This window comes from Ictidomys tridecemlineatus, chromosome X (assembly GCF_052094955.1).
Source record: "Ictidomys tridecemlineatus isolate mIctTri1 chromosome X, mIctTri1.hap1, whole genome shotgun sequence".
NCBI classification, from domain to species: domain Eukaryota; kingdom Metazoa; phylum Chordata; class Mammalia; order Rodentia; family Sciuridae; genus Ictidomys; species Ictidomys tridecemlineatus.
Window position 1 is genome coordinate 30,357,176 of NC_135493.1, and position 144,179 is coordinate 30,501,354.

The 144,179-nt window shown below is 40.7% G+C and overlaps 2 protein-coding genes across 3 annotated transcripts; both read right to left on the reverse strand.

The window, feature by feature from the left end:
- Positions 1-52,986: 52,986 nt before the first annotated feature.
- Slc25a5 (solute carrier family 25 member 5) lies at positions 52,987-55,955 on the reverse strand. Its single transcript, XM_005319381.5, has 4 exons — positions 55,747-55,955; positions 54,274-54,760; positions 53,911-54,051; positions 52,987-53,408 (listed from the first exon to the last, which is right to left on the reverse strand). The coding sequence occupies exons 1-4, from the start codon at positions 55,855-55,857 to the stop codon at positions 53,251-53,253; spliced, it is 897 nt and encodes a 298-aa protein (XP_005319438.1). The 5' UTR covers positions 55,858-55,955; the 3' UTR covers positions 52,987-53,250.
- An 18,078-nt stretch (positions 55,956-74,033) lies between these two features.
- Positions 74,034-119,827, reverse strand: Slc25a43 (solute carrier family 25 member 43). Of its 2 annotated transcripts, XM_005319382.5 has the most exons (5): positions 119,444-119,825; positions 112,351-112,592; positions 109,521-109,693; positions 77,197-77,331; positions 74,034-76,479 (listed from the first exon to the last, which is right to left on the reverse strand). In XM_005319382.5, exons 1-5 carry the CDS (start codon positions 119,716-119,718, stop codon positions 76,279-76,281), a joined length of 1,026 nt encoding a protein of 341 aa, XP_005319439.1. In that variant the 5' UTR covers positions 119,719-119,825; the 3' UTR covers positions 74,034-76,278. The 2 variants fall into 2 exon arrangements, with proteins under 2 accessions (XP_005319439.1, XP_040140751.1); XM_040284817.2 differs by lacking the exon at positions 77,197-77,331 and having other exon boundaries at positions 119,444-119,827.
- Positions 119,828-144,179: the final 24,352 nt, after the last annotated feature.

Sequence of the window (144,179 nt, forward strand, 5' to 3'; positions counted from 1 at the left end):
GCAGGTGTGTGCCACCACACTCAGCTTGAACATGTTTTCATATGCTTATTACCTGTTTGTATATATCATTTTCAGGGAAATGTCCTTTACCCATTTTAAATGGGTTATTTAATATTTTTATTATGAGCTTATTTTACATGCTAACTTGCCATCTGTATATCTTCTTTGTTCAGATTTTCTATCCATTTCTATTGTTGAGTTTTAAGAACTCTTTTATGTAGTGTGGATATCAGTCCTTTATCAGATATGTGATTTGCAATATCACCCAGCCTATAGCTTGGCTTTTCATTCTCTTAATAGTGTAGTGCGTTTCATGACCCAAGTCATACAGATTTTCTTCTGGAAGGTTTACATTTTACATCTATAATGTATTTTGAGTTAGTTTTTATAAAATGAGTGACTTGTGTGTCCATTTTTTTTTTGCATATAGATGTTCAGTTGTTCCCAAACCATTGGTTGAAAAGACTTGACTTTCTCTACTCACTTGCTTTTAGACTTTTATCAAAAATAAATTTGTTTTTAGACTTTTTATCCTTTTACTGATATACTTTTCTTTTTTGTTCTGTGATCAAACACAGGGCCTCACACATCCTAAACATGCACCCTCCTGCTGATATATATACCCTGAATCCCCTTTACATTTTTTTTGAGATAGTGAATTGCTATGTTGCCTAAGCTATTCTAGGATTCCTAGGCTCAAGAGATCCTCCTACATTAGCCTCCTGAGTAGCTGGGATAACAGGCATGGGCCACTGCACTTGGTTATTATACACAGTGTCTTGATTTGATTATGGTAGATTTATAGTTAAAATTTTTAAAAAATATTTTTAGTTGTTGATGGACATTTATTTTATTTTATTTATATGTGGTACTGAGAATCAAACCCTTTGCCTCACACATGGTAGGCAAGTGCTCTACCACTGAGCCATGACCCCAGCCCTGTAGTTAAAATTTTGACATCAGGTAGCATGATTCTTTTTTTTGTTCTTTTTTTGGAATTATTTTTAGCTACACTAATTTTTTGCCTTTCCATATAAATTTTAGAATCAGCATGTTGGTATATTGTGTTCTTTCTGATTGATTTTGTGAAGTCTAAAGAGTACATTGGGGAGAATTGACATTTTAATAATATTGAATCTCCTGATCTATGAACATGATGTATCTCTACATTTTATTTAGGTCTTTGATTTCTTTCATAAGTGATTTGTAGTTTTCCATGTTCAGATCTTGCACCTACTGTTCAAATTTATACTGGGTATTTCATTTTTTCTTGTGCTATCGTAAATCTTACCTCTTTTTAATACTATGGCTATAACATTCATCCTGTAGCCTCTCGATTTAGAATCAGTCCTGTAGTGTGTTTTCATTGATTTTTTTGGTTTTAACCCAGATAGTTAAGTGGCCAGGTCTTGTAAATGAGTAGATGTTTGACTCCATGAATTGATGTTTCTAGTTCCCAGATGGGTTCTCATCACTGTTAGTCAGCCCATTATATTTTGGGTCAGCAACTCTCCTGTTTACCTATTTCCTCAAACCTTTCCTGCAAATCTTCTCTCTCAGCAGATGACGTCCCTCCCCCAAACACCAAGAACATAGGAGCATACTTGGTTGTACCTATCCTTTTGTCCTTGCAGTCTTAGGGGAAAAGATACCCTCTTTCTTGCTCAAGGCCAATCCACTACATTTTAGTCATTCAGCTAAGATATTAAGTATCTGTTGTGGGTCAGATATTACACTAGAAACTGGGGAGATGGTAGAGAACAAAGCAGCTCACATTTTGAGGGCAGGGATGATCAACAAACAAATGAACTAGAAAAAATATTAGTTAAAATAGTGTGATATCAAGCTGGGGTTATGGCTCAGTGGTAGAGTGCTTGCCTAGTGTGTACAAGGCTGTGGGTTCTATCCTCAGCACCACATAAAAATAAATAAAATAAAGGTATTGTGCCCAACTACAACTAAAAAAGTAAATATTAAAAAAATAGTGTGATGTCCTGGCCAGATGTGATAGTAGTGCATACCTTAATCTCAAAAACTCAGAAACCTGAGGCAGTAGTATCTCAAGTTCAAGGCTAGCCTGGGCAACTTAGCAAGACTCTGTGTCAAAAATTTAAGAAACAAGGGCTGGGTATGTAACTCAGTGGTAAAGCACCCCAGGTTCAATCACCAAGTACAAAAAAAAAAATTATACACACACACACTGTGATGTGATGGAGAATGATGGGTAATTCAGGGATGGGCATTGAAGAGGAGCCTGGCACCAAAACAGGAGGTGGGGGGAGAAGCAAGTGTTTTATATCAGTAAGGTGTAATTAATAAATCAGAAATTACACTGAATTTTATTTTTTTGCAGTGCTAGGGATTAACCACAGGGTCTCTACCACTGAGTTACCTCCCCAACCCTACATTCCAAATTTTAACATGAGGAACTAGGTATTCAGGTGATGGAAGAGCTGAGAAGCTAAGGAGGCAGGTGGTGAATTAACCCAGAGATATGGCAACAGCAAAAAGGTTCACTTCTAGGGCAGGAGGGATAAAAGTAGAAGGTAGCATTGCTCAAGTTCAGAATCTGGGACTACCCAGAAGAATCAGAAAGGCAGGCCCAACAGGAGCTTGGTCCATCCAATGGGAGTCACAGAGGAGATACAGTCTCTTCTGGAGACGATACTCAAAGCATGATGCTTCAAACAGGGAAAGGAAAGGAAATACTCTTGATTTCCCTCCTGCTCTCTAATCTGTCAATGATGTCCATTGGCCAAACCTATCAAATCAAAGTCAAGCCAGGCACAGTGTTGCATACCTGTAATCCCAACAATTCAGCAATATGAGGCAGAGGATCACAAATTGAGGACCAGCTTCCATAATTTATTCCTTACTCAAAATTTAAAAGAAGGATTAGGGAGGGCTGGGGTTGTGGCTCAGTGGTAAAGCACTTGCCTAGCACATGTGAGGCACTGGTTTCATCCTCAGCATCACATAAAAAGAAATAAACAAAAGGGGAAAAAAAAGAAGGACTAGGGAGGTAGTTCAGGGGAGGAACTCTCCTGGGTTTGATCGTAGTACCACACACACACACACACACACACACACACACACTCAAAAAAAATGCCAGAGTTGAGAAAGAAAGGAGCCTGGGAAATGTTATCATCTACTATACTTAGCAGAGCAGAGGAAGAAGGGAATGGGTCTGAGAGCAAATAGGCAAATGACCAGCCTTGTTTAAAGGAAGAGGAAATGATCATCTGCCAAATGCTACAGATAAGAAAGATGAGAATATAGAAATGTTCTTTGCATTTAGCAATGACATGGCTGGTGACCTCAACAAGAGCAGTTTGAATAGAGAGGCAAGAGCAAAAGATTGACAGGAGTGAGTTCAAGAAAGAGTAGGCAAAGAAGAATTTGAAGCAGTGAATAAAGACAATTCCCCCACCCCTTTTTTGGAGTTTCACTGTGAGAGGGAAGGAGAGAAATGGGGTGATATGTGGAGGGAGAAGTGAGATTTACAGTAGATATTTTCAAGATGGAGAAAAAACCCAGCATTTTTGAATACTGATAAGGAAAAAGCCAAGACAAGTAAAAATAATGCAAGAGAGAGGATTACTAGAGTGATGAGTATGGAGGAGGGGATGGGATCTGGTACAGAGTGGTACAATAATAGGATTTATAGAAACTCAGTAGGGGCTGGGAGTGTCCCCAGTATAGAGCACTTGCATAACATGTGTGAAGCCCCACGTTCTATCCCCAGCACTGCAAAAAAGGAAGGGAGGGAAAGAGGAAGAAAGAGAAAGAGAGAAAGAAACTCAGTAACAAATTTGGAAAAGACTATAAAAGTCATGCACTCTAACCTTTGCCTGCATGCAGGAATTTCCTGTTCAGCTTCCCAGATACATATCATTCCAGTCTTTGCTTGAAAATTTCCAGTGATGGTAAACTTAGACTTTCCCAAAGCAGCCATTTCCATTTTAAGACAGATACAATTATTAGAATTTTTTTCCTGTTCAAAACAACCAGATGCCTTGTTCTGGATTGGATTGGATTATGGTTTGGGCAAACCAACTGTCAAGGTCATTTTAGGGTCAATTGGGAAAATGTAAATATGGGGTATTAGATGAAAAGAAAATTTATTAAAATGGTAGGGATTGTTGACTGAAAAAAGCATCTTGTAGGACAGTATTACAGTAATATTAACATATATGTATATATACACACTTATTTTTGTATATACATACAGAGAGAAAGAGGGAGAGGGAAGGCAGGGAGAGAGTTTGGAGGAAAGTGGTAGAGATCCAAACAGACAGGCATTAAGATGATAAAATCAGTGGTCTCTGGGCAGTGAGTGTGTGGCATTGAGTTCCAGAAGAATATCAATGAACAAATAGTTATTAAACTGTTTCAGAGAATAGAAAAAGATAACTTTCTCCTATATATGAAAATAGAATAGCTAGGTGAGGTGGTGTCAGCCTGTAATCAAAAGCTGTAAATTGTCGGACTGAGGCTGAGGCAGGAGAATTGCAAGTTTGAGGCCAGCCTCAGCAATTTAGGCAGACCCTAAGCAAGTTAGCAAGATCCAGTCTCAAACAAAAAGGACCAGGGATGTAGCTCAGTGGTAGAGCACCCCTTGATTCAATCCCTAGTACCAAAAAAAAAAAAAAGCTTGCCTCCTTATATTGGAAATGAGATAAAGATTCCCTTTATTACCATCATATTGGGAATCCTAGCCAGTATAATAAGAGAAGAAAAGAAAAAGAAACAAAAAGTTTAAAGCTTGGAAAGGAAGAAACAATGCTATCATTATTTGTAGAAAATATGAGTGTGGTGTGTGGGTGTGGTAGTGCTTGCCTGTGATCCCAGTTACTGGGATCACAAGTTTGAGGCCAATTTCAGTAACTTAATGAGACCCTGTCTCAAAAAGGGCTGGAAGTGGGGTGGGGGGCACCTAGAATGTAGCTCAGAGATAGAATGCTTGCTTAGCATGTGCAAGGCCCTGTGTTGAAACCCAGTACCAAAGCAAAACAAACAAACCAACAAAAAAAACCCCATGATTGTGTATATAGAATATCTAAAATAATTGAAGAATAAATATATAAATTGACAAATGAACATGGAAAGGTTGCTAGACATGTGGTTGGTATAGAAAATAAGCACCCATCAATTGGAAACTTAAAATTTAGAAATATATTGGGCTGGGGTGTAGCTCAGTGGTTGAAGGCTTGCCTAGCATGTATGAGGACCTGGGTTTCATCCCCAGAACTGTAAAAATAAATAAAAACCAATAATAATATTATAAATCATTATAATAGCATAAAACATACCTAGAGATAAATATGGGGAAAATGCATGGTACATAGTAAATTATAAAGCATTATAGAGAAAACCTTTTTTTAGAGAATTTTTTAATATTTATCTTTTAGTTTTCGGTAGACACAACATCTTTGTTTGTATGTGGTGCTGAGGATCGAACCCGGGCCGCACACATGCCAGGCGATCGCGCTACCCCTTGAGCCACATCCCCAGCCCCCAGACTTTTTTTGTGTGCGTGTGGTGCTGGGGATTGAACCCATGGCTTTGTGCATGCAAGACAAGCACTCTATCAACTGAGCTATATCCCCAGCCCCAAGAGAAAACTTAAAACCAAAGTAAATTAAGTTATATACTGTGTTCATGGATTAGAAGACACAATAGCTTTAAAGTATTAGTTCTTGCCCAGTAAGGTGGCACTTGCCTATAATCCCAGTGGCTGAGGCAGGAGGATCACAAGTTCAAGGCCAGCCTCAGCAATGGTGAAGTGCTAAGCAACTCAGTGAGACCCTGTCTCTAAATAAAATACAAAACTGGGCTGGGGATGTGGTTCAGTGGTCGAGTGCCCCTGAGTTTGATCCCTTGTGCCAAAAAGAAAAAATAAATAAAGTGTTAGTTCTCTACAAACTGCTGTATAGATCCAATGAGATCTCAGTCAAAATTCCAACAGTTGTGTGTGCAGAGGGTTTACTGGGTGGCAGAGGCATAGGGGACTTCCCAAACTAATTTAAATTTATACAGAAACGGAAAAGGCTAAGAATAGCCAAGACACTAAAAGAACAAGATGAGAGGACTTCTTCTACTAGATATTTTCTTATCATATATTGAAAGTAATTATAACAGTGTGGTATTAGCCCAGTGATAGACAAATAGACCAGTGAAACAGAATAGAGTCCAGAAACAGGCCTACACATATACAGTCACCAAATATACAACAGAGGCACCAGTGCTGTTCAGTAGGGAAAAGGTTTTTTCTAATAAATTTTGCTAGAGAAAGTGTCTGTTCATATGGCAAAAGGAAAACTTGACCTCCTACTTCACATCATCCACAAAAGTAAATTGCAGGTATATCATAGACTTAAATTTGGAAGGTAAAATGGTAAAGCTTCTAGAAAATAACAAAATATTTTCATTATCTTTGGGAAACTGAAGATCTTTTAATCAAAGCACAAAAGCAGGGCTGGGATTGTGGCTCAGAGGTAGAGCTCTTGCCTAGCATTCATGAGGCACTGGATTCGATCCTCAGCAACCACATTAAAAAAAATAAAGGTATTGTATCCACCTATAACTAAAAATAAATAAATAAATATTATTTTAAAAAGCAGTAACCATAAAAGAAAAGATGGATACATCTAACTGTATTAAAATTAAGATCTTCCGTTCATCAAAGGACCCTATGAAGAGGGTGAAAAAGCAAATCACAGGATAGGTAAAAATATATGTAATATAATACCAAAAAATGGCAAAGAACTTGTATCTAAAATATTCAAAAAATTCCTAAGTCATCTTTTTTTAATATTGTTTTAGTTGTTGATGGACCTTTATTTTATTTTTATTAATATGTGGTGCTGAGGATCAAACCCAGTGCCTCACACATGCTAGGCAAGCTCTCTTCCACTGAGCCACACCACAACCCCAGCATTTTTTTTTTTTTTAAGAAGTGGCTTTGGAAATGCTTCCCCAAGTGTTTTTTTTTTTTTAAATATTTATTTTTTAGTTTTTGGCTACCGCTTGAGCCACATCCCCAGCCCCCAAGTCACCTTTTTTAAAAATATTTTTTTAGTGGTAGATGGACACAATACTTTTAATTTATTTATTTGTATGTGTTGCTGAGAATCAAACCCAGTGCCTTAGGCATGCTAGGCAAGTGCTCTACCACTGAGCCACAACCCCAGCCCCTCCTAAGTCATCTTTTATTAGAAAATGGATAGTTTGACTTTGGACTCTTTGGGGACAGTTCAGGCCCAGGTCCTTGGACATAGGGATACTGAAAGGATAGCAGTGCCAGTTACAGTTGGCCCTCTGTATCTACAGGTCCCACATTTCTGGCTTCAATCAAACATATATTCAGGGGGAAAATGGAATATAATGGCACACCTTGTAATGTCAGCTACTCACAAGGCTGAGACAAGAGGATGGTAAGTTCAAGGCCAGCCTGGGAATCTTGGCAAGACCCTGTCTCAAAAATATAAAAAGGGCTGGGCAAGTAGCTCAGTGGTAGAACACCCCTGGGTTCAGTCCCCATTATTGAAAAGAAAACATGTCAGTCCTAAACAAGTACAGACTTTTCTTGTCATTATTCCCTAAACAATATTTGGTATTTTAAATAATTAGAGATGATTTAAAGCATATAGGAAGATGTACATAGGTTATATACAAATGCTACACCATTTTATATAAGGGACTAGAGCATTTGTGTATTTTGGTATCCAAGGAGAGTCCTGGAACCTATACCCTATGGATTTCAAGGGAAGACTATTCTTTTTGTCTCTAGTAGTAGGACCAGAGTGAGGAGGGGATTTGGAAAAGTGGGACTTTGAAAGAAATTTATGGTATAAAGACTCGAATTGAAGGTTTTTCTCTCAGAAGGACAAGAGGGAGAAGATGGCCAAAGCACATTACACCCTCCATTGTAGCATCTCTTTGGAGGGAAGGATGCACTCTGTAAAGTCTACAAGTCCGTTCTCAGTCTCAGCTTGTTCCTGCCAGCTCAGCCCTAATTCTCAACTGAGCAGGAGGAATGCACTCAAGGAATACCCTTGCTTTTCCTCCAAGGAGGCTTCCAGGATGGAGAACCTTCCCGCTCTCCACTTGTTCATTCATTGTGACCTTAATGCATACTGTGATTTCCCTGAGTTTACTCCACACTGGTCTCCTCCATGCCAGGAATATTCCCACCTTGGGGCACTTTACCACTCAGCTATATCCCCATCCCATTTTAATTTTGAAATAGCATCTTGCTAAGTGCTTAAGGCCTCACTAAATTGCTGAGGCTGGCCTCAAACTAGTGATCCTCCTGCCTCAGCTTCCTCAGTAGCTGGGATTAGAGGCGTGAATCACCATATCTGGCTTCCCTTGGGTATTTGCATGAGCTCCTCCCTCAATTCCTTCAGGTCTTAAGGTTCTTTAAGAAAATGCCCTTTTTGTATTGATTGTATTGGTTACATACATGTCAAAACTGATCAAATTTTATATTTCAAATATGTGCATTTTATTGTACTTCAATTTTACCTCAATAAAGCTATGGAAAAAAAAGAGAGAAAATATCATTTTCTCAGGGACTTTGCTGACCATTGTATCTAAATTTCATCACCACTCCATACTTCCTGTCCCCTTCCTTAGTTTAGATTCCCCATAAACCCTTATATATTTTTTTCATCATTTTATTTAATAGCTTGTATTCCCAGTGTAATGAAAGCTCAAAGTTCAATAAGGACAGGGATTTGGGGGGTCACCCATGCATCCCAGAGCCTAGTAGAGTTCCTGGCAATGTAGTAGATGCTCAATAAATATTAGTTGATGCTTTTTTGTAGTGTTAGGGATGGAACCCACTGCATCGTGCATTCTAGGCAAGTGCTGTACTACCAAGGTACAGTCCCAGTCCTCAATATCAGTTGAATGAATTAATTAAGTAAATATTTACTGAGTGCTGAGTAGGTGGCAACCAGTGCTGGACACTGAAAGAATGTGTGATAGAGTAAGATGCAGGCCTGGAGGAGAAGAGTTTGAAGGTTCCTTGTGGGAGGCCAACCTTACGGGTGACTGAGTTACACTCCCCGGCTGGGTGCTGAGGTGCTCAGTCACAGAAATGGGTGTGTCTTGCTATAGCCCCATGGGTGAAGCTATGCTCACCTGTTCCTTTGTAATATAACCCCTTGCCCTGTTTAGGATAGAATCTTCCATGGAAGTGCCTTGTGTGTGTCCCCTCCTCTTACTGTGCCCTTGGGTGTGGCCTACCCAGGTGTCAGTCAACCTGCTGACAGTGGACATCATGAAGATACTCAGCCCCCTGAAACCTGACCCCTTGCCTCTTTTGAATAGCTTCTCCTCAATAAAAGGGGTCAGTGCATTCTCTCGGTCTCTTTCTGCGGACCCTTAAGGTTAGAGGAACTGTCACAGTGACCCCAAAGAAAAAGGTATTTGTGTCTCTTGTGTGGTTATTTTGTGCAGCCAGTTAGCCCAGTTTAACTGGTGTGACCCCTGAGCCTTTTAGTCATGAGAACAGAAACCCGGCCGTTCCTAGCACACAGACATGATAATAATTGGGATAGAAATGCTAGTTACCATGGTTTGATCAGTGCATATTGAATACATGTATCAAATCATCATAGTGTACCATATAAAAAAGTACAACTATTTTATGTCAATTAAGACATTTTAAAAGAAAAAGAGGAGTCAGGCATGGTGGTGTGCACCTGTAATGCCAGTGACTCTAGAGGTTGAGTCAGGAGGATAACAAGTTCAAGGTCAGCCCCAGCAACTTAGAGATATCTGTCTCAAAAAAAAGGGGGTGGGGTGAGGTGGGGAGGGGGCTGAGGATGTAACTCAGTGGAAAGGCACCCCTGGGCAAAAGAAAGATGCAGGCCTAGGTCTTGCCCTTGGGAAGCATATAGTCTCTGCAAGAAGAGACTGATGAAGAAACAGGTCTTTATGGTCCTGCTGTTCTGATGCCCTGGACAGAGAGACCCCACTTGCCTGATTCCAGTGCTCCTGCAGTTTCTGATGTGAGAGTCGCTCATAGCTCTTTGGTTTCCAGGCTTCACAGTGGGAGTTGAATGGCATACCCATAACAGAAATGATTCCTCTGCTCCTGTTTGGCTTCTTTGATCCTGGGCCTAAGAAAGGAGTCCCTGAAACCTTTGACTTTTGCTCTTGAATCCAGAAACCTGGCGCACTCTGGAGCTCAGTCCCAGGCTCCTGCACTTACATCATGGAACTCATATGATGAACTTGCCCATTGACCACTCTGGAACATAAGCATCTTGAAGGCAGAGACCACATCCATCCTGTTCACTGCTCTGTTGCTGATAACTAAGTCCCTGGATCACACTAACTACGGAGCATCGTGGTTCAGAGTGTGGGGTGCTTCAGACCAGACTGCCTGAGTTTGAATCTCTGAATCCCAGCTCTGCCACTTATGTTTTTTTTTCTTTTAAATATTTTAGTTGTAGTTGGACACAATGCCTTTATTTTTTTAAATTTATTTTTATGTGGTGCTAAGGATCGAACCCAGGGCCTCACACATGCTAGGCAAGCGCTCTACCACTGAGACCTAGCCCAGCCCTCTGCCACTTATATCTATATAACTCAAGACAAGTTGTTAAATCTCTCTTCTGCTTCAGGATCTTTGTGTGAGAAATAGAAATAATAGTAGTGCCCATCTGATTGTGGTATTGTGAGAATTAAGAGTTGATATTCATAACATGCTTGGAACAGCACCTGGCATATACGTATTTGGTAAGGAGACACATGCCAAATACTATTTGTTGCCAGGTGCAGTGGTGCATGCCTCTAATCCCAGTGACTCTGGAGGCTGAGGCACGAGGAGCACAAGTTAGAAGCCAGCCTCAGCAACTTAGTATCTGAGCAACTTGAGAAGACCCTGTCCCCCCACAAAAAAATTAAAATGGGGCTGGGGATGTGGCTCAGTGATTAAGCACCCCTGGGTTCAATCCCTGGTACCAAAAATAAAATGAATACTATCTGTTGATTGAATGAAAGAACTACAAAGGCATTGCCCCACCTATCCTGAGCTCAGGCGTGACTCATATCTTTTTGCTGCTGAGCACTCTTGGAACAGCTCAAATCTACTGAATTTCTGGTGGGGTAGTACAGACTTCAGTGCCTCTCACTAAATTTCCCTGAGTGTTTCCATCTCTGTCCTCTTATATCCTATCTGACTGAACTTCTAGTTCTCACCTGGGGCAGTGCTTAAGGAGCCCCTTGGCTTCACCAGGTTCCAGTTGCTCTCCAGGAGTTTGATTTCCCTTTCTCCATTTTTGTCTTTTAAGCATGCATCATGCCCTGTGTACTCGTGCACATGTTCTCTCTCTCTCTCTCTCTCTCTCTCTCTCTCTCTCTCTCTCTCTCTCTCTCTCTCTCTCTCTCTCTCTTTGGTGCTAGGGATCAAACCCAAGGCCTTACACATGCTAAGCACACTCTCTACCACTGAGCTACACTCTAGCCCCTGCCCTGCTCTCTTAAACTTATAGCTTATCTTCTCCAGGCCAGGGTTGGGGTAGCCCAGTAGAAACTTCATCTGGGTACAGTAGGAATTGGCATGGGCATGATATGTTGGGGAAAACTCAAGAGCACAAATAATAGAATTCAAAGCCAGGGCATTCTGAGCTTCAGCTGTTGAGAGTAGCCTCTAAGCAGAGGGGATGGTGAGTGAAGTAGGACTAGCCTAACACAGAGGTACTTTCTTTGGTTTTTAAGGATAGGCCTATGACTTTTTTTAAAAAAATATTTTTTGTTTTGTTTTTAGTGATAGGGATTGAACCCAGGGCCTCATGTTTGCTAGGTAAGTGCTCTACCCCTGTGGTACATCCCCAATCCTAAATTTTTATTTTTAATTGACAATAGTATTAGCATATATTTATAGGGTGTAGTGTGACTTTTTTATTTGTTCTTTTTATATATACAAGGCAGTAGAATATATTTTGACATACATACATGGAATATAACTTATTCTAATTAGGATCCCATTCTTGTGGTTGAACATGATGTGCAGTTACACTGGTCATGTGAGCATATATGAACATAGGAAAGTTATGTCCTATTCATTCTACTGTCTTTCCTATTCCCATCCTCCTCTCTTCCCTTCATTCCCCTTTGTCTAATCTAATGAACTATCCCCCCCACTTGTTGTGGATTAGCATCCAAATATCAGTGAGAATATTTGGCCTTTGGTTACATGTATGCAATGTGTAATGATCAGATCAGGGTAATTTGTATATCCGTCACATCCAAGATTTACCATTTCTTTGTATTGGGAGCATTCAGAATTCTCTCCACTGCCCATTTCAACAGAGGCTCTTAAGCTTGGTTTCACAGGGTTCAGGGATAAACATCAGGGAATTCCCAAACCCCTTGAAATTAAACATGTCTAGTGTGTATATGAACAGATGGAACATTTTTTCTGGGGAGAGGTTGCATTGATCACTTGATTTGGGTGGGGCATAAAGAAAGAATGTTTAGGAATCATTGGTTGAGTCTTCAGAATGTGAGAGGCATCATAGTATTATGGGAATTTACACCCATACCAGTGGATTGCCTTAGTTTATGTCACCCGCTGACTGTGATTTTAGGCACATCCTTTTACCTCTTTGTACATCAGTGTCCTCATCTATAAAATGGGGATCATAGAAGTACCTCCTTTATAGGATTTTTTTTTTGTACTGGGGATTGACAATACTCAGGGGCACTCAACCACTAAGCCACATCTCCAGCCCTATTTTGTGTTTTATTTAGAGACAGGATTTCACTGAGTTGCTTAGCACCTCACATTTGCTGAGGCTGGCTTTGAACTCATGATCGTCCTGCCTCAGCCTCCAGAGCTGCTGGGATTACAGGCGTGCACCACCACGCTGACCTTTATAGGATTCTTGAGAGGTAAAAATGAGGTAATAAGCACATAGCCCTCAGTATATTGCATGGAACATGATAAAGTAGGTATTATCTTCAAAGATTCAGAAGATCACTGGTACGTGTGTGTGTGTGTGTGTGTGTGTGTGTGTGTGTGTTTCTGGGATTCTGAGATTGGGGTGGGGAATAATAGTTGGAGCTTCTGGAATTAGGCCTAGAGGTCTGGCAGGGTTGGTGGGAAAGAGCTGTAAAATTACACTTCCTTCAAGTAATACACTTATGGAAGCTGTGCATATCCCCATCTCTCCTCCAAAACTGGTCTGGAAGCAGGACTGACTCCCCCTATATCTAGAGTGATTTTAGGATGCAATGAGGTAATAACTTCTGAATAGTTCCCCTACAAGTCTACCATCTTCTGTGTCCTAAAATTTCTCTAATTAGAGTCGCTAATAGCTTAAGCAACAGCATTTGTTGACATGTATGCTCAGTGACAAATCTGGACAGGGAAGTGGGGTGAGGCCCTTCACCAATATTGACTTTGTTCCTGAATTAGATATTTCCTTTCTTCTCTCTAAGAGCCATATTGCTACTGCTGGCTAGGAAAGTTGTTGGAACTTGCTTCTTGTTACTCGTTGTTTTAGTCAGCTTTTTCATAGCTGTGACTAAAAGGATCTGACCAGCACAATTATAGAGGAGGAAATGTTTATTTAGGGGCTCATGGTTTTAGAGGTCTTAGTCTATAGAAGGTCAGCTCCATTCCTTGGGGCATGAGGTGAGGCAGAACACCATGGTGGAAGAGTGTGGCAGAGAGAAACAGCTCACGTGACCATCAGGAAATGGAGAGAGATTCCACTTGCCAGATACAAATATATACATACACCCAAAGCCATGTCCCCATTTCCCACCTCCTCAGCCACACCTTACCACTTCAGTTACCGCTGATTGGGTTAAGATTGTCACAACACAATCATTTCTCTCGGAACCTTCTTGCATTGTCTCACACATGAGCTTCAGGGGGACACTTCACCCCAAACCATAAAACTCATGGATGACAAGCTGTTTTCCTGAGCAAGGCACAGTTGGATACTTAGCCCATGCTTCAAGCCCAGTGAGTTCTCATTATATGTTTTCCCTCATTTGGGATCCTTTCTTCTCAGAACAGTGAGGCATTTTGAATGATTATCCATATAATTCTTGTATGGATTTTAAAAGCCTATTTAATTGGGCAGTGTACTTGGCTATTATCACTCTAGTACCTGATGAGCCACCTGTCTCATATTTCATCATTATAGCAGCAGTTTTTTTCCCTTTGTAGCTTCATAATTAGTTTTCCTTTGTAATTTTCTACATTCTGTATAATTAGGTTTAATCCTGACTCCTATAATTTTTATTTATCTACTTGTAGACAAGTGTTTATTTCTTTCATTGTCAATCCTGAAATAGTTTTCTAATCGGTTTATAATATTTTAATATCCACACAGTTTTGTTTGCCATCAGCAAGATTGTTGTCATTAGCATTGGTAACTATTGTCATAACACAAAATAGTCATTATAGACCGATGTCCTTGAATTTAAGTCTTGTTCCGGAAATAATTTAGGTTTAAAAAAATTGGGGAATTTAGGAACATAGTTGCATAAGATGTCCCTCTCTGAATAATATAGACATTTCCTAGTATGAACTAATTAAATCTGAGGGAGGGAGGACAGATCTAAGTGACTAAGGACAAGGGGACCTTGAAATGGGAACAATTTGGGCTTGCTAAAATGATTTGTTCTCTAGTTTCAACTGAGACCTTAACACCACTTGGCAATCCTATTGTATGCCCCTGGTAAAGCTTCTCTCCAGTATCCCAAAGCAGCCATCCCAGTCTTGCCAATCTGAGTTAGCTAGCCCTTTTTTTCAGCAGAAAGCTCCACTTTCATTTTCACAGAGCAGAATTCAGGCCAATAGTGTGAACTCTCTGCTTCAGGCCCTCTGGCGGTGGATTCACCTCAAATGCAACAGCGCCCTCTTCCTCTCAGTCATGGACACTGCGATGTGCTTTCCAGAGCTGGCTTCTGGACAAGGACTCACTCTGCCTTTGTGGTCAGACAGACTCCTTTGCTGACTGCCTCATTTGGAGCGAGCTCTTTGTCCAGGGGCATGCTCCCTCTCCAGGGCAGCCTGCATCCAGCGAGTGACTGATACAGGGTAATATAGGCCCAACCCCCATGTTCCAAATCATAGTTTAAGAGCTTGCCATAGGCTGGAGCCTACACTGCAGCCCAATATCTCCCTGCTTCCTTCTTGCTCCATATGTTCCCTTCCCCTCCGGTCCCCAGAGCACCCCTGAATAAGTCTCCTGCTTACCAATCTCCTCCCTGAGTCTGCCTCTCAGTGAATCTCCTCCCCTCCCCCAACTCCCTTCTCTTGCCCCAGGCTGATATCCATCTCCCTCACCTGCTCAGGTCTGGGTTCCCTCACCTCTCCTTGGAATTAATCACTTATCTCCTGTCTTTCCTAAAGCTTCAACTTCCCCAACTGTTTTCCTCAGCATGTGAACTTGAACATGTACTTTAAATAACTACCTCCTGAACTGGGGATATGACTTGGTTGGTAGAGCACTTGCCTTGCATGCTCAAGACCCTCAGTTGTAATCCCCAGCACCACAAAAAAATAAATAAATAAACGCTTCCTTTGACACAGAGCCTCCACCCCCCCCAACACCCACCCACCCCCTCCCCCCCCTTCTGCTGTTTCCTGCCCTTCTCCAATTAAGTTTCTTGTACCAGCTCTCTGTAGTCTGGCTTTTGTTTCCACCACTGCTGAAATATCTCTTTTTGTTTCAGCCCCATCTTGTTTGTTTTTGCAGTGCTGGGAAAGAACCTGGGGCCTCACATGTACTAGGCAAGTGCTCTACCACTGACCTTCACCCCTAGCCCTGTCTTTTTTTAAAAACTTATATCATTTTCTTGGTACATTACAGTTTAACATAATTGTGGCATTCATTTTGACATATTCATAAATGCATATAACAAAATTTGCTCCTTTTCAATCCCCAGCATCAACCCTGTCTTATCTTACCTCTGCTGCACCTGGCTCAGGGGGCAGCTCCATCATCTCTAGGATGCTTGGCTCTCTGCCACTTTATTTAAATTTCTTAAATGCTTGTGATCTCCAGGGCTCCATTCTTTTTTTTTTTTTTTTTTAGAGCGAGAGAGAGAATTTTAATATTTAGCTTTAAGTTTTCGGTGGACACAACATCTTTGTATGTGGTGCTGAGGATCGAACCTGGGCTGCACACATGCCAGGCAAGCGCGCTACCACTTGAGCCACATCCCCAGCCCAAGGGCTGCATTCTTAGTTCTCTTCTCATTCATTATCTCATTCTTGATCTTGGCTTCAGTGGCCCCCTATGTATTAAAGACACTCACATCTGTATCTCCAAGTCAGACCTTTTTTACTCAATGGAACGCTTATATATCCAAGTGACTACTAGACATCTCTACATCGATGTCACAGGTACCTCAAACCCAGCATATCCACAGTGGCTCTCATCTTCATCTCCTGACCCAACCTGGGTCCTCCCTATGCTCCCAGTTTCAGTGAATGCCACTGAATGAAGATAGCAGGCAGTCAGGGTAATGGGCCTCATTCAACCACACCAGGAAGCTAATCAATAAAGGCAATAGTAGACACTATAGAGGCCTTCTTCACATGTAAAATCTATGACGCTCACCTGTGGGAACAACTCAGAAAGTGGAGGTGAACCTGATTAAAACTCAAAGGCAATAACCTTGGTGTGTTTTCAATGCCTGTTTTATGTAGATTTTGATGGATGCTCATATCCCAAACCTATATAAACCCCTGAGCTAGCACAGCAAAATGATATCCTACTTCCAGGTTCCCTCCTGCATCATGAGGGTTCTGTCTTTTCTCAAATAACTTCTCCTCAATTTGTTCTTCTCTTCTGTGATTGTCTGTGGATTTTATTCTTCAAATTTGCAAGACAAATTGAAGAAGAACCCAGAAAGGAATTGGCACCGAGTTACTGGGGTTTGCTGCACCACACCACTCAACAGTGACGGAAAACTCCAGCTTTACCAGGTACAACCCTCAGGGCTGACCTGGTAGCTGTCTCCTGTCCTGTGTAGCTGCTAACACTAAAGTGGGTGGTTGCTGCTGCAGAGATGAGCCACTAGCACAAACCCCATCCCCAATAGAAGCGCAGAATCTGGCCTCATCTCAAAACTCCAGTTTTACCACCACCATGTATCCAGTCACTCCATCCAGAAAAAAAGATTGTTCCTAGCATGATCCCTGCTACTTATCTCCTGCTTCCCAACACTTTCCAGGTCCTGTTGATCCTGCTTATTTAAGGCTTCTCAGATTCCCCCTCTCCTCCACTGCACCCTCAATGCCCTAGTTAGGCTTTGAATCCATATAACTCAAATTTCTGCAACAGCCTCTTCCTCATTCTCCCTACCTCAATACTCTGGAACCTCTGCTGCCAAAGCAGTGTTTCTATTCTCCTTGCCCTTATGGCACTGGGGATTGAACCCAGGAGTGCTCTACCACTGAACTATACCCCCAGTCCTTTTGATTTCTTATTTTGAGATAGGGTCTTGGTAAGTTGCCAAGGCTGGCTTTGAACCTGCAATCCTCCTGCCTCAGCCTCCTGAGTAGCTAGGATTACAGGCATGTGCACGGTTAGAGAGCAATGTTTCTTAGAGATAATTTGGATCATCATGCTCCGCTTCAAAATGTCCCAGTGACTTCCTATTGCCTTCAGATTTAAATAAAACCTTCTTTTGTTGGCACCTCTCTCACCTGACTCCAGTCTGCCTGGCTTCATCATCTACCCTTCATCTAGCACTTGATATTCTAGCACAACTGATCTATGTGAAATGCATTGAACTTGCTTCATTCTTCCATGTCTAAAGGCCTCCTTCGTACATGTCCATCTCTTTGGAAAGCTACCTGTTAATCTCTGGTACTTTTCCCTCCTCCACCCATCAGTGGAGCTTCAAGTGTCTTTACCAACTCTCCTGACTCTCTGAGGCTGACATAGGCCTTCATGGTTTGCCTCCTCTTTACAGACATCCTTTGGATCTATTGCACCCTCCCTTTCCATGTCTTTCTACCAGGCTGAGTTCCTTGAAGCTAACAGTTCCATCCTGTCATTCCAGTACTTGGCACAGGGTTCAGCATGTGGCTGTCACTCAGTAAGTGCGTGTTAGATGAATGAGTCAATGAGGTGTGAGTAGGTAACAGCAGGAGAACAGGGAATGAGAGGCGTGAATGGAGACAGAAGGCACATTCTCCTGTCTCACAGTTTTGTTCTGGCTACACACCCTGTCTCTTGGTTCTGACAGGCTCATATTATCTCAGTACAATCAGCTTTTGCCTGGAGATCTGGGGGTGTCTTTGCTGTCTTCTCTTTTGTGAATGTATGTGGTGCTGGGGATAGAACCTAAAGGCCTCACACATGCTATGCAAGCGTCCTACCACTGACCTACACCCCTAGCCCATGACTGTGATCTCTTAACTTCTCTGCATTAGGATAAGAATACCAATGGACCAGAGTCTGGAAGCTCTGTCTTATTTCCAGGGCCAGGCATATAAGACTCTTGCTCAACTGCTCCATAATGATTCTCATCTGTGTCTATGGACACTATGGGTCTCTAAAAGACAGGGTCCTCCACCTAAACCCTCTGCTGACTGACTTATAAAGCAGGGAAAGATGATCTTGACAGTGCTTCACTACTGCTTCTGTAATAAACAGCAGCATTTGCCACCCTGGCTGCAGGAATCCTGTAGGATTAATGCCCTCAGCCTTTGGGCTAGCTGGGCTGTCTGGGGCAGTTCTAGTCACAAGAAGACACTTCTTTTTATTCCTGGTTCTGGGGATCCAACCTAAGGTCGGGCACATGCTAGACAAGCTCTCTACCACTGAGCTACACCACCAGCCCCGGGGTCTGTCTTTATCATTGTTTTACAGGTAGGGTAATCAAGGTGCAGTGAGGTCAAGAGACTGATCTACTCAGGACTGTCAGACAAATCAGGCTGAGCAGGGAGGGCTAGAGGCCTGTGCCCTCTAAGGCTGGCCAGCAGAGGTCAGTCAGCTCCACAGGAACAGAGGAGTACAAGGTAGAGCTGGTCCTCCGCCATAGCCTTCTGGGTCCTGGTTGCACAGTAGCTCCCTAAAAGGACATCCTTCTACCACCAGGACCTCTGAGAAGTGCTTCTTCCAGTGACATGTTGTAGATGGCTAAAAATGTGCTCAGCCCAGGAAGGCTATGAAGTGCCTAGGGGCAGCTACCTTATTGTATTGCAATCCTCAGGATATAATGAGCTTTGTGGAGGACTGTAGCTATCTCCACAGTAATAACTGAAACCAGAAATATCACAAAGCTGTATATGCTAGGCCAGAACTGTCCTGGATGAGGGAGGTTGAGGATGAGGGAGACTTGAAGAGCCTTATATAAAGCATCCCTAGGTTTTAGAATCAGACGGACTTGGGTTTGGATCCTGATATTCATTCCCTCCCCCCACCCTCTCTTTCTCTCTCTCTGGTAACAAGGATTGGACCCAGAGTCACTTAACACTTAGCCACATCCCCAGCCCTTTTGAGACAGTCTTACTCAGTTGCTTAGGGCCTCGCTAAATTGCTGAGGCTGGCCTCAAACTTGTAATCTCCTTCCTCAGCCTCTGGAGCTGCTGGGATTACAGGCATGTGCCAATGTGCCCAACCTAATTCTTTCTCTTATTAACTGTGATCTGAAGCAAATTACTTAACTACCCTATGCCTTCCTTAGTCTCTGTTGTGGTTTGGTTATGAGGTATCCCCCCAAAGCTCCTATTAATCCATGAATATTCAGAGACGAAATGATTAGATTATAAGAGCCAGAAACCTAACCAGTCTGTCCTAATTTGAGTGGATTGGGTGGTAACTGCATACAGATAGGGTATGGCTGGAGGAGGTGGTCACTGGGGACATGCCCTAGAAGGGTACATCTTCCCTGTGGCCCCTTACCCCATTTCCTGACCCTGCCATGAGTTGAGCAGCTTTTTCCACGGGACCTTTCACCATGATGTGCTGTCTCCCTTCTGGACCCGGAGCAATGGAATCAGCCATTTATGGACTGAAACCTCTGAAACTGTGAGCTGCAAATAAACTTTTCTTAGTTGTTCACAGTGATAAAAAAGCTGACTAAAACAGTCTCCTGATTGTTAGAACAAGGAATAATAATACCTGCTTTTCAGATTGTTCCAAAGATTTATTTATTCATTCCTTTTATAAATAGTCGTGTGCCTATCCTAGATAGACACACTACTAGGTTCAAGGGACGCACTGATTAGATTCAAAACTTGTTACCTAGTACGTGCTGAATTAATAACTTCTCTTTGAAGGTCAGGCCTTGAATTTGGATTCGATAGCAGGCAGTTGGAAGCATTCCGAACAGAGGAGTAGGAGGAAGAAAACAAAATTAGGGGACATTCTACCCCTTGCTGCTGAACTCGGATTGAAAAATACCAGCCTTATCATTTTCATAGAGCTCTTCAGAATGTCATAAAATACAGATAGCCTAGTGGCAGAGCAAAATGCTTTGCATGCCCAAGGCCTTGGGTTCAATCCCCAGCATGAAAGGAAGGAAAAGGAGGCAGAACAAGAGGCCAAGGTTAACTTGTCAGGCGCTCAGCCTACATTGCAGTTGGCAAAATCACAAGCCTCAGGGGGGTCTGCCCCTCTCCTGGGAAGTAGCTAGGAGTGAGGGAGCTGAGAAGAAGCCTCTGCCGGCTCTCTGGAAGCTGAGGGGGTTGTGTTTTGGCCAATTGCTTTGCCAGTCTTTGGGCAGTGGCTTTAGGACACCGGAAGAAGGTGTGGACATGCATATGTCCCAGGGAGAGCCTAAACCAGAACATTTGAAGGACATGAGGACACAAGAATGTAAAAATGCCACACAGCGGCTGAACCGTGGGTGGGGTGCAAAGACCCAAGCATCATTGCATCCTTTAATAAGCTATCAGCAAGCAATGTATTGATCCATGGCTTTCAGAAGCTGCAGTATTCCTTTTCAGCCTGTCTCACCATTTGGAATATCTTACACACGTTTTTGCTTCCTCTTAAAGAGAAATTCTGTTATTAAGAACACTGCCTCCAAGCTTCCTTTGGTATATCACATTTCTTTCTCACTCCTCTCAGATTTCAGGTTAGCAGTAATCTCCAACACCAGCAAAGCCAAGGAGATCTTCTAGTGTAGCCCCCCTCACATCATTTTTGACACAAACAGACTGAAGGTCAGAGAGGTAAAGTGACTTGGCCAAAGTCTCCATAAATAGAACTAGACATTCCCATAAGTTTCTGCTCAGGGAGACCAGTTTGTGCTTTTTTTTTTCCCCTCAAGGGAAATAGCTTCCTGTTTTGGTTGTACTTTTCTAGACTTCCTCATTGCCTTACTCTCCCTTCCCCCACCTCCAGATTTCATTTAATTGTGTCCAAACAAGTACAGATGGCTGCTAGACAAAAATGGTTTGTCAGATACAGGAGTAGGAGGTAGAGGCATCAAGCTAGCCTGGTGCCTCTCCTTTGGGTGACTCTCCCAGGTTTGTTTGATACCATTACCAGGGAAATCTAGCAGTAGACTTCCTGTCAGGACTAGTGAGACCTTCTGGAGCCAGAGCCCTTTCAGAGTTGGACTGAGGGGGAAGCAGGAAACCTGTGCATGCGCAGGCCTGGCTCTCCAGTCAGGACCATTTCTGGGTGATATGGTGAAGAAGAAGTGAGACCAAAGTTAGTTAACTAGAAAAGCCACTATATTTCATTTTAAAAAACAGAATGAGCACCTCCTCTGTGTCAGGTGCCCACCATGTGCCCAAGGATGCCACTAGGAGAGAGGCAGCCTCTACCTTCCTAGAATTTACAGCCTAGTAAGATCAAAACAAAGTTTTATTGGTTTGCTTTTTGAAAAGAACAAATGTTTTCTACTCACGCATCTGTCCTCTATCAGGTTTAGTCAGGTTGGAGTTCCTCTGGGACCTTTGAACCTCGTGTTTCTGGTGCCAAAGTAGTTCTGAACCTTGGGCTTAACCAGTAGTTTGTTGGTAAATGTTTAACAATTGGCTTTCTCAAAGGAAATGTGTGTATGTGTATACATAAGTTAATTATAAATTTTCCTGATAGAAAGGATGTATAGTACACAAATTACACATAGTAACATATAAAATTATTTATTTTAAATTTCATATAGCCAACTGATTCTCACAGAATGCTTTCACTGATTGATTTATTTTTTATTTTTGGATACCGAGGATTGGACTCAGGGGCACTCAACCACTAAGCCACATCCCCAGCCCTATTTCATATTTTATTTAGAGACAGGGGTTCACTGAGTTTCTTAGGACTTCGCTAAGTTGCTGAGGCTGGCTCTGAACTCACGATCCTCCTGCCTCAGCCTCTAGAGCTGCTGGGATTACAGACGTGTGCTACCATGCTTGGTGCTTTCATTGATTCTGAATGTACATTTTGTACTTTTTATTTGTGTGTGTGCATGTGTGGTACTGGGGGTTAAATCCAGGGGTGCTCTATCATTGAGCTACAACCCCAGCCCTTTTCATTTTTTTTCAAAATTATTTTCCCACATATTTTATTGGTGCATTATAGTTATACATATTGATGGGATTTATTGTTACGTGAACTTACATGCACATAATATATTTCATTTCATTTTGAGATAGGGTCTTGCTAAGTTGTCTAGGCTGGTCTTAAATGTGTGATCCTCCTACCTCAGCCTCCCAAACTGCTGGCATTAACAGGCATGCACCACCCTGCCCAGCTCTTTCATTGATTTTTGCCCAGCTCTTTTATCTGTTGTTGCATTTGATGAACAAATGTAATTCTGACATGAATGTTGGTTGATATTTTCAATTATATGTGAAACAATGAAGAACCTCATTTGTTTGTCAACAACATAAATTATTTCTTTGCTAAATAGGTTAATGATTTTTAAACACTGGAAGACCATTTCCTCATATTTTTGGCATTATTCACAGTGTAACATCTGCAGATATGCCACACCTTTGGGTTTAATCTGTATTATTAACATTTTCCCCTATCCATTTTTCAGGTCTAGATAGTCAGCAAAACAATAAACTAGGCTCCAATTGGTAACATTTATTGGTTTCTGAATTGTAAATACTCCCACCCTGGCTGATTTCAAACTGCCAACTTCAGCATGATGTTGTAAAGAGATACAATCGCACAATCGCACATTATTTCATATAGCATTTCAACTATACAGATATCATAAATGAAAATAATCTCAAGAGCACAGATAATAATAAGATATAGTAAAATGACTAGAAAGTGATGAGTTTGGAAGCATCCATTATCTTAGATTTTAATAGAATTTACTTAATTATAATTTTAGGCATTTTTTTTTTTTTGTGGTGCTAGTGATGGAACCCAGGACCTTGCGTATGCTAGGCAAGTGCTCTTACCACTGAATCATATCCCCAGTAATTGTGTATTTCCTTAGCAAGATTTTAAATTCTAAGCCAGGCATGTTGGCACACACCTGTAATCCCAGGAACTTGGGAGGCTGAGGCAGGAGCATCACGAGTTCAAAGCCAGCCTCAGCAATTTAGTGAGGCCTTAAGCAACTCAATGAGACCCTGTCTCTAAATAAAATATAAAAAATGGCTGGGGATGTTGCTTAGTGGTTAAGCACCTTGGGTTCAATCCCCAGTATGTATGTATGTATGTGTGTGTGTGTATATATATAAATTTTATTGGGGCATGAAACTACCCACCAAAAATCCAATCTAGGCAATGACCTGAATATAATTGTGTATTTTAAAATAATTGCTGTATCAGCTAGGTACAATGGCACATGTCAATAATCCCATCAACTTGGGAGGCTGAGGCAGGAGGATGGCAAGTTCAAGGCCAGCCTGGGCAACTTAGCCAGATCCTGCTTCAAAATTTAAGAAGCGGGTAAGGATGTAGCTCAGTGGTAGAACACTCCTGGGTTCAATTCCCAGCACCACAATAAATAAATTAATAATAGCTGTGTTTAACAATTGGCTCACAAACTTTCTGAAAATGTAGCATCTGACTGGGCGTGGTGGTACATGCCTGTAATCCCAGCAGATCAGGAGGCTTAGGCAGGAGGATCACAAGTTCAAACTCAGCCTTAGAAACTTATCGAGGTCCTAAGAAACTTAGCATTAGGGTCTCAAAATAAAGTAAAAAGGGCTGGAGATGTGGCTCAGATGTGCCCTTGGGTTCAATCCCTGATACAAAGAAAAAAAAAAGTAGCACTGAACTTGAGGACCAGGAGAAAACTCCAGCACACCCAGCTGTATTTCCAGGTCCTGAATGGCTCTAATCCCTACTCCACCTCTTCTCCTTTTGTGGGGTGAGGGAGTATGGGGGATTGAACTCAGGGGCACTCCAACACTGAGCCGCATCCCCAGCCCTATTTTGTATTTTATATAGAGACGGGGTCTTACTTAGTTGCCTAGCGCCTCACTTTTGCTGAGGCTGGCTTAGAACTCGTGATCCTCCTGCCTCAGCCTCCGTAGCCACTGGGATTACAGGTGTGTGCCACCATGTCCAGCTCCCACTCCCCTTTGTCATTCATTCCCACAGCTTTGGATGGGAGCACCTGAATTCTAGAGCTAACCCTAACTGGCACCAAAGCCTCACTGCTACCTTGAATGACAACCCTGGGAATCTACTGGCAACAGTGACTTTTCCATGCATGGGTGGCCTGAGCAGGGATAGAAGATAGCCAGGGATGCTTGCAGAATTCTGGAAGGCACATCTGGCAAGCACTCAGGCCTAAAGGAAAGAGGGGAAATATCAAGGAGGAAGTCAAAGGGAGCTCTGGCTCAGTACTCTCTCCACTTGGCCCTGCTCCTGGCTGGGCCAAAATTAATTATTCAGGGCTTTTCTAGAAGGCTGGTGACACTGGAGACTAGAGGTTGTAGGGTTGAAGCTACTCACGAGAGTGATCCAGGGTTTGCCCATGGAGTCTACACTGGGATTCTGTTTCTTTTGCAGCAGGAGTGGGGTGGCACTGAGACTTTGATTCTTTGGTTGGCCCTCTGACTGATCTGGGAAAGGCCCAACCTTTCCTGGTGGAAAGCCAGCCCAGCATTCTGGCCATCCTATGTGTACAGGCCACGTGGGAACTCTTGTCTCCTTCCAGGCCACGTGCAGTTGTCTCTTCTCCTCAGGTAAACCTAGGCGACTTATCAGGCACGACTTCTCTGATGCAGTCATGGCCGTGTTGCCATGTATTGCTCTGATGTTATGACATGAATGAGTGTTCTGTGTTGGCACCTCGGCTGGCAGCTCTCCAAGGGCACAGTCCTCAGCCCCACCCCACCCAGTACTCTACAAAAACCAGCCCTCAATGATTGAATGAATCAGTAAGTATAGGCCTGGCTGACAGTCAAGATTTCTCATGGTGAAGCAGAAACACAGTGAGGAATCCTGTGGGGGAGCCCTCCTCTTGTCATCTTATGCAAGGAGTGTCCTTTATTATTGCTAACACTTGGGAAAGGGGAACCTCACCCCTACACACACATGTGCATCAATTTTTACAAATCTATAACCAAGAAGTTCAGATGCCAGTAGTTTTCCTTCCAACCTCTTTTCCCTACCCCCGTGCACACTGTTATGCCCCATGTCTGGCGAAGCTGGCAGAAGTGCTGACTGGGACTAATTTGCTCTTGGCATCAGTCTAAGAACATACTGTGCAACTGAGAGGGCAGTGCTGCCCTCTCTGTAACACAGAGAATGGGAATTGACCAGGGTGAGGACATAAACATTAAGGATTTAATATGCTCTGAAAGGGGAGGGCTCAAACCTCAACAGAACCTTGCTGCCAAGCCCTATACCCCAGCATTCACAAATGTCTTGCACAAGCCTTCTGAGGGCACTTTCACTGGGATTTGGAAGAGTGGAGACCTGCTATGGTGAGTATAGAGAGGCATGACTCTGGAGTTTCAGTAGTGGAAAGTCTCCAGGCCCATGGTTTCTCTTGTCCTCTGTCAACAGGTCCTGGGATGAACGACCTGTGAGGGTACCTAGCTTGGAAGTTCTGGAATTCACATGAATGTGTGCAAGCATGCATATACATACACACATTATAATCTTTCTTTTTAATTAAATTTTTTTCTTTTTGTAGTTGTAGATGGACAGCATACCTTTCTTTTCTTTTCTTTTTTTTTCTTTTTTTTTTTAAAGAGAGAGTGAGAGAGGAGAGAGAGAGAGAGAGAGAGAGAGAGAGAGAGAGAGAGAGAATTTTTAATATTTATTTTTTAGTTCTCGGCAGACACAACATCTTTGTTGGTATGTGGTGCTGAAGATCGAACCCAGGCCACACGCATGCCAGGCGAGCGCGCTACCGCTTGAGCCACATCCCCAGCCCAAGCATACCTTTATTTTATTTGTTTATTTTTATGTGGTGATGAGGATCAAACCTAGTGCTTCACATGTGCTAGGCAAGCGCTCTACCACTGAGCCACAACCCCAGCCCCACATGTTAGAATATTTTTTTAAGATATTGTTTAGTTGTCAATGGACCTTTATTTTATATATTTATATGCAGTGCTGAGAATTGAACCCAGTGCCTCACACATGATAGGCAAGCACTCTACCACTGAGCCCCAGCCCCAGCCCTAGAATCTTAATACTCTATTTCTATACCAGACATTGTTCCTGAGCTCCAGACCTACATCCCAATCCAAGTATCTCCTAGACAGCCCCACCTGGTTGTCCCCCAGGAAATGCAAATTTAATACACCCAACAAAACATATCCTCCTTTCCTTTCCCCTGGAGCCCATACTTTGTCTTGCCCAATGATCCCTTTCTCAACAGATGGCACTGTCACTCACCTAGTTGGCCAAGCAGGAAACCTGGGCACACCCTTATCTCACATCTACAGATGTCTACTCACCAGATTAGGCCTGTTCTGTCCTTCACATAGTCACTGCATGAGCCTAGCCCTGCGTTCTTGATCATACACTTTAGGTCAGGCCATCATCTTAAAAGTGCAACAATACCCACTTAATGAGGCTTCTTGCCTCCAGTTTCCCCATCCTCCCTAGCTCACCCCCCAATCCACTTTCAACCCTTTAGACAAACTAGTCCTAAACAACATGCCCAAGACACAGGAAGAGTGCCTGCCTGACAAACAGTTCCCGTATTTCAGTCAATTCTGGTTAAATATATGCTGCCGTATCAACTAAGAGTCTAGCTTAGCTGATTCACCCAACTGGCACCAGATTTTCCTTGGTTGAAAGGAAGGAATATGAAAAGAAGTGTTGATACCAATGAGGAAGTCAGGGAAAGGCCCAGAATAGGGTGATATGCATGTCTAAGGCCAAAGAGGAATTTCAGGGAAATGGCTTCCAGAAAAGGGGTAGGCTGAGTGGCTCCTGAATGGACCATCCAGGAGAAAGTACTGTGACCAGGAAAGCTGCTCCTTCTCAGGAGTTGTCTGTGAGTGAAGTCAAGGACTAGCTCAGAAGGAATGGTAAAAGCTCCTACCCAAGACCTGTGTGCACTTTTTTCCTCTGGCTGGATAAGTCCTAATTCTTCCCAGAGTCTGAAGGAGGCATTCCCCTTACTTGGTAAGGCCTTTCAAAGCTCATTTCCTGACTTCCATCCTCTAGACCATCTGGAGAGTTCATTGGAGATTCGTTACTCACCAGCCCCTCTGTGACCCTGCAAGGTGAGGTTGAAGCCCAAGCCTTTTCACAGCTGCCCATGGCACGTCCAGGACCCTACCCCAAATAGCCGTCAGGATGCCGACACTTCTGGACTTCTTGTGCCCCAGTCAACCTTGTATTTATAGTGAGAAGTGTCCTTCCAACATAGGCACTCAGAAAACAACCCCTATGCCCATCCTACAATGTGCCCATTGTTTCTCCATCCTTGTGCTTCCTCAGGGGCCAACCCCTTTCCCTGAATTCATTTTTTTTTAAATTTTTATTTTAGACATTGATGGACCTTTATTTTATTCATTTATTTATGTGTGGTGCTGAGGATGGAACCCAGTGTCTCACACATGCTAGTCAAGTGCTCTACCACTGAGCCACAACCCCAACCCCCTCTTCCTGAACTTTTTAAAAATGTTTTTTATTAATTGTTGATGAAATTTTTTATTTTATTTATTTGTATGTGGTGCTGAGAATTGAACCCAGATTCATGTATTATTAACATTTTATTGCATTTTCCTTTATCATTTAGGTGTGCACACATTTTATAGAGAGATAGGGATAGAAATATAAAAAGATATACACATATACGCACTTGTATATACAAGTATATATGTACATACATTTATATGTACATATATACTTGTACATATAAATGTATATATACGTACATATATACTTGTACATATAAATGTATATATACATACACATATGTATACATTATATATACACTATATATATATATACGTTCTATATGTATATATTTATTACATATATTAGACACACACTTTTTTCTGAACCAATTAAGAGTAGGTCATATGAATCATGGACCTTTCCCTCTACACTTCAGTGTGTATTTCCTAAGACTAGCGATATCATCATCTGTAGCTAGAGTTATGTAAGTTATCAATTTCATAATCTAAAACTTAAAATAATCTACTGTCCCTATTGCAGTTTCATCAGTTGACACAATCATGTCCTTTAGAACATTTTCCCCTCCAGTACCAGATCTACTCTAGGGTCAGATTTTGAATTTAGTTGCTCTTTCAAGGTACTTTCTTTAATTGGAACATTTTAGTAGCAAGCATTTTTGTGTCTTTTATGACCTTGATATTTTTGAAGAACACAGTTCCCCCTCCTGCTAACATTTTTTTTTTTGGCAGAAAATTCTTCCTCTTATGTTTGCCTGACGCTTCCTCCTGATTAGATTGGGGATATGTATCTCTGCTGGCACACAGCATGGGTAATATGGTGCCTTATCTGCAGGCTCCCAATGTACGTCTGTCTCTTGTCGGTGATGTCAGCTTTAATCACCAGTTAAAGGTAGTGCCCAACTCCTCTACTGTTTAGTTACTTTTTACCCTTGGTTGGCACATAGTTTGAGGGAGCTATTTTAGAATCATTGAAAACATCCTGTTCCTCATTATATTTTCCCATATTTAGCACTCATTGATACAGTTTTTGTCTAATCCAATCTTCACAAGTTACATTTGCAAAATGATGTTTTCAACTCCCAGGCTGCCTCCATTCAGATTTACCAGTTGGACTACTTTTGTTTCTCCACACCTGTTAAGTCCTCTTGGCTAACTCTTGTTCATCTTCCAGCCTGGGCTGCCATAAATGGTGGTACACAACTACAGGTAGCACCATTCCCATTGTAGCTATACCCTGTGGCAGTCATGGATTAGGCTTATTTATTTATTTGTTTGGTTGGTTTTGGTACCAGAAATTGAACCCAAGGACGTTTAACCACTGAGCCACATGCTCAGCCCTTTTATATTTTTTGAGACAGGGTCTCACTAAGTTGCTTAGGGCCTTGCAAAGTTGCTAAGGCTGTCTTTGAACTTGCAATCTTCCTTGTCAGCTTCCCAAAGTTGCTGGGATTACAAGTGTGCACCACCATGCCCAGCTATGGATTAGATTTAGAAGAATTTCTCCTGGGAAGTTTTCCCAGAGTCCCCCCAATATCAGTCAGGCATTCCTCCTCCTTTTCCCCAAAGCTTTGTCTGCTGACCCCTATTGTCACTCTTGTTGCACTAAATGTAACTGTCCGCCTACTTCTCTGCCGTCATTTGGGATATAAGATCCACAAGAATCAAGTTTTTTTAAAAATTTTTATTTTCTGCCCTTTATCCCCAGCACCTAGCACAGTGCCCATCCCAGAGTGTGTATTCAGCAAATGTCAAATCAATTAGTGAGTTTGTTCTTTTAGCTGGTATAGATATATTTATTGCGGAGCGAGGTGGGGGGCGTTGCGTGGTACCAGGGATTGAACTCAGGGGCACTCAGCCACTGAGCCACGTCCCCAGTCCTATTTTCTATTTTATTCAGAGACAGGGTCTCACTGAGTTGCTTAGCACCTCATGTTGCTGAGGCTGGCTTTGAACTCGTGATCCTCCTGCCTCAGCCTCCCAAGCCACAGGGATTGCAGGTGTGTGCCACTGGGCCCGGCTAGTATAGATGTATACGTCTATCTGACTTCTCTGGTAGAGGACAGAGTCCTTAAGGGCAAGGAGTATACTTAATTCATCTTTGTATCTTCTTCCCCTCCCCTCATTACTTGGCACAGGGCCTTGTTCATTATAGGCACTCAGCAAATGTTTGCTGAGTGAGTCCATATGTTTACTGGTTGTTAAGGATACACTTTATTTTCCTTTCTACAGAACTGCACTAAACCACGTGTGGGCAAGACCTGAACACCTGGGAAATGTGCCCTCTGAACCCCTGCTGTTCTGGCACACCTGGGCCCAAGTGTGAGCATGAAGAAAAAGGAATGCAATTATATGTGAACAGGGTCATTAGGGTTCCCTTAATTGAGGGTTTTGAAAACCTGAGTGAATCTCTGAGGATGATTGAGAGCTGTCCAGGACCCATCCTGTTCTGAATTCTTCCTGGATGACAGCCTTTGGCTGCTCATAAACCTCCCCCAGCATCTCCTGGCAAAACTAAGCCAACTGAGCTAGGTGAGCTGACTTTACAAGTCTTTTTGGTTCTCTGTCACTTGGAAGGCATGCTATTTGTGTTGCTATAATGCAAAAAGGAGAGATCTACAGAGGAACCCTAGGAAAGGTCAAACTGATAATCCTGCCCTTTGGAGAACACAGCAGCACCTCTGTGGTCCGGGGCACAGCATGCCAGTCTGGCCAAAGGAGCTCTAATGATGGAGTCCAGGTTGCTGGGCAGTGCTACAGGGCCCAGGCCCATTGTCATAGCAGCACACATATCTTTGGGGAGACAGAGATTTTACCCAGCCCTGCAGCCAGGGCAAAAGTTCCCAGAAGGCACTGCCAGGGAAAATCTCTGTGGATCCTTCTGAGCCCTCTAGAGGCAGAGTACGGCCCCAAGAGCAGCCCCAGGAAAAAGTCAGTATAGTAGGAAATTTCACTGACAGAATTCTCCTTTTATTCAGGAATTTTAGTGTAGCTATGGGATATTCTTTAGCTTTTTTCTCTGTATAAGAAATGTACCATACAGTTGGGCATGGTGATGTGTACCTGTAATCCCAGTGACTTGGGGAGGCTGAGGCAGGAGGATTGCAGATCTGAAGTCAGTCTCAGCATCTTAGTGAGACCTTGTCTCAAAATAAAGTTTAAAAGGGGCTGGAGATGTAGCTCACTGCCAGAGCAACCCTGGGTTCAATCCCCTGGTGCTACACACACACACACACACACACACACACACACACACACACAAATACAATACAGAATCCAGCTTTTCCACACTAGGAATAAAAAACAGCACCAAGGGGCCCAAGCTTAGAAAGAAAAATCCTTGAAACTTACAGCCAGGAAATAGATGAAAATGGATACAAAACAGGAGCCACTAACATGGAAAATTATATTTTTATTTAGAAAGCACCAAGCAGGATGTGGTGGTGCAGGCCTGTAATCCCAGTGACTTGGGGAGGCTAAGGCAGGAGGATTATAAGTTTGAGGCCAGCCTCAGCAATTTAGTGAGACCTTGTCTCAAAAAATAGAAAAGGGGGACTATAGTTATGGCTCAGTGGTAGAGCACTTGCCTAGCATGTGTGAGGCACTGGGTTCGATTCTCAGCACCACATAAAAAATAAATAAAATAAAGGCATTATGTTCATCTATAACTAATAATTTTTTTAGTATTTTATTTTATTTTTATTTTATTTTTAAACACAATGCCTTTATTTTTATGTGGTGCTGAGGATCGAACCCGGGTCCCGCCTGTGCTAGGCGAGCGTTCTACCGCTGCCACAATCCCAGCCCTAATAAAAATATTTAAAAAAAATTAAAAAGACTGGGGATATAGCTCAGTATAAAGCACCCCTGAGTTCAATCCCAGTATCAAAAAAAAATAAAAATAAAAATTTAAAAAGGTACTCACATAGCCCTTAACATATGCTGGTCACTGTTCTAAATGTTTTACAACCTGTTAACTCAATGAAGTTTCATAATAATTCCCTAAAGTATGTGCAGCTATCAGCCCCACTTTATGGTGGAAGAAATGAAGGCACAGTTAATTAACTCTCCTAAGGTCAACCAGTTGATAAGTGGCAGGATTCTAGCCCAGGCAGGCTCTGTTCCCTGCTGCTTCCCTGACTTTGCAAGCTGTTGTAACGGAGCAGTGCAAGGAGGGCTCTCTTACTCTTTCCTTTTCCTTTCTTCCTTAGGCTCTTTATATGGATCAAGTGCAGAAGTCCAACCCATCTCCCAGTCACATTAGGGAAGGGGAGGGAGGAAGGACAGACAGAGGCAGTGGCACTGTCTGGATGCTTCTAGAAAAGCCAACTCTAGTAGGGGCTGAGGAATACTGGAATATTTCAGTAGTCCAAAAACTCCTGTTTTGCTGGGCACAGAGGCGTACACCTGTAATCCCAGTGGCTCAGGAGGCTGAGACAGGAGGATTTTGAGTTCAATGTCAGCCTCAGCAATTTTGCATGGCCCTAAGCAACTCAGTGAGACCTATCTCTAAATGAAAAAAATAAAATTTGGGGATGTGGTTCAGTGGCTAAGGGCCCCTGGGTTCAATCCCCAGTACCAAAAACAAACAAACAAAAATTTCCTGTTTTATTTCCTGAGCCAGAATTCTGAGATGAGTGTGCTTAAATACTTAGATGACAAAAGCATCTAAGCCTCTTTAAGTCACCTCAGGGAACAATCCCACAAAGAAGAGCCAAAGCTAAGCTTTTGCTTGACAATGAACTGAAAGCAGGAATATTCAGGGTATTCTTTAGAGCTCTATAGTGGAAAATAATGACTTGTTTATATCAAGCAAGGCCCCAGTGGCCTCCATAAATCTGACTCCTGAGAAAATCCAGCCAGAGCTGCAAACTCAGGTAAAATGTGATGAACTTGTGGAAATTTCTACTGGAGACTGTAGCTGGGATGAAGGTAAAAAACTGGTGTTTGAAGGCACACTTTAGTTTGACAATCTGAAAAGCACTGGGAATACAGATATGTGTAGGAATGCTAGCATTTGTGCTAAAATGGCATGGGTGATCTTTGGGTGGGGACACCAGAATGTGGAAAGAAAGATTATCTGTGGGTGATTAGGACACAGAGGAGGGAGAGGAAACTACCTTGCCCTGTAAACCAGTTATGCCTTGGGAATTTGGTGTCCAAGGTACATTTTATCCATATGTCATCTATTCAAAGGATAACAGATTATCAGCTCTGCCCCCCACACATAAAAGATAAGGTAAGAAGGAGAGACAAATTATGTAAATGTATAAATGCAGAAGTGAATACTTGCATAAGGGTCACAATGACATGATTAAAGTGCAGGGGTTTGTTGACATCTATAGAGGAACCAGGACATAAAGACTGAATTTACCAATTCCTCTTTCTGGCTTGAGACAGAGTTTGGGCTTTAGATGTGATATTTATTACCAAGAGGTTTTGTTTTTGTTTTTAACCATGTCCTAGCTGGTAGGGGAGGGGTGAGGTATGTCTTCTAGTCTTTTTTGAATTTATAACCTGATAAAAATGCAGAGGCAGGTGAGACCTGCCTAAGGTAGAGGATGTTGGCCTTTCATAGGTTTTGGCCTCCTCTTCCTCCTCTCTCCATGGACAAAGGTGACTGTGTAAGTGACAGCCATTCCCCTTGCAAACACACCCGTTGCTAGCTGGGCCTGCCCCCTGGCATAGAGAAGTGTTTCCTGACAGGCTCTGCATTAGCTCATCTCAAACCAACAGTAGAGCTCACTCTAGCCTAAACCTGCCCAGGAACTAGCACAACCCTGAGAACAAAGTCAAGAAATTGGATTCTGAGCCAGGCTGCTGGTGCAAACCTGTATTGGAGCAGTTTGGGAGGCTGAGGCAGGAGGATGAGAGTTCAAACCCAGCCTCAGTAACTTAGTGAGGTCCTATGCAATTTAGTGAGACCCTGTCTCTAAATAAAATATAAAAGTGTTGGAGATGTGGCTCAGTGAATAAGTACCCCTGGGTTAATCCCCAGAACCAAAAAAAAAAAAAAAAAGAAATCAGATTCTGGTGGCTTCAGGATAACAAGTGCATAACTTGTTCTAGTGTGGATTGTATTTTCTAGATTACATGCTGATGGGGTTTTTAATCCTGACCTGACTTCATCACATATCCCTTGCCCCAAAGTACCTTTCAGCTTCCTTTCTTCAATGGTCTGCTTTGGAAATAATAACATAATGATAACTATGATCACTGCCCTTCATTGAATGCTTCCAGGGACTGGGCATTGGGTTAACAGGGCTACATGCATTATATTTTTAAATTTTTGTTTTGCATACTGGAGATTGAACTCAGGGTCACTCTACCACTGAGCTACACCCTCAGCCCTTTTAATTTTTTAAAATTTTTTAGTTATCAGCGGACACAACATTTTTGTTTGTATGTGGTGCTGAGGATAGAACCCGGGCCACACGCATGCCGGTCGAGTGTGCTACCACTAGAGCCACATCCCCAGCCCCCCTTTTAATTTTTTAATTTTGAGACAGGGTCTCGCTAAGTTGGGGAAGCTGGCCTCAAACTTGTGATACTCCTGCCTCAGCCTCCTGAGTTGCGGGGATTACAGGCGTGCACCACTGCACATGGCTATGCATTAGATTTTATGCAGGCCTTACAAACGCCCAATGGGAGAATACTCAGCCAGATAAAGAAACTGAGCGTCCAAGAGATAAGCAGCTAGTAAGTGGAGATGACTGGAATGGAAAGCAGACTGCGTGGGCATGAACCCATAACCACTGTTTTTTACCCACTTTACTACACTGCCTCCCACGAAGTTAATTTTAGTATTAGCCTAATTCATCCTGATTTAGGAAGGAAAAGATGTTGCCAACAAATCACTTATCATCCCCTAAAGCTAAATATAAAAGGCTTTTCTGTTATCTCTTACTTGGGGCTATTTAGGCCAAAGCTTCTTCCAAGGGCCTGTAAAGCTAAGAGTTACTTAGAGCATAGCATTTGGGCATGCAGCAAAGAGCCCAGCTCACAGGCAAAGTTAAGCTTATGCAATCTGCATGGAAATGAAAACCTTAGACCAGGTCCCGGGATTAAGAAATGTCAAGAACTCCTTCCAGTTTACTGCCCCTGGTGGAGGGGGCACAGGTCTAGGGATGAGCATTTTTCTGCTGATAGCTGCAAAATTGTGGGCTGATGTCCAGGTCCCATTGGGTCATCCTGGAATTCAAGGTGCAAGCAGGCCCTCTGCCACTGCAGGTTCCATATCCACTCACCTATGGACCAAAGATAGATATTTTTTAAATTGCATCTGGGGCTGAGGATATAGATAGTGGTAGAGTGCTTGCTTAGCATGTACAAGGCCCTGGATTCGATTTCCAGTACTGAAAAAAATATTGCTCTGTATTGAATTTGTAAAGACTTTTTTCTTATAATTATTCCCTAAACAACACAGCACAACAACTATTTACATACCATTCACATTGTATTAGCTATTATAATCTACAAATAATTTAAGTATACAGAAGAATGTGCATTAGGTTATATGCAAATACTATGCTTTTTTCTTTCCAGTACTGGAGATGGAACCCAGGACCTTGCACATGCTAAGCAAGTTCTCTACCACTGAGCTACATCCCTAGCCCTATGATGTTTTTATATAAGGCACTTGAGCATCCATAGATTTTAGTATCCTGGTGGGGGGTGTCTAGGAACCAATTCTTCACATCCAGGACACAGACCAAAGAAGCTTCCTGGCTGCCTTGTTCCATATTCTTCTTTCCTCAAGGTCTGCACCTGCAGAGGGAGCTCTAGGACTCACCTTCCTCAGCTTGGTCTCATGGATTTCCCTTCCTTTTCTAAAATACTGGGGCTGGGAACAAGGAGACTTCTCTAGTAATCACCCTAGACACTCTTTCTTTCCCTTATATCACTTTTTGGCTGCTGCTGCTTCTCCTTCCACTTCCACTTCCCTTTCCCCTCCCCCCCTCCTCCTTCTTCTTTTTGTGGTACTGGGTATTGAATCCAGGGACTCGTACCATTGATCTATATCCCCAGTCCTTTTCATTTTGAGACAGGGTCTTGCTGAATTGCAGAGGTTGACCTCTGGCTTATGATCTTCTTGCCTCAGCCTCCTGAGTAGCTGGGATTACAGGTGAGCTTCACCACACCCTGCTTTCCCTGGCTTCTTAATGCTGACATAAGGAACTAAGCCGCCTCCTGGCTGGACCCCTAGCCCCATCCCAACAGCCTCCATCCTTGTCAATGTAGACTCACTGGGGCCAACCCAGTGGAATCATTTGCTGACCTTGGATATCCCCTCTTTCCTTCTTCCTGGAACGCCCTCCATGCTCTGCTCTCGCAATTCCTATTCCTTAACCTTCAACAACTCAGACCCCTTCACCTCCCATTCATATCTTCTAAATTCTTCTGTATTCAATATGTTCAGTGGTACCTTACTGTTTTATTATTAATTACAATAACAAGGATTTCAGCCATCATTTACTGAATGCTGTGTATCAGGCACTAATCTCACTTATGCATGATCTCATTGAAACCTCACAACCATCCTGAGACATGGGTACTGATATTACTCTCCCTACAATGGTTGAGGAAACTGAGGCTCAGGGGGTTAGGCAGTTTGCCCTAAGCCATACAGCTAAGAAGTAGTGGAGCTGAGATCTGAACCCAGGTCTCTCCCATTGCAGAGCCACTATCTGAATCAACGTAGGTTTGCTGTTTCTCTTCCCTCAGATTAAAGGAATCTGATTTATTCTGGATTTTTTTTTAAAGAGAGAGGGGGACAGAGAGAGAGAGAATTTTAACATTTATTTATTTTTTTTCTTAGTTCTTGGCAGACACAACATCTTCGTTTGTATGTGGTGCTGAGGATCGAACCCGGGCCGCACGCACGCTAGACGAGCGCGCTACCGCTTGAGCCACATCCCCAGCCCTTATTCTAGATTTTTACCTCCCAACGCCCATCCTGGGTTCTGCTCATGGCTCTGTGAATCTCAGGTTGCAGGAGCTTTGCTACCACCACCATCAGGCCTACTGAGAATCAGACTCTGCATCTGTAGGGAAATGCAAATGGTGAGGCAGCCAAGAGCAAGAGGCAGGAGGAAGTGTCAAGTTTGAGCCCCATAACCAATGTGCCCCTGCCTAGGGCAAGGGCTCTGCAACTTCCCAATGCTCACTTTGTTGCCACATCCCAATTTGCATGGCTCTGGCATTGCAGCTCCTACTAATAGGGCATAAAAATTAATGACATCATTATCTTCTTTGTGTTTGTTCAGATAGCTGGAGAATCTATGATAGAAGATTGCCTTTATTTTCACTTTTTAAAAAATGTGTTCTTTTTATATATACAAGACAGTAGAGTATGTTTTGGCATACTCCACACACATGGAGTATAACTTATTCTAATTAGAATCCCATTCTTGTGGTTGAACATGATGTGGAGTTTTAATATCACCACTCTTCCATTGAAATTGGGCTTTGTCAGATAGCATCTGCCCCCTTGTGGACTGTGTTTTCCTGACATTTTGAGGGAGGAGGAGAAAAAAAAATTGCAGTCTCTGAAATTCCTGGGCAAATACTATTGCCTGAAGATCTTGCAGGGTCTGGGCAGCGGCCACTCTGACTTTCACTGACAGGGGACCCCTATAAGTGTTCTGGTTCCTTTTTTCTGTGACATAGGGAGGCTCCACACTTTGCTCTTTGGCATTAAAACACACTTGTCAGGTGTCTGCCTCTTCCTGAACACATAGCTAGCCGCCTTAAAAAACTTGCAGTTGTCTCCCAGCTGTCTCCTTTAAAAAGTAACAAGTCCTAGCCAGATGGGAGGCTTAGGCAGGAGGATTATGAGTTCAAAGTCAGCCTCAGCAACTTAGTGAGGCCTTGTCTCTAAATAAAATATAAAAAGGGCTGGGATGTGACTCAGTGGTGAAGTACCCCTGGGTTCAATCCCCAGTACCAAAAAATAAAAAAGTAACAAGTCCTATTGATAGCCCTTTCCTGCCATGACTTTCCATCCCCACTACCATCCCCCTAGCCTGTCCCTAACCCTTCACACTTGCAACAACCTCCACACCAGCATCTCCTGGCCCTCCACTTCAATCCATGCCTTACCCCACATCCAAGTTAGTTACCCACCACCCCACTTTCCATACAAGGCTCCCTCTTACATATAGAAGTAGGAGGAAGGTTCAAGATCCCAACCTTCCTATCAGTTGATTAATACCAGCTGAGCACCTACCATATACAAAGTGATCTCTGTGTGATCACAACAGCTACCCGCTGTCCTTGAGGGCTACAGAAGGTACTCTATACATGTTATGTCATTCAATCTCCAAAACAACTCTGTGCAATAGGTATTATTTTTCAGAAAGGAAAATGAGTCTCAGAGATGTTAAGCAACTTGCATGAGCTCACTCAGATAATAACTGTCACAGCCAGGACTCAAACTCAGGGCCCTCTGACTGTCCAGTCATTCCCTTTTCCACAAATGACCACAACGAATCTTTACAGAGCTTTTTCTGTGTGCCAGTTACTGTTCTTGGTGCTAAGGATACATGTGGGATGTGCAAATCAGGCATGGCTCTGGTCTCCCCTTCTTGGAGTTTCTTATCTCATGGGAAAAACAATGTTTTTGATTCAAGCATCTGTATCCAGTGAGGCATGATGGTGCACCCCTGTAATCCCAGCAGCTCAGGAAGCTGAGGCAGGAGGATCGCCAGTTCAAAGCCAGCTTCAGCAACTTAGCAAGGCCCTAAGCAACTCATTGAGACTCCATCTCAAAATAAAATACAAAATAGGGCTGGGATGTGGCTCAGTGGTTAAGTGCCCCTGGGTTCAATCCCCAGTACCAAAAAACAAACAAAAAAACCCCATCTGTATCCTCCTAGTTTCTGTCAGTCTGCTTGTCTTGACTCTTACAATTTGTGGGACACTTGGATTTCAGCTGGCCAGCTCTTTCCTTCTTTCTACGAACATATGCTGAGAATCTATTATATGTCAGGGATGGTGTTAGGCACAGGACAGAGTAGAAGAAGCAGAAGCCCTGCCCTCTGGCACTTGCAACCCCCAGTACTTCATGTCATCCTGCTTTGTACCTTTATTCATGCCATTCTGTCAGTCCAGTCTGCATTGCCTTCCTCAGGTCTCTTTATCAAAATTCAATCCAATCATCAAAACTCACCTCAAATCTCACCTCCATGGTGGAGCCTCCCCTGATCACCATCCACAATCATTGTCGTCTTCTCTTTCTCCTCCTCCTCCTTCATATATATATATATATATATGTATATATGTATATATGTATCAGGGATTGAACCCACAGGTGCTTTAACCACTGAGCCACATCCCCAGCCCTATTTTAAAATTTTGAGACAGGGTCTTGCTAAGTTGTTTAGAGCTTCATTAAATTGCTGAGGATGGCTTTGAACTCACAATCCTCCTGCCTCAGCCTCCTGAGCCACTGGGATTACAGGTAAGTGCCACTGCACCTAGATTCTTTGTTCCCTTCTTGAATTTATTCAACACTTACTATATGGACAACTCAAGCATCAGGACAACTTATTTGGCACATATCTCATGCTCTTCATCTTTAAGTTTTGTGTTTATATATGAATCTTATTGCCTTGATTTGACTATTCCCCTTGTCACCCAGGAAACATTTTCATTCTAAAGAAACATTTACTGAGTGCCTATTTTGTATTTAGCATTGGGGAAAGTGACATACATTTGTAGAGCCTCCTTCAGTTAGCAAAGAGCTTTCATGACTATTTTATCATTTGTCACAAAACACTACCACTTCCATTTTATTTTTAAACTTGACAAATGTAACTTAAATTATTTTATAGATAAATATATTCTTATCATGAAAGTGAATACATTATAGGGCTGGGGATATAGCTCAGTTGGTAGAGTGCTTGCCTCCTGGGTTCAATCCCCAGTACCACAAAAAAAAAAATATTGTAGATCAGGCTACCTGTACAGCCACTCCATGTCAAACTCCCTCAGAGACAAAAAAAGAAACTGAGGCACAAAGAAGGAACATGGTGTCAGATACAGTGGCACACACCTGTAATCCCAGTGGCTTGGGTGACTGAAGCAGGAGGATTGTGAGTTGAAGGCCAATCTCAGTAATTTAGTGAGGCATTAAGCAACTTAGTGAGTCCCTGTCTCAAAAATAAAATAAATAAAAAGAGCTGGGGATGTGACCCGATGGTTGAGTGCCCCTGTGTTCAAACCCCGGTACCAAAAAAAAAAAAAAAAAAAGGCAGAAGGGGAGGGAGAAGGGACATGTGGTGTAGAGGATTTTCTGACTCAATCTCTTGCTGTTCCTACTTTTCCCAGCTGCTTCCTAAGAGGGCCAGGCTCCTGTTTATACTGGGCACTGCACCAAAACTGGGGCTCAGCAAATGTTTCCTATCAGTGGACTCCCCTGAAGATGGCTTTGCTTTGCCCCAAAGCATTGCCTTCTGTGGTAGGTTGTTCTGACCCCCTGGGATCAGTGCAGGCTCAGGTGAGGCTACTCAGGCATCCTTGTAGATGCCCCTTCTACCGCCCTTAGATTCTGAAATCAGGGACCCTGAGAGTGTCCTTTGGGAGTCACTAAAGCAAGGCCTAGTAGAGGCACATCAAGCATTGGCTGGGCACAGGCCATGTGGTTGCCACTGTGCCAGGGGAACTATGTAAGGTATGACACCCTTGTGGAGCCAAGATTTGTCTAATACATCAGACAGACACACTGAGCCCATGGGCTAACACATATTCAAGTTCTAAATTCTGCAGGGTTTTGATGATGCTTTGGGGATCAGAAGAGCAAAAGCGTGGCTGGAGTGGTGGAGGACAGGCTTCTTGGAGGAGCTGGGTTGGAGATTGCAGCAGGCAGGCCTCCCTGTCCAGCTGGCCTCGGTGTCCAGGCCGAGGCCAGGCGGAGCGCGCCGCTTGCAGGCAGCTGCGAGAAGGCGGCTAGAGTCCGCCTGTGTGCGCTGCGGCAGGAAGGCGGAAGAAGCCGGGCTTTGGCTGCTGCGGCGGCTGCAGCTGCGCGCAGCTACGGCTTTCTAGCCTGTATCTTTCATCCCGTGTGGCGCCGTGGCGACTTGGAATCATCACTAGAGCCCACTCGCGTTTTCCCCTCGTTGCGTGCCCAGCCCACTACTCTCCTGGTTGTTAGTTGCAAGTGTGGCGGGTGGGGACATTTCCCTCAGTTACTAGCCACAATCCCAGCAAAGACTGTTGTAGCCACCAAGCTGATGGCGTCCCTTACAGCGTTTCTTATGGAAAAATCCGACACCTAAAGCCCCCAGGCCAACGTCTGAAGGAGCTCTGTGGTCATTTAACAAACTCTTAAGCACTTTTGTGCCAAGCGTCTGGCAAATACTAACTCATAATCCTAACCATGGGGCCAGGCAGGTGCCATTCATGAACCCATTTTATAAGTGAACAAACTGAGGCACTGAGAACTTAGTATCTTGTCCAGGGTCCCACAGCTGGAGAGAGGCAGAGACATAACCACTGTACCAAGTGCCTCTTCTTACCTTTCTGATATTGAATCAGTCCCCAAATAGGGCAATGATTCCTATTCTGAACCACTTCCCTTCCTTTGGGTCTCCCTAGTCATTTTCCAGGTAACAAATCATCCTGCAGCCCTCTCTCAAGTGATTTTTAAAACCTCCTTCAGAGCTTCCACTTTACAGGGACTATATGTGGTTGGCCATGTGCCTCAGTTTCCCCATCTGGAAAATGATGGTCATAGCATCTGCATTATAAGGCTGCTGAGAGGATTAAATGACAATCCAAGCACAGTTAGAGAAATGCCTGGCCTACAGTAAAAGCTCAAGAAATGATAAGGCATGCTTTTTGTGAGAAGGAACAAACCCCATTTGAGCAGGTTAAAGAGGTCACATCCACTCTAGGGTTCTCATCTGCTTTGGTGGCTGGAATTGTCTTAGGAGTCAGGAACATTAGGCCTAGGTCTGAGAGAATGTTTGGTCTAATCAGCCCTAATCATTCACATGGGTGTGCAGTTGGTACAGCTGTAATGGCAGAGTCCTCAGGTGCCCCAATAACATGCCTGTTCATCTCCCCTTGAAATGGCCTGAGTCATCCTATGTGATAGCCATTGTTCCTTATTGTCACCATCATAACCAGAAACCCATGAAGTACTTACTATGTGGAGGATTCTGTGTTAAGAGCCCATGATCGAATATGGCCAGCATATGTTCAGAGGATGATAGAACTTGATGTGGAGTCATACCTGATTTTTACACAGATGTGGGGAGGGGGGTATCCCAATGGCTCTCCAGTTCTGTAGCATGGACAATGTAGCAGCAGTACAGGAACTACATGATATCCAAACAATAGATGCAAGTCAGAAAGACTCTGAATAATTTATTACTGCAGAATTGTCCCTAGGTATTGAAGGGCTAGATTCAGGCAAAATTCATTGATGCTATCAGTAACCAAAGGAACAGTATGGGTGTGGTGGTGCATGCCTGTAATCCCAGTGGCTTCAGAAGCTAAAGTAGGGGGATCAAAAGTTGGAGGCCAGCCTGGGCAATTTAGTGAGGCCCTAGGCAACTTAGTGAGACCCTGTCTCAAAACAAAAACAAACAAAAAAGAAATTTAAAAAGGCTGGGGATGTGGCTCAGTGGTTGAGTGTCCCTAGGTTCAATCCCAGGTACCAAAAAAAAAAAAAAAAAAAGAAAAAGAAAGAAAAAAGAAAAAGAAACAAAAAACCCAAAGGAACAAAACAAGTCCTAAAACATGTTATTCATTCATTCTCTCATTAATTCCTACCTCCAGTAAACATTTGCCACACATCCACCATTTGTCAGTTTCTACTCTTGGTGCTGGGAATGTAAACAGGTAAGAGTGATAGCTCCAAATAAAGACAGACAAACACTTAAGTACCATACCATGAAATAAACACTATAATTCATTCATTAAACAAATGTTTCTCGAACATTTACTATGTGAGAGGCACTGTCCTAGGCACTGGGGATACGACCATGAATGAAACAGACAAATCCTCTGCCCTCATGGAGGTGACATGAATAGATTGTTTTGGAAATTCATAGGAGAGAGCGATGAATACCACCAGCTGGTGTTGGGGGAGGGCTCACGGAGAAGGTCTGGTCTGAACCGAGTCTTGAAGGACTGTCCCCTGACAGAGAGGCAGAGAAAGGTATGTTGGGGGAAAGTAATCACACTACAAACTTGGAAAGCTGAGAGGGGTAATGTCGGGGAATAGCTATCAGGACTGTGAGCATGTGCAGCAGGAGAGAGAAACAAAGGGCACCTGTTACTGTCTCTCCATAGAAGGCACAGAGAAATAGCCCAAAGCTCAGGACTCAGAATTTTTTTGACTAGAGGTGAAGAGGCACCCAATGCTGCCTGTTCATGTGATTGTAGCCAGTTGGGGTCCCAGCCAACGGCCCAATAACCCCAGCTTCAGTTTGTAACCTCTGAGCATTCCTTGCTAAGGACTTTAATTTTTTTTGGTGGTTCTGGGGATTGAACCCAGGTCTTCATGCGTGTTAGGCAAGTATTCCAAACACTAAGCTACATCCCCAGAAAAAACCTTCATTTAAAAGGCAGATTTGTGTTGGAAAAGCTAAAGAAACTTGAATAAAATCAAATTCAAATCTACAGCTTTAGGTTTAAGTAGTTTGTCCAACAATGATTCTTAAATTGGCTGAAAATAGAAAATCACCCACACTCTAAAAATGGACTCTGTAAACAGTGCTTTGGTTATTATAATTTCTATTTAATATTTGTCAAATGGATTTTGTCGGTTGCTAGTGAAACTGGCTGGCTTTCCTATTTCAATATATTTCATGACTCAAAATAAATAGTTGCAGCTGAGCGTGGTGTCGCATGCCTGTAATCCAATCCCAGTGGCTCGGGAGGCTGAGGCAGGAGGATCGCCAGTTCAAAGCCAGCCTCAGCAAAAGCGAGGTGCTAAACAAGTCAGTGAGACCCTGTCTGTAAATAAAATACAAAATAGGGCTGGGGGTGTGGCTCAGTGGTTGAGTATTGAGTTCAATCCCCAGTTAAAAAAAAAAATGTTGTACAGGATCATCTTAAAGTTCTCTTTGAAATCTTCTGTGGAGTACAAAGCACACTATCTCATCTTACTAAGCCTCAGTTTCATCAGCTATGAAATGGAGTCAATATCACACCTTAGGGCTATTGAGAGAATCAGGAAAGTTAAACCATACAGAGTGGCTAGCACAAAGCCTGGCACCGAAAAGGTCAAAATAACAAGCCCTATACCATCTGGACTCTGTAGTTTCTGAGAAATCACTAGTAGATGGTTGTATTGATTGCTTCACCAGAAAAAGCAGACTTCACTTAATTCAACCTGGCTAGCTCTAGAAACCCTGAAAAGGACTACAGCCCCAGTAGAAAATTTAAGAAATGATATTGCAGCTGGTTGTGGTGGCCCACACTATAATCCAGGTACCTGGGAGACTGAGGCAGGAGGATTGCAAATTTGAGGCCAGCCTCAGCAACTTAGTGAGACCGTGTCTCAAAATAAAAATTAAATTAAATTAAAGGGTTGGGGTGTGGCTTAATGGTAGAGTGACCCTGAGTTCATTCCCCAGTACATTCCCCCACGCTAAAAAAAAAAAAAAAAAAAAAGAAAGAAAGAATATTTCGATTCAAACAGAATATTGATTTCCCATTTCCTTGGTAGACCAACTGAGGTACTACTAAGAATGCATGGGATGTGACCCAAGAAAGAGAAGTGTGGAGTTGAGGTGGAATTATAATTTCAGTGGTCCATCATTTTATCCTAATTGGCAACCAGGATATTTTTACCCAGAACCCTAAGCACCTTTAGCCCCCACCTTTATTTCTAGGGTAAAGCCATTGTAAGGCTCAATTTTTATAATAAATGGACTCCTGAACTCTGAGCTTAATTGCAAAAGTGAAAGGAGATCTTTTGCCTTTAAAATGCATTAGTTTGTTGTTGTTTCTACCCAGCATCTTCTTTCCCTTGGGATTGAAGTCACAGGGTTGGGTAATCAAGCTGGGGCCTTCTGGATTCCTTGAAATACTGCAAGGGAAAGGGTAGTTGGGAGAAGCCTAGTGATCCCATAGTGCAGTCTGGTCTTGAGACAGGACCAATATATTTTTGGCCTTTATTCCCTTTCATAATCAGTATTGTAAAACAAGGGCTCTGAGTTAGAGCTCCGGATTATCACTGTAACCACATACTCCTGTTTCCTGTTCAAGCCATTCTCAAAGTTATCATTTTCTTTCTTTACTTTCTCTTTGTCTCTGTCTCTGTCTCTGTCTCTGTCTCTGTCTCTCTCTCTCTCTCTCTCTGTGTGTGTGTGTGTGTGTGTGTGTGTGTGAGAGAGAGAGAGAGAGAGAGAGAGAGAGAGAGAGAGAGAGAGAGAGAGAGAAAGATTGAGATTCACTTGCAATGAGACATGTGGCTTTTTTTTAACTTTTAGAAAATCTACAGATTGGAGCTGGGAATGTAACTCGGTTTTAAATTGTGTGCTGAGTTTCTTGAAACTGTTTTGGAAAATCTGCAGATGGGGACTGGGGATGTAGCTCAGTGGTCGACAGCAGGCTTAGCATGCACGAGAGCCTGGACTTCACCCCCAGCACCAAAAAACAAACAAACAAAAAAACAACAACCAAACAAGAAAGTTGTTTAAAGTAGGTCCCTGTATTGTTCCAAGCACTGTATACATACTAATGCCTTTAGTTTGGGGCCTGGGGGTGTGGCTCAGTGGTAGAGTGCTTGCTTAGCATGTACAAGGTGGGGGGTGTTCCATCCCCAGTACCCCCCAAATCCCTTTAATCTTCACCGATTCCTATGGAAACCGACTGAATTGGTTCCCTCCCTCATAATTGGGAACAAAAGTTCCCCCACTGAGAGTGGGAGCTGGAGGGGCTTCCACTCCAAATCCTGACAGGCACCAAAGAAATTGAGAGCTAAGATTGCCCATTCAGGCCAGTCTAACTGCAGGCTAACTAAATCTGCATATGTACATTTCCTGGCCTTTTGTCTCACTAAACTGCTGCTAGCTCCTCTCCCCTGCCTCTTCTCCTTTAAAAGTTCTGCCAATTTTCAGGGATTTCCAAGATGGAATTTTTGAAACAATTAAGTTTCTTCCATCTTGCTTCAAAGCTGGCTTTGAATAAAACCTATTTTCCTACAATTTAACTCTTGAGTATTTCTGGAGTGGAAAATATTATAGCCTTACCTCTTCCTCCCTGGGCAGGATATTGTGCTGCCGTGTATGTAATACTATGAGGTAGATACTATAGTTTTCTTCATATTCCAGATAGGTGAAACTGAGGCATGAGGCAGTTAAGTAAAATGAAACCTTTTTTTTTTTTTTTTAAACAAAAGTTTCTCAGGATGCAGTCCCGTACAGAAAGATGAAGAGCAGTGTGCCCTATTCTGGGCAAGATCAAAAGATAGGGAAGCCCTAGACCTTGGTCTGCCTCTGTCCTGATGTACATGGCTGACTCCAAATACCTTTTTCTATTCCAGTTCCACGAACAGGAGTGGATCCATATTTTGTGGAGATATCAATCTGTAAGATTTTGACACCCCCCACTTTTAAATTTTTTTTAGGTACTGGGGATTGAACCCAGGACACTTTACCACTGAGCTACATCCTAACCCTTTTTTGTTCTCTAAATTTTCTTTTCTTCTTTTTTTGGTAAAAGGGATTGAACCCAAGGGCACTTAACTACTGAGCCACATCCCCAGCCCTTATTTATTTATTTATTTTTAATTTAGAGTCAGGGTCTTGCTAAGTTGCTTAGGGTCCCAACTAAGGTGCTGAGGCTGACTTTGAACTCTCCATCCTTCTGCCTGAGCCTCTTGAGCCTCTGGGATTACAGGCATGTAATCCATGCTGGGCAACCCTAGTCGCCTCTCTCTCTCTCTCTCTCTCTCTCTCTCCATATCTTTATTTTTTTTTTTTTAAAGGGAGAGTGAGAGGAGAGAGAGAGAGAGAGAGAATTTTTTTTTTTAATATTTATTTTTTAGTTATCGGCAGACACAACATCTTTGTTGGTATGTGGTGCTGAGGATCGAACCCGGGCCGCACGCATGCCAGGCGAGCGCGCTACCGCTTGAGCCACATCCCCAGCCCTCCATATCTTTATTTTATTTTATTTATTTTAATGTGATGTTGAGGATTGAACCCAGTGCCTCACATGTGCTAGGTGAGCACTCTACCACTGAGCCACAAACCCAGCCCCCTTTCTATTATTTTAAAAACGCTTTATTTTAATTTATTTATGTGATGCTGAGAATCGAACCCAGTGCCTCACACATGCTAGGCAAGTGCTCTACCACTTAGCTACAGCTGAAGCCTCTTTACTTTTTAAGACAGAGTCTAGCTAAAGTGCTGAGACTAGCCTCAGCCTGGTGGATCTCCTGCTTCAGCCTCCCGAGGTTGCTAGGATTTCAAGTGTGCACCACCATGCCCAGCGGTGTCCTTTTTAAAAACACACAAGTAATCATTTGAAAACTTTTATCAAACCATGTGACCAAATGAATGCATCACTGGGGCCCTTCTCAGAGCTTGGAAGGAGCCCATGCCCAGGAGATGAGGTCTTTGCTTCTCCCCCAGACGTGCTTGGCATTGTAGCTCATTCAGATAGAAGAGTTTCCTTTTCACCCACAAACACAATACCCTCGAAGTTGGTCTCTCGGCAGCTCTTTAGCAGAGACTCTGCTGTCATTATATCTTTGCAGCCACAACCATCTCCATTCTGGGAGTGAAATCATTAGAGATGGTGAAACATTGCTAATTTGTCATGTTATATTTGTCATGTTCCCTTAAATCTCAACAGTGTTAAATTTCCTCCCTGGGTTACAAAAATTGCCCAAAGGTGGTTCATCCCTGTAGTCCCAGCTACTGGGGAACTGAGGCAGGAGCATCACTTGATCCCAGGAATTTGCTTGGGGCTGGAGTTGTGGCTTAGGGGTAAAGCACTTGCCTAGCATGTGTGAGTCATAGGGTTCCATCCCCAGCACCACATAGAAAGAAATGAGTGAAATAAAGGTCCATCAACGTCAAAAAAAATTAATAAAAAAAGAGGGGCTGGGGTTGTGGCTCAGTGGTAGAGCGCTTGCCTAGCATGTGTGAGGCACTGGGTTCGAGTCTCAGCACCACATATAAGCAAATAAATAAATAAAGATCCATGAATAACTAATAAAGTATTTAAAAAAAACCCAGCCTGGGCAACATAATAAGACCCTGTATCAAAACAAACAAACAACAACAATAACAACAAAAGCCACAACACAAAAGTTGCCCAAAGAAGTAAAACCCCAAGATGGATGTTGATTATCAAAATAAGATTCTACTTCCACTGTCTCCTTCATTGACAGTCATGGAGAAAGCATGGATTAATAAACTTTAATTTAACTCAGTTTTGTCTCTGAAGAGGGTCCAGTGAAAGCAGCCGCCCAATCTGTCACTTGAACAGTGTTTATATTTGTTGCTGGGATACCGAAGGCTCTTTTAAGCCTTTGGCTAAGAAGAGCACCACGCGTCTGACCTTGTTCACCTGCACATCTAGCAAATAATGGCCGAAATGATAGGAAAGCTCCTCCAAACATTTTGAGTGGAACACAAGGCATTTTTGTGCCCCAAAATTGCAGCATCCAATATTTGTTGTTCAAATAAAGCTCAACCTGCATACAGAAGTGCACATTACACATAATAAGATGAGGCTGGGAGAAGACAGATGTTAATTATTTTGAGGTAAATCACATCACCTTTGACCCAAACCCAAGCTGTAATTTTGTTGCTCAGCTTCTTGGTCCTGAAATTAATGTAAATCTTTACATTTGTAATTTTACTTGCCAACACCAACCCACCCACGCCATCTGTAAATGACTGCTCTGAGTCAGAGACTATTCAGTTACGATTGTGTTAGGTATTTTAAAATGTTCTCTGGAAGGATTAAATCACCTAATCCCGGTCCTTTCACTGTTTCTGTTTTATGTTAAAACGATGGAGCTGAAGAATATCTCAACTGGGACTTTTGAGTTTGCCTTCTCCCCAAATTCCTCCTTTCACGGATCAGAAACTAAGGCTCTCATGTTAGAAGCGACTTGCCCACGGGTCACTCAGAGACCAAAGGAAAGTACTGGTTTAGGATTTTAATAAAGGACCACACTTAGAAATCCTTGCTCCCAGTCTAGAAGCTACCCCTCCCCTGTCGTTCTGCCTCCGACAGCATCTCTAAGTCCGGGTCCCCCAACAGTCTGACACTCTTCTCAAAGAATCATGCCATTTTGAATCCAATGGGTCAGAATATGATTCTGATAAATCCGCATCTTGCAACAACAGGCATTAATTTGAGGAGGGGGATGGATAGACAAGACACTGCTAATAATGGTGACTTTTGACAAGGTAATGGGGACTAGGGATGGGAAAGGCAGGATGGGGAGCTGTTTACTTTTCATTTGATATCTTTACTGGTTGACATTTTATTACTATGTACAGATATTAACTGTGCATTAAAAACCTAAAAGGCAAATAGAAATACATGCTCACAAACTTCAAAGGAGAAATAGAATTTACCCCAGTAACACCCATGCTTGAAAATCCATTATATAGTACAGCAATACTTACAATTTTTTTTCCACCAAAGTATCCGCAACAGCAGAAGAGATTGAATGGGTTCCCCCAGGAGTCTGGGGACAGTGCCAGAAAAGGTCCTTGTATTTAAGAACTCTCTTCGCAGTTTATGTTTTTAAGATGCCTTTAAATTAATAGACTCTCTAGCATATTTTCATCTCTTTTAATACAAAAATAATGGATTAAATCACTTACCATCCACGAAAACTGCCCCTGTGGGAAGACACCCCTTGTTTCTTTCTGCAGTGGTCCGGAGCACCCGCAGCAAACCGCCTCCAGTTACTGAGTGGAGAGGCCCCCCGGAATAGGAAGCGCTGTGCACGAGCTGACCTGTATTCTGGCTCTCTCACCTGGAATCAGGCTCCACGGATCCTGTTATGCATTGAATAGTAACAAAACAACGGCATAAATTAGGGTGTTGCTAAGATTGTGTACCATCAACGTTTGCATGAGCATAATGGACATAATGAATTCTATAGCACTATCCTGCACAGCTTGGAGAGATTAAAACCACTTTGTCTTTAAATTAAATTTCAAAAATCATTGAACAACAAGAATAGCAAGAACAACAACAAAAACCCCTACCTCATCTATGTCAGCCACCCAATTGTAGGAGACACCACTTCTTGCTTTCTGATCATTAATGCCCGGTCCCAGGTTTATTTTAATAGCTGCCAGCTCAGTGCGCCCACGTCTATTGTAATAACCATAAAGGGGGCTTGGGTCCTCTTCCATTGTGTATGCAGCCCTAAGTGGAGAGCCTCTTATCCCCTTTCAGGAACAAAATCTATAACTGAAAAAGACCTAAGCTGAAGTTTATTTTATATCAATACTACACAATATAGTATGTCTAGGCTGTGGAAGAAAAAGAACAGTGGGCTTGAATGAGATAGATGCTGGCTGTTTGTCCGGGTTGGCCTTGAACTTGCAATCCTCCTGCCTCAACCTCCCAAATAGCTGGGATTACAGATGTGTGCCATCCAGCCCAACTTTTAATCCATTTTACTCTATGCAAATATAGATCAACAAAAATGAGTGCCAAATTATAAGAAAACCTCCTGTTGGAGCACTTTCTAAATGGTATTAGGCATCATACACACTGCTCAACATGCTTTTGTCTGTAACTCAAACTTTACTCACAGTATCTCTGAGAAATATGGCTAACATTATTATATTCCCATTTCACAGATGAGGAAACTGAGTCTCCAAGAGAATCAGTGACTTGCCCAAGGTCATACAGTTAAGTAAGCAGTGGAGCTAGTATTAAAATTCAGTTACTTTTCATCCGGCACTATGGTACACACCTGTAATCCCAGTGACTCAGGAGGCCAAGGCAGGAGATAGCAAGACCAACCTCAGCAACTTAGGGAGAACTTGTCTCAAAATAAAAAATGAAAAGGGATGGGGATGTGACTCAGTGGTATAGCACCCCTGGGTTCAATCCCCAGTACCATAAAAAAAAAATAAAAATAAATAAAAAAAATAATAAAATCTGGGTACTTCTAACTCTAGAGTCCTGAAATCTAAACTGCCTCTTAATTATAGTTCCTATTTATAGAGTGCTTATTACATATATTCTCTGGTAGATGGTTTGCATAAACTATTTGATCTTTGCAACAACCCTCTAAGGCAGACATTATTACCCTCATTTTATGGATAAGGAAAATTGAGGCTTAGAGAAATTAAGTAACTTGTGTAACAGCATAATTAAGTGGCAAAGTTCAGAGTTCAGATTTTTAGCCCAGGCTTCTCTGATACCAGAACAATTTTTAAAAATTATTTTCTCTAGGAACAACTCAGATGGCATTTTTCTCCTATTTTCCTGAAGAGAAGACACATCATCAATGACAAATGCCAATTGCTGCAAAATACCAAGAGGATCTTCACTCGAAGGAGAGAATGCTGAGCCTCCTCTTTGTGGTCAGAACAGAGTTCTTAACAGCTAAGCTAAGCTATGACTCAGATGCTTGGCTTGGGGCACACAACAAAAACCGTAGGATCTCCCAGGCATCATTGTGTGCTATCATTCATCTGTGAATAGCTCTTATACAAACCGGTGTGTGGGATGTGTTCCTCAGGAATGAGTTTTCCCCGGTATGTGAATCACCTATTCTTTTTTTTTTTTTAATATTTATTTATTTTTTAGTTTTCGGTGGACTCAACATCTTTGTTTGTATGTGGTGCTGAGGATCGAACCCAGGCCACATGCATGCCAGGCGAGCGCTCTACCGCTTGAGCCACATCCCCAGCCCCTATCATTTTCTTTTTTACTGGGGATTGAACCCAGGGTACTTTATCACTGAGCTATCTCCCCAGCCCTTCTATTTTTTATTTTGAAATAGAATCTCACTAAATTGCTGAGGTTGGCCTTGAACTTGCAATTCTCTTGCTTCTGCCTCCTCCAGTTACTGGGATTACAGTACTGTGCCACTTTCATTTTCTATTTTTTATGTTGTGGCTTGACAAGGTGGTTTATTCTTCATGCAAATCTCATGATACAAAACCTGCTGGATTTCTGTACTCTAATCAGGAGCTACAGAAATTTTAACACTCTCATATGACTCCCAAATAAGGGTTTATCCAAAAGAAACATGAATGTCCTGCATTTATGGACTTAGTATGTCAGGCAAAATGTAGGTGCTACTTTCCCCTTGGTAAAATGGAGTTCTAAGGTTGGAGATAGCATTCTCCATAATCTTGAACAGCACTGCAATCTCAGCACTACCTTAACTGTGCCAGCTCTTATCCTCTGCCTTGAATGAGATTAAATAAAAATGGTTTGAGCCAGATGAAGATGAAGGAAGGCAACTAGATGAAAACTGGTTAACAACCATTACCTTATGTTCTGAAATCTCTTTTAAATGAGTTTTTAAGTTTGTTGTTTAAACACAACAAACTATTTAAAAGTGAACAATTCAACTTATAGTTCTTGATTACTATCCAAAGGACTGGGCAAAGTGAGTCTAGGGTCCTTTCTGGAAGTTATTCAGCTGTTATCAGTCCATAGGAAATGGACCAATGTATTTTGGATACACTGGGATCAGATTTCATTTTGCTAATGTACTTGGAATGTTGACAGGTCATACAACTAAGTTCTTCTTTGTACTATTAGCCATGGATTTACTAAAGTTCATCTCAGGACACACTGCAGCATTTACCTAAATGTAGTACTTACTCAAATGTGAAGTATATCTATATATTTTAAATATATTTTTATGCACTGCTAAGGATTGAACCCAGGGCCTTGCACATGCTAGGCAAATGCTCTTCCACTTAGCCACAACTCCAGCCTGCAAAGTTTATTTTTAATATGAAAAGAAACAGCAAACAAAACAGAACTGTTTTTAGATACTTTTATTTCTTCAAATTTGTTATTTATCAGGAGTGACTGAAATAAAAAATATAATTGAGTCCCATCATTATTGTCATCATTATCATGGAAATGGCTTTAAGAGAAAACTGGTCAGATGAATATTATTGCTTCCCATTTTCAACCAGCAAATAGTTGCCACTGATAAACAGCCAAGAGTCTGTCCAGAATGCTTGATATGTTATATAATACAACATGCCTGTTCACAGGCAGGGAAAAACTTAGGAAATAACTTATGTGAATTTCTTGATTTCATCGTACAAGACAAGTACAAAAGCACCACCCATGCCTCTGAGAACATTGGACCATGCACCCTTGAAAAAAGCTTTGCCTCCTTCATCACGGGCAATTTTCCTCCAGCAGTCAATCGTGCCTGTATACATGATGTCAGCTGCAAAGAATAAAAACACAGTTAGAGACCCAAGCCAATCAAAGCCCTAAAATTCACTAGACTAAATAAAACACAGCCCCAGCTGTAAGAACTAATGCCAGTTTTTTGCTTATTTGCAGTGCTGGGGAGCTAATAAACCCAGGGTCTCAATCAAGTGCTCTACCACTGAGCTATTACACCCCAACCCCTAATATCAGTTTAGAACTCAACATTTGCACATGAGCACAGGCAATACTGAAATATTAATGCTGTGATTGGAGAACAACAAGCATGTGTAGACTACCCACCGGTCTTAACCTCTAATACCATTTAAGCACCCTCATTCATAGGCATCTAAAGGGCCTGCTCACAGGCAGCTGTGTAGCAGCCAGATGCTACACAGCTGCTATCAGCCCCACCCCTTGGCCTGAACACACTGCCATTTTTAAAGGAAGGCATCACTAGTTTGTGACTACAGTTTTCCCATGCCCATGACTTTATTTTCTGCTCAAGTGCAACTTACTTCCTTTGCGCCCTGACTGCATCATCATGCGGCGGCGAACAGTATCAAATGGATAGGAAGTCAACCCAGCAACAGCAGTGACAGACTGTGCAATCATCCAGCTGATGAAGATGTGAGTATTCTTGGGATCCGGAAGCATTCCTGGGAATAGAAAAGAGGCACTTTTATCAAAAGGCAGGGTTTTACTGACCTATTTTCCATACCCTCCAAATATTTAATCTGTTCATGAGTGTTGAAAGGGAGGAGTTTGGCTTGCCTCAGCAATTAAAAACCAAATCTCTGGCCCCTGGACTATTAGGTTGGCATAATGGTCTTTTGAACTGTCTCATAAGAACACAGCTTCAAAACACAGAGCAAACTTACCCTTTGCAGTGTCATAGATACCAAAGTAGGCAGCTCGGTAGATGATAATACCCTGCACAGACACATTAAAGCCCTGGTACAGGCCCTTAATCCCATCAGATTTGTAGATCTTAACCAGGCAGTCACCGAGGCCTTTGAATTCCCTTTCGGCTCCGGCTTTCCCCACATCGGCTGCTAGGCGGGTTCGGGCAAAATCAAGAGGATACACAAAACACAAGGATGTGGCCCCTGCGGCACCACCTGATGCCAGGTTCCCTGCAAAGTAGCGCCAAAACTGGGTCCTCTTGTCCACACCACCCAGGAAGATCTGCTTGTATTTATCTTTGAAGGCAAAGTTGAGAGCCTGGGTGGGGAAGTATCTGATGACATTGGCCAGGTTACCACGCCAGAAGGACAGGATTCCCTGCTCCTTGGGAATACGAACTACGCAGTCTATAATGCCCTTGTATTGCTTATCTGCAGTGATTTGCTTGCTGGCATGTTGTACCTGAAGGACAGAAGGAGGCCAACAGGGACAGTTATAACCATGGAGAAGGGAAGAGCATACATATATCATTTCGTTCAACACCCTTCGATGTTGGCTTTCCTTTCTCCAAATCTAGTCTTTCACATCACACAGGCTGGACCCTACTTAATGACAGCCACCCTCATAGGGTAAAGGGGATCTGCATCACCAGAGGCATTAAGCCTCCACCCCTTGGGGTGGGGAGGGGGCACATTCAAGTGGAACCGTGACCTTTAGACCCGGGAGAAAGGTCATTACCTTAGTCTCAGGTTCAGAGGCATTAGGGCGAGTCCCACGTAGGGCGCAGTCACCTTGTGACTGTGGCCTACCGCTGCTTCCTTCCTGCTCCACCCCCCTACTCCTCTCCTATAGGTGACCGGTGGGCTACCACCCCTCCACTTGCCCCGGCGCGCCCTCTAGAGCTAGAGCCAACCAGCGCGCAGCGCAGTAGAGCAGGCCCTGGGACTGCGGCGGCTGCGCGGGGGCGGACGTACAAGGCACATGCGCTGCCCGGCGCCGGCCGGAAGCTGGCGAGGTTTGAGCGCGGTTGCCGGCTAGGCGGCCGCTGGACCGGTCCGCATGGCCTTAGCAAGGCTGTTATCTCCTTGCCGCGACCTTGAGGTCTTCGGTAAGGACAGGTGTTCCTCCTTCTACCTCCGGCTTTCAGGCTTTGCCCTTGACCCTCATGCCTGGGGTGACAGTCTCTCCCAGATTGCCTCCTGCGAGTTCGCTGCCTCGGCAATACCGATCCCTAGGTCTCACTATCCTTGGTCCCCGACCCCTTCCCAGACTCAACTACTGATCACTAAAGGCACCTCCCTCAAGTTTCCCTTTTGGTTCGGCTCTGTGGTCACTCCTGCCCTCACCTCCCCACAAGTCTAAATAACTAGCAGCACCACTCTTGGGGACACCCTCCTTCTGCGCTGACCCCCAACTTCCTGGTTGGGCCCTGAGATCCCAGGACATACCTGCAACAGCAGCTTGACCCGCTCGATGGGCGCAACCGCGGTCTTGGAGATGGCCGCGGCCACTCCACCAGCCAGGAAGTCCTTGGCGAAGGACACAGCAGCATCTGTCATGTTGGAAGAAGAGGAGGCGGGCGACTAAGGGACCAGACGAGATTAAGAACCGGCTTTGACTCCGGGCTCTGGGGCGGAGCGAAGCAAATGGCCGGTTTATATAGGGGAAGCCGGCGCCCCGGCGGCCGGCGTCAGGGGCGGGCAGGGGCGGGCGCCGAGCCCCGGCGCGCAGGGCAGCAGAGCCGCTGAGTGGCTCGACGTGCCCGGGGAGGAGCCCTGGAGGTCGGGCCAGGCGCCGCCTTCCGCGCCGCCGGGGGTAGCCCGCGGCACCTGACCGGGCCAGAGGAAGGGGCCGCCTCAGGGAGTACCTATCACCTAGACACTAGACCCTGTGCCAGGCCTAGGAGTGGGGAGGAAGGGCGAAGTCAACAGTGTGCTTAGAGAAAAAAAGCCTTGTAGCGAGCGGGGCCAGACCTAGAGGCACAGTAGTTACCGGGACACCAAGAAAACTCAGTAATCAAGATAAATAATATTGAATGCAATATTTAAAAATTTTCATATAGGCAAACCACGACCTGTAGGCTGGTCACTTGTTTTTGTAAATAAAATTTAACTGGATACCCCCGACTGGGATCACGGTGAGACAAGTGAATCAAGGTCATACTAGTGCAGGATGGGATCCTTTATTTATTTATTTATTTTTGGGTTGCCGATGGACCTTTTATTATTTATTTATTTATATGCAGTGCTGAGAATTGAGTCCAGTGCCTCACACATGCTAGGCAAGTGCACTACCACTGAGCCATAAGTCCACCCTGGGGATCCTGTCTTTATTTAAAGTTTTCATCATTTGCTTATCATGAATTTTTGGATTACTTTTTTGGGGGGAATTGACCTCAGGGGCACTCGACCACTGAGCCACATCCCCAGCCCTATTTTTGTATTTTATTTAGAGACAGGGTCTCACTGAGTTAGTTGCTTAGCGCCTTGCTAAGTTGCTGAGGCTGGCTTTAATCTCGTGATCCTCCTGCCTCAGCCTCCTGATCCGCTGGGAATACAGGCCTATGGCATCACACCGCACTGCACTGCACCGCATGCCAGGCAGCATTACTTTTGACTTAAAAAAAAACCAAAAAAGTGCATTAAAATAATTCGTCTTGATTACTGAGTTGTTCCTCACCAAGGTGCATAGCTTATTCACTTCACCCTAGACTTGGCACTTCCCTGAAGCTGCACCAGTGAAGCCAGATAATATTGGGGGAATAGTAGGACTAGGACACTGTCACCATGCCCCAGACCCCAGTTTGCAAATACAATTTAACAAAAATTTTTCAGAAAATTGGCCTAGGAGAGTTCAAAGGACTGGGCTGAGGGTTAGGAAATGATTTTAGCCAGAAGCCAAATACAGAGATTGTAACCAGAAAGGTTAACAGGCTTAAGAAGGTTAAGAACTAGGTTGACATTTGACTCCCTGGACCCCAAGTAAAGTGCTCTTGGATTGAGTAGATTTCTGAAGTCCCCAAAGGTTTAGAGGATTCAATAGACTTAGACCCGCAGCCATTGTGTTCATAGACAAGTGTTCACAGAGCCCCTTAATCCCTGCACTGGGTAAGCATTTGCCACAGATGTCCTTAAAAACTTGAGTGCACTCCCTCAGGTTCAGAACAGCAGCAGATAGTGTAATTGCAAATCCCACATCTAAATAATCATAACAGTGTTTATAGAGATGAGGACAACTTTTAAAAACAGCAACTGCTGCTGAACCTTAGGTACCCAGACTTTCAGAATTCTCAAGGGCAGAACACCAGCAGGCCTGTGCTCACTGAAGACATAGTAGCATATTCCCTCATTTTCCTCCCCTGCCCTCTCCCACCTTCTCCAAATCTGCCCACTAGAGGACCAAATTCTACAGTTCCTCCAGGATTGTCAGGCTCTTCTACAAATATACTCTGTAATTTGTTAGTCTTCCCAAGAACCCTAGCAACCCAAAGTGATGGGTGCAAACAGCAGGTGTTCAAAGGAGCAATTTTGAATAAGGCTTGGTGATTCTAGGGGAAATCTTTGACCTGTGTTAGTGAGAGGCTGAGTGCTTTTCATTAGCTGATTATGACAGTAATGCAGTAGGATACAGAAATGACCTGGCTGTACAGTGTTAGAAAATGATAGGGTATATTCTCTGAAAGCCACAGTCACTTTTACTTCTGGTAAGAGAAGTAACAGCTAAAGCACAATCCTATAGAGGGTTTTATTTGGAGGGAGATGGTTTTATAATGCATTTCATAATAAAATTTAAAACCTTTCTAGTTTGAACCCCTGACATCTGAAGTAATGCATTTTATTCAAATGTTAATTGCTCCTTGATATACCCCACTAATACTAATAAACCCCTTTTCTGTGTGTGAACTTTCATTGGCCACATCTGCTATTCCCTTTCAGCACCATGCCCCTACTCTATTCTATTCCAGAGCTCTTTTACCATTTCAAGCACTTCCCCATTTACTGTTTTGTCAGATTTCTTTCTCTTTCTCTTTCTCTTTACATGCGCGTGCGCACACGCATACACACACACACAGGCATACACAATAGGATAAAATAATTACATGGAATTTGTCCCTTCTCAGTCCATGAGTAACTAAGTGTAGCTTTACTGAAGATGAAATACAATCTAGGTCATTTAAAAACCACTTCCTGACACAACCTAGAATTTTGCTAAGTCCACAGTGATTTAGAGCTCTCCTAGTTGCCTATTACCATGTATACTTCAAGATTCAGGATGTTCTTAAAAGTGTCAAGATCATAAAAGACAAAGACTTAGGAACGGTCAAGGATTAAGAGACTGAGACCTGAAAACTTAATGTGTTTTGTGATACTGGGCACGAAAAAAGAAATTGGTGATACTGTTGGTGAATTTTGAATATCTGTAGGTCAGAATTGTAATACAACTATTCTTAGTTATGGTAGTTATATAAGATGTTAACATTTAGAAAAGCTGGATAAAGGATATATAGAGGGGCTGGGGTTGTAGCACAGTGGTGGAGCACTTGCCTAGCATGTCTGAGGCCCTGGGTTTGATTCTCATCACTGCATATAAATTTAAAGGTCATCAACAACTAAAAAATTATCCTTTTAAAAAAGGATATATAGAAATTCTTTGTGTGTGTGTGTGTTGTTTTTTTTTTTTTTTTTGGTACTGGGGGATTGAACTCAAGAGTGCTTTACCACTGAGTTACATCCCCAGTTCTTTTTAGTTTATATTTTAAGACAAGAGTTTTGCTCAGTTGCTTAGGGTCTTGCTAAGTTGCTGAGGCTGGCTTTGAACTCGTGATCCTCCTGCCTCAGCCTCTCAAGTTGCTAGGATTACAGGTGTGCATGCACCACCATGCCCAGCTCTTTGTACTGATTTTTTTTAAAAAAATTTAAATTTGTTTTAATTAGTTATACATGACAAATAGAATGCATTTATGCTCTTTGATATATCATACATAGATCGGATATAATTTCTCATTTTTCTTTGTGTACGTGTTATAGAATCACCTTGGTCATGCAGTCACATATACATATAAAGTAATAATGTCTGTTTGGTTCTACTATCTTTCCTATCCCACATCCCCTCTCCTCCCCTCCCTTCACTTCCCTCTATCTAACCTAAGGTAACTCTAATCTTCTCTAGTGCCCTGCCCTCTTATTGTGAATTAGCATCCACATATTAGAGAAAACATTTGGACTTTGTTTTTGGGGGGGATGGGCTTATTTAACTTAGCTTGATATTCTCCAACCCCATCCATTTAGTGGCAAAAGCCATAATTTTATTCCTCTTTAAAGCTGAGTAACATTCCATTGAATATATACACCACATTTTCTTTATCCACTCATCTATTGAAGGACACCTAGGTTGGTTCCATAGTTTAGCTATTGTGAATTGAGCTGCTATAAACATCGATGTGGCTGCATCAGTGTAGTATGCTGGTTTTAAGGCCTTTGGGTATAAACCGAGCAGTGGGATAGCTGGGTCAAATGGTGGTTCCATTCCAAGTTTTCTGAGGAATCTCCATACTGCTTTCCAGAGTGGTTATACTAATTTGAAGTCCTACAAGCAATGTATGAGTGTACATTTTCCCCCATGTCCTTGCCAACATTTATTGTTGCCTGTATTCTTGATGATCACTATTCTGACTGGAGTGAGATGAAATCTTAATGTAGTTTTGATTTGCATTTCTCTAATTGCCAGAGATGTTGAATACTTTTTCATATATTTGTTGATCGACTATTTTTTTTCTTCTGTGAAGTTTCTGTTCAGTTCCTTAGCCCATTTATTGATTGGGTTATTTGTTTTTTTGGTGCTAAGTTTTTTGAGTTCTCTATATATCCTAGTTCTTTATATATCCTAGAGATTAATGTTTTATCGGAGGTGCATGTGTGAAGATTTTCTCCCAATCTGTAGGCTCTCTTCTCACATTATTGATTCTTTCCTTTGCTGAGAAGAAGCTTTTAAATTTGAATCCATCCCATTTATTGATCCTTGGTTTTACTTCTTGTGCTTTAGGGGTCTTGTTGTGAGGAAGATCCTAGGCCCACATGGTGAGGATTTGGGCCTACTTTTTCTTTTATTAGGCACAGGGTCTCTGTTCTAGTGCCTAAGTCTTTGATCTACTTGGGGTTGATTTTTGTACAGGGTAAGAGACAGAGGTTTAATTTCATATTGCTACATATGAATTTCCAGTTTTGCTGCCACCACTTGTTGAGTAGGCTCTTTTCTCCCGTGAATGTTTTTAGCACCACTGTCTAGTATGAAATAACTGTATCTATGTGGGTTTGTCTCTCTGTCCTCTATTCTGTACCATTGGTATATATATCTATTTTGGTACTAACACCATGCTGTTTTTGTTACTATAGCTCTGTATAGTTTAAAGTCTGGTATTATGATACCTCCTGTTTCACTTTTCTTGCTAAGGATTGCTTTGGCTATTCTGGATCTCTTATTTTTCCAAATAAATTTCTTGATTGCTTTTTCTATTTCTATGAAGAATGTCATTGGGATTTTAATAGGAATTGCATTAAATCTGTATAACACTTTTGGTAGTATGTCTGTTGTGATATTTTCTTCTTTGTCTTCTATTTTAGTAATTTGAGTTTTGTCTCCTTTTCTCTTCATTAGCAAGCCCAGGGGTTTATCTATTTTATTTAGTTTTTCAAAGACCAAACTTTTTGTTTTGTCAATTTTGTCAATTTTTTTAAATTTTAGCTCTGATTTTAATTATTTCCTGTCTTCTACTGCTTTTGGCGTTAATTTGTTTTTCTTTTTCTAGGGCTTTGAGATGTAGTGTTAGGACATTTATTTGTTGACTTTTTATTATTTTAATGAATGTGCTAGGTGCAATAAACTTTCCTCTTAGTACTGCCTTTATAGTGTTCCAGAGATTTTGAAATGTTGTATCAGTGTTCTCATTTACCTCTAAGAATTTTTTCCCTGATTTCTTCTACTATCCATTCATCATTCAATATTTTATTATTTAGTTTACATTTGTTAGAGTAACTTCTATTTTTTTACTTTATTGTTGATTTCTAATTTCATTCCATTGTGGTCTGATAGAATGCAGGGTATTATCTCTGTTTTTTGTATTTACTAAGAGTTGCTTTGTGGCATTAGATATGGTCTATTTTAGAGAAGGAGCCATGTGCTTCTGAGAAGAAAGTATATTCACTTATTGAAGGATGAAATATTCTATAGTTGTCTGTTAAGTCTAAATTATTGATTGTATTATTTAGTTCTATACTTTCTTTATTTAGTTTTTGTTTGGAAGATCTATCCTGTAGTGAGAGATGTGTGTTAAAGTCACCCAGTGTTATTGTGTTGGGGTCTATTTGATTCTAAAAATTGAGAAGGGTTTGTTTGATGTATGTAGATGTTCCATTGTTTGGGACATAAATATTTATAATTGTTATATCCTGCTGATATATACTTCCCTTAAGAAGTATGAAATGTCCTTCTTTGTCTCTTCTGATTAACTTTGGTTTAAAATCTACTTTATCTGAGATGAGAATGGAAACCCTTGCTTGTTTACATGATCCATATATGTGATAAGTTTTTTTTCTCATCCTTTCACTTTCAGCCTGTGGATGTCTTTGCCCATGAGGTGAGTCTCTTGAAGACAGCATATTGTTGGGCCTTGCTTTTTAATCCAATCTGCCAGCATGTGTCTTTTGATTGATGAGTTTAGGCCCTTAACATCCAAGGTTATTATTGAGATATGATTTGCATTCCCTGTCATTGTGATTTATTCCTGGCTTTTAATTTGACTTAGTTTCTCCTTTGGTTAAATGTTTCTTCAGTGTGGATGCTCCCTTTGCTGGTTTTTACTTTTTTTCCCTTTTTATCCTCATGGAATATTTTGTTGAGAATGTTCCGTAGTGTGGGCTTTCTAGTTGTGAATTCTTTTAATTTTTTTTATCATGGAATATTTTAATTTCATCTTCAAATCTGAAACTTAATTTTGCTGGATATAAAATTCTCAGTTGTCATCCATTTTCTTTCAGAGCTTGAAATATATTATTCCAGGACCTCCTAGCTTTGAAGGTCTGGGTTGAGAAATCTGTTGAGATGTTAATTGGTTTCCCCCTATATGTAATTTTATTTTTTTCTCTCAAAGCCTTTTTAAGAGTATATCTTGGGCTGGGGATGTGGCTTAAGTGGTAGCGCACTCGCCTGGCATGCATGAGGCTCTGGGTTCATTCCTCAGCACCACATAAAAATAAAATAAAGATGTTGTGTCCACCAAAAACTAAAAAATAAATATTAAAAATTTTTCTCTCTTTAAAAAAATATTAAAAAAGAGTATTCTCTGTGTTAGTCATTCTCATTATAACATGTCTTGGTGTTGGTCTTCTGTAATTTTGTACATTTGGGGTCCTGCAAGCCTCTTATATTTGATTTTCCATTCTATTCTTTAGGTTTGGGAAATTTTCTGCTATTATATCATTGAAAAGATTGTGTATTCCTTTGGTTTATATCGCTGCTCCTTCATCTGTTCTGATAACTCTTACATTTGGTCTTTTTATGTTAACCCATAATACTTGGATGTTCTATTCATGGTTTCTTATTATCTTCTCTGCATGTTTGACTCTACTTTCAGGATTATGTATTTTGTCTTCATTGTCTGAGGTTCTATCTTCCAAGTGGTCTCTCTGTTGGTGATGCTTTCTATTGAATTTATAATCTGGTTTATTGATTCCTTCATTTTGAGGATTTCTGGGTTTTTTTCCCACAATCTCTAATTCTTTATTGAAGCGATCTTTCACTTCCTATATTTTTTCTTTGATTTCACTCCTTATACTATCCTTTAATTCAAAGATCAATTTAACTATGTACATTCTGAACTCCTTCTTGGACATTTCTTCTACTGTGTGATCAGTGGCTTCTGTAGTTAGAACATCTTGGTTTGTTTGGGGTGTCTTATTCCTTTTTTTTTTTATGTTGCTTGTATGTTTTGCCATCTAGCAGTATGGATCTAAGGCAGCACAAATTCTACCCTGTAGACCTGTAGTGTCCCTGAAGGTTTCCAGCACCTCACCTTTAGTGATGAGACCAATACCAATAGCACCCAGTATAAACAATATATAGCCTTAAACCTAATAGCTCCCACTAAGGCATCTACTACTTTCTTGCATTAAACCAAAATGATGAGTTCAATAATTTTAGTATAAACAGAAAATTTTCTAAAGTGATTTACAATTTCGAATGGTGGACAAGAAAACAGAAGTAGGATAGTATGCAGTTTTCACAAAGGAGGAAGAAAGAAGCTAGAAGCAAAGATTCACAGGAAGAGTAGAAGAGGAGCCAACAGAGATTGGCTGTGGGTTGGAGAAAAGTTGGAAAGAGAATCCAAGAAAACAGACAAGTGATAAGAAAAATATGAACAAAGAAAAAAATTAAAAATATACAAATATAACAAAAATGCAAAACACCATTCATATATCATTGTCCTCCATACACTGATGCATAAAAAACACTCTAATCCAAATATGGTAGTGATGTTAGAGAATGGAAAAATAAAATAAAAATACATCTCAATGGAATGTTGAACTGTATCCATCAGCATTCAAAAGTTTCTCAGCCCTGTCTCTGAGATCTCATGGGAGCACCAGGCCCAGAACTGCCCTCAAAGACCCAGTAACTATCCCACCAATATGGGCTTCAGATACCTCAGGCCCAGCCACACTGCAATCCCAAGATCTCAATGCTGCTCTTTCTTGCAGAGAGACCACCAAGGATACACTCATGCAAAGGAGCAACCCTGAGATGCAGCAGCAAGACAGAGGCCACCAGCACTCCTAGCAGGAAGACCCCAGGTGTCTTCAAACCCACAGACACCCCCACACTGGGCTTGCAGGTCCTGACTGTAGTCCCCAGACAGATGCTGTTGCAGTGGTAAACCTGCTGGCACTCTGGCCCCAGGCCCTGGTTAGTCCCCCAAGATGGGTGAAGCCACTTGCAACCAATCCTGGAGTCTTCCCCGCAGTGGTCCTCTAGGCAATGATAGCAGTGGTAGTGCTGGTGGTTGGTGGCAGCAGGTCAGCAGCAGCAGTACTGCAATGGTGTCTGCAGTGGTGGCTGCAACTGTAGCTGTGGAGGCAGCGTCACCCAGATGATCTCTGGGGGATGCAGCAGGTGGCTGCAACTGCATGGGCAGCAGTACCCAGAAAGAAGACCTCCAGGCAACCTCGGGGTGGCAGAAGCAGTATCAGAGGCAGCTGTGAAGACTGTAGTGGTGCAGGCTGCAGCTGATTGGAGAAGACACCTCCTGGCATCAGCAGCAGTGACCTCAGAGGTAGCATTGGAGGTAGTGTCGGCTGTGCCCAATGAAAAGACCTCCAGACTCTTTGTAATTTTTAAAATTAAACTTTATTTTTAACTGATACATAAAAAGAAAAATACTACATATTAATGGGATACTATGTAATGTTTTGATACATGCATACATTGTATAACTTTTGGGGGGGGGGGCAGGTATCAGGGATTGAACTCAGAGGCACTCAACCACTAAGCCACATCCCCAGCCCTATTTTGTATTTTATTTAGAAACAGGATCTCACTGAGTTGCTTAGCACCTCACTTTTTGCTGAGGCTGACTTTGAAGTTGCAATCCTCCTGCCTCAGCCTCCCAAGATGCTGGGATTACAGGCAATCGCCACTGCACCTGGCTACATCGTGTAACATTTATAGAGTTAAATACATCTGAAAACTTCATAATTTTTTTTTCTTTTTTTTCTGTTACTAGGGATTGAACTCTGGGGTGTTTTTACCACTGAGCTACATCCCTACCTTTTTTTTTTTTTTGACACAGAGTCTCACTAAGTTGTGAAAGGTGGCTTCAAATTTGCAATCCTCCTGCCTCAAACTCATGAGTAGCTGGTACTACAGACATGTACCACTGTACCTGGCCATTTACCTTTTCTTTATAATGAAAGCTTTCAAAATCTTTTCTTCTAGTTTTTTGAAATGTACATTGTTACCTATAGTCACCCTACAGTGGAGTTTCTTATATATTCTGAATATCAACCTCTTGTCAGATGTATCTTTGCACAATTTTTTGCAACATTATTGTAAGTCTGAAAGTTGAAACAAACAAACTAAGAGAGCTCAGCGGAATAGAAAATAATATTGATGGTAAGAATAATGTTGTTTATATATAGCTGACCAATTCATTAAAATCTCATTTCTCTAGTGAGACATGGTAGGGACTGTGTTAGTAACTATTTTGTTTCTTGGAGCTATATAGAATACAAGACAAATAAAAAAAAGAATAAGAAGAACTAAAGCTAAGGCAGTGCCTAGTAATTCTCATGAAAAAAACAAGGAAGAGGCTCAGAAGCAAGACAAGGGACTTAGATATACATGTACCAACACCCAGAATATGGGTAATAAAGTGAATGTAAAATTTTAATACAAGCAGGAAAACACAATTTTAAAGGTATTGTTCAGTTTCCATAGAATGGGACTTACGGCTGACATCTGGAAAAGGAAGAATAAATCTGGTTCAGAGAGATTCCATGTAGGAGGAGAGGAGAGCAATAATTTATCAAGAAGGTATAGCCAGGGCTGGGGATATAGCTCAGTTGGTAGAGTGCTTGCCTCCCATGTACAAGGCCCTGGGTTTAATCCCTAGCAACACACACACACACACACACACACACACACATACACACGCACGCACCCACAAGAAGGAATAGCTAGTAATTCATTGGCTGGAGGGTAAATGTGTTCATCAAGAATGAAAAGGAGAAATGAAAGTGATTTTAGTTGTGAAGGTATATAAGAGGTACTGCTTAGGTAGATAAAAAAGATATGAAGAATTTATAAAATTATGATAGAAGCAAGAAATTATCACAAACATGGACCATCTGAATATCTGCTGGAAGTTTCATTTTTTTGTTTGTTTTTTGTTTTGGTGGTGTTGGGGATTGAACTCAGGGCCTTATGCATGCAAGACAAGCACTCTACCAACTGAGCTATACCCCCAGCCCAGTTTCACTATTCTGATGGCAGCATATCTGGCAAGTTTGTGACTCTCTTCCTGATAATTCCAGTTTGCACACAAATGAGAAATAATGAATACATTGCTAAACTGGGCTTAAAACAACCAATAAGAAAGATCTGGTTAGCAAAGTGAAAGTGACAGGAATCTTGGGGAAAGTGACCATGCCATCTGGATCTGTTAAGCAAAAGAATTGGTCACATAGGTTAATTGGCGTGTGTGTGTATGTGTGTGTGTGTGTGTGTGTGTGTGTGTGTGTGTGTAGAGCTCAGAGAAAAAGTAAGTGTGATATCCTGTTCAGATACCAAAAAGGAAAATTCAAGAGGGAGGGGGATCCAAAAACAAAATATAGATCTGCACAATTTAGTGAAATTCCAGTGAGAAATTAAACAGGAGAGATATCTAATAAACTACAGGATCCATATAGATTATTCTCTGATGAGCTCACATTTTATAAGTACATGTAAAGATGACAGAAGGAGGACTAGGCTTCCTAGTACAAAGACCAGAGTATCACAAATCTCCAGGAACTGAATCATAAGGACAAAAGTCCAGAATATACTCAGGCTCATAAAATGGGAAGAACTGCAATAAAGTGTTCTAATGCTATATTTAGTGCAAGACATTTAAGGATAAAGAAGTAGAACTTAATTGTAGTGTGTATGAGATAAAGAACTGGGGGGGGGGAGGGATCTTGTCTGTGAATTGGTAATGCCCCAAAGGGCTGAATGTTGGGTGGACAGCTCAGGGGGACTAAATGGTAGAAGCTTCATGAAGGTAGATTTGAAGGTAGATTTCAGCTTGACAAGAAATTACTTTCTAAAATATGAGGTATTTCAAGGTCAAATATGTTGCTGTGTGATGTGGTGCACTTCCCAATCCTGTGCTAAAATTTGAGGTAGACTAGCCACTTAATATGGACACTGTGGAGGGGATTGCTGTGTTGGTTGGGAAGGGAGGTCTACAGGCCTTCCAGTTCTATGATTATATGGCTCTATAGTTTTTTTTGATGGGGAGGGTGGGGTGGGTACTGGGGATTGAACTCAGTGGCACTTGACCACTGAGCCACATCCCCAGCCCTGTTTTGAATTTTTTTTCCTGAATCTGCTGCATTTTATCAAAGAAGTATTTTGCATTTGCAGAGGCACTGAAAAGTTATTGAACCAGTAAGCAATATAAAGGTTACTGCATTCTTTTGAAGAATTGTATTATGTATGTTCTTTTTTAAACTTTAAATTTATTTATTTATTCTAATTTGTTATACATGACAGCAGAATATATTTCAATTCATAGTACCCATACAGAGCTAGGTCCATAATTTTTTAAAAAATATGCATTTGTAAATTAAAAGTGAATAGTTGTTTTCTAATGATTTACTCAGGCTTTTCTTAAAATGCTGCCATTTGAGACTATAACAATTTCACCCAGTAAAATATCTTGATATTTAACTGATAGGTCTAAAAAATCCTTTCAGAATTAAATCCAGATCTCAGATGTTGCGGTTGAAGCACCTGCCTGCCTTTTTGTTTTCCTTCCTTATTCATAGTAAAAAGCAAAAGCAAAAGGAACAAATGCAATAACCTCTTCTTTGTCTTCCTAAAAATGTAAGCTGATTTTCAGAAGGCAGTTAGTAGTACATCCTTTTTCTTTTTTTAAACTTTTTATTCTAATTTGTTATATATGACAGCAGAATGCATTACAATTCACCTATTTTGTATTTTATTTAGAGACAGGGTCTCACTAAATTGCTTAGTGCTTTGCTTTTGCAGAGACTGGCTTTGAATTCATGATCCTCCTGCCTCAGCCTTCGAGCCACTTGGGATTACAGGCCACTGCGCCTTAGGGAGGCCCTAAGCAACTTAGTGGGACTCTGTCTCAAAATAAATATATATATTATAAGATTGAATGGGTTCAAACATCTGGGTCCCAGCATACGGGGCAAAATGAGAAAAGTTATCCCAGTGGTTAAGAGGGTAGACTCTGGAGCCAAACTGCTTGAATTCAAATTTGGGCTCTGCCATGTTCCTAGCTGTCAGGCCTTGAGCTATGTTGCTTTTCCTCTTTAAACTTCAGTTTTTTTCAGGTATTAAACAAAAATGATAATAGTATCTACACCTCAAAAGACTGTTCGAACAAGTAACAATAATAAGCAATAATGTATATATAGAACAGAGCCTGATACACAGTATGTATTCAATACATGTTTGATTTTATTACTATTAAGAAAAGTGCTACCTTACTTAGGTTTGACCATCTCTAAATTTTAGTGAACAGTTCACTCAACCCTGCTTAAGTAGGGTGGTAACCCAGTTCTTCATTGTAGCCCAAAGGTACTTTGGCAACCCTATCAGAGGCCAAAGGATTTGAATTTCTATGAGGCGCTCAGAAAAAAGTACTCTCATTTCTTTCAGACCTGGCTTATGTTTCCAATGTGGAAGATTAATTCATAGTGTAATTACTGGGGAAAAATCCATGTATATAATTTGTGGATCATTTTTTTTTGTGTGTGTGTCTAGTCTCTCACTGCTTCAGCTTCTGGAATGTTCCTGCCATGCCCACTTTTTATCACATCAACTGTTACTCAAGAACCTAATGGCTCCCTTTTGCTTACTGGATCAAACCTAAACTCCTCAGCATAGTCTTGGAAGCACATTTTTCTTTTACCCTCAGTGCTTAGAGAGACTTTATTTCTGGCAGGCTTAGAAAGCATTTACAGATTTCAGCCCTGGGGTAAATGCTTAGAAGAAACAAAATGAATCTTACTGAGGTATAATTGTCATGCAAGTAGCTGGTGCATGCATATAATCCCAGTGGCTGAGGCAGGAGGACTGCAAGTTCAAAGCCAGCCTCAGAAACTTAGGGAGGCCCTAAGCAACTTAGTTGGACCCTATCTCAAAATAAAAAAATTAAAAAGGGCTGGGGATGTGACTCAGTGGTTAAGCACCCTTGAGTTCAATCCCCCAAAACTGCCCCTCCCAAATAATTATCATGCAAAAGAATTGTACATATTTGAAGTATACACTTTGATAATGTTTTTACATATGTGTATACCTGCAAAATTATCATAGCAGTGAATATAGTGAACCTGTCCATCAACCCCTTCAAACTGAACATGCCCCTTGGTAATCCCTCTACCCCAACACAACCATAGTTCAGCTTTCTGTCATTCTAGATTAGTTTGCATTTTCTAGAATTTCATATAAATGGAATCATATGGTTTCATTTTATATTAATCATATAGTTTTTGTGGTCTCACTTCTCTTGATGTATTATTATTATTTTAAAATTCATCTATGACATTGTATGTATTAACAGTTCTTTCCTTTTGCTAAGCAGTATTGCATTGTAGGGATATACCACATTTTATCTGTTCATCAGGACATTGGGTTATTTCTACTTTTTGCCTATCATGAGTGTTGCTGCTATAAACATTCCTATGTAAGTTTTTGTGTGAACATAGATTTTCATTTCTGGGCTACAAACCTAAGAGTGGAATTGCTAGGTCATATGGTAACAATATATTAAACCAGTTGAGGAACTTTCCATTTTTTCCAGAGTGATTGTATCATTTTACATTCCCAACAGCAGGGTACAATTGTTCTATTTCTTCCATATCTTGAGGCCTTTCTTTAGCTGCCATCTTCTCCATGTCATTTCTTATTTCTATCTTTGAGTTTCTTCCCATCTACTCCTTCGATGGTCTCATTCAGTCCCTTCACTTTAAATGCCATCTATCTGCTGATGACACCCAAATTTCTATCTCCAACCATCATTTTTACCTGAACTACAGACTTCTCCTATTTTGAAATAATTATCAACAATGTTCTGGCATATTAGTTTCCTATTACTTCTTTAACAAAATTATCACTAACTCCATGGCTTAAACAACACAGATTTGCTATTTTATCATTTTGTAAGTCATAAGTCTGACATGGGTCTCACTGAGTCAGAATCAAGGTTTTGGCTGGGCTGTGTTCCTTTTCTTTCTGGAAGATCCACATGAAAATCCATTTCCTACCTCATTCGGCTTATTGACTGGATTCAGTTCTTTGTGGTCATGGGACTGAAGTCCTCCTTTCCCTACTGGCTGCCAGCTGAAGTTCATTCTCATCTTCTAGAGTCCTTCTCCATTCTTTGGTTCCCAGGTATCTTTGTCTTCAAGGCCAGCAGTGAGTTGAGCCCTGGTCATGCCTCATTTCTCTCATCTTTACTGCATCTCTGACCCACTCTTCTGCCTTCCTACACCACTTTTAAGGACTCCTGTGATTAGACTGGGCCCATATTAACAATCCAGAATAATCTCTCTGTCTCAGTGTCTAAGTGTAATTTCCTCTGCCAGATCTCTCTCTCTTTCTCCTTTTTTTTTAATTGGTATGGGGATTGAGCTCAGGGGCACTCTACCACTGAGCCACACCCCCAGCCCTATTTTGTATTTTATTTAGAGACAGGGGCTCACCAAGTTGCTTAGTGCCTCACTATTGCTGAGGCTGGTTTTGAATTTATGATCTTCCTGCCTCAGCTTCCCGGTCTCGGTCTCTGGGATTACAAGTGTGCATCATCATGCCTGACTTATTGATTTCTATGTGTCCTGGGCATTTTGAATTTTACATGTTCAACATACAGCATTTAATTATTTCCCCATCAAAACTCTGCCCCCTAGTCTTTCCCACATCAGCAAATGGCAATATCATCTACCTTGTTAACTCAAATAAAAACCTAAAAACTGGGCTGGGGCTGTAGCTCAGTGGCAAAGCACTTGCCTAGCATGTGTGAGGCATTGGGTTCCATCCTCAGCTCCACATAAAAATAAATAAATAAAATAAAAGCACTCTGTCCATCTACAACTACAAAAAAATTTAAAATAGAGCCAAAAACCTAGGTGCTATGTTTAATTCTTTCCTTTTACTCCCTACATTCAATTGTTCAGCAAATCCTGCTGAGTCCAATTCCAAAATATGTCTACCTTTATTGACACCATTGTACTTCAAGCCTTCATTTCTTGCTTGGACTTCTGAAATCACCTCTTAATTGGTTTTCCCACTTCCAGACTTGCTTGCTTCCACTCCATTCTCTATATAGCAACCAGAATGATCTTTAAAAAATGAAAGTCATATTGCTTTTCTGCTTAAACACCTTCAATACTTCCCACTGTATTTAGGATAAAATCAAACTTCTATCTCTGGCCTATGTGGCCACATAAGATCTGGCTCTTAGGATCTGGAGCTGTCGCTCAGGGCTAGAGCATGTGCCTAGCTTGGGCAAAGTCCTGAATTGAATCCCCAGTGCCATAAACAAATGAAACAGATCTAGTTCTCTAATTCAACCTCATCTCACAGTACTTTCCCACTTGCTCACTGCACTCTGGCTACACTCCCCAAACCTTTTCCCACAATCAGATTTTTATACCTGTTCTTCCCTCTGCCAAAAATTTCTTCTTATTTCTTTCTATGGTTGGCTCATTGTTTTCCTTTGGGTTTTATCTCAAATGTTTCCCGCGGAGTGGGCTTCATTGACTCCTTGATTTAAACCGGTTCCCTCTTTACCTCATAATCCTTTAATAAAGCACTGTTTATTACCCTCATAGTGTAACCAAAAGCTCTGTCCTTGCCCCTGATGCCAATTCAATAAGGAGGTCACAGGAAAAAACTTTTTTTGCTATACTAGCAAAGGAGAAACACTGGGAACTCCTGTCCCAGAGGCTGTGATTCTGCCCATCCGGGAAAATGGAGGACTTTTAAAGGAGCTATTCAAAAGCCACATTCCAGGTGTGCTCTGCAAGGGGGGTCCTAGGGCGGCGCCCTCCTGGTGTGTTAGTAACAATTACTTGTTAATTTGGGAGATAAACACTTCCTAGATTCTCTGCCTGACAACTCCTCCCTATGGAGCACAGATAATTCAAGGTAATCTTATTCCCTGCCCTCAGGTTAGGAGGGGGAGAGGGAGAAAAGGAAAAGGAAAACATGTCCTTTTTAAAAATACACCTCAGAACTATATTCAAAAGAACAAATGGACCACTATTACAATAGCATAGCATTACAATGTATAATTAGCTTACATGTTTATTGACTGCACCCCATGAGTTTGTAAAGCTCATGGGGGCAAGAACCTTATGTGTCTTTCATACCATTGTGTCCATACTACCTAGCAGTTCTGCGTGCATGAAATGTCTTCTCACTCTATCCCAAACACTCCTTCCTTGCTATGACATTGCTTACACCCAGCCTTCAAGCTGCAATGGCTTTCTATTCTTGACCAATTAGTATTTCAGGGCTTAGTTCAAGACTCAATACCTCCAACAGCCCTCGTTCTTTATTAGCCCATCCCCCTGTAATGATCCCTTTAATAATTTATTCAGTTAGTATATATTGAGCTCCTTGGCAGTCTTGCCAACAGTTGAAACTACATCATCAAGCCTTTTCTTGTATTTGCTTTATAATCATGGTCATGTTGTTACTGCTGTTGACCGGTGACGAGTCCTTGCTTCCCCAATGTTGAAGAATAACACCAAAGAAGCACGCCGAGGCAAGGTCAGAGTAGAGATTAGAAGTTTATTAAAGGACAGCAGAAAAGACTTCTCCTGGAGGAAGAAGGGGACCAAGAGGTGGAATCCATGGAAGAGCGGTTGTCTCCCCTTTTTATAGTTCTGGTGATGGAATGTAGGTGGGAAGGCCCGAGGGGTGGGACACAGGTGGGCCAAAGAAGTAATCTGGTCAGGAAGGACTTCATTATCACTTCTTTGGGATGGACTTTGGCCTAGGGCCTTTTCAGGACTTCATTAACATTCCATGAGTTGTCCTGCATTTCCTGGAATCATTCTCAGCATGGCCTCCATTTTAGATTTCACTCGGTATTAGACCGGATTTACCTAACTACACTGACTACCTAACTTTAAATCTGGCTTCAATGTCATTCATGTATGTATGTTTTATTTCCGAAGACTGTAAGTTACTCCTGGGTCAATATTTCATCACACCTCTTTATAATCCTCATGAAGTACTTAATCTTGTGTGGTGCACACTGGAAATGATAAAATAGAGCAGGAAGACAGAACACTTCCTCATACCTTTGAGAGCTACATCCCCAGTCCTTTTTTTATTTTTTGACAGGGTCTTGCTAAGTTGCTGAGGCTAGCCTTGAACTTGTGATCCTCCTGACTCAGTCTCCTGAATTACTGGGAATGCAAGCATACAGTCACCAAAGAGTTGTTAGGGGGTAGGGCTGGGGTTGTACCTCAGAGGTGGAGTGCTTGTCTAGCATGTGCCTTGCCTAGCATGTGTGAGGCACTGGGTTTGATCCTCAGCATCACATAAAAATAAATAGATAAATAAATAAATAGAAAGGTATTGTGTCCATCTACAACTCAAAAAAAAAAATTAAGAAAACAGCTGTTCGGAAATGAGAAAAATGAGGCACATTCTTTTTCCTCATTTTAATTTATTGAAAAAAATCAAAACTGCAGTTTAGGAAACATTTCTGTGATAAGTAGCAAGAGTTTAGCTATTTTATAGTTGTAGAAGAATATATAGCAGGGCCTGGGGCTCTAGCTCAGTAGTAAGAGTGCTTGCCAAATTTGATCCTCAGCACCACATAAAAATAAATAAAATAAAGGAAAGGCATGCTGTTCATCTACAACTGCAAAAACAAAGGCATCTATAGTGTAATGACAGATTTGTGGGACCCCAATAGACCTCCAGGAGCCGAATCTGATACAATCACACAAGAGACTTTATTGCAAGCTCAAGCCTGGACTCACAACCATTTCTGATGCAGCGGTCCCAGGGAGTGAGTCCTGGTCCTTTGTTCAGTGAGATTTTATAGGTTTTGGGGGGATACTCTATGCATCACAACATCACACAGCAAATCATTCCATACTGCAGGAAAGTCAAACAACAACTCTTAACATTGATTAGCACATTCACTGGTGGGAACAAGTTGGGTAGGGGTGATTGGTTAGTACAAGAGGGGGATTGTTTGAACTGATTGGTTTAAGCCATGAGGGGTGTACGTGCTAAACTACATGGTTTCCCAACATGTTATCAACCACCATAAACTACTGGGGATCATCTGGCATCCCAGATATTTTCCATCTCATGCTGATTGGTGGTTGCTAGGGGGTTGCTATGGGTCCTCACCTAGCCTAACTGAGTCAGGGACACCTGGTGCTGCAGATCTTTCCTGTTATTTGCAGACAAACAACTTAGCAGGGTGAGTATGTGCTTAGGAGTGCTCTGTGGGTTTTTCCCAGGACAAGGGTCATGCCCCCTTCCTTAGGATAGGCCTTGAAGTAGAAGCTGGTTTCTCAAAAATGGAGTCACATCAGTTTCTCAATAGCAGACATACTATCAAGTATATAACCTGAGGTTAGGATTTTAGATTTTGTACAAAACTGTTTTTGAGGCTTTTAGAGCTTTTTGAAAGGTTGTCTGCTTCAAGGGAAAGAAAGAATGACAAATATGAACTAGGAATTTGCCACCCTCCAAACTCTTTAACAGATTGGGCTACAGATAAAATTTGCATGTGTGTTAACCACCATTCCTTGTAAAAGTGTTAAGGTCTAATCTATACTGTAGTGTGTGCTCTCAGAAGTTAGCAAAGGTTATGAATTCAGGAACAACTGGTATGGGTTCAGGTGAAATGAATAAAACTAGGCCAGCAGTTTGTGTGCTCTAGCAGTTGGAAAATGAGTTATTTTCATATATCTATATAGGACAACATTCTAAGAGTTTAATAATTATTTTCATGTATCTATATAGGACAACATTCTAAGAGTTTAATATTTTAATATAAGTTCAAGGCCAGCCTCAGCAACTTAGCAAAATATTATTTAAGTGTTTAACCATAGTTTTGAAACTCTGATTAGTAACAAATGACCAATACAACATTTTTTTCCTTTGGAAAATAAATTTAATAGCAAAAATACTTTTAACATACTGAAAAACCTTAGTGTGTATCTGAGAGAATGTGTGCATGAATTAACAACTTAATGTTAGATATTAATGTATTTTAAATGGATAGGCACTATTTGAAAAGGTATAGTTATATGAATTTTACAATGTGGAACAATCATGCAATTTGACTTTTAAAAATTCAGTACAGATTATTAGCCTAAAGTGCTTTTATTCTGTTACTTTTTTAGGGGGATATGTGTCAAATGTTCCTTTTGATTCTTCCTAGGCAACTAGGACATCTTGGGAGAATAACATGATTAAAAAATTTATTTTCAGGGTAGGCTTGCAAAGCAAGTGAAAAAGGCAGAGAATTCAGGCCATTTGAACTGTATGTGATTTTAGTCAGAAGATCTGTGGGGCATAATTTTGCAGTCATGGTAAAAACTGCCTTCCTGAAGCACAGATTCTAAGCCTAGGATGCTTCATATTTCAATAGAGGTTGGTTCTACTATGCTGTGGTTAACTTTTAAAAGTTAAATGTTTTCATTTGGTTTCTGTTAAGGTCTAATCTATATTATAGTGTGTGCTCTCAGAAGTTACCAAAAGTCATGAATTCAAGAACAACTAGTATGGGTTCAGGTGAAATGACCGAAACTAGACCAGCAGTTTGTGTGAGCTTTTTGCATCAACTGTGAGTAACCCTGTGGCTGAGTTTGTGACATAGATTCTACTTGATCATTTCATCTACTCCTTACTTGAGCTGTCGTGGCAATGCCCTTTCGTGTTGTGTTTCTATTCAGAAGGTAAATTGCACATTTTGTCACTGCTATGTGTTGGTTATAAAATCTGGTAGGAGGCTGTCAAGACATAGTAGTGTTGAGAAACTTCATGGCACAGGTGTTCACAGGGACTCTAAGGACGTATGTGGCCAAATTGTGTAATTTCCAAAAATGACAACCAGAAATACCCTCTTATTACTCTTCAAGTGGACAATTATGAGACTACATTTATCTCCAATTTCAACATGTGTTCAGCTAGTGCGCTTCTAGTTCCATTCAGTTCTACAGTGTTGGTTTTTTAGACTCTAGTTTTCCAGTTTTGAAGAACTTCCTTAATTCCCTTAATTCTTGGGGCTTCAAACTCTGGTCCACTCCTGGGGTCAATTTATAGCTCAAAGGAGACACGATGTAACCATTTTGATAAAGACAGATTCTCTTGCAGAACTCAAAAGTGCTAAACATAACTCCAAAATATGGAACTACCTGTTAAAACAGAAAATGAAAATTGTGTTAAACTCTTCAAATATCAATGTATCTACATCAAGATAAGTCAGGACAAATTGACAATAGCTGTGGGCAATACAACATGGTAATTGTTTTTGAAATTGGGGAGAGGGCAGAAAGAAGGCTGGCACAGTATGGATGGGGGGAGAGGGATGACAGCAATTGAAGGGCATGCTCTGAGCAAGCAGTGGGCCTGGATTAATACGCATGTAGACACCTGACACTACCTGTCAATATATATGCTGGCCTTGATTGGAATCATTTATATATCAGCTAGTGCAAAGTTAATTCAGAGTTCTTAACCTTAACTTCTGGATCATGGAGTTCTTTGGGAATATGATACACACATGTGCACGTGTGCGCGCGCACACACACACACACACACACACACATACAAAACACAGTTTTGCAGACAATTTTAGGATGAGGTTAGGTTCCCCTAAGTGGTCCATGAACCCCAATATTAGGAACCTGTAGACTAAATGCTCTTCTCATCTAGGGTGGGAGAAAAGATGATCCACCACTGCACAGGGTCTCCTTTCTTTAGGGTTGACAACCAGCCTGCATCTATGGGCCTTATGCTACCATCAGTGCTAGTATATATTTCCATGTATACTATATGGGTGGGGAAGGTGACAAAGAAAGGGGGTAGAACTGGAAGAGGCAGAGAGGCAATGGACTGGTCACCCTTCTCACCTTCAATAAGTTGGCTGTCAATCCATTCCAGAGCCCCAGTACCCCTTGGGCCTTCACTATCTGCCGGAAGCAGTCCACTGCTCCTGAGAAATGGACATCTACACCTCCATAGTAGGGAAGATAGGGGCTCTGAGCCTGGCAAGAAATAGAAGGTGGGATGAAATTATTTAAATGCCAGGAAATAAATGTCCTAGTCAAAGAAGCCAGGGTCTCTGGACTCTGGATGTATGCTCCTGGCCAAGATGATGACAAAGAATGGCTGCCACAGGGACTTGTTCCGTAGACTTAAAATGAATATTAACATGGAATAAAACCATGATGCTCTGTTCATATGCTTATGGTTTATTGCACTTGGAAGGAAGCCAGCATTTGGGACAAAATTGATTTTATGCTTACATTCCCTCCCAGCCTATGCCCTCTGGAAATGATAACATTTTTAGGGGGGATGGGGTGTACTGGGGATTGAATTCAGAGGCACTCGGCCATTGAGCCACATTCCCAGCCCTATTTTGTGTTTCACTTAGAGACAGGGTCTTACTGAGTTGCTTAGTGCTCACTTTTGCTGAGGCTGGCTTTGAACTCAAGATCCTCCTGCCTCAGCCTCCCAAGCTGCTGGGATTGCAGGCATGGGCCACTGCACCGAGCTTGGACATGATAGCATTTTAGAGTTTATTTTTCCGGTTTTGAAGAACTTCTTTAATTTTCATTAATTCTTGGGCCTTCAAACTCTGGTTCAACCCTGGGTTCAATTTATAGCTCAGAGGAGACAAAATGTAACCATTTTGATAAAGGCAGATTCTCCTATAGACTCAAAGGTGCTAAACATAACTAAAATATGGAAGTAGATGTTAAAACAGAAAATGAAAATTATGTTAAACTCTTAAAATATCAATGCATCTGTAATGAAGACAGATCAGGGTAAACTGACACTTAAACCGTTTTAGTGCCTTCCTGAAACTTTGTCATAACTAACCTGTCTCCTGGGAAGCTATAAAGTGGGGGCTGCTTACTTATTTCCCTATATCACAGTTGTCACAAGGTGGGGAACAGAGTGATAGTGTGATTGTGGTGTTTTTGTAGCTCCTTGTTGCTGTTTGTAGACCCTTACTCCTTCATTCTCATGCCAAAGTGTTCATCTGGGGCTTATGTTTCTTAACTGCATTTGTTGTCCTGCTATCATCTACTGACCTCCTGGCTACTTTTCCACATTCACTGAAGACTGTATGACACCTGATGGCTCACCCTCACCTAGCCTCACCATCAACTTAGATAACTTTTTTTTTAAAAAAAATTTAATTTGTTATATATGACAACAGAATGCATTACAATTCATATTACACATATAGAGCAATACACAATTTTTGTATTTCTGGTTGAACACAAAGTAGAGTCACATCCTTTGTGTCTTCATACATGTACTTAGGTAATGATGACTATCGCATTCCACCGTCTTTCCTACCCCTATACCCCTTGCCTTCCCCTCGCTCCCCTTTTCTCCTTTGCCCTATCTGGAGTTCATTTAATCCTCCCCCCAACACACAGCATATTATGGATTGCCATTCTTAAATCAGAGAAATCATTTGGCATTGGTTTTTTTGGATTGGCTGACTTCATTTAGCATTATCTTCTCCAACGTCATCCATTTACCTGCAAATACCATGATTTTATTCTCTTTTATTGCCGAGTAATGTTCCATTGTGTATATATGCCACATTTTTTTTTATCCATTCATCTATTGAAGGGCATCTAGGTTGGTTTCACAGTTTAGCTACTGTGAACTGTGCTGCTATAAACATTGATGTGACTGTGTCCCTATACTATGCTGTTTTTAAGTCCTTTGGATATAGGCCGAGGAGTGGGATAGCTGGATCAAGTGGTGGTTCCATTTCCAGTTTTCCAAGGATTCTCCATACTACTTTTCATATTGGCTGCACCAATTTGCAGTCCCACCAGCAATGTATAAGTGTGCCTTTTCCCCCCATATCCTCGCCAACACTTATTGTTGTTTGTATTCTTAATAGCTGCCATTCTGATTGGAATGAGATGAAATCTTGAAGAACTTTGTTTTGATTTGCATTTCTCCAATTGCTAGAGATGTTGAACACTTTTTCACATATTTGTTGATTGATTGTATATCTTCTTCTGAGAGGTGTCTGTTCAGTTCCTTGGCCCATTTATTGATTGAGTTATTAGGTTTTTTGGTGTTAAGATTTTTGAGTTCTTTATATATTCTAGAGATTGGTGCTCTATGTGATGTGTGTGTGGTAATAATTTGTTCCCAATTAGTCGGCTCTCTATTCACCTCATTGATTGTTTCTTTTCCTGACAAGAAGATTTTTAGTTTGAATCCATCCCATTTATTGATTCTTGATATTAATTCTTATGCTATAGGAGTCTTATTAAGGAAGTTGGGGCCTAATCCGACAGGATGGAGATTTGGGCCTACTTTCTCTTCTAAAAGACTCAGTGTCTCTGGTTTAATTCCTAGGACCTTGATCCATGTTGAGTTTTGTGCATGGTGAGAGATAGGGGTTTAATTTCATTTTGATGCATATGGATTTCTAATTTTCCCAGCACCATTTGTTGAAAGGCTATCTTTTCTCCAATGTACATTTTTGATACTTTTGTCAAATATAACTATAATTATGAAGGTTAGTCTCTGTGTCCTCTATTCTGTACAAATGTCTACATGTCTATTTTGGTGTCAACACCATGCTGTTTTTGTTACTATTGCTTTGTAGTATAGTTTAACTTCTGGTATAGTGATGCCACCTGCTTCACTCTTCTAGCTAAGGATTGCTTTAGCTATTCTGGGTCTCTTATTTTTCCAGATGAATTTCATGACTGTTTTTTTTTCTATTTCTATGAGAAATGTCATTGGGATTTTGATTGGAATTGCATTAAATTTGTATAGTGCTATTGGTAGTATGATCATTTTGACAATATTAATTCTGCCTATCCAAGAACAAGGGAGATCTTTTCATCTTCTAAGGTCTTCTTTAATTTCTTTCTTTAGTGTTCTGTTGTTTTCATTGTAGAGGTCTTTCACCTCTTTCATTAAGTTGACTCCCAAGTATTTTACTTTATTTTATTTTAAAAATACTTATTTATTTATTTATTTTAGTTTTAGGTAGACACAATATCTTTATTTTACATTTATGTGGTGCTGAGAATCGAACCCAGTGCCTCACGCATGCTAGGCGAGTGCACTACCTGCATCAGCTATGGCTTTAAACACCATCTACAGGGACATGACTCCCAACTCTTTATTTTCAGCACTGATTTCTGCCCCTGAGCTCTAAAACCAAGCACTCAACTGCCTACTGGACCTCTCCACCTGGACAGCACTCAAAGCCTTAACACACCAAGAACTATTATTGGCTGTCTTCTTCCTGGGATCAATTTTATTCTTTCTTTTTTCTTTCTTTCTGGTGGTGTTTAGAGATGGATCCCAGATCCTTGTGCATATTAAGCAAAGCAAGCACTTGGCATTGAGATACACCCCCACATCCTTTTGTAATTCTTATTTCAGTAAATAGCGTCACCATTCAACCAGCTGCCCTGAGGCAGAAACCTGAGAGTCCTTTATTTCATTCACTCTTACTGTCCTCTCCAGTCAATCATTAAATCCTACCATTTTTATCTTCTAAATCTAGTATTTTTCAGATCCATCTCTTCCTTAGTTCATGCTACCTACACCTCATGCACACATTACTATGATCCACTCTTAACACTGTAGCCAGAATGTTCTTCTATCATTTCAATTTGGATCACTGACTCCATCCCTGACTTTCTACCACCTAAAGGATGCAACTCAAGCTTCTTAGAATGACATTCAAAGTCCTTGAGGACAACTTTTCCAGTATTAAAAGCATTCTTCACCACAACCATACTAATTGTGTTCTTTAGCTCTTTTTTTTTGTGCACTCCCATTCTCTCCTCTGAAGGTTTTGTTATTACAATATTTATTGAAGGGCTGGGGGCACGGCTCAGAGGCAAAGCACTTGCATAGCTTGCAGGAGGCCCTAGGTTCCATCCCCAGCACAACAACAAAATAGGGCTGGGGATGTAGCTCAGTGGTCTAGTGCCCTGGAGTTCAATCCCTTGTATGCCATACCCAAAATGACACTGGTATTTTGATGGGAATTGTATTTATTCTGTAGATCACTTTTGGCCATATGGCCATTTAAGGATATTAATTCTGCCTATCTATGAACACAGGAGCTCTTTCCATCTTCTAGTGTTTTCTTCAAATTACTTTTTTGAACATTTTGCTTGTAGAGGTTTTTCACCTCCTAGGTATTTTATTTTTTTGAAGCTGTTGTGAATGGAATTATTTTCCTGATTTCTCAATGGGTTCATTATTGGTACATAGAAAAGTTATTGATTTTTTCCTTTAATTGGTTCTTTTTATTTACATATGAGTATTCATTTTGGTATAATTATAAAGTATGGAATATAATTTGTTCTAACTCAGTCCCCTGTATTTCCCTTTTCCCTCCTCTCCTTCCTCCCCTGTACCTGAGAAACTGATGTGACTCCATTTTTGAGAAACCAGCTTCTACCTCAAGGCCTATCCTAAGGAAGGGGGCGTGACCCTTGTCCTGGGAAAAACCCACAGAGCACTCCTAAGCACATACTCACCCTGCTGAGTTGTTTGTCTGCAAATAACAGGAGATATCTGCAGCGCCAGGTGTCCCTGACTCAGTTAGGCTAGGTGAGGACCCATAGCAACCCCCTAGCAACCACCAATCAGCATGAGATGGAAAATACCTGGGATGCCAGATGATTCCCCAGTAGTTTATGGTGGTTGATAACATGTTGGGAAACTGCTAGGAGCCACAGCCAAGTAATTTGATGCATGGGCACTTTTGGTTGTAAGGTGACGCCAGCTAGCCATTGAGATGATATGATTATGTTAAGATTTACATTCATATGGATATTGGACTCCTGCTGTTCACCTTGGCCTGATACGGGACTCCTGGAGAGTTCCCATTGGTTGGGGAAGGACAGTAGGAGGGAATTCCGGGGGAGGTCCTGGTCCCCAGGTCCGGTAGAACCGACCGCGCGCGTGTGTGGACCGGCTTGCTTCCCTGACGCGTACCTGCTTGAGTGGCTCGTGATTCTGTGCCCAGCCAGACTGCGGCAGGAAACCATGTAGTTTAGCACGTACAGCCCTCGTGGCCTAAACCAATCAGTTCAAACAATCCCTCTCTTGTACTAACCAATCACCCCTACCCAACTTGTTCCCACCAGTGAATGTGCTAGTCAATGTTAAGATTGTTGTTTGACTTTCCGGAGGTATGGAATGATTTGCTGTGTGATGTTGTGACACATAAAGTATCCCTCCAAAGCCTATAAAATCTCACTGAACAAAGGACTGGGACTCACTTCCTGGGACCACGGCATCAGAAATGGTTGTGAGTCCAGGCTTGAGCTTGCAATAAAGACTCTCTTGTGTGATTGCATAGGATTCAGCTCCTGGAGGTCTATTGGGGTCCCACGAATCGAATCTGGCATAACATACCTTTCCCTCTACTGATCTTTCTGCTATATACTTATTTTTTTTTAATATTTATTTTTTAGTTTTCGGCTGACACAACATCTTTGTTTGTATGTGGTGCTGAGGATTGAACCCGGGCCGCACGCATGCCAGGCGAGCACGCTACCACTTGAGCCACATCCCCAGCCCCTATACTTATGTTTTTAAATTAGTGTCTTGTACACTTAACTTTCTTATATACATATATGAATATGCCACAGTGAATCTCACCATCACATACATCCATAAGCTATTGATTTTTATGTTGATTTTGTATCCTACTACTTTGCTGAATTTATTCATCAGAAGTCTTTGGGTAAAGCCTTTGGGATCTTCTAAGGATAGGATCATATCATCTGCAGGGAAATCTGACATTTTCCCTTACTATTTGCTTCCCTTTTATTTCTTCCTTTTGCCTAATTTCTCTGCCTAAAATTTCAAGTATTATATTAAATAGGGGTGGTAAAAATAGACATCCTTGTCATATTCCTAATTTTATAGTAAATTCTTTCCAGTTTTTTTCCATTCAATATGATGCTGGCTTGTCATATATAGCCTTTATTAAGTTGAGGCAAGTTCCTTCTATCCCTAGTTTCTTCAGCATTTTTAATCATGATGAGATTTTGTCAAAGGGCTTTTCTGCATCTATTGAGATGACCATGTGATTTTTTTTTACCTTGATTCTATTTATGTGATATATTACATTTATTGATTTTGCAAATGTTAAAACATCCTTGCATCCTGGGATGAAATTTACTGGATCATGATGTAAAGATCTTTTTAATATGTTGTTGAATTCAATTTGTAAGTATTTTATTAAGGATTTGTGCATCTATGTTGTCAAGGATATTGCTCTGTAATTTTCTTTACTTGATGTTTCCTTGTCTGGTTTGTGTATCAGGGTGATACTGGCTTTGTGGAATCCGTTTAGAAGTGTTCCTTGCCTTTTATTTCATGGAATAACTTGAGGAACATTGATGTTAGATTGATGATAGATATCCTTTAAAGATGGTAAAATTCAACTGAGAATCCATCTGGTCTTGGGTCTTCTTTGTTTCCTCATTTTTTTTTTTTGTAGTGCTAGAGATTGAACCCAGGACCTTGTGCATGCGAGGTAAGCACCCTACCAACTAAGCCATATCCCCAGGTCTGAGCTCTTCTTTGTTGGAAGGCTTTTCATTACTTCAATCTCATTGCTTATTATCAGTATATTTAGGTTTTTTATATCGTGTTGGTAGGTCATATGTGTTTAAAAATCTTACAATTAAATATTCTTTTTCTTAAAAATTTTGTTTTAGTTGTAGTTGGATACAATATCTTTATTTTGTTTATTTTAATTTTGTGTGGTTCTGAGGCTGAAACCTAGTGCCTCATGCATGCTAGACAAGCACTCTACCTCTAAGCTACTACCTCAGCCCCAATTAAATATTCTTTGTGAGTACACAATACAAAATCCAAAAGTTGCCATAAGTGTACATTAAAAACTAAGACTCCCCACCCTTTGTTCCTTAGCCACGCAGTTCTTCCCAGAGACAACATTGTTGTTACCGGTTTCTTATCTGTATCTTTCCAAACTTAGTCCATGCAAAGATCTGCATAAACATGCACATTTATGTTCTTTTGGGAGACAGTAATCAGCGGCATACTACATATACATTTATGCACCTGTTTTTTTTAACCTAAAACTGTATCTTGGAGGTGACATCATATCAGTCCAGATGGATCTCTCACATATTTTTTTAACTTGGTTATATACCTTTATTTATTTATTTATATGTGGCGCCGAGAATCGAATGCAGTGCCTCACACGTGCCAGGCAAGTGCTCTACCACTGAGCCCCAGCCCCAGCCGTCTCTCATATTTTTAAAAAATATTTATTTTTTTAGTGGTAGTTGGACACAATAGCTTTGTTTTATTTATTTATTTTTATGTGGTACTGAGGGTCAAACCCAGGGCCTCACATGCACTAGGTGAGCGCTTTACTATTGAGCCACAACCCCAGCCTGCTCCCACATATTTTTAAATTGTGACATAGTAATCCCTAATATAATACTCTGTTTCTTTACTCCCATTTGTGGACATTTAGATTATTTCCAATCTTTTATTATTACTAAACATGCTGTAAGAAATATGCTTGTAATATACATCATTTCCCACATATGCAGATATATCTATAGAATAAATTCTTCTAAGTAGGATTACTTTGATCAAAGGGTATATGTGTTTTACACCTTTATACATATTGTTTAAGCTTGGTATGGTGGCTCATACTTGTAATCCCAGAAACTTGGGAGGCTGAGGTAGGAGGATGGCAAGTTCCAGACCAGCCTGGGCATCTAAGTGAGACTCTGTCTCAATATGAAAAATCAAAAGGAGTAGGAATATGGCTCAGTGGTAAAGCACCTCTGAGTTCAATCCCCAGAACCAAAAACTAAATTAATAAATTATTAATTAAATTATTTCAGTATTCATGGAAAGAATGGTAACCAAAATGTTACCTCTGTTGGAAGGCCTTTATGAAGTTTATCACAGAAATGTTCAAGTGATTTGAAGTATTTGTTCTTCATTTTCATCTCCTATAAGTTTGTTTCTTCTTTCCTTCTATATATATTAAGCACATACTATGTGCCAGGCATGTTAGTAGGCTTTAGGGATAAAACCATGGACAAGACAGAAGCTCATCACCGCCCTCATGGTATTTGTAGTTAGAGGTGGGGCAACGGGGGTAGGAGGACACATGAAAGGAATAATTGCACAATAGATCATTACAAACTGTGTTAAGTGTCCTGACGAAGAAATACAGGGTGACCAAAAGTGTTCAAGAGGCTCCTGACTTAGTCTGGGGATCTGAGACTACTTTCCAGAGGAAGGGCTATTTATTCTGATCAATAAAACTGATTAGCTGCTGGGTGTGGTGGTGCACACCTGTAATCCCAGTGGCTAGGGAAGCCAAGGCAGGATGATCGAGAGTTCAAAGCCAACCTCAGCAAAAGTGAGGTGCTAAGCAACTCAGTGAGACCCTGTCTCTAAATAAAATACAAAATAGGGCTAGAGATGTGGATCAGTGGTTGAATTCAATCCCCCATACCCCAAAACAAAAAATAAAAACAAAAACAAGACAGATTAGCAAGGCAGAGGAAATGGCAGAGCTGAAGTCTTAGAGGCAGGAAGGAACATGGAATCAGACTAACAGTAAAGAGTATGAGCTGAAAGGGTCTTCAAGATAATTTCATTTTAATCTCCTCTCTTGAAAAATGAGGGTACAAAGGTTTAAAGAGGTAAAAGACTTGGCCAAGGTTACACAAACAGTGGCAGAGCAAGGCCTGGCTCCCTTAATTTTTTTCAGATGATATCATCCTGCAGAATCTAGTATTCTCCTGAGAGCTATGGATCTGAACTAGACAGCTACATTTTATTAGCCTGGATAGTTGCCTGGGTTTGTATAGAAGGAGGAATTAAGTACAGGTCCTTGTGACAAGCAGCCTGATGTGCTGTTTCTTTTTACTAGCAAGATACGGTTTGGGCAAATGGAGATCTAGCATTCCAGTCTAGCAGGTTGGTTTGGTCTTTAGCATACTCATCTCTTCTCCAAGTTTAGCTAATTATAATAATGACATTAATAAGAGTGTTTACTTATTTAGTGCTTGCTATATGTCAAATACAGTTCTAAAGACTTTGCATGTATTAAATAATTTAATATGGACAACAATCTGACAATGTAGGTGTTATTATTACCCCACTTTACAGATGAGGAAATTAGGGCTCAGAAAGGCCAAGGTATTTGCTAAAGGCCCCATAGCTAGTAAGTCACTCCAGGATGTCTAGCTTTCCCCAAGCACTCTTAGTGAGTTTAGCAGGTCGATGGTCTGAGCCCTGAGCTGCATGTGCTGTGGAAGGCCCACACCAATGGGTGTCAACTTGGATACATATCAGAATCACCTGGAGAGCTTGTAAAAATGCTAATGTCCAAGACTCACCCTAATTCAGTTATATGGCAATCACTAGGGGGTGGATCCCAGCCATTGATGATTTATAAAACTTCAGCCCTGGTTAGGCTTAATATGAACCTAAGGGTCGAAAAGCACTGGTATTGGGCTTCGATTGTAGCTCAGTGGTAGAGCACTTGCCTAGTGCATGTGAGGCACTGGGTTTGATCCTCAGCACCATATAAAAATAAATAAATAAAATAAAGGCATAAAAAATACAGCAACATTAAAAAAAACTGTTTAAAAAAAAAGAAAAGCACTTGTATTTAGCCTAATCATCCCTTCATCCTTTGGGAGTGACCAGTAATACATGCTTGCCTTTATGTTCTGGATACCCACTTAATATGACACTTGTAGAGGCACTTATTCATACCATGCCAAAAGCTCCAGTCTTCGAATAAAGAATCCATTCAACAAGGCATGATGGCATACATCTGTAATCCCAGCAACTTGGGAGGCAGGAGAATTGGGAGTTCAAAGCCAGCCACAGCCACTTAGTGATATACTTAGCAACTCAGCAAGACCCTGTCTCTAAATAAAACATTTTTAAAAAGAGCTGAGATGTGGCTCAGTAGTTGAGCACCCCTGAGTTCAATCCTCAAAATTCAGTACCACAAAAAAGCAGGGTGGGGAGCACAAGGTAGGGAGAGAAACCCAACTCAAAGCTAGAAAACAATTCTAAGGGTCTGGGGGTATAGTTCAGGGATAGAATGCTTACCTAGCATGTGCAAAACCCTGGGTTCTATTCCCAGCACTGCAAAAACAAAAACAAAAAGGACAAAAGGAAGAAAAAGAAAGCAATTATAAAATAATTGAAGAAATGTGACCACTAACTGGATATAATAATGATATTAAGGAGTTATAATTTTTTTTTGGTACCACACATTGAACCCAGGGGTGCTTAAACTGAGCCATATATTCAGCCCTTTTTAAATATTTTATTTTTAGACAGGGTTTTAAGTGAGGCTTATATTTTATTTAGGGCTTTGCTCAGTTGCTAAGGCTGGCTTTGAACTCGCAATCCACCTGTGTCAGCCTCCCAAGCCACTGGGAAGGAATTATAAATTTTTAGGTGTGATAATGGTAATCTATACAGAATGTGTATATATATATATATATATATATATATACACACACACACACACACACACACACACACACACATATATATGTTATATATATTATATATAGATAGGTAGGTAGATAGATATATTCCCTCTAAGGAACCATTATAACTTAAAGAAACACAACTACATATTCACAGTCAAATTGAAATGCTATCTGTGGGAGTAGAGATGAAAACAGATTGGCCATGTATATCTAATTGCTAAAGCTAGGCATTGGAACTTTGTATTCATTTCATTAGCCTACTTTTGTATATGTTTGAATTTTCCACAGTAAAAACTCTTCAAAACAGAGAGAGAGAGAGGTAAAGTTTAAGAAAAGGGAAAGAAGGCAGGAGATATAAGCAAAAAGGAAGGAGAAAGGGAATGAGCAGTTTCAAGTGCAGAATCAGAAAAAAATTTTAAATGACATAGCCTGTAGTACAGGTTGGGTGAACTAGTATTTTGCCCATCTGAAAAAAGTATTCATACTGTTCAGGAGATGTGTGAAAAGTGTGCATGGATATAAGGTTCCTGGGGTATGAATATGTATTGGGGTTCTCCAGAAAAACAGAACCCATGAGATATGTATGTACAGAAAAAGATTTAAAAAAATTTTTTTTAGTTGCTGATGGACCCTTATTTTATTTATTTGTATGTGGTGCTGTGAATCGAACCCAGTGCCTCACACATGCTAGGCAAGTGTAGAGATTTTTATTTTAAGGAATTGGCCCACATGATTTTAGTGAATGGAATGCTGGAAATCTCCTGGATGGACTGACAGGCTGGAGACCCAGGAAGACTTATTTTGTAGTTCAAGGCCAAAAGCAGTTGGCTGGCTGAATACCTTCTTCCTGAAGGGACTTTAGGCTTTTTTCTTTTAAGTCATTCAACCGATTGGATAAGGCCCACTCACATTATGGAGGATCATTTGTTTTATTCTAAGTCTACTGATTTAAATGTTACTCACCTAAATAAAAAAAAAACACCTTCACAGCAATATTATCCAGACTGGTGTTTAACCAAATATCTGGGCACTATGTCCTAACAAGTTGACACAGAAGATTAGTCGTTACAGGGTTGTAGTGGGAAGTGATGCTGGAAAAACAGGAGGGGGCCATATTATGAAGGGTTTTGAATTCTGTTAAATTTTTCTTTAGAAAACTCCTTTGGAGCCAGGCATGATGGTGTGTGCCTGTAATCTCAGTGGCTCATGAAGCTGAGGCAGGAGGATCACAAGTTCAAAACCAGCCTCAGCAATTTATCAAGACCGTAAGCAACTCAGTGAGACCCTGTCTCTAAATAAAAAACAAAATGGGGGGGGGCTGGAGTTGTGGCTCTGTGGTAGGGCATTTGCCTAGCTCATGTGAGGCTCATGTGAGGTTTGATCTTAAGCACCACATAAAAATCAATCAATAAATAAAGGTATTGTGTCTGTTTACAACTAAAAAATATTTTTTTAAATTAAGAATTTAGCCTTTATTTTATTTATTTATTTTTTATGTGGTGCTGAGGATTGAACCCAGTGCCTCACCTGTGCTAGGCAAGTGCTCTACCACTGAGCTACAACCCCAGCCCCCCAAATTAAAAAAAAAATACAATAGGGCTGGGGATGTGGCTCAGTGGTTGAATGCCCTTGAGTTCAATCTGTGGTACCAAAAAAAAAAAAACCAAACAACCAAAATAACAAACAAACAATAACGACAACAACAAAAAAAACAAAGGAAAAAAAACCCGAAGAACTGACAAGATTAGAGTAGAGCAAAATAGAGTTCTAATTCGTCATATTATATTATTACATGATATAATTTGATCAAATTGTGTTATGTGTTTGTACAAACATGGCATAATGAATCTCACTATTATGTATAATTGTAATGCACCCCAAAATTAATGTCTGTTTGCAGCATTGGTGAGAAAAGAACCAGGGAAGAAGATAAGCATGAAAACAGGAACAAGCTACAAACTTTCTTTTTATTTTTAATTTTTTGTATATGTGTATGTGTGCTGAGGATTGAATTCAGGAGCACTCTACTACTGAATTACATTTACAGGCCTTTTTATTTTTTATTTTGAGACAGGGTCTAAGTTGCCTAGGCTGACCTTGAACTTTCATCCTCCTTCTTCAGGCTCCTGATTTGGTGGAATTGTAGTAGTGCACCACTGTGCCCAGATCCCTAACTTCTTTTTTAGGTGTCATAAATTGCAGGATTCTTTTTGTTGCATTTTATGAGAAAATAGAGACTTCATGTTAAGATATTAGCTTATATATTTAAACCTCATTAAGATTTATTGAAAGTTATGCATTAAAGAGGATATAATTCATTAGTTTTTAAAGTCACCTAATGTACTTCTAATAAATGAAATTTAAATAATTAAATTTTATTTTTAGCAGCACAAAATCATGAAGTAGGCATTTGAGCATGTTTTATTATAAAAATCTCTGATATATGTAACAAATATATACTCTCCCCTAAAAACAATAAAAAAAAAAGAGTTCTGATTGGGACAAAAAGTGTTGGAGATATTTATTAGACTTCTGAATGCAGGTGTCAAGAAGATAGTTGCATGATCCTGTGGCTCAGAGAGATAGGAAAAGCAGGGTAGAAATCTGGAAATCATGAGGCAGAGAATAGAAAGCAGGCCAGTGCAGTGTAAATGTTAGTTCATGAACAAATGAATGATAAAGTTGCAAAGATGGGCAGAGCACATCATGTAAGGCCTAGTAGCCTACAAGCAGGGTGCTAAAGCCAGCTCCTGCTGGCTCAAGGGAGCTAATACTTAACTTCAGGAAATTTGGGAGCTGGTTGACCTAACATTCAGTACTCTGAAATCAGCCATGGTAGAAATATTTACGCTTCAACTCAAGAGATTTTATTCCCCCTAAGAGACCCAGTTGGTAAACATTTACCACCATGTTGCCACTATAGCTTGAAGGTAATAAGAAATATAGTTGGGTATAAGTCATTAAAATATTTGAAGCAGATGAGTCAAAGGATCTAATTTTTTAAATCATCACAGAGAATGGTCTAGAGAGTTGGAAGGCAAGGAGACCACTAAGGAAGTTGAAGTGGTGGCCCAAGTGAACAAGGATGTTGGCTTGGAAGTGGAGAGGGAGTGAAATAAAGACATTTAGAGGAGTGTTAAAGTCTTATCCTGAATATAGATGGCCCTGGATTTATCACAAATTGATTATAATTGACCCATTATATAATTCATGTAGGGGCTGGGGCTATAGCTCAGTGGTAGAGTGCTTGCCTAGCACATGTGAGGCCCTGAGTTCAATCCTCAGCACTACGTACAAATGAATAAATAGAATAAAGGTATTTAAAAATAAATAATTCATGTAGCTTAGCATCTTTTAGTTGTGGTGGTGGGGTAATAGGTTACAAAATAATTACTTTGCCTCAAGAGTTGGACCTTTTGCAGTTCTTACCAGAAGCTAGCAGAAGACAAATATTATTTCCTAGGAAGTCAGGTTACTTTTCTACACAAACATCATTTCCTCTTTTCAGTATTTCAGTCACATGGTAGCAGGAGGGACTTGAAGTCTTGTGATTATTTCTAAGGGAAAAAGAGGCTTAATATCTATTTGACAATAGCTCTTTACTGATAGAAGATGATAGGATGGAGGCCAAATCTGAACAGTGTTAAGGGAAACACTGTATGACATTTACCAAAGACCCCTGACCATTTTAGCTACTGAAACTCCAGACCAGGAGACTCAACTTGTCCATTTCATGTTCTAGTTCTCATAATCTGGCATGTGATTGGTTGTTATTGTACTTTAAAGGGAAGGCCAAATTCAGAATTGTCACCCTTCACCTTGATGGAAAACTCTGTATTTTTAAAGTATAGAATGTTGATCCTTTAAGCTAGATTAATGAGGAAAGATATGATAGTCATTTAATAGAAGACAAAGAACTGGGAAATCTCATTAACTTGCATGCCACTAACCTAAAAAATTTAATTACCCGGGGCATTTTAAGCAAGTGAATCATATAAACAGCACAATTACCAGAATATTAAACTCTCCCAAAAGAAACTGCTTATAAAGCCTACTGAAATACCTATTTAATATTAGTAATGGCTAATTATCATTGAACACTCATAATGTTACTGGAACTCTTCTTCATTGTCTCATTTAATTTGCACATTTGAAATGAGGACAGTGAAGCTCAGAGATATTAAGGAACTTACTTAAGATCAAATAGCTAGGGCTGGGGTTGTGGCTTAGCGGTAATACACTTGCCTGGCATGTGTGAGGCACTGGGTTCGATTCTCAGCACCACATATAAATAAATAAAATAAAGGTCTATCAACAACTAAAGAAAAAAAAAGATCAAATAGCTAATGAGTGGAATGGAAGAGACAGTGGTTCAAACAGGTCTGTGTGATGCTAAAGCCCACAGGTAGAAGGCTGGTGCTCTACTTAGGCTTCCACAAACCACTCAACTACCTATGAAAGTAGGGCCTGAAAAGTTTCTCCACTAGGTTACTCTTCATTAATCTAGTTCTAGTCATAAATAATAAAATAGAACATTTTCCCAAATTTTTATAATTTATACTCACTCCCCTTTACACATATGCACTAGTTGGAATTAGTGTTAGTTTACTGTATGGTTTATTGAATGTCCTTATAGTGGGGGCTCATGAGCTAATGTTTAACTTAGGCAAAATGATGGCTGTCATTGCTGGGACTATGCAGCAACAGGAACTGGGGTGGGGTGTCCTACAAGGGCACGAGATAGGTAGCTGTCAGGTGTAGCACAAGTTGTGGTTTTAAGCCTTAGAGCCTGGAAGCCAAGGTCAGAGAACCCCTGGAAGTAGGATTCTATAAAGCAGATTGGAGTAGACCAAGAGACAGAGCATCTGGCTTCTAGTCTGGCCCCTACTGCACAATAAATCGAGTTTTGAGTTAAGTTACTCTTCCTCTCAAGGTTTTAGGTTTTCATCTGTAAAATGAAATACAGATATATAGCCTGGAAGATCTTAAGGTCTTTTTCAATTTGAAATTGTGATTTGGGGATTCTGGGCTTATAGGCCTTACAGTTATCACTGCTTTGAAGATCTAGGACTCAGAAAGAGAGCAAGAAAGAGTCCCATTTCGGTGATCACAGGCAACAAAAATTAAAAAGCCAAAAGGTTTGGTTTGAATCATTACAACTGAGTTTTAGCACTACTCTGAATGTAATTATAATTTGTTCCTCCAGTCTAGAGATTTTTATGGAAGAGAGAGGAGAGAGAGGCTAAGTAAAATATGGTCCTAGCCATCACTGATCCCACAGTATCCTAGGAAAATGGGACATGAAGCAACTTACTATAATACAAAACAGAATAAAATGTGCTAGTAACTAGCTATGTGGATCTTGGCCAAATTGCTTAGCCTGTTCTTAAGCCTCAGTTTCTTCAACTGTAACAGGCACATTAGCAGTCAATAAAGGTTGGTAGCTATTAATGGCAGTAGCATTATTATGGACTACATATGTAATATTTTGTATTATGTTATTGCATCTTAGTAAAATAGAACTATCTACAAAGTGTTGTGAAGAAAAAAATACAAATTTTAAAATTTATTTTCTAAGGATTCTGCATTACATTGTATAGATCTGTCATTTTTTAAAAAATATTTTTAGTTGTAGATGGACACAATGCTTTGTTTATTTAGTTTTATGTGGTGCTGGGGATTGAACCCAATCCCTCACACATGCTAGGCAAGTGCTCTAAAACCAGCCCCTTGGTCTATCATTTTTATAATTCATGCATAAAATTATGTTAAATGCTTTGAAAATTCCAGTCTGTTCCTATCCTGAGCATTTTATACATTCATTCAGCAAACCATTCAATGAGTACTGGAAATGTGTCAGCTTTTGGTTAAGGCACTAGAGATACAGAAATTATCTCTGTTTCCTGGTTGCCATCTCTGAGCTGGTTTTCTCCACCATACCCTTCTGCTATGATGCTCTGCCTTACCTCATGCCCAGAGCTATGGAGTCAGCCAACCATGGACTGAACCTCTAAAACCATGAGCCAAAATAAAATTTTCCTCCTTAGGAAAGGGAGACAGAGAGAGACAGAGATAGAAATTAATAAGACCTAGTACTTAGAGTACTCAGCCATGTTAGTTAGCTTTCTGTTGCTGTAACAAAATACTTGAGCTAATCAACTTAGAGGAAAAAGTTGTATTTCACATCGGAGTTTTGGAAGTTTTGGTCATGGCTGTTTGGCTCTATTGCTTTGGAGCCTGAAGCAAGGTCACATCATGGTGGGGAGTGCACAGCAGAACAAAGCCACTCACCTTATAACCAAGAAGCAAAAGATAGAGGAAAAGACTGGGATCCCACAGTCCTTTTAAAGAGCATACCCCCAGTGACCTGAATACCTCCCACCAGGATCCACCTCCTAATGGTTCCATCATTTCCCAGTAGCACTATGCTGAGGGACCAAGCCTTCAACACATGGTCCTTCAGAGATATTCCAGATCCAAACTATAGCAACAGCCTACTGGGAAAAACAGCCATGCAAGTCAGACATGATTAAAAAACACCTGTGAAAGAGTTGTCCATATTCACTGTGTCTAATCTTTCTATTCTCATTCTCTCTTTTATTAGGGGTGGGGTGGGTACCAGAGATTGAACTCAGGGGCACTTGACCACTGAACCACATCCCCAGCCCTATTTTGAAGCTGGCTTTGAATTTGTGATCCTCCTGCCTCAACCTTCCTAGCTGCTGGGATTATAGGCAAGTGCTACCGCACCCAGCCCATTCTCTCTTGAATATTTTCCAGTCAGGCTTTTGCCCCACACCACTCAATAGAAAACTCTCTTCTTATGATATCCAGTATAACCTTTATGTCTCTAAATCCAACAACCAATTCCGAGTCCTCATCTTATCTGGCCATCAACTGCTGACCACTCCTTCCTTCTTAATACATTGCCTTCACTTGGCTTCCTGGACACCACACTTTCCTGGTTTTCTTTCTACCTTACTGCTCTTTCTCAGTCTTCTTTGCTAGTTTTCCTCTTCCTCTGACATCTAAATGTTGGCGTATATTTGGGCTGAGGCCCTACTCTGTCTCTTGGCTTTAAATACCATATGTGTGATTTTTTTTTCTTTTAGTACTAGGGATTGAACCCAGGGACTCTACCATTGAGCCACATCCCCAGTGCTTTTTATTTTTTTTTTAATTTTGAGATAGGGTCTTGCTAAGTTGCTCAGAGCCTTGCTAAATTGCTGAGACTGGCTTTGAACTCAGGGTCCTCCTGCCTCAGCCTCCTGAGCTGCTGGAATTACAGGCATGTGCTGCCATGCCCAGTGCTAAGATTCACTTTTATATTTATTTATTTTTTAAAATCTATTTTTAAATTTTAGGTGGACATAATATCTTTATTTTTATGTGGTACTGAGGATCAAACCCAGGTTCTCATGCATTCTAGGTAAGCACTCTACCACTGAGCCACAACCACAGCCCCTAGGATTCACTTTTAAAGGCTTCTATACACATTGAGTTTTATTCAAAACTTTTCTCCAGAGTCATGTCAGTTTGTAAACCTCAAAGCCACAATAACCTACTTTGATGGTTGAAATGTTTTACTTCAGGAGTAAAGAATATGTTTTTTTGAAAAATGCTTACATTAAATAATACAATTATTATTTTTAATTTCTTTTGGTGGTGGTGTTGGGGATTGAACCCAGGGCCTCGTGAATGTGAGGCAAGCAGTCTACCAACTGAGCTAAATTCCCAGCCCCAATTATTATTTTTAAAAAGAATATTCTGCTGTCATGTATAACTAAATAGAACAGATAAGAAAAAAAGAACTTTAAGAAGTAGAAATAAAGTCAGGCACAGTAGTGTATACTTGTAGCCCCAGCTATTTGGGAGGCTGAAGCAAAAGGATCACTTGAATACAGGAGTATGAGGCCAGCCTGGGCAACATAGCAAGACCCTATTCTGAAGGGGATGTGGGGAGAGGCAGGCAGGCAGAGACAGACAAAAGAAAGGAAAAACAAAATTAAGAGTCTGCTAGCTGGAGCAAAGAGGAGGTCAGAACCTTTCAATTTGTCATTTGGAAGTGATATTTATCTTCTGTAGATGTGCAAGATTCAGCCTGAAGATAAATCTGTCTACTTTCAAAACCATCTGAGATGTATATGTGTGGAAGGCAGTTGTGATAGGCTTGAATCTCTTGGCAAATCCCCAATAATCAAACAAAAAAAAACCAATTGAATTGGAGCAAAAAGACCCTTCTATCCTGTGAGCCACATGACCCATATTTCTCTTGGCATAGCCATGACCCAACTAGATGTCATTCTACAGCTGGAAAGTCCCTAATCTGCAGTGGGGATATTCACACAAGTGGCTTTAGGCTGCTGCCCTTCCAGCACAGCATGCTTAGAGATTATTTCCAGTCCCTCCAGAGTGAATGTCTTCCATTTCAGCAGCAGGCCAGAGTGATGATTAGCTGATCACTAAGCCTGCCATCACGGGGGGGGGGGGGGGGGGGGCAGCGGGGGGAGTGGGGGGGGCAGCGGGGGGAGTGGGCAAATGACGGCAAATGATGGCAAGTTAGTATTCTGCTTGGGCAGAGAAAAGAAACAGTAGGTTCCTGTGGTTCCTGTGTGGCCACTAGGGTAGAGGTTGGGGAAGTCTAAAGGGCCCACCCGGGGCCTGCTCAGAGAAAGCAAGTTAGATGCAGATGAACAGAACACGCTGCAGCTGAGGCCCAGGATGAGGTAGCCCCATGCAGAACAGCCATGGCCAACTTTTAGAAAATCCAACTTTGAGAGTGTCATCTTGACTGAGGGCGAGAATGTGTAGGACCAGTAAAGAAAAAGATTTGGAAGATGACAGTTTTTAGAAGCCTGGGAATATCCAGATATACTCAGGACTTGTGTATGGTGGCCTCTCAGTAAATGCCTATTAAACTAACCAAACAAATAAAACGAATTCTCTTACCATCCCTGCTCATCATTAGCTATAGAAAGAGGACCTACTGAGGTTTTATGATCTTGGCTCATGTGTGGGTTTAGAGTAAACACAGGAAATAAACACACCTGGACTGGCTTTTATAGTTCGAATCAGGCCTTCCATGCTATGCATAGATTCTGAAGAGATGCTGCAAGCACATAAAAATACCATTGATTATGTGCCTGGCTCTGGATCTGCAATAACCAAATTCAATCTTTTCTGTATGTATATGAGGTAGGCACACTTCTCACTCCCATGTTTTACAAATGAGAAAGATTAGGCTAAGAGAAATTGTGTGGCTCACTGAAGTTCATGCAAGAGTAAGGGGCAGGCTGGGATCCAGAGTCCACACTGTGACCCATTGAGCTTGTGTGTCCATTAGAGCCTTATTGTGAACACGGCCACTAAAAACAAATAATTGGCAGGTATGTGGAAAAAAGGACATGAAATTGGTGCTTCATTTCCAAAGCTGGCTGGAAGCCAGTGCAAGAGTCAGCAAACTTCAATCTCCCTATCCTCCTTAAAGCAGGGGCTTTCTATGCATGCTCATGGCTAGAAGCGGGGCTTAGCTGGTTGACAACAGGCATTTTTTTGACCCTTTTTCTTTTGGGGGGGGGTACCAGGGATTAAACTCAGAGATATTCAACCACTGAGCCTCATTCTCAGCCCCATTTTATATTTTATTTAGAGACAGGGTCTCACCGAGTTGCTTAGCACTTCACTATTGCTGAGGCTGGCTTTGAACTCATGATTCTCCTGTCTCAGCTTTCTGAGCCACTGGGATTACAGGCATGCACCACTGCACCCAGCTGAACCCTTTCTTTCACGTTCCCCTACCACTGTCTTCACTTCCACTGGGGGGGGGGGAGGGAGAGGGCGGAAGCTCCTATCTTAGCTGCTGTTACTGTTTAGGTAGAGTGCAAGGAAGCCTGCCTAGCACAGGTGGTCATTTTGACTTCCAGGCCTTTATCCCTTCAAATGAGTAAGTCAGCTGGGACCAGGGGAAAAGGGCAGAATGATTTTATATTTAGTGGAATTAGGAAGGCTCCTCCTTACTCCCTCCTTGCCAGCTCCCTAGGGACAGTCTTGTTTCCATGATCAACAACTACCATCCCTGAAGTATTTGGGGCACTGTATACCTTTTGGAAAAACAAAGGGGGAGAGTTTTCCTTTTCCTTCACTTTAACAATGAGGTTTAAAAAAGCTACCCTGCCTAAGGAATATCCAGGTATCCACCTGGATTGGAAAAGCATCCTTTTTCTACGATAGCGAAGGCAGTGCCACTCACTTAGACAGAAGTTAGTCCTCAAAGGGAACAGACCTCGAAGCAAGATGACAGCGAGGGATTAATTGAAAATGCAACAAAGGTAAGGTTCCCATCCTCTCTCACTACCCTTAGAGATCAGCCCTCAGCAGTGTTTGTACTTCCACACAGGTAAGTCGGCTCTGTTAGGAAAACAGAGGTCTGATCCTACTGAGAATAGGTACTATGCCAACCAGGAGAGGTTGCAGGAGGCAGAAACCCTGAAAATCTGTTAACATGTCTTAGAGTGATGATAACAATTTTCTCTCCTCTCTTGGGGCTTTGTCCCTGCTCCCCCAAGGGCTCAGAGAGCCAGTGGGGCTCTCTTCCCAACCCTTCAGAACAGCCATGGTCAGTTTATGACTGGCCAAAGGGTCTGTGGCTGTTGAATGATCTATGCCTGTGGCTCACTGTTCCTCATTACGATCTGATCTGATGGCTTCAAGTCAAAGCTCCTAATTTGGCCAGCATTCTGTTGCCAGGCTGCCAGGGACTAAAGCAAGCCCTAGGACAGCCCCATTTTCCTAAGATTTTCTTTCACTTGAGTTAACCATTTCCTGGCCAAAGTCAGGCCAATGTTATGGTCTGAAGGTTTGTGTTTCCTCCAAATTCTATGTTGAAATCCTGACCCCCCCATGTGATGATATTAGGAGGTGGGGTTGCTGGGAGATGAGTAAGGCATCAGGGCTCCACCCTTCTGAATGGGATTAGTACCCTTACAAAAGAGGGTCCAAGGGGTGGCTTTGCCACTTCTATCATGTGAGGACACAGAGAGAAGTATACCCCCTGCCACCTCCCCCGCCAGAACAAGGAAATAAGCCCTCACCAGACACCAATCTGCCTTAACCTTGGACTTCCCAGCCTCCAGAGTTGTGAGAAGTTAGATTTCTGTTGTTTATAAGCTACCTAGCTTGTGGTATTTTTAAAATAGCAGCCTGAAGGGATTAAAACAAGGCCCCTGCCTGTCATTTTCTGAGCTTGCATGGTATTATTTTTCTCAGCTTCTCTTGCATGGAGGATTTGAGCTCCCAGTTCTCAAGATTTGTCTTCCCTCTCTCTCATCCCTTACTCCCACACTAAGGGCAGGGTAACTAAAGTAAAAATTAATCAATTACCTAACGTCTAGGAACAAGTCCCTGGATTCCTGGTCGACAAAGGAAGGACCTAAGGAAGGAGAGACCCAGGTTCAAATTCCAGCTCCACCACTTACCAGCCATGTGATTTTGGGGCAAGTGACTTACCCTTTCTTGCCTCACTTCTTCATCTACAAATTAGGAATGATAATGGCACTTATTTTGTAGGGGTTACAGAAGATCAAATGTGTTAAGAAACTGCTTGTACAAATTAAATGACCAATATCGTAGTTAATATTATATCGCTACAATTTCTTAATCTCAGGGGAGGCATTCCTGTTATTATCTCCCCTGACATAGCTTGTCCCCATGCTTATACCCCTGACAAAAGCTTCTCCACCAAAGAAGAGCACAGATTTCCATACATTCATTTAGATCTGGTCACATTTACTGAAAGCAATCAACTAACAAATATAAATTTGATGATGCTATAATTTTCCAAGAAATTCCAGGCATCACACATAGCAGTGAGGCTAGATGGAGAGAGAATATAAATCAAAATGGTGTGAAGTTTTTTGTCCTCTGTCCTTTCAACAAATTTACCTGCCTTGAATTGTTATCAGCTGTTTGCTCTAGGCTGCACAGAACCTGACTGCTAAGGTAGGAGATGGAAGATGTGCATTGTCATAATGAAGCACATAGGCAGTCTCAGGCAGGGGATAAGCAGAGGTTTCCTTGGGCTGACGAGGAGGCAGGCTTGGGTGTTCTTACCTTCAGCTAGGGTAGGTACAACCATGTGGACATGGGGCTTAGTCAGCAACAGCTAAGGTTGAATTTTATACTCGCAGCAAGATATTCTAAACTCACCCCAAACTTATTTTTTATTTATTTATTTTTGGTACCAGGGATTGAACCCAGGGGCATTTAACCACTGAGCCACATCCCCAACCCTTTTTTTTATATTTCTAAATTTAGAGACAGGGGGTCACTGAGTTGCTTAGGGCCTCAATAAGTTGCTGAGGCTGGCTTTGAACTTGCAATCCTCCTGTCTCAACCTTCCAAGCCGCTGGGATTACAGGTTTGCACTACCACGCCTGACTTAAATTTAATTTTTTTTAACAAGTATCAAGTGCCTGCCATGTGAAACTATGTATTGTGGGGATATATAAATGTGTAAGACATACTTCCCATAGACAAGAGCTTGCAATTTAGAGAAAATAACGAACACAAAAGAATGTAATATAAGGAAGCATGTGACCTGGGCCATAAGGGAGCTCTACAGGTTGACTATCCCTTATCTGTAATGCTTGGGACTAGAAGTGTTTCAGGCTTTGGATTCTGGAATATTTACATATATGTAATGATATCTTGGGGATGAGATTCAAGTATAAACATGAAATTCATTTATGTTTCATGTATATCTTATTTGCACAATGTGAAAGTAATTTTATGCAATATTTTTAGTGTGCCTGCATTTTTGCTGCAGCCCTTTATATAAGAACAGGTGTGGAAATTTCCATGAGGATGTCCTGTCTGTGCTTAAAAAGTTTCAGATTTTGAAGTATTCTGATTTCAGATTAGGGATGCTCAACTTGTAGCAGGAATGAGCTAAGGCCATTGAGAAGAGGGAGACTACTTCTGCTGGGGAAGTGAGTGATGACATCAGGAGGTGGCTGTGACAGTGAAGAGACAGCAGAGCAATCAATGGTGCTGAGATGGGAAGAAGTGGGGGCATGGAGAGAAATGCTAGGGAAAAGAAACTGGCTGCATTAGAGGTCACATACAGGCTCACAGCATCAACTAAAAGGAGTTATTCAACCATAAATCTTTTGGAACCAAATAACTGTGCTCTTGTGTGTGGTGTGGGGGAGTCCATGAAAACCCGGAATCCACAGTTATAGATGGAGCATACTGTTAACTCAGCCTCTTGCCCCAGAATCCCTACCCTCGTAGTCTGGAGCAGCTTCCCTGTGATTCTACTTCCATCAAAATTAGATAGCTGTTTTAGGAAAAGTCAATATATTTATCAAACAAACACGTTAGATCCTGTGACAGTAGGTCAGGAGAGACAGCCCTCACTGAGGCAAACTCAGAAGAGCCTTTAAGTAGACAGTAGAGATGCTGAAGCACAAGGAGCCATGTGAACAAAGGCAGGGTGAATGAAATGTAGAACACACTTAGTCTTCAGGGCTTGGGTGAGGGGGACTAAAAAGATCAGTTGCGTGAAAATGGAGGCTTGAGTAGAGCAGAGGTCATTAAAAAGGCATGTTTTGTTTAGCTCAATCAGTACTTAATTGTTATTTGTAACACTGAAAAACTGAGAGACTTACATAAAAATCTGGATTTTCAGCACCCTTGAAAACTAGGCCTGCATTTTGAAATGGCAGACATCCTTTGGAGAGGAGGGGCTTGTAGCTTGCCTGCAGCCTCCACTGGCTCATTTCATTCCTTTCTGCTAAACATATTTAAATGCTAATCACATTTTGTGAGCCCGGTGAAATTGAGCTCTCCAAAATGCTTTCAAATGCCATGATGGCTCGAAGCACAGGATTATTCTTTAGGGCTGAGTGTGTGTTCTCTGGGTTACTCCACATTCTCTTTTCCATGTTACTTCTGAGTTCCTACAGACATTTGATTTTTGCAACTCCTGATACAAAAGGCCTGTGTGTGATGAGGATGGCAAAGTTGGTAAGGGAACATGCCAGGCCAAGGGGCTCAGCCTTTATTCTTTAAGGGCAATAAAGAAGGACCAACACAGGCAGATCTTAAGAAAATTTGTCTGGCAGAAGCCCAGGGGCCAGGCTGGAGGGGAATGAAATGAATATTGACCTTGGAGACAAGCTACCTGGGTTTATATCCAGTTCAGTTACTGGCTGGTATACCAGCAGGCTGCAGAATCTTTCAGTGCCTCAGTCTTCTCATTCATAAAATGGGCTCAATAACAACAGTGCCCACCTCATAAAACTGTAAGGATTAAATGAGATAATGAACATAAAGCACTTAGGACACTGCCTTCTATATCATAGTGTTTGATGTTTATTATCATTTTTAGAATGAATCCTGGAGACCAATTAGAAGATTGCTGTAATAGTGTAGATGTGAGCTGATAAGGTTCTAGATTGGGGCAGGGGGCAAGAACAATAAGAGACCTGTATGGGAGAGTTAGGAATGAAGAAGTAACTGGGCTTAAGGATGACTGGGTCGGCAGAAAGATGGTCAAACCTAACTTCTGGATTTCCAGCCTGCCTAACTGGGACAATGCTCGTATTGAAATGGAAAACTCTGGGGAAAAAAAAAAAAGAAATGGAAAACTCTGGGAGGAAAGTTTTTGGGGACAGAGAGGTCAGTTTGATACATGTTAAATTAGAGGTGATGGTGGTGACATGATGGCTAAATGCTAATGTCTGACACAGTGTGAGAACTATGGTATCAGGGCTCAGGAAGGAGGTCAGGCTGAAGATAGAGACTGGAGCATGAGAAGCAACCATGTCCAATCCAGCAAGGGCAGCTCAAGGTGGAAACCACCTCACCTAGATATGGAAGCTCTATTTGAGCAGGCTGGGGCCTCTGTTTATTCACTGACCATGTGTGTTCTGCTCAGTCAGCTGTGCCACTCGGATACTACCTTTGTCCTTCATCTTATGTGCTTTTAGTTCAAATGCTGACCTGGCCCAATGCTGCTTACCTTGTGAGCTGTGGTGATGGGGTCAAAGTCCACTGGGGTGTAAAGCAACAGGCTGACACTTGGTTTTATGTTTGATGAAATGGAGACACCTAATACCAGCAACAGGGGAGGGTACTGGGCAGAGTTGTGCGTGGACCATGCTTAGGCTGCTGCCTCCTTCCTGATTCTTTCAGAAGGCCTATTAGGCTCTGAGGCTCCTGTTTTCTCAGCTGCTTCCTGGATGTTCAGGGCAGTGTTCCTCCACCTGTCTACTTCTCCATATGTACCTGTCCCCAGAACCATATACTCCCTGGTCCTTTTTAGGAGCCCATAGATTAATTACATAAATTAATCTTTGACAATATTTCCCCCTCTCTACTTGTTTTCTCAATACACTAAGTGCTGCCAGTCTCTTCTGGCCCAGATCTGGGCCAGCTGTGGGAGATACAGACAAAAGGGATGTACCTTGAAGAGCTTGGACTATAATGTACAGAAATTTGGAGAAGGGGATTTCAGGCAGGGTGGTACACTAGGTGGAGGCATCTCAATTCATTTGTGCACAGGGTTGACCCACCCCCTCCCATCAAAAACATTCTATCAAAACATGCACATGCATAATTTATTTACCTCTCCATTCTCTAGCATGCCAGACAGGAGCCAAGGTAAGAAAAAGGGGGAAAAAAAGGAAAAAAATGAGTGTAAGCATGGTGAAGGAAGGGCTCAGGTGGTTAAACAAGACTTCTGATTACTGTCATTAATGTTCAAAAGAGTTCCAACCTGATGTGGCATTAAATGGGTAGATTGTGTGTATGTGTGTGTGTGTGTGTGTGTGTGTATCTGGATAAAAGCATATTAGGAGAATGAGTCATTCAGACAAAGGGGCTAGTCATCGTGGGGGATGAGAAAAATTCCCTGTCCAGTTGCTGGTCCACCAGACACCTGCTACTGATTTGCTTGGTGCGGGCAGTGCAATGGGGAAGGCCACTGGAATGCAAATGTTACCATTAACATGGTTTCAGTTCACAGCAGCCTGGTTGTCCTGCAAAGGTCCTTTATTACAAATTCTGCTGGCAAACACCGCCTGCTCCAGTGAGGCAGATAGTTCTTAAAGTTCTCTCTTCTTGGTGAATTTGGATTTTGTGGTTTGTCTGTCATCATTATGAGGATAAGGATAATAATTGGACAGAGATCCCTGAGATACTGGCTCTAGTACCCTCAGATGGTGCTCAGATAATTTCCATTTACTGCAGCGACACCTAATGGCCAGAGAAAGTAATGCCATGTTTGCATTTAAAAGCAGCCTGTGGTTTTGTTTGGGGTGTTAATTTTTTTAAATATAGTATGGACAAGGTATTATTATATTTATTAACTCATGAAAAGTAACAGTTTGAGGGGCTTGGGCTGTAGCTCAGTGGTAAAGTTCCTGCTTTGCATGTGTGAGGCACTGGGTTTGATCCTCAGCACCACATAGAAATAAAGATACTGTGTGTTCATCTACAACAACAACAATAACAACAACAACAACAAAAAAAATTGGGCTGAGGATGTGGTTCAAGTGGTAACATGCTCGCATGGCATGCACGTCCGGGGTGCTGGGTTCGTTCCTGAGCACCACATAAAAATAAAATAAAGATGTTGTGTCCACCAAAAACTGAAATATTAAAAAATTCTGTCTCTCTCTCCTCTCTCTCTTAAAAAAAAGAAAAGTAACAGTTTGACTGCAACACTAAGAATTTGATTTCTATAACCTTACATGATATGATATTCATAATTAGCTGCTGATCCTATTTTGTGAAGCAGCACAATTATCTCTTTGGATTTTTAATTTTTACAACTATCAGAATTTTGCATTTATTAGAAAGCTTTTATTGAAGCTCTATGTATGCATTATCTAGAAGGTTCCCATAAAAGGGAAAAGATAATCAAGATTGTCCTCAAATAATCTACTTCTGGTGTATCTTACCCCAGTTCTTGGCAGATTGTTGTGGTCAGTATGCATCCTAGTATAGAACACATTCTTGGCTACATTCTCCCAGATGAAGTCACTAATCTAGCTCCCAGTAAGAGAAAGGAAAGCTAAAGGTTTATGGAGAAGACTGAAACCCCTCAGCTCCACATTTAGATGTCAGTGAACTTCATCTGAAACCTTTCTCACAATAAGTCCTAATCCCCACCACTCCCCCCAGTCTCAAGGCCTTGTTTTTGGACAGGACTGCTAGGGGAAGGAAGCTGAGCTCACCAACTTTTAACTATGCATAAGGAATACTAAATTATAAGAGGTGGCAGAAAGTGCTGGAGAGATGCCCTTGGCAGTGAAAGAAATTCTTAGGGCCAGGATTTTGTGGTACTGGGGACTGAATCCAGGAATGTACTATCTCTGAGTTACAGCACCAGTCCTTTTTTAAATTTTATTTTGAGACAGGTTCTCATTAACTTGTCGAGGTTGGCCTTGAACTTGTGATCCCTCTACCTCAGCTTTAAGAGTAGTTGGGATTATAGGTATGCAACAACACTCCTGGCAGGGCCAGGATTTTTAAAAAAATGAGTAAATGCTTGTAGTTTATCATACCTCATTCCCAACTTATTGCTTCTCATTTTATGTTTCTTTTTGTTTGTTTGCTGCTGGGGGTTAGGGCTCATCTATGCTAGAGGAGTACTTTGCCACTGAGCTACATCCTCAGCTCTCAGCTTTTGTTTTTCTTTTTCTTCCTCCCTCCCTCCCTCCCTCCCTCTCTCTCTCTCTCTCTCTCCCTCTCTCTCTCTCTCTCTCTCTCTCTCTCTCTCTCTCTCTCTCTCTTTCTTTCTTTCTTTTTCTTTTTTTGTAACAGGGATTGAACCCAGGGTAACTTCATCACTGAGTGATATCACCAGTTCTTTTTCTTTATTTTTATTTTGAGATGGGGTTTCGCTGTGTTGCTTAGGACCTTGTGAAGTTGCTGAGACTGGCCTTGAACTTGGAATCCTCCTGCCTCAGCCTTCAAGTCACTGAGATGATGGGTGTGTACCAGCATGCCTGGCAACATTTTTTTTCTTTTTAAAGAAGGTATCTTTTTTAGAAAGTGCATAAATACCATCTGAAGAAAATACCTTTTCAAAGGTTGAAACATACGAAATTGCCATTTGAATATGTCAAAATGTGGGATGCTGGCAATTTCATATGGTTCAATCTAAAAAAAGAAAGCTAAAGGATATATTATATTCCTGAAGAAGATGGAAAGTTTGACATAATTTATTCCATGTTTATAGTTTAATATAAATAAAGTTCTAAGCACAAGGTAATTCTAAAGTTTATCAGGAAGAGCAAATCACTGAGATTAATCAAGGAAGTGTTTTAAAAAGTGCAATGAAGATAAAAGCCATTTTAAAGCTATAGTAATTGAAATAGCATGGTACTGGCACAAGAACAGACTGACAGATTAATGGAACAGAATATACAGCCCAGAGATAGAGACCCTAGAATATTTCTAAACATTTAGCATGTGGAAAAAGTCAAATTACAAAGTAAAAGTTATTAAAAAATGGTGCTTATGGGGCTGAGGATATAGCTTAGCTGTTATAGTGCTTGCCTCACATGCACAAGGCCCTGGGTTCAATCTCCATCGCCACACACACACAAAAAGGTGAACTAAGAGTTAGATGACTGCCTCATATCATGCCCCAGGTAAATTCTAAATGCATTCAAATGTTAAGTGTGAAAACTATGACAAAACATATTTAAAGAACATATAAAGCCAAGCTCAGTGTCTCACACCTGTAATCTCAGCAGCTCTGAAGGCTGAGGCAAGAAGATTGCAAGTTTGAGCTCAACCTCAGCAATGTAGCAAGGCCCTAAGCAACTCCGCAAGACCTCCCTCAAAAACAAAACCAAAACCAAAAAACAATCAAACAAAAAAACAGCTGGGGATGTAGCTCAGTGGTAAAGTGCCCCTAGGTTCAATCCCCAGTACCAAAAACCAAACACCAAAAAAATCAACATATAAGTGAACAATTATTCATAAGATTAGTATGAAGTAGACCCTTTAAGCAGAAAAGCAAAGTTAGAAACAAAACAGTAATAAAAATACATACAACAAAACAGCAACCCAGGGCTGGGGATATGGCTCTAGTGGTAGTGCGCTCGTCTAGCGTGCATGAGGCACTGGGTTCGATTCTCAGCACCACATAAAAAATAAAATAAAATAAAAATATTGTGTCTACCTAAAACTAAGAAAAAAACTCATAAACCCATAAATAGAATTAGAAGCCAAATGTAAAACTGGGAAAATATGTGCACTGTGTGACAAAAGGTTAATACCTTTAATATATAAATATTTCTATCAATCAATAGAAAAATCTGTGTGTCCTAGAAAAATAGGCAAAGGACACAAAGAGAAAATTTATAAAGAAATACAAAGGGCCAAATGATATATGGAAAATGTGCAACTTTACTTAGAAACAATAAGATACCATTTTTTAGCTGCATGATTTAAAAAGTAACAATAATATAGGTTGAGAATTTAGAAGATGAACCACTTTCCCTTACTGCTGGTATAAGTGTAAACTTACAAGTTTCTGCAGAGTAAATTTCATTAAGAGCCTTAGAATAATTTATATCTTATGTCTTGTTCATTAATTTCTAGGAATATATCCTAAGAGTACTATCACAGGTCTGAAAAAAACATAAGGGTTTTCATTGCAATGTTATTATACTTTAGAATTTGAAAAAATTACTCTTAAAAAGTGATAAACTATTAAATATTTTCTGGCACATCAATTTGGTGGAATATTATATGATAATTAAATACTTAACAGCCTGGAGCAAAGCCCATTATATAATAAGTGAAAAAAAGCAGGAAATTCATTTTTATTTACCATCAGGATACAATTCTATAAAAAGAAATAATCTTACATATATTTACATATATACTTATATTTATACATACATACATATACATAAGAGAAAAACTCTTCATCATTATAACCCATGGAGTGATGGGATGGGTAATTTCTATTTTTATTTATTTATTTTGAGATCAGATCTCATTATGTTGCTCCAGCTTCTCTCACATCTGTGAGCTCAACTGATTCTTCTGCTTCAGCCTCCCAAGTAGCTGGGAACTACAGGTATGCCACCATGCCCACCTATGGATAATTTATTGTGGTTTTTTTGTATTTTTATATATTCCTCCAATTCCCTATATCCTATATGCATTACTTTTTTTGTGGCCAAACATATATAGCATAAAATTAACCATGTTAACCATTTTAAGTATGTGTATATAACTTTTAAAATTAGAAACAATGCTATTAATAAATAAGTATGCACTAAGCAGCCTCTCAATTTGCACCCACACTACATTTATAACAATGTGACTATTATTTATCTGGTCAGGGACAGGAAAGAAACATAACCCAGACAGATGAGAAGTGTCATAGACTGAAGTGGCAGAAATGAATGTGATCATGTGTGTTTGTCCAAAGGCAGCTTTGATAGATAAGTACCTTCAGGCTTTTTAGTGCTGAGGTAAGCAATGGCCCAGATCAGCAGAGAATACTACAGAGAAGAAGCAGGAAGTGGGGAGGGGCACTGAGCAAGCAGGCGGACAAGTCAGTCACATGGAAAAATGAATGACTGAGACTAATAATTTAAAATTGCAAGTTGAGTGCAGTGGCTCATGCCTATAATCCCAGCAATTCTGGAGGAGGATTGCAAGTTAGAGGCCAACCTCTGAAACTTAGCAGTGGGGTATATGGTTATGCAACAGAATAAAGTAATTAGCTGTGTCTCAAAATAAAATAAAAATAAAAAGGGCTAAGGATGTAGCTCAGAGGTAAAGCACCCCTGGGTTCAATTCTCAGTAACAAGAAAAAAAATTGCATTCAACTGACCCCCAATTCATTTTTATACAGCTCTTCAGGAATATATCAATTATATAAATCAGGAATTGTCCAGAAGAGGTAAAGAAGGGAGACAAGCAAGCCAATGGAGGTGTAATTTTAAGGGAGAGATCTAGATTAAAGGAATATGCAAAGCCTCAATCGTGCTTGGATTGGGAGCCTGCTCCTATTATGCACATGTGGCTATACTTCCCCAGCCTTATTTGCACCAGTCTGATTTTTCTTTGATCAAAACTGGCTCATTCTAGGATAAACCAATTATTCAGTTTGAAAGCTCTGCTACTAGGCTTGCCTCTATGGTCTATAGAAAAAAATGCAAGTTTCCCCAGGTAACAATTAGGACAATGCATGGTCAATCCCACTAAGATGTGGCCTATTTTATCCATTAGTCCTGCAGTTAGTCCTCAGTGAGGGCGTCAGGGACTAGTGGATCCTTGCTGGCTAGAATTGTTGGCTTATTTGTCCTAGGCAGTCAATTCACTGAGGCAAGGTGCACTGATGAAGCACCTATACTACTATGTGAATCTTGGAGGAAGGAGAACCACAATGATGTATCCAGGAGGAGAGGACTGAAAGGGGCCTTATTTGGAAGCTTCATAAAAGACTGAGAACAGAGTATGGTATCAGGTGGCAGCTTGGGCTCAGGCCGAACAGCCCTGAGGTTAGCAGCAGAAATGCCACAGAGTTGGGGTTTGCATAGTATTTGCACAAGTAGTCATGAGCTCCTCGGAAGCCTGGCATTACTTGGGGCTGGTATTCTTTGCTGTTTTTGTTATCCACCCACAAACACTTCAAGGCATCGTCTCACCTGCATCTTTCTCTTCACGGTGTCAAAGGGAAAGGAGAGGGTCTGGGTCACAGCAGCAGCCAGACAGACAGTGGTAAAGTTCTGCAGCAGAGAGAACTGGTCTCGGGGTCTGTTCCAGATTTTCTCAAGGTTCATGTAAACAAGAAGGGAGCCCGTGGAGAATGGAAGAGCACCTGCAAAGCAACAAGAGGCTGCTGTCTGGAGAAAACAAAGTTTAGGAGTGGGGTATGTGGTTATGGAACAGAATAAAGTAATTAGCTCTATATGGATTGAACAGTCTGTTAAAACCATATATATATATGCTTTTAACATACACGTATGCGAGTGCGCACACACACACACACAATTTTTGTACCAGGGATTGAACCCAGGGGCACTTAAAGACTGAGCCACATCCTCAGACCTTTTTATATTTTATTTAGAGACAGGGTCTCACTGAGTTGCTTAGCACCTTGCTAAGTTGCTAAGCCTGGCTTTGGACTTGCAATCCTCCTGCCTCAGTCTTCTGAGCTGCTTAGATTACAGGCATGTGCCACCATGCCCAGCTGACTTCTGTATTTTGATAGGGGTTGTATCATTCATCAAAATGCATCAAATAGTTCATTATAGGTGAAGGTTTGTGTGCACTTTACTATATATAAATTCAACATAAATAGAAATGTAAATATTGAACTTGAGTTAATGATATACATTTGCAGTATTCAGGGATGAAGGATCAAGTGCACTGGTGTTCAAAAGTTACATTGAAATTGTCAATGAAAAGATAAGGGATGGGGTTGTGGCTCAGAGATAGAACGCTCGCCTAGCATGTGTGAGGCACTGGGTTTGATCCTCAGGACCACATAGAAATAAAATAAAAATATTTAAAAAAAGATGAGCTGAAGATTAGGATGGATAGATATGTGATAAAGCAAGAATGTTAAGTGAGCTGGGTATGATGGCACACACCTGTCATCCCATCTATTTGGGAGGCCAAGGCAGGAGGAACAAAAGTTTGAGGCCAACCTGGGCAACTTAGTGAGACCCTGTCTTAAAATTAAAAATAAAAAGGACTGGGGGCATAGCTCAGTGTCAGAGTGCCCTTAGGCTGAATACCCAGTACTGCAAATAAAAACAACCCCCCCCCAAAACAAAACAAAAACAACGAACTCCCACCTCCACCCTGGCAAAATGATAAGTGTACCATCTAAATGGTAGATATATGGTGTTTATAAGTCTTCTAACTTTTCTGGAAATCTCAAATAAAATGTTGGGAAAAAATCACTCCCATAAAAGGAAAGTTAGTGGGCAGCACTTAATTACATTTTGGAGCTTAGAAGGGACTGGTCTCTAGCTAAGAAAGTATTTTGTGAAAACTGTATTTGGAGAGGATATCTGACCTTGCTTTTGAGAATGACACAGTTTTATCAGGGCCCAGTGGGCACGCTACCTTGTGAGGCATCCTCACCTTTCTAGTAACTAAGATGGTGAGCCACTAACACAGTAGGTGGCCCTCTTACAAACTTCCAGAAACTGGGCGACATCTTTGGCTTACAGAGGGACTAAATTTCTCCCACAAAATGAGATTTAAAAGAGGAGATAACACAAGTGGGATTGCTTACCTTTAGACCAGGTAATATTTATTTAATGAACATATTTTTTTAAAGAAAGAGAGAGGGAGAGAGAGAGAGAATTTTAATGTTTATTTTTTTTTAGTATTTGGCAGACACAACATCTTTATCTGTATGTGGTGCTGAGGATCGAACCCGGGCCACATGCATGCCAGGCGAGCGCGCTACTGCTTGAGCCACATCCCCAGCCCCTATTTAATGAACATATTAAAAATGAATCACCAACCTCCCTTTTACCTTTATTCAGAAAAATTTGGAGAGTTCATGGTATGTGCTGGGCCCTATGCCAGGTGCTGGGAATACAAGGGTGCAGGCCAATTCTTGGAGATAGTTATCATCAAGGGCAAAAGATCCCAGAAAGGGCCAGGGTTGTGGCTCAGTGGTAGAGCACTTGCCTAGCATGTGTGAGGCACTAAGTTCGATCCCTGGTGCCACATAAAAATAAAAACAAATAAAATAAAGGTATTGTGTCCATCTACAACTAAAAATAAAAAATAAAAAAGATCCCAGAAAAACTAATAAGGGTATGGTCCCTGATATGCATCATAATAGGGGCCTATACAACATGCTTTAGGTACACAAGGATTGAAAGGATTCGGTTTGACTGGGAGAATGAGGAAGGACTTGACAGAAGAGAGATCTTTTAAACTTGGTCTGGAGGAATGGATTAGGAGTTCATTAGGCATAAAGAGAGTGGAAAGGCAGTTCAGGCAGAGGGAATGGCATGTATGAAGGAATAGTATTTCTGGGAAACACAAGTCCTGTATGGTTGCACATGAGTGCAGGTGGCACTGGATGGGATAAGGTGGACTAGATTGGCAGGGGCAGGTCTGAAGGATTTGAAATGCCATAAGGAGTTTGAGTTTTCCTCCTTAGCTCAGAAGAGGCCAAGGAAGGCTTTTAAAAAGGGCAGGTGGTGAAACAAATGCATTTGAAAAGATCATGCTGCCCAGCAGCAACGTTGAGGTCTGCTTTTCTACCAGTATAGCTGAACCACTTGTATTCTGTGCTCCTCTCTTCCATGGAATGTGACTGGCCAAAGTTTAGGAATGGGGTATATGGTTATGGAACAGAATAAAGTAATTGGCTTTATATGGATTGAATTCATATGAACTTGACCTTGGTGAAACTGATTTCACTGGTTATAAAGGTATGTAAAACATTCACATATGCCAGCGAACATAGTCTTTTCTTGAACAAGGTGAAATGTTCCATCTTACCTAAAACAGTGAGGGAAACCCCTCGATAAAGGGCCAGGAACCCTTCCTGTTGATAAATAGTAGAAAAAGCATGGAAGATTCCCTTGTAAGTCGGTTCCAGCATGTTCTGCACAATCAACCGGGTTTTGATGAGGTCTGTAGGATATGTCACAATGGTGGAGACTATGCCTGCGAGACTCCCAGCTACAATGGAGCTCTGCTGGGAAATATGGCCTGAGTCATCTGTGAACAGCCCAACAAACCTGGGAGAAAATAGGGAAAATCCCAAAAGAATCAGATATGGATTGTGTTTACACTACTTCTCGAAATAAGTGCTTTATAAAGTGGTAATTTCTACTATTAGAATTGATGAATAATGTATTTAAATCCTTTTTTTATTCTAATTTGTTACATATGACAGCAGAATGCATTACAATTCATATTACACATATAGAGCACATTTTTTCTTATCTCTGGCTGTATATAAAGTATTTTCACACTATTTGTGTCTTCATACATGTACTTAGGGTTATGATATCCATTTCATTCCACCATGCCCCTTCCCTTCCCCTTAAATCCTATATTTTTATAATGCTAGTTAGCAATAAAGAAAAGATACCTAACCCTTTTATTTATTTCTATCATAAATTCTTCCTACTTCATTTCAAGCAGTTCCCCCCTCTGCTTTTTTTGGGGGGAGTACCAAGGATTGCACTCAGGGGCTCTCAACCACTGAGCCACATCTCCAACCCTATTTTAAATTTTATTTAGAGACAGGGTCTCATTGAGATGCTTAGCACCTAGCTAAGTTGCTGAGGCTGACTTTGAACTCTCAATCCTCCTGTCTCAGCCTCCTGAGCCACTGGGATTACAGGTGTACGCCACCCTGCCCTGCTGCAGTTTCCCCTTTTATCTGCATATCTGTCAAGTCTAGCTTGCCTGTGAGGTATAAACACACAGAAGTACTTGGCAAATACTAAATTGGAATGCACTCTTTCAGTCCTGTTAAAACTTAAAAAGAAATAGAATTTCTTGAAATGATGACTTTCAGCATCCCAGAAATTGAGTTTTGAAAATATAGTTTTAGTAATGTTAAAGTTTTGTAGGAGGTCATGGATTTGGATTGAGCACCTATACTGGGCCTAACAGACCTGATACAGAGTTTAACCATAGTAACTGAACTTTCGCTGCAGAAGGTCCTATAGCCAGTTAGTTAACTTATTAGGCTATAAATAATTAGCCTTAAGCTGTAACCAACTGATTAGTTGATTGACTAGGCTGAGGCTAATTAAGTTGTTTTCTAGGCATTCATTCTACTGTACTATAAATAATGTCTGACCACACTATTGTTTGGAGTTTGCCAAGCCTGCTTGATTCTGGGAGCTGTTTGATATGTGAATTTTGTATTTGTTTTGTTCAAATAAGCTCTACTGCTTTAAGTGATCTAAGGAATTTTCCTTTTAACAATAATTATAAAAGAAGATGCTCTGTCTCAGTAGTTACCAGAAAAATGACAAATAAAACAATGGCAAGATACCATTTATCACCAAGAAGATTAGCAAAGGTCAAAAAAGTCTGATAATGTGAAATGATGGTGGGAATTGGCTTTCAAATTTGGAAATAAGTCTCACCCATTGCTGGGAGAAATAGAAATTTGGCCACTTTGCAGTATCTATCGAAACTGGAGAAACATCTATCTTTATTCCATTAATTCCATTTGTAAGTGTACATTCTAGAGAAACCCTTGCAAGTATATGTATGAAGACATACTACAGTAGTATTTATAAATATGAAAAGCTCATGCAAACTAAACTTCCATGGGTAAGGAGATGGATAAATTGTGGCACTGTCATACCATAGATATTAAATAACCATTAAGATGAATGAGCTTGGAACTATTTGTCAATATAGATAAATCATAAAAGCATAATGTTCAATGAAAAAAAGTAAGCTGCAGTGATATATAGTGTATGATAACCATCTATTTAATTTAGAAACCCTTACAGCAATGCCTTATACTATTCATGAATAAATATATATGAAGAAGTATGAAAATAAACCTCTGGGAAAGAGGAGAAGCAATGGGACTGGAAATGAGAATGAAGAATTCAGTTTTTTCTGTTACATCTTTTTGTATCTGAAAAAGAAATGTGGCTGCCCAATGCAGTGACCCATACCTGTAGCCACTCAGGGGGCTAAAGTGGGAGGATCACTTGAGGCCATTCAGTTTGAGTGTTTGGTAGACTATTCTTTTTATCTTTCTGCAGTTTTACAATTTAGTTAAAATGTATTTGGGTGGAGTTTTCCAAAGGCAAAACATAAAGCTTCTCTGTTACAATTCTTCTAAGCAGGGCATCCCCAGTCACAAGGGCCTATCCTGGCAGAAATCATTACAAGGGGACTTTTCATCCACTCCCTGGCCAGGAAGCAAAGGGATTTTACTCTTTGCTGATGAGAACAAAATACTAAAGGGCTTGAAGCCAGAAAAAAATAATAATTTCTGCCAAATAGTGGAAATGGGGAGGGAGATAGTGAAGGTTTGAAATATAAGTGAACATAGCTAGGCTAACATAAGTGTTTTATTTATTTATTTAAAATGAGAGCATCCCCAGTACTTTGGCTTTCAAACCTCTAGCGTAGAGATTATTTCTTGCTCCTTCAGCTGTCAGCAGGCCCGGGCCCTGTGCATGATGAGTGACTGTTAAAGTGAAACCATCTTAAAAGGTTCTAGGCTAGCACCTCTGCTCCTAGAAAACATTCATTGATTAAACACATCTCTTCTGAGCTGTAGGAAAATCTTCATTTTGTTAACCCGCCTTAACTGTCAATTGAAACAATCCTTTGAGTAAACCAACTATTTTTTTGGAGGGGGAGTACTGAAATCAAATGCAGGAGTGCTTTATCACTAAGTTACATCCATCCCTAGCCCTTTTTGACACAGGGTCTCAAAAGTTGCCCAGGTTGGCCTCAAATGTTCAATCCTCCTGCTTCAGCCTCCCAAGTAGTTGGGATTACAGGTGTGTGCCAGTGCACCCAGTGAGTTAACCAACCACTTTTTAATAATGCATGTAACTAAAGCTGGCATTCACTAATATACTATTTGCCTCATTCTTACTGTCTATATCCTTCTTCATTCCTCTCCCCTCTCCCTTGGCACTGCTGTCAAGTTAGAGGGGTAGGGAAGACAGAGGAAGTGGAAATGCTTGACTGGATGTTGGCAGCAGCTGAAACAACCTAGAAGGTGGAGTATGAATAGCCAAAAGAAACATCATTCATTCTCATTGTCCCACCCTTAGTCCCCATTCCACTTGGCCACGTCTAGGACACTGATTAATTACACATTTGTTGAATATCCATAATGTGCCAGACACTGGGCTAGCTCTCAGCATAGATCATAAATGAGAGCTGAACAAGCCTGATAAGGAAATGACTAATGGAACAACCAGTGGGAAACAGGCCCTTGGTCCTCTCGATGACTTGAACTAGAAGTAGAACCTTATCTTATATCAGTCTATTTTATAAAGTAGGGTCTTACTATTTTTTATATATTTATTTTAGTTGTAAATGGACCTTTATTTTATTTATATGCGGTACTGAGACTTGAACCCAGGGCCTCACACATGCTAGGCAAGTGCTCTACCACTGAGCCACAACCCCAGCCCCAAGTAGGGTCTTACTATTAAATATACAAAATTAAAAAGAAGAACCAAAGGTAACCCTTTCTTCTCAGACTCCTATCATCTGACATAGGGACAAAGAACATCAATCTCTCATTAGAATTGCTAAATCAAGACAAGCAACCCTGATTGGCCACAAATGACGTTATCCTGGTCCCTACATCTTAAATGCTTGTCTGATTGGCTGGGAATGCTGGGGTTCCCATTTCTGTTCTTCCTCCCACCCCCACACATACATACATGCACAGAAGCTTTTCCCCGGGAATCTGGATAAGCTAGTGAACTGCAGTAACCCCTTCCTTTCAGCCAGCACAGACATTACACACACCTTGGATACGTGTGGTTAGAATGGCTAACACTTCAACCTAACACAGGCTAGCAGCAAATGTAGCCAAACACATGCTTATGGAGCAGTTGTTCAACAAGGAAATGGCATTGGTTCTAAACAATTTCAGAGCTGCAGGGACCCAAACCAAAGTTTAGATAGAAAAATAAAGTTGAGAGAGGTTCTTCTATTTGATGTATTTGTAAGCCATCCATTTTGTCATTGGTTTATGACAGGAACCTACCTACTGATAGACACTATCAAGTGGACTCTTTTGATCTTTAATTTGAGTAAGCAGATATTTCTGCTGTGAAATGGTAGACAGAGCTCTGGAGTGGCTTCAGGAGCCAGAGGACCTAGTTTTAAGTTCCAGCTGTGTCATTGTGTTTGGAGACAAGTGGCTTAAGCACTCTGTTTCCCTGAACATGCCAAATGTTTATGCTTTGTTCAAACTCACGAGCAGAAGCAGTGACATTATCCCATCCACCTGTTTTACAAATTTGTCGTCAGGAAAAGAGCAGAAATGAGTCAGTATAATGATGAATCATGAATATCATCTTTAGGTAGGAAGGATGACATTGTGATTAATCAACCACTTTGCTTTCTGGCTATGCCTTGCCATTTATTGAAATACTTCTTTTTAGCTTCCAGAAAGAAAATAATCCTGCAGGAAGAAAGATATTAGCAAATCTAGCTCATGTAACCCTCTGTTCTCCCATGCATTGTTCTCTTCTACAGTCACTAGCCTATTTCAGGTGCCCTCAGTTGCCATGTGGACTAGAGCAACAGGTTCCTAACTGGTCCTGCCACCCTAACCTTCCTCCTTTCTAGTCATCCTACCATGCTACCATATGACAATCATTCTACATGAACTGCTTTAATCACAACACTGCCTCCTCCCCCACCCTGCAAAAATTTTCCCACAGCTAACCTTGCATACCAAGTTGAATCTAAATTCCTTAATCTGATCCTCCAAGATCATATCCCAACCTGCCTTTCCTGCTGCATTTCCAGTCATGCTGCATGCCTTCCCGCCTCTGGCCTTTGCTGACATTACCTGCAGTTCTTTCTCCTGATCTTTACCTCAAGGCCAAACTCAAATCTTTGTTCCTCCTCTGTGAAGTCTTTATGCCTTCTTTGTTTCTTCCCTTATCCAATGTGCACATTTCTATAGCACTTTATCCTCAACAATCATATGCTACTTCATATGTTATGGTTAGAGATGCACCTACTAGTCTACTGGTCTTATTCTTATATTACTCTATAAGCTCTTGGAGGCAGAGAGATCATCCCCTCCCATCCTTGCATTGTTCCCAGCATTATGCACACAGTGAGTACTTCATGTACCCTAACTAAATTAATGTCAAATAAATTTGGAGAGAGGGGTGGGAAAGGGAGAGTGAGGCGGCAAGATGTAATAGAAAGAGTATGAGAAATGGAGTCAGAGAGCCCCGTGGTAGCACTCAACTCTGTCACTGATGTAGTATACCAGTCTGAGCCCAATTCTGCATCTGTCAAATGGACATAATTCTTCCTGTCTAAAGACCTTACAGGGCAGGAGACAGGAGTTGTAGAAATGTAATGATACACACACACACACACACACACACACACACACACACACACAGTGATTAGCAGAAAAGCCACAATACTTGAACCTGCCTTTTGAAATTCTGCTTCCAGTTCCATGGTACACATTTCTATCCCACGCAAAGGAAGATTTCCATATCACTTTGTGGAGAAAGGGTGAGGTGAGGAGAAATTCAATTATTAAAACCTAGAAGAGATTATTTACAGACTGCAGGCAGATGTTGCTGAGGGCAAGGGGGGCTGTGGAGGGAATACAGCCTTGACAGAAATGCCACACAATCCTACCCATGATCCTCTCCTCAGAGAAGGAGAAGGGAATGCTCCTCCCAGACAGAAATAAAATGAATGCCAGCTGAGAGGACTCTGTGAGAAAGATTTTGTTTGACATGTCAGGTGAGCCTTCCAAGTGACAGCATCAAGGCAATAATCCTTTGACTGTTAGCCACCAAGGCTAAACTACGAGGTCAAGGCTCACCAGCTTTTGAGACTGGAGTTGTAGCTCAGTGGTAGGGGCTTGTCTAGCATGCATGAGGCTCTGGGTCTGAACCCCAGTGCTGCAAACAAACAAAAAAATCACAAACAAATAAAGACTTATCTGCTCTCTGGGCTATGTGCTGTTTGTCTAATTTAGAGACAAGGCCAGTGCCCACTGAATAAGAACACAAGGAGTATCCTTCCAAATACAGAAACTGCTCCCTTTCCTAGAATGCCATTGCTTCTAGTTTTCTTTTAGGCTGCTTCTCCAGTTTCAAGACAAATATCTCTAAGCCCTGAGGAAGCTTTTGGGCTCGTTCCACATGTGCATATCTAGATTTTTTCCTAAGGAGTAGCTATGGATGCAGGAGAAAGTGCAAAAGCCCAAAGAACAAGGCCAGTGGGCAAAGGGGTGAGGTGAAGCATTAGACCCAGGGGACCCTTCACAGCTTAGGGGCAGGGAAGCTGCAGCCTTCATTGGGGTATAAAGTCAAGCTTGCATTAATCTGGGTTTGGGGCTGGGGATGAGAGTGGGCAGGAATCTTTGGCTTTTGTGAGGTGAGGAACCAGTCCCTCCCACCCAACTGAGACCTTTTTTCTTGGGCATTGGCCACACAGACTCACTTACACACACACACACCTTCAAGAGGGTCTCTCTCCTAAGCCAGCCAAAGCAAAAATTTCCAAGTTGTTGAATTGATGGGAACGGTCAGGAGTCATCTTTGGAGAACTCATTCCTTTACCCCAAATCTCCATTCCACCTCCTCACCCCTTTCACTCGGGGAAAACTCCCAGGGCCTGGGCTGCGTGCCACAAAACTGCATCTTCCAGGGCAGGAATCCCTGGAAGTGAACAACTTAGGGACTGGGCTTTGGGGCTCCAGGTGTGGCCTTGTGGCCTAACTGCTCTGAGAGTCCCCATGTGATGTGGAAGGGGTCAGGCCCCACTATAGGGCCCGACCTCAGACAGTAAGGTGGCGGTGAGCCGCCGCACGGCACCAGGCCCAGTCCCGGCCTCCCTGCCCCGCCCGCGCCGACCCAGCTCTTACTTGCGGTAGGCGGCGAGCTGCACAGCGCTGTAGGGGAAGAGGCGCAGGCAAGCCACCCCATTCCCCTTCCACAGGGCTCGGGGCCCCTCGGCCCGCCACACCCGGCGCCCTATGGCCCATGGTCCCCGGGCGTGGCCTCGTGCGATGCCGACCTGGGCCAGCACGGTGGCGAGCTCCAGGGGCGCTGTGAGGCTGAGACTGAGCGTCCCCGCCAGCCCCGCGCACAGTAGCCGCTGACTGCCGGTCAGCCGGCCGTCCCGCCTCCACGTAGCCATGGAGCCCGGCCCGGCCCGGCCTGGCCCGGGAGACCGCGTGGCTCGGGCCTGGGGTTCGTGGGCCACCAGCAAAGGGGGCAGGCCAGGCCCCGCCCGGCGTGGGGCGGACCCGTGGGAGGAACTGAAACACCGTCCACGCCTGAGCCTGCCTTGGGGCTAGGGGTGGGGTCGAGGGCCAGCTGACCCGGGGTGAGGCCTCCTGGTTGAATGGCATGGGGACTCTACAGTTGTCATGACTCGGTTGTCAGTTGAGAACTGTCAGTGTATTTTCTCAAGTCCTAGCCAGCTAGAATTTTTTGTTTTCTAAGTGTTCAGAGATTCCTCTGCCCCTCTTCAGGTTTGCCCCTTTTCTCAAGCCTCCTAGACCTCTTCTTCCCCCTGCTGTTTCCTCTTTCTCCTTTTCTCTCCAATCTTTTTTTTCCCCCTGCCCCAATAAAAAGCCCAGAACATTACGCAGTGTAGAATGGACAAACCAGTAATAACCATGGCTACTACCTATCAGACACTTGCCAAGTCCTGGACTTTACAAATATCATCTTAGTGAATCCTCACAACAGCCCTTAGTAGGCATGACCTAAGGCTGTAGGGTTGGTGGTTAGAACCTGGAATCTGGATCCTGCCTTAGAATCTTGACTGCAAATTGCCAGCTGTGTGACCTTGGGGAAGTCACTGAATCTCACTGTGCCTCAGTTGCTTTATCTGTGACGTGAAGATTATGGTCTCTTTTTCCTAAGGGTTGTTGTGAGGATTAAATGAACAATGACTGGGATAGGTAAGCAGTACATATGATAGTTATGGTGGTACTTTACAGCAGAGAAAACTAAGATCCAAAGACATTGACTTGCTAAGGGTCACGATACTACTAGAAGGCAGAGTCAGAATTTAAATCTTGATTGCTTTTCTGCCAACATCTACTAAGAGCTACACTCGCATTCATTAGTACTGTAAGTATAACTCCAGTAGCGACATTATCAGTGGTTCTGTTACTTACCGGGACAATTAGAGGCAAAGAAGGGCTCTAAGAGTGACTTGACCAGAGTCCAAGAAGGATTTTATTTATTTATTTATTTTTTTTAAAGAGAGAGTGAGAGAGAGAGAGGGGGACAGAGAGAGATTTTAACATTTTTTATTTAGTTCTCGGCGGACACAACATCTTTGTTGGTATGTGGTGCTGAGGATCGAACCCGGGCCGCATGCACACTAGGCGAGTGCGCTACCGATTGAGCCACATCCCCAGCCCCCAAGAAGGATTTTAATAAGTTTTAAAAAACTTGCATTTTTGTCTTTTTTTTTAAACTGGAGATTGAACCCAATAGGGCTCTATCAATGAGCTACATCCCCAGTCTTTTTTAAAATTTATTTTATTTTAAGACAGGGTTTTGCTAGGTTATTGAGGGCCTCTTTACATGGCCAAGACTGACTTTAAATTGTGATCCTTCTTGTCTCAGCCTCCCAAGTTATTGGAATTATAAGTGTGCACTACTGCGCTAGGCTGGCTCCATGACTTTTTTTTTTTTTTTTCATTACTGGGGATTAACTACGGTGCTCTACCACTGAGCTGTTCCCCCAGCCCTTTAAATGTTTTATTTAACTTGCCAAGACTGTCTTGAACTTGGGTTCATCCTGCCTCAACCTCCCGAATTGCTAAGATTACAGGTGTGCTCCACCATGTCCAGCTATCTCTCTTTTTAAAAAAATCCATATCAATAATAATAATTACAAGGACAGGGACAGTGAACAGTCTATTAGTGTGAGCAAGATATCCAAGGGACCAGTTGCTTTTAGGACTGTGTATTACTTTGTACATCAACTAACAATAAATGAATTCTTTTTTTAAGTGTGTGTGTTTGTTTTGTGTGTATTTAAATTGACACATAGTAATTGTACATATTCATATGGTGCAGTGTGATACTGGATACATGTATATAATGTATCACTGTATTAGCATATCCATTGCCTCAAACATTTATAGTAATTTATTGTATATTTTAAAATTGCTAAGATAGGATTTTGAATATTTTTGAATATTTCTGACACAAAGAAATGAAGGAAGTTTTTCTAGAAGGCGCTGCAGGGCTTTGATTGGGAGAACTTGTTATACTTACGGAATCCCTGCTCTGCTCTCAGCAATTGGGAAATGCTTATTTTTCATGTTTTGTGAATTATCCTGTGTTCCTGTAAGTTAATTTTATAGTTGTGGGAAATTGGCAAAAGTAGGTCTATGACTGGAAATCAGAGGATAACAAATTTTTAAAGGACTTGAATTGGGATTTGGGACTGTGATAAGGAAATCTTCAGGCACTAGCCTGTGCTAAAGCATTCTGTTGTTAACAGAACTGGATCCTAAAGCCCTTGCAGGGAGCTTCGCCTGGGACTGGAATAATTGATGCAATACCCTATTGTATGGAGATGGGATCAACTGAGCTGTGTCATTTGGTTTTGTTTTAAGGCAACTTATGTGAGAGTTTCAGTTGTACCAGTCTTGAGAACTGAATACTCTTTTCTTTAGCGTTGCCAGCACCCTGCCTCCCCCCCCCTTCAGCACAAATAAGATTTTCAAGTGAGCCAGATGCAAGAAGGACCATTTTAAGTCTTCATAGCTAGAGGCCAAGAAAGATAATGAGCTGATGGTTTATTTTAATCTCAAAAGTATATTTTAGTATATTTTCTCTGCAGATAATGAACAGTAAAATGAGTAACAGCAAAGTATATATCTGATGCCTTCTGTGTTTTCATGATAATGTGCTAACAAGATGTGTTCATATTTGATTCAGCTAGTCTCATTCATTTACTAAGCTTTGGGCAAAATATGTGCATTGATTTGTGTTTGGGTGTGTGGTGCTGGGGATGGAGCCCAGGGCCTCCTTCATGCTAGGCAAATGCTCTACCACTGAGCTACATCCCCAGCCCTATATATTGATCTTAAGCATAAATACAACCCTGAGGGTATCCAGTGGTTGTATTGTGTCTTGTAGACCCAAACTAACCTTGCCATCTCTTTTTCAAACTTGTTGAAATGTCTTTGAAGAGCATCATTAAAGTCTCCAACTTTGGGAAATATATATGATATGAAACTTGGGTCCTATATTAAAAGTAAGTATATAACTAAAAAAAAGGGGGGGGAATAGGCAGTCAGTTAAAATATTTTAGAAGTACAGTTGTAACAGGAGAAAGGTGGTTAGCTCATTCCAGACAATCACCTTATTCAGGCTTTGGGAGATGCTAATGGTTTGTTATTTCTCCAACTCTAACTTTTCTGTTTCTCTTCTAACTGCTCACCATATTATCTTAGTGTAACTTGCTAATATTTCTCTTTAAAACACATTTATTTATTTTTTAGTTGTAATTGCACACAATACCTTTATTTATATGTGGTGTTGAGGATCGAACCCAGGGCCTCGCACATGCTAGGTGAGTGCTCTACCACTGAGCCACAACTCCAACCCCCTAATATTTCTTATAATCTATTTTACAGCATTTATACTAATGCTGTTTGATTCCTACCTCCTGATTTTTCTTTTATTCAGCAGCACTCTTATGGAATTGCATAAATTATAAAAGTGGTACATATCTGTTGTACCAAGATAGTACAGAAGTGTACTAAGGAAAGTGACATCTATGCTCTGAGATAGCCACTGGTGATATGTGTATGCATACTCTGTGACTTTGTGCTCAAATAATTTTGAATTTATTTGAGGTTGTTTTCTTCTCCCTTTACTTCTCCTCCTTCTGTCATTCCTCCCTCCCCCACCTTTTTTCTTTCCTCCCTCTCTCCCATTCGTCTTTCCTTCCTTTAAAATAAAAATGAAATTATTTCTCCAGAAGGATACAACAACAACAACAACAACAAAACAAATCCCCAAACCTGATAATCAGGTTTTCTTTGGGGAAGGAAACCAGAATACATGGGAATAGAGGTGGAAGAGGGATTGTGTTTTGACTTCACTTTCCCCTCTCTTTTCTTTTCACCATGGACATGTATTATCAATTTCTCTGAAGCATTCCCATCAGATAGTTTTCTGTGGTACTGTTTAGTCATTGATGAGGTGTTTTTTATTTTTATTTTTTAAAGCAAACAACTCTTGATTCTGAATGGAAGAAAACACAATCTTCCTATTTACATGGTGCTTGCATTAGAAAATACCATATATAAAAACACTGTGCAAAACATGTTTTGTTTTTAAGGGTAAAGCGGAATTAAGTTCTCAATCCTGATAAACAGATTTTCTATCTACATGGTCTGGTGGGATCTTTGAAAGCCATGCAGGATTATCTTGTGCATTACAGATGTGCAGCATCCTGGCGTTTGCCCATGAAATGCCAGAAGAATCTTGGTGGGGTGGTGCTTGCCTGTAATCCCAGACTTGGGAGACTGTGACAAGAGGCTGAGACAAGTTCAAGGCCAGCATCAGCAATTTAACCAGATCCTGTCTCAAAATTAAAAAAAAAAATGGCTGAGGATGTGGCTCAGTGGTAAAGCACCCCTGGGTCCAATCCCCAGTACAAAAAAAAAAAAAATGCTAGTAAAATACCCTGATCATTGTCCCCTCCCCATTTGCAAATGCTTCCTAGAAGGGGATGTCTTTCATGTTGAGAACTGCTCTCTACCTGCTGTCCCTGCTTGGAATGTTCTGCCCCCTGTTGTTTTCAGAGTTGGTTCTTTCTTGTCATTCAGGGGTGAGCTTAATTGTTACCTTCTCTGAGATGGCTTGCCTGACCACCCAACCTACAGATCCCCCCACTTACTTTTACAACATTGCTCTATTCAATTCTCTGGATAGCATTTATTCCTATCTATTATTTTTCTTTTCTTTTCATTGTCTGTTTCCTCCTAGCAGGATGTAAGATTCATGAAGGAAGGGATCTTATCTCTTGTTCACAACCCTGCTGTGTTCTTATTAGATGGAACAGTGCACAGGAATTATAAGATGAATGAGTAAAGGATACAAGGAAGGCAAGAAGAAAGGAAAGAAGAAAATCTCCAGTTGTTTGAATTGGAAAAGGTTGGCAGAACACAAAGTCTTCATGAACTTATTTATTTAGGGAATATATCATAAATATATTATGATTAGCTAAATTCATAAGACTGGTAGATTAATTTGCAGCAAATAACATCAATCCTGTCAGAAATTGGATATTTGCATTTTAAGTTTCCCACCACTTCTCAGGACTAGTATATGACAGAGACATTTGCTTTGCTTCCAAATCATCACTTTCACCATTTCTTTTGTAACAATTTTGGCAAGTGTGTCAAGCAATGACTTCAGCAGCTCTGTATTTTGCAGTTAAATATAATACTCTAAAATGTGGTTTCCACAGCTTTTGCATTTGGCCCAGTGTCTTTAACTTTATGCAGTGCTTGAATGTCCTTTCATTTGGTTTCAACATTTTTTATGACATTTGAAGCGGGAAGGTTTCACATCAAAACAGGAAACTTTTACTCACTTACTCACTCATTCACTCATTTATTCATTCTAAAAATGTATACTGAATAGTTATCTGCATCAGGAACTGTGATAGGGATACATGTCATATAAGGAATTTAATTTACTCCCATCACCAGGCCATGATAATCCAAATTTGTTATTTTTCTTGGTATTCACATTATGCTTTAAGTTTCTTTTTTGCTAGTGTTCTTTTCCCAACACTAGTAGGTGGCTCTACCTCTGTAATACTTAACCGAAGACCTAGGAATAAACTCATCACACATATACACACATTTAAATTGATACATATTAATTGTACATATTTGTGGAATACAATGTGATATCTCAATACATGTATAGAATTGTTATGATCAGAACAATGGTATATGTATCACCTCAGACACTTATCAGCTCTTTGTGATACATTCATAATACTCTCTACAAAAATATCCTTTCTGCTAGCTATTTTGAACTATTCAACTAATTGTTGTCATAGTTATCCTCTTGTACAATGGAACATTCAAACTTATTCCTGCTATCCAGCTGCCCACCATACCCTTAGCCATCCTCTTCCCATTTCCTCCTCTCTCATACCCTTCTCAGACTCTAGCAATTACCATTCTACTCTCTACTTGTATGAGATCAAATTTTTAGCTTTCACATATGTGAGCACATGCAGTATTTGTCTTCCCATGTCTAACTTTAATGTTCTCCAGTTCCATCAATTTTGCAAATGATAGAGATTTCATTCTTTTTATGGGTAGAGAGTATTCTATTCTCTCTCTCTCTCTCTCTCTCTCTCTCTCTCTCTCTCTCTCTCTCTCTGTGTGTATACACATATATCATAATGTCTTTATCCATTGATGGACTCCTAGGCTGGTTCCATATCCTGGCTGTTGTGAATAGTGCTGTAATAAACATGCATGGACAAACAAAAGCCTTCCATCTGAATGCTCACAAGAATGAGTAAGTGAGTAAAAAGTTCACATGGTTTGATGTGAAACCTTTTGCTTCAAACATTATCAACAGTGTTGAAACTGAACAAAAGGACATTTAAGCCTTGCATAAGCATGATTAGGATTGAATTTGTATAGCCCTTATTTTTGCTTGTAGGACATGCTTCATCAGTGTTCTACTATTGCAAGAGAAACTGAGTGTAATGATTGCAAAAACACTAGCTGCAGCACACATTACTTGAAAGAGATTGTGGGGGCTGAGGCATTAAATGCTTCTTATTGTCTGAATTATCTAGCTGCAAATTTTACTGAAGAACTGGCTGGAAACATCTTGATCATAATGAAGAGACTCTTGAAATGCTTGATTAAGTATCTTCTAAAGAATTTCCCGGAAAGTGGATGGCAGTGGCGAGTGGCTAATTGTGTCAATTTGGGTCCTCTAGGAAGCAGATGCTAACATGGAGTTAGGAATGCATGATGCTGATTGGGGATAATGCCTGTGAAAGATAAAAGGGCAGGTAGCAAGATCAGGCAGGGAAAGTCTTCAGATCATAATGCAGATCTGACACACGTGAAAGCTTGAGGGGAAGAAGCAGAATTGGGCAGAATCTCCTTAGACTCTGAGGCACATGTGACAAAGTCTTGGTCAATTCAATGGCAAGTTCTGGAGGAAAGATTGCCTGTTACAAGTTCCATGTTGGATGGAAATGGTCAGGCCTTAACACTACTAGTCTGCTTAGTCATCAACTGGAGGTTGCACAGAGAGTGAAAACATGGCCTTGTCAATAATGCTGTGGCTGAGGCCTGAGCTGATTGCACTCCTCACAGACATATGGCAGATTATTTGTTGAGGTGGGAGCTGAGCTGTACACTTCCATGCCTGCCATGAGCCACCCTTTGTGATTTGTAGATTAACACCTCCAGATACATCTATAGTTCCTGTGGACACCTTTTCATGAAGGAAAACTTAGAATAGGGGATTAATAGGAACAACTACAGCTCATCTTGCTGCAGTGGTCTCAGGGCTGCCACTGGTTCTCATCTTATCTCTTCTCCACTACCCATTCTATCTCTGTATTGATTTTCTGCCTGCCTGATCTATTAACTACTGACACAGGGTGTTGAAATCTCCAAAATAATGGTGAAAGTATCTATTTCTCCTTTGTGTCCTATCAGTTTTTGCCATATATATATATATATTTGTAGAGGGTCACAATATCTTTATTTATTTATTTTTATGTGGTGCTGAGGATAGAACCCAGGGCCTCACATGTGTGAAGCAGGCGCTCTACCACTGAGCTACAGCCCCAGCCCTGCTTCATTTATTTTGATGCTTTGTTGTTAAGTGTATACACATTTAAGATTGTATAGTCTTGACAACTAACCCCTTATTCATTACATAATGCCATGTTTTATTATTTAAAATTTTTTTTTTAGTTGTAGACAGGCAAAATACCTTAATTGAATTTATTTATTTGTACGTGATGCTGAGGATTGAACCCAGTACATTACACATGCTAGGCAAGTGCTCTACTACTGAGCCACAAACCCAGCCCTATTCTTGATAATATTCTTTGTTCTGAAGTCTACTTTTCCCTGACAGAAATACAGTTACTCCGACTTTCTTTTTTTAAATATTTATTTCTTAGTTGTACACAATACCTTTATTTTGTTTATTTATTTTTATGTGGTGCTGAGGACTGAACCCAGGGCCTAGCACGTGCTAGGCGAGCACTCTACCACTGAGCCACAACCCCAGCCCCTCCAACTTTCTTTTGATTAGTGTTTTCTTGGTATATTTGTGGTTATCCTCTTACTTTGAACCTACCTATGTCTTTATATTTAAAGTGGGTTTCTTGTAGACAATATATAGTTGGGCCATATGTTTTATAATCCACTCTGACAACCTCTGTCTTTTAATTGGTGCATTTAGACCATTCAGATTTATTTATTTATTTATTTTTTAAATATTTATTTTTTAGTTTTAGGTGGACACAATATCTTTATTTTACTTTTATGTGGTGCTGAGGATCGAGCCCAGTGCCCCACATATGCCAGGCAAACGTGCTACCACTTGAGCCACATCCCCAGTCCTAGACCATTCAGATTTAATATGATTATTGATATAGTTAGGTTAATATCTATCATATTTATAACTGTTTCCTCTCTGATGCTGTCTTAGTTGTTTTTGTTGCTATAACTAAATACTGAATACTGGGTGGTAATAGAAAAGAGGTTTATTATGGCTTATGATTTTGGAGGCTGAAAAATCCAAGCTTGGGCAGCCACATCTGGTGAGGACTTTATGCTGCAGCATAACATGGTGGAAGGCATCATGGTGGGAACTATGTGTAAGAGTAGTGAGTGGCACTTTTGGAAGAGGCCAAACACACGGGGTGGTCTCACTTCATAATGACCTGCAATCATGGTAGCTAATCCAGTCCTGTGAACCTTAATCCAGTCTGGATAGAGGGCATCTTTTCTGAGAGTAGTGCCCCCATGAACTAATTAACTAACTCTTATTAGTTCCCACCTTCCCTTAAAGGTCCCACCACCACTCAGTATCATTACACTGAGGACCAAGTCTCCAGCATATTAATCTCAGAGACATAAACCATATCCAAACTGAAACAGTTGCCTTTGTTCTTCCCCACCCTCTTTTTCTGCCTTCTCAGGTTTTAATTGAGCTCTTTATATGATTCCATTTTATTTCTTTTTTTTTTTTGGTACTGGGGATTGAACTCAGGGGTGCTTTACCACTGAACTACAACCTCAGCCCTTTTTATTGTATTTTTTTCAAATTTTGAGACAAGGTATCACTAAATTGCTGAGGCTGGCTTCCAACTTGCTAACATCCTGCCTCAGCCTCCCAAATGGCTAGGATTACAGGCATGCACCATTGAGCCAGGCCTGTTTTATCTTCTCTATAATGGTTGCTCTAAAGTTTATAATATACATTTTTAACTAATCTAACTTTACCTTCAACTAACCTGTACCTGTTACACTTCAGAGCTCTGATTGTGGAGAATGAAGGCTGATTTCTTCCTACTAGTAGGTTGTTGGGAATGATGATACTCCTACTCTGCTTCTTGGTTCCTGCACCCAAGAATTGTAGTTTTCCTCTTGTGGAGATGGTGCCATATAGAGCTCTCTCATTTAGTGTTTGCACTGCACCTTGGATGATGATACCATATCTTTGTAGAAAGTATTTCATAGCTGGTGCCCCAGCTGTACCTTCAACAGGCCATTCCTTTGCTCTTTAGGGCCAGCTACTTATGAATGCTATGGAATATGACATGCCCAGGGAAACCCCATTGTCATGGGCACAGTCTCAAACTCATTACTATGAAATAAGTTCCTTGGTCAGTTTCTGTGCTTTTTGCATTTCATGTGTGGAGCAGACACTTCTTAAGCCCTCTAAGGTACTGGATGAGGTTCTGGGGCAGGAAAGGCAGAACTATGCCCAGAACAAACTGGCTTTCTAGGATGGCAGAAACCCCATCATTCCCATTACTGCTTATAAGCTCAACCCTGTGATTGCCCCTCCCACTCTCTGTCCTGACCTCCAGAAGAGTCACACTGAGCTTAGTGATGCTGGTGCCCCTCTCACCAGCACATTCCTCATGGCCTGAGTAAATGATACATTCTCTGAACTCTTATGTGCAACATGATTACTAGGTGGATCTTCTGACCTCATATGTCCACTCCCACATGCCCACCTCCTAAAGCCTTTTACTTCATTTCTTCACTGTCTATTGTGGCAATTCAGGCATTGCTACCTGACTTAGTGTGGACAACTTGTCTTTCAAGCTTCTAGGATTCATGCTACCCCAAGTTTGCATTGGGGTCTTTGCCAGTGTGTTAAATTCTTTATCCACAGAGGGTCCTCTTATATAGTGGTTAACCATCTATTATCCAAACCTGGAACCCTTGCTATAGAGAGACTTTGGGTCTTTTGGTTTCAATCTCTAGTAGTCCTCTGAATGTCTCTTCTTGGTGTAGAATCACCCAAGTAAATGGTCACAGCTTCCCTCAGGGAAGGAATACTACTATTATTATGTATATATTTACAGGCCTCTTCTTTTTGGGGACCTAGTCACCTCTTCAGTCAGTGGGTTCTGGGTCAAAAAACCAGCTCAGATCTAGGAACTGGGCAAAGGATCATGTCTATCTATTGAGATATGACCCTTGGCCTCCTGTTCCATCTATTGCTACTTTTTAAAAATGAAATAATATCCTTTTTGGAAAAAATCCATATATTTTATCTCTAGGAACACCATACTTTATTAATCCTCTTGATTCCTTGAGGGTCAAGCCACCTTGGATCCCCCCATGACTGATGGTCATTATGATAACTGTGACCTCCTAGCTTTGGACAGTTAAACACAGTCACATGGCCCTTATTATTTGGATCTCTATTGACAAGCCCAGCTCTTGTGACTGTGTCTTCTCCCATTCTCCTTGTCTTTTAAAGAAGAACAACTGGAATTTCTTGGTGATGCTGGTGCTTCTCTCATGCAACATAATTGTCTAGTGGGTCTTCTGGCCTCAGGTAATAGATCCACTCCAGCATGCTCATCTCCCTGAGCCTTTTAGTTTCTTTATTTATCATCTGCCATGGTAATTCAGGCATTTCACTATCCCATTACTTTCCCCAGGCCTCTAGGAGCTACCTAACAGCAAGTTTGTACCAATCCCTAGAATCCTTGCCAGGTTAAGTTCTGTATTCCAAGAGAGTGCTCCCAAATCAATAAACTTCCTCTTGTCTAGTCTTATATTCTGATCCCATTGATCAAACACCCTGAAAATCCAATCCATGGGCCCTCTCTCTCCTTCTAGTATATGTTGGCTATGTCTTGCAGCTTGTTTTGGGGGTGTAGACTCCTTATTTTCATACCAAACTCAGCACATCCCTGGTTGGATTATACTTTGTATTAAGCATTGTTACTGTTCTTGTAGCCAGAAGAAGAAGTGGACGTATATCTCGTTTCTTTATAAAGGTGAGAACTTTCTACTGTTTTTCCATAAGGTATAAGACCTTAATAGGGAGGTGTGAGTTGTCTCTGCAGGATCTAGTGGTTCAGAGAAGAAAGTCTGGAGAGTGAAAATCTTTGGGGGCATTCACTTAGATGTTTCAGTGCCATGTTCCAAGATCCTAGCTTCGTTCAACTAGAGCCTTGGACACTAGTTCACTAGTTGGAAGTGACTTAAATGAATATTCATTCATCTTTGAAGTTTGGTGACTCTGAGTTCTATCTTTAGTTTTTTCTGCTCTCCCAGTGAAGGAGATAGGGACCTCTTTGTGAGCTAGAAAAGAGTTCTTCTGGCTTTCACAATTAATTTTCAATTGTTAACTGCCCTCAGCAGTTCAATTACCCCTCCATATAGGGTCAGTGTATCTTAACAATAGCCAGTCAATGCCACTGCCTTGTATGCAAAGTTATTCATCTCTGCTTTCCATTGCACCTGCCAGGGACTTTTCTTTAACCAGAAGGTCCTTCTAAACCACTACTAGTGGAAGTTTTTATAATTGGGCTACCATATTGTATCAGGGACTGTTGCCCAAATACCACCAGTGATGAAGTCTTCATTTCAGTTATTGATTCAGTATCAATGTTCCACCTTACCCTTGCTTTCTCAGATCAATCCTGATACCAATTGTATCAATTGAGGTCCTCTGGGAAGCAAACACTGTGAGAGTTAAGAGTGCAAGAGACTTAAGGGGAGGATGCCAGATTGAGCAGGAAATGCCTCAGAATGTGATTATAAACTTGTCATTTACGAACAGACAAGGAAGAGGCAGAAAAATTGGGAAGGGAGAGTCTTAGACTACAAAGTAATCTGGCAAAGTCTAATACCTAAATGTCAAAATGCCCAGGATTCAGTCCTTGGTCCTCTTCCCTTCTTTAGCTACACTTACTCCCTTACTAATCCTTTACATTTTCATGAATTTAATTATTTTCTATAGATATAAATTTTCAAATTTATATCTCTAGCCTGGACCTTTCCCCTGAGTTCCAAACTTACACTTTCAATTTCCCACTTGAAGATTTCCTAGATTCTCAACATGTTAAAAATGAACACTTGCTTCCAACCTAGACCCATTTCACTGTTCCTAGAGTCTTTCTCATCTCAATAAATAGCTACCACTATTCACCCAGTTTTCAAGATACTTGTCATTGAATATTTCCCATGCACATCTAATATTGTCAAATTCTGATGTCCCTTCTGTTCTTTAACCATGCCAAAGTATTTCTACTTCAAGATCTGTGCATATGCAGCTCTCTCTGACTGAAATGATCTTTCCATGTCTTCACATGGGAATTCTTTTCTTCCTTCAACTCACAGCTTATTATTTCTCCAGAACAATATGAGCACTCTCTGATAACAATTTCATAGCATCCTACATTTCATTAATATTGCTTAAAATTTTGTCTGTTTTATGTCCGTCTCTCTCACTAACATGTAAGTTCTATAAGGGGTTCATCTGTTTTGTTCTGTGCTATATCCCAGTAAGTGCCATATAGTAAGGGTTCAATAATATTGATTGAATGAAGAAATAAGCATATTTATAATAATATCTTGTCTTCTATTATTGAACAGAAGCATTTTTAAAAACTGCAATATAGGGAAGTAAAGAAGTACACTTAAGGACATTTGATTCTGATAATATGGCAGACAAGATTAATGCTTAATTAACAAATTAATGTTGCCTTAGTTTCCTAGGGCTGTGGTAACCTGTTATTGTAAACTGGGTACACAAATTTCTTGTCTAAGTTCTAGGGCCTAAAAGTCTGAAATTGAGGTGTCAGCAGAATAGTTGTGTTTTTTCCCCCCTGAGGACTGTGAAGAAGAATATTTTTCAAGCTTCTTTCCTTGCTTCTGGTGATTTGCTGCCAATCTTTGGTGTTCATTGGCTTAGGGCTGCATTACTCCAATTTCTGCCTTCATCTTCACATGGCCTTTTCTCCATGTCTCTGTCTCTCTATCCAAATGTTCTCCTTTTATAAGGGCACCATTCATACTGGATTAAGGGTCACCCTAATGATCTCATTTTAACTTGATTACCTTTGTAAGGAACTTGTTCCAAAATAAGGCCACATTCTGAGATATTGGGAGTTAGGACTTCAACATATCTTTTTTGGGGGGATATAATTCATCCCATAATACCAACCCTTTTGAGGAGGGGGATAAAAATATCAAAATGTATATTTATATTTTTAAAGAACCAAAGAGTAAGATATTAATATTTAACATATATATTGATGTCATGAACATACTTATTTAGTCTTATGTCTAACTGTTGGTGTTGAAAACAGGGTAGGAAGTTGCACAACATGGAGGGTTTGGCTATATACTGACTTCTGGTGTGTTGTAATATTCTGCTATATACTGTGTTAAGTATAGTGAATTTATGAACAACGTGATTATGTTTTAACTAACACAACCCTTACAAAATGTTAAAGTGAAAATTAAAAAGATTCTTGTAGTTGGGGGCAATGGTGCTCACCTGTAATCCTAGTGACTAGAGAGGCCGAGGCAGGAGGATCACAAGGTCAAAGCCAGCCTCAGAAACTTAGCAAGGCCCTAAGCAACTTAGCATGACCCTGTCTCAAAAAAATAAAAAGGGATTGGGGTGGGACTCAGTGGTTAAGCAACCCTGAGTTCAATCCCCAGCACCAAAATTAATAAACATATAAAAATATTCCTATAAAAACAAGCACCTCTCTACTCAGCAACCCCCAACCCAGCCTTGGATAAGAACTTTAAAAGTAGAATAATAAGAACTTTAAAAGTAGAATAATAAGAAATGTTAAAAATATCTACAAAACTACAAGACTAGACTGACATAATCAATACCAACTTACATGTGAATAATGTTTGACTGTTTTCTTTCTTTTTTATTTATTTCTTACATACATGACAATAATGGAGTGCATTACATTCATAATTATCCATTCACAGCACATTTTTTGTAACTGTATATAAAGTAAGTTTGACTGTTTTCTAAATGCTTTTACATTTATTATGTCATTTGATCCATCTAGTAAGTCACATAAAACCAGTGAAAAATTTAACACTAAGACTTCAAGCACAAATAAATAGAAAAAAAAAGAAAGAAAGAAATATAGTAAAAACTAGCAAGGGCAAATATAAACAGATGAAACTTATAGATTAAATAACATATTACAGATTATATTTTTAAAATTTCAACTATATATGGGCATGCTGGCACAAATCTGTAATCCCAATGGCTCTGGAGGCTGAGGCAGGAGGATCACAAGTTCAAAGCCAGCCTCAGCAAAAGTGAGGCACTGAGCAACTCAGTGAGACCCTGTCTCTAAATAAAATATAAAATAGGGCTGGGGACGTGGCTCAGTGGTTGAGTGCCCCTAAGTTCAATCACTGGTACCAAAAAAAAAAAAAATCAATCAGCTATATAGTGTTTATAGAGATAGCCCTAAAATATAAGGATACAAAATATGAAAGTGAAATAATAGAAAAAATATGCCCAGGAAACAACCAAAAGAAAACTGGTGCCACTATATTAATATCAGACAAAATGGAATTTGAGGAAGAAAATGTTATTAGAGTAATTTTAAAGCCACATATACTTAAATATTTATAGTAAAATATCCCAGGGGTCAAAGAAGAAATCATACTGAAAACTAGAAAATATTTAGAAATGAATGATAATGAAAATATCAAATATCAAAGCTTGTTAGGGTGCAACTAAGGAGGTAATTAGAGGAAAATATGGCTTTAAAGTTGTAGATAAGGTGGAAGACTAAAATTTAACTAACAAAGTTTGAGATATAATAACAAGAAATTAGAGGGAAATACTTTTTAAAGTATGAATAGAAATTATTGAAATAGATCACAAAACAACAACTTGGGAATAAACACAACCAAGGAGGTGAAAGACCTCTACATTGAAAAGTATAGAACATTGATAAAAGAAACTGAAAAAGTTCTTAGAAGATGGAAACACCTTGCATTTTCTTGGATAGTCAGAATTAATATTGTCAAAATGGCCATAGTACCAAAAGCATTATACAAATTCAGTTCAATCCTCATCAAAATACCAATGACATTCTTCATAGACCTAGGGAAAACAGTGCTAAAATTCATTTGGAAGAATAGAAGACCCAGAATAGCCAAAGTAATCCTGAGCAAGAAGAGTGATGTTGGAGGCATCACAATACTTGATCTCAAATTATACTACAGAACTATAGTAATGAAACAGCATGATATTGGCATCAAAACAGATGTGAAGATCAATGGAATAGAAGACACAGAGACAAACACACATACTTATAATCACCTGATACTTGACAAAGGTGCCAAAACATACGTTAGAGACAAGATAGCATTTTTAGTAAATGGTTCTAGGAGAACTAGTTATCCATATGTAGAATGAAACCATATCACTATCTCTCAACCTGCACAAAAGTAAACTCAAGTGGATCAAAGACCTAGGAATTGGACCAGAAATGTTGTAATTGCTAGAAGAAAACATAGACAACACTCCAACATATTGGCACAGGTACCGACTTCCTTAACAAGACCCCTAAAGTTCAAGAAATCAAAGCATCAATCAATACATGGGATAGCATCAGATTAAAAAGTTTCTGTGCAGCAAAAGAAAACAATTAAGAGCATGAAGAGAGAGTCTACAGAATGGGAGAAAATCTTTGGCAGCTACTCCTCTGGCAGGGTATTAATATCCAGAATACATAAAGAACTCAAAAAAAACTTAACACCAAAAAAAAAATCAAGAAATGGGCAAAAGAACTAAACAGACATTTCTCATAAGAAAAAATACAAATGGCCAACAAATATATGAAAAAAACATTCAATATCCCTACCAATAAGGAAAATGCATTATTTCTTCATTTCTTCTTTAATAGAACTATCTGGTCTTGAAGACTTTTTGCATGTCAGAATTATGTTCATTAAAATTTTTAATTTGTCTAATAAATATAAAGCTATTAAAATTACAGTGAGATTTCATCTAACCCCAGTTAGAATGGCAATCATCAAGAATATAAATAAGCTGGGCACAGTGGTGCACACCTATAATCCCAGCATTTTGGGCCTCATTTTGACATAATCATACATGCATGGGATATAATTTGCTTCATTTCAGTACCCAGTACTTCCTCTTTCCCTCTCCTTCTCCCTCCCCCACTCCCCTTTGTCTTCTCTATTGGTCTTCTTTCTATTGATTTATATCTAGGCAGGATTGTGAATTCAAAGCCAACTTCAACAACCCAGAGAGACCCTGTCTCAAAATAAAAAATAAAAAGAGATGGGGATATGGCTCAGTGGTTGAGTGCCCCTGGGTTCAATCCCCAGTAGAAAAAAAAATACAAATAAAAATAGATGCTGTTGAGAATTTGGGGGAAAAGGTAAAATTATACATTATTTGTGGGACTGCAAATTAGTACAACCACTTTGGAAAACAGTATGGAGATTCCTCAAATGACTAGGAATGGAACCACCATACAACCCAACTATTCCACTCTTTGGTATTTATCCTAAAGAACTAAAAACAGCATACTACAGTGATACAGGAACATTAATGCTTATGGCAGCACAGTTCACAAGAGTCAAGTAATGCAACCAGCCCAAGTGCATGTAACAGATTAATGTATAAAGAAAATGTGGTATGGCACATGGAATGAAATTATGGCATTTACAGGTAAATAGATGGAACTGATGGAAAATATCATGCTAAATGAAATAAGCCAGGCTCAGAAAGTCAAGGGTGAAATGTTTTCTATCATACACAGAAGCTAGATAAAAATAAGAGAAAAAGTGGGGATCCCATGAAAATAGAAGGGAGATTGGTAGAGTAGGGAAAGGGGTATTTGGGGAGGGAGGAAGGAGAGGAAAAGGGAGTAAAATTGACCAAATTGTGCTATGTACATATATGAATATACCACAGTGAATTTCTTCTTTATGAATATCTATAACTCACCAATTTAAAAAACTATAAATAAATAGAAGGAAGACCAGTAGAGGAAGGGGAACAGGGTGGAGGAGGGGTGGGAAAGAGGAAGTACTGGGGACTGAAATGGAGCAAATTGTATTCTATGCATGTATGATTATGTCAAAATGAGTCCCACTGTCATGCATAACTATAATGCACTAATAAAACATTAAAAAAGAAATGATTGAAGTAGAATACTAAGTCAAACCAAGAAGATCAACAAACTAAAACACTATATGAATATAAAGTTGACAAATGCATGTAGATATGCCAGATTAGGCTTGATCTCATATAGTTAATTGTTATGTTAATAGGCTAATATTATTCTCAAAGCTTATATTTCTTCTCCTGTAATTTATTCTTTATAAAAAGGTTATTGTTTAAGTAGAAAATCAAATGTAGTTTAATCTTTGCAAATCCATCTCATAGATGCATTTACAAACAAAAAACACAATGAAATTCTAGTTGTTTAAAAAAAGATGAATAAAATAAATCATTCTTTGCTAGATTGAGGAAGAAGAAAGAGAAAAGGCACAGATAAAAACTAAGAATGAAAATTGATGTAAAATTAATGTAATGTCATATTAATTATTTTATAATAATTAATATAGTAGATAGGATATTGAAATAAAAGAATTTTATGAATATATTTATCAATAAATTTGAAAACTTATATGGATAATTTAACATCAACTGCATCTTAACAAAATTCACTCAAGAAGAAATAGAAAAACTAAGCAGATTTGTGATTATTAAAAAAAAATTTAAGATATGGTTAAACTTTATCAACCAACAAACCAAGAAACAAACAACCCACCACTTATCCCTTAGAGGATTAGTTGTATAGTTGATTTCTATCAAACATTCAAGGAATATACTATCTGTTGCATTCAACCTCCTCCCAATTAATTTTATTATTTTATTTTTTTACTTGTACACAATATCTTTGTTTTATTTATTTACTTTTTATGTGATGTTGAGGATGGAACTCAGGGCCTCGCACGCACTAGGCGAGCGCTCTACCACTGAGCTACAACCCCAGCCCGCCAATTATTTTTATAAGGCTAGCATAACCTTGATGCCAAACCAGGCAAGAATATTATGGAAAAAGAAAATTATAGGTTAACTTCAGTTAAGAACATATATACAAATATCCAAAACAAAACACTTAACAATTAGGACTGGGGATGTAGCTCAGTTGGTAGAGTGCTTGCCTCACATGCACAAGGTCCTGGGTCCAATCCCCAGCACCACAAAAAGTAAAATAAAATAAAACCACTAGTCATTAGAATGAACTATTATGATCAAGTTGTAATAAAAGTGATTTAATACTAGAAGAACTATAAATTCACCACAATAATAGAAAAGGAGCAAAACCACCACTTTGTTTTAACTTTGTACTGTAGGCTTCAATCAGTATAGTAAGAAAATAAAACTTTTAAAAGTAAGGATCAAAAAAGAAGAAGCAAATCTTAATATTTGTAGATGAAACAATTGTACATATAGAAAATACAAGAGAACGTGCCAGATATGGTGGTGTACTCCTGTAATCCAGCTGCTTGGGAGGCTGAAGCAGGATGAGCACAAGTTCAAGGCCAGCCTTCACAATTTATCAAGGCCCTAAACAACTTATCGAGACCCTGTCTCAAAATAAAAAATAAAAAGGAGTAGGAATGTTGCTCAGTGGTTAAGCACCCCTGGGTTCAATCCCTGGTACCAAAAAAAAAAAAAAAATCACTAATTTTTTTTTAAAACCCTAGAGAATAAACAAACTATTAAAATAAGAATATTAAAAAAATTAAAAAAAAAACAAGGAAGAATAGCTAGCAAGATTTGAGGACTTAGGAGTGATATTTTAAAAAATCAATATTGTGACAATTAGAGCTTACAGTTGTAACAAAAACTAAAAGACACCCAGGAACAAATCTAACAAAAGATGCATAAGACTGTATACAAGAAAGTATAAATGTTTACTGAATGATATTAAAGGAAACCTAAGTTAAAATGGAGGGATAAAATGTTTTCATATATAAGACTTACTAATGTAATGATGTCAATTCTCCCTAAATTAATTTTGAGATTTAATACAATTCCAATTAATATTTGGTCCAACTAGGACCAAAGGTAGCCAAGACAATATGAAAGTAACACAATATACCCTACCAGATGTCAATACTTCCTATAAGCCATAGTAATTAAGAGGGTACAAAGAAAATTAGACCAATGAAATATAATATAGAGAGTCTAGAAATAGACCAACAAATAAATGGAAACCTGATACATGAGCACTATAGAAATGAATAATTTAATAACTGTCACTGGAACCATTGGCTATCCACAGGGAAAAAATAAAATTTTATCTCAATCTCACACTATGTAAAAAAACAAACTCAAAGCGATATTATAACTTGAATATGTGACCAGTACTTGAAAACTTTGAAGATAACATAAGCAAATATCTTTATGATTTTATGATTAGGAAGAATTTCATAAACAAAATATGTATTGATAAACTATAAAGCAAAACCATTATATATTTTACTACATTAAATTTGTGTACAAGAAAATAAATCACAAACAAAATGAAAAAAACAAGCCACTGACTAGTAAAGGATATTGACAATATGATTGTACCTACTTTAGACCCTTGGCATGTCATCTTCCTCTGAGTAGAACAACCCACATCCAAATATACATTTTGCTTTTTTCTTCCATTAATGAATGGCTCTGTCTAAATGTCACCTTCTCAGAGAGGCCTTCCTTGACCAACCTGATGGAATATTACCATCCATCTTCTTCCTCTGATTTGTCTTCATAACTCTTATCACTACCTGACCTTCTCTATTTGCTGTCTTATTTATTGCCTGTCTCCCTACTAGTATTCATGCTCCTTGAGAGCAGGAACTTTTGTTTTATTGGTGGCCATATCCTTCAGTCCTCAATCAATGTCTTGCCCATACTAGAGTAATACTTGTTGAATAGTATGTGCTATGGACCAGACATTAATAATTATTGAGTGAATGAATCAATTAATACAGATGAAAAGGGATTGGTATTCAGAATATGTAAAGAAGTACAGGCCAATTAAAAACTGATAAATAGCTCAAGACAAAAATGGTAAAGGGCTGTGTATAAGCTGTTCATAGAAGAGGAAACCTGAAGGGACAATAAAAATATGGAAATATATTTAATATAATTCACAATCAGGAAAATGTTAAATTAAGTAATAATGAAACTATCACTTCATAACCAAGTCACTGGTGGCAATGAAAAGCCTGATAATGCTAGTTATTGGTAAGGACTTGGGGGAAAGGAAACTGTTCACTGTTAGTTGTAGAACAAATTGGCACAAGCATCTTGAGAAGAATTTGGTAGTATCTAATAAAGATAAACATAAACATATCATCTTTCTATTTCCAGGTACATATGCTAGAGATATTTTTTTCTTATTTGAGTCAAGGGATTACATAAGAATGTTCAAAACAGTATTGTTTGTAGTAACAAATGACTTCAATATAACTCAAATGTATATACCACTGGTAGAATAGAAAAATAAGCCCTAATATATTCATACAATGGAATGTTCTACAGCAGTAAAAATGAACAAATTATAGCTATGCATATTGATGTGGATGAATTTCATTAACACATTGGGAAAAATAATCAAATTAAACAATACATTCTGAGGCTGGGGTTGTGGCTCAGTGGTAGGGTGCTTGCCTAGCACATGTGAGGCACTGGGTTCAATCCTCAGCACCACATAAAAATCAATAAATAAAATAACGATATTGTGTCCAACTACAACTAAAAATATATTTTTAAAAAGAATACATTCTATATAATTCCACTTATGTAGAGTTTCAAAACATAGCGAGCAGCATATATTGTTAATGCATATTTTTGGATATGTGGTAAAAGGATAGTGGTTACCTCTGGTGTGGGAGAGAGTGGTGTGAGATCAATGGGGCCTGTATCAGGAGGCTTCAACTGTATGTTCCTTATTACTTCAAAAAGAGGCAAATATGTTAGGAGTTTTTTAAAAAATGGCAGTAATAACATCATGACATGAATTATTTTATTATTCCCTTAGAGTGTATGTGGAACAATTCATTTGAAAGAATACATTAGTTCAGTATCATCGATTTGTGTGTGTTTATATTACAGATCTTGAATGTCCTCCCCAAATCTCATGTGTTGGGCAATGCCTCAGTGTTCAGAGGTGAACTGATTAGATCATGAGGGTTGTAATCCCATTGATGGATTAATCCATTTGATGGATTATTAATTTGAATGAACTATTGGGGTGGTAACTGTAGGCAGGTAACTGTAGGCATGGCTGGAGGAAGTAGATCACTGTGGGTGTGCTCTTTGGCATTATATCTGTTCCTGGCTCTTTCTCTCTTCTTTCCTGTTTCCTGGCTGCCATAAACTGAGCAGTGCTCTTCTGCCATGTTTCTGCAATGGAGTCAGGTGACCATGGACTGAGACCTCAGCACGTATGAGCCAAAATAAGTCTTTTCTCCTCTAAGTTGTTCTTGTCAGGTGTTTTGTTCATTCACAGTGATGAAAAAGCTGACTAAACTGTGCGTGCGTGTGTGTGCGTGTGCGTGGAAGAGCTTAAGCAATTTCGTAATGCTCTATTTTTCCATCCTCATGGCCTCTTGTTTGTGCAGTCCCAGGTTTATGATTATTTGCTGAACAGGGATCACACAGTTCTTGGGTTTGAAACTGAGCTTAACTTGGGCAGGAGTCTGAAAACTTTTTCTGGAAAGGGCCAGATAGCAAGTATTTTCAGATTTGTGGGCCATATGGTTTCTGTTGCAAATTTACAAGTCTTCCATTATAGAGTGAAAGCAGTGTGGTATATAGAATTCTAACATGGTCCCCCAAATTCCTGGCCCCTGATATACACATACTTTATCTCAGTTAGTCAAACACTAATCCAAGTGCTGCTGAGGAGGAATTTCAGAGATGTAATTAGGTTCTAAGTCAGTTGACCTTAAGATAGGGAGATTATACGCAGTAGGTTTGACCTAATCAAGTGAGCCTTAAAAGCATGGGGCTCTTCCCAGTCAGAGAGATTCAGAGGTTTCATGTGAGGGAGATTTTGTTGCTGACTTTGAAGATGAAAGGGCCATGTAGCAAGGAATGTAGGCAGGCTCAAGGAACTGAGGGCTGGTGGCCAGCAGGACAATGGGAGCCTTAGTCCTACCATTGCAAGGAACTGAATTCTGGCAACAACTTCATGAGATGAAAGAGGACCTTGAGCCTCAGATAAGACTGTTGCCCCAGCCAACACATGGATTTCAGCTTGGTGAGACCCTAAACTGAGAGCCTCGTTAAATCCTGCCCAGTCTTCTGACTTATAGAAACTGAGACAATACACTTGTTTTCTATTAAAGTGAGGTTGTGATCATTTGTTACATATCAATAGTTAACCATACAGACAGCCACAGATAATACATAAATGAATGAGTTATGGAGTCTGTGTTCCTAACTTATGGACAATGAAATTTGAATTTCATGTGATTCTCATGTGTCACAAAGTATTCTCTTTTTGACTTTACCCCACAATTTAAGTATATAATAATTCTTTTGGGATGCCGTGGTGCATGCCTATTATCCCAGTGATTTGGGAGGCTGTGACAGGAAGATCGCAAGTTCAAAGCCAGTCTCAGCAACTTAGCGAGGCCCTAAGCTACTTAGCAAGACCCTGTCTCAAATTAATAATAATTAAAAAAAAGGGCTGGGGATGTAGCTCAGTGATAAAGCACCTCTGGGTTCAATCTCCAGTAGCAAAAATAAAATAAAATAAAAGTAAGTAAAAACCATTCTTAGTTTATGGGCTATACAAAAACCAGTGTGGGATGGATTTAGCCTGTGAGTTTAGTTTGGTAACCCTTGACCTAGGTATTGGTACATTTCAGTCAAATCCTCTGAACTTGTGGGTGGGTGTATGCATATGGTTTGTGTGTGTGTTTCGTATTGGGAATTGAACTCAGGACCTTGCATGTGCTAGGCACATGCTCTATCACTGAGCTACTCCCCCAGTCCATCTCTGAACCTTTGAGAATTTTGCATGCCTCTTGGAAATATGGAAGTGAGTCTTTAAAGCATTTTTTTCTTCAAGATTTGAAATGAGTTATAGCTCATTTTCTTCATATAGCATTGTAAGTGTCATAGCATTTAAAACACATAATACATTTATTTATTTGGTTCTGGGGATGGAACCCAGGGACTCATGCATGCTGAGCATGAGCTTTACCACTGAACCACACTCTGTCCCCTACCCCCACACAGAATGGTTGAAAGCACTTTTCTCTAATGGTCTAAATCTCTTCTGAATATCAAATCTAATTTATACATCAATTTCTAGCACTCAAATAGGTTCAAAGGAACATTGCCAACTCTAATGAAAACATTGTAGTTATTTATTTATTTTAAGTCCCCCAAGGAAGTACTCTTTATTCTGTTGATTGTATGATTCTAATTAGTTGATAAACATGCATGGCCTTTCTTAAGACATGTTAATTGGTATGGATGTTGCTATAATATTCTGGCAATTTACATTTTCCAAATATCTGCTATATTGTGAATTGATTTTATCATTTAATGAAATTGCTAAATCAGGAATTTAAAATGCTGTGCTTTAACTTTAATTAGAAATGGACATATAAAAGCAAGTAGAACCCTTAGGAACAACAGTTTAACACAAGATAAACATCCTTTTTGGGGGAAAAACTTTCTGGATTAGTTTCCTGAGGCTGCTGCTACAAAGAATCATAAGTTGGGTGGCTTAAAACAACTGAAATTTATTGTCTCACAGTTCTGGAGGCTAGATGTACAAAATCGAAGTGCCTTCAAAACCTGTTTTCTCTGAAAACTATAAGGGAGAATCCTTCCTTGCTTCTTCCTAGCTTCTATTATTTTCTGGCAATTGTTTGTATTCCTTGGCCTGTGGAGGTACCTGGCCAATATCTTCCTCTATCATCACATGGCCATCTTCTTTCTGTGACTCTCCAGGTATCTTCTACCCTTCTTTTTTTTTTTTTTTAAAGAGAGAGTGAGAGAGGAGAGAGAGTG

Bases quoted from the DNA above. Each gene is read 5' to 3' on its own strand.
- Slc25a5 (XM_005319381.5), bottom strand. From the start codon at position 55,857: ATGACAGATGCTGCTGTGTCCTTCGCCAAGGACTTCCTGGCTGGTGGA. The intron at 54,761-55,746 runs GTATGTCCTGGG...TCTGTCCTTCAG, and splicing joins GGGTCAAGCTGCTGTTGCAG to GTACAACATGCCAGCAAGCA. The intron at 54,052-54,273 runs GTAAGTTTGCTC...TTCTATTCCCAG, and splicing joins TATCTATGACACTGCAAAGG to GAATGCTTCCGGATCCCAAG.
- Slc25a43 (XM_005319382.5), bottom strand. From the start codon at position 119,718: ATGGCTACGTGGAGGCGGGACGGCCGGCTGACCGGCAGTCAGCGGCTA. The intron at 109,694-112,350 runs GTAAGATGGAAC...GTTGCTTTGCAG, and splicing joins GGTTTCCCTCACTGTTTTAG to GTGCTCTTCCATTCTCCACG. The intron at 76,480-77,196 runs GTGAGAAGGGTG...CTGTTTTAACAG, and splicing joins TGACAGCCAACTTATTGAAG to GTAGTTCCATATTTTGGAGT.